We start from the raw sequence: 117,500 nt of genomic DNA, 5'->3' as shown, positions 1-117,500 counted from the left end.
GGCCTTCCTCCCCATCGTCACCACCACATGCACCAACAGCCTTCAAACCACATTCCCCATAGAAAGCTATGAGTTTGGCGCTGACATTAGCGTGCTAGCTCGATCTGAGGGCCACAAGGTCAGATGTTGTAGCCAGCCAGTCTATCGAGACCAGAATAACATATATTGAGATAAAAAGTTTTCGAGCACTAAATGTGTATTTGGAAAACATGAAATGGAAAAATATTGAGCTCATGTATGTAAAGAAAAACATTTTTATGTTTTTGCCTCCCCTGGTCCATGAGGTGGATGGGGATTTAGCATAAACATGAGCTCAGCTCTCTATCTCCCTCTCTTGCTCTCTATCTCCCTCCCTTGCTCTCTATCTCCCTCTCTTGCTCTCTATCTCCCTCTCTTGCTCTCTATCTCCCTCTCTTGCTCTCTATCTCCCTCTCTTGCTCTCTATCTCCCTCTCTTGCTCTCTATCTCCCTCTCTTGCTCTCTCTCGCGCTCGATCGCATAATCTCTTTTTGTGGAAGCACACTCTATCTCTTTCCCTTTCTAACTCTTGGTCTCTACCTATCTCTCTCCCTTTATGTCTGTCTCTCTTTCCCTCTCTTCCGTTGCTTTCCCTCTCTTCCGTTGTTTCCCCACCCTTCTTTTCCAGGAATGGAGAGAATATGGTAATTGAAAGGAAGAGGTGATGAGTAAACTGGAGAAAGAGAGGAATGTGTGTTTGGGCAGTTTGTTTACTGTGAGATGGAGCGAGAGCAAACCCTTCAGCTATGTGTAAATAATATGCATGTAAAAACCAAGCTTGTGTGTGTGTGTGTGTGTGTGTGCGATCACGTATGTGTATGTGTTTTGCATTGGTGTGCGCTTGCTCGCTCGCCTGTACGTGTGTGTGACTGTCTCTGCATGTGTGTGTGTGTGTGTGTAGCTGCCCAGCTCGGGGGACCTGTGGAGCGTGTACATGGACTTCTCCACCAAGCGCCTGGAGCCGTGGGAGAGGGTCATCCCTGCGTTCCGGTACGACCGCGAGCTGCCGTTCTTCGAGATGCTGGTGCCCACCACCGACACGGTGCGCTACGGCTACCTGATGGAGAAGCTGCTCTCCGTCAGACACTCTGTGCTCTTCACCGGGATCACCGGCGTGGGCAAGGTGTGGACACGCACACACACATTCATACACGCACACACACACACATATAAACACATGCACATACAAGTGGCTAACCATAACTGATACTGAACTTCAGGTGAATTTTGACCTAGTCCTAGTTGATTCATGGAAGTGTCTTTCTGTGTATTTGTGTGTGCGCTTGTGTGTGCGTCTACATGCGAGTCCGGCTGTATGCACGGGTGTGCCTGTGTGTCTGTGTGTGCCTGTGTGTGTGTGTGTGTGTGTGTGCGCTCCAGTCGGTGGTGGCGCGTGGCCTGCTCAACAGCATTCAGGAGAGGGAGGGCTACATCCCCGTCTACATCAACTTCTCTGCCCAGACGTCCTCAGCACGCACACAGGAGATCATCGAGTCCAAACTGGAGAAGAAGAGGAAGAACATCCTGGGTAGGAGAGAGGGAGGGAGGGAGGAGGAGAGGGAGAGGGAGTGGAATGGAGACGGGGGGGGAGAGAGAGGGAGGAGGGAGAAGGAGCGAGAAAGAGAGGTGGGAGGATAGAGAGGGGAGGGGAGAGTGAGAGAGAGGAGAGGGAGAGAGAGAGAGAGAGAGAGAGAGAGAGAGAGAGAGAGAGAGAGAGAGAGAGAGAGAGAGAGAGAGAGAGAGGGTAATAGAGAGAGTGGGAAGGCAGGTAGCGGAGATTGAGTCACACACGCACCCGACTAGTCTTGAGAGAGTGACAGAGACAGGAGAGAGGAGGGACAGGCGGTGCATACATGTCCTGTCGCTGTCACTTAAACCTCATCTCATTGGCCCCTCATTCGGCCTTCTTCCACCAATCCCTCCCTCTCGTTCCCTCATTTCCAGGTGCCCCCGGTAACAAGAAGATAGTGATCTTTGTGGACGACCTGAACATGCCCAAGCTGGACACCTATGGCTCCCAGCCCCCTATAGAGCTGCTGAGGCAGTTCCAGGACTTCCAGGGTTTCTACGACCGGGAGAAGTTCTTCTGGAAGGAGATCCAGGTGCAGACACACACACACACACACGTCCAGCACACACGACAGCGTCCATACAGACACGTGAACACACGAGTGTGTGGGGGGGAGAAGCCCACACAAACCTCTGTGACCACACACACACACACACTTTGAAACGCAAATATTTGGCAATGTGTGTGTTTCCCTCTATTTACCATGTCCGCCACAAATCTCATATTCATTTGTCATCTAGGATCAAATCTCGCCAACACACACACACACTCTCTCATCACACACACGTGTGGTGAATGTAGACGGCGTACAGGGTGAATCATTTAGGATCCATGGGAGAGAAGCTGAGTTATTCTGTTTGAAGCGGGCGTAGGTCGGCTGGGAGGCTGTGAGGCTGGGAGGCTGTGAGGCTGGGAGGCTGTGAGGCTGGGAGGCTGTGAGGCTGGGAGGCTGGGAGGCTGTGAGGCTGTGAGGCTGGGAGGCTGTGAGGCTGGGAGGCTGTGAGGCTGTGAGGCTGGGAGGCTGTGAGGCTGGGAGGCTGGGAGGCTGTGAGGCTGGGAGGCTGTGAGGCTGGGAGGCTGGGCTCCGGAGCAGGTTTCTGAGTCGCTAGTTCTGGCGCCCTCCCAAGTAAACAGGAAATTATATTAAACATTACGTTCGACCCACCAAAGAGGGAAACCAGGCCGTTCACACACACACACACACATCACGCATGCACACAACGTGTGTAGAGCTGTTAAACACCCTCTTGAGGAAAAAGAAACGTACAAACAGCCACACACACACACGGTATAGAGGACATGAAAACACACAGACTTTAGAGATCATGAATGCAACGCTTGTTGCTGCATTATGAATCTGGAGGTTAATACTCAAATGAAGTATCGATTGAACCTCAAATCAATGCTCAAGATGAATGTGGAAATAGGGTTGAGGATGTTGAATGTTAAGACTCATCTCAGTCTTATCCTTCCTCTTTTCTTCTGCCTCTCTCTTTCCTCTGCCTCTCTCTTTCCTCTGCCTCTCTCTTTCCTTTGCCTCTCTCTTTCCTCTGCCTCTCTCTCTTTCCCTCTCCCTCTTTCATTTTCTTGGTCTGTCTTGGTCTCCCTCTTCACTTCTCTCTCTCTGTTTCTCTTACTCCTTCACTCTCTCTATTTTTGTCTCTCTCTCTTTCCTCGTTTTTCCTCCTCTCTCTCCCCCCTCCCCCTCTCTCCGCTCCAGGACATGACCATCGCGGCGGCGTGCGCCCCTCCCGGGGGCGGGCGTAACCCTGTGACCCCTCGCTTCATCCGTCACTTCAGCATGCTGTGTCTGCCCACGCCCTCGGAACACTCCCTCAAACAGATCTTCAAGGTCCCTTTTGAACTTTGACCCTGGATTAGAATCCACCTTAAGTCCATACTGTAACGGTGTGGGGTCAAATGGCTGAGCGGTTAGGGAGTCGGGCTAGTAATCAGAAGGTTGTTGGTTCGATTCCCGGCTGTGCCTAATGACGGGCAAGGCGCTTCACCCTACTTGCCTCGGGGGGAATGTCCCTGTACTTACTGTAAGTCGCTCTGGATAAGAGCGTCTGCTAAATGACTAAATGTAAATGTAAACGAGGGCTTGGAGCCAAAGGGGCATAAGTGTGTTGTATCAGATTTGACATGAGAGCCCAAACATATTTCGCCCAAAGCCCCACTTTTCCTGTTCCACCTTTCAGTTTCGTTTTTATTACAACCTTTGGGTCATCATTTCAGTTGTGTTCTTTTGGCACAACAGTGGATCTCTGAGAGCTATCATTTGATATTACTCACATTTGCCCAACGTGGCACTTACGCACCTTTTGGCTCTAAACCCTCAATATTAAACGATTCATTATTCAATCAAATAACTCATCAAATATACTTTTACAGGGTCAGGTCCAGACTATTCCATCAATGGGTTTATGACGTGTTTTAAATCCTATTTGATGATACCAAGTTGTCTTGCATTTTACATTTACATTTAGTCATTTAGCAGACGCTCTTATCCAGAGCGAATTACAGTAAATACAGTAGGGACATTCTCCCCGAGGCAAGTAGGGTGAAGTACCTTGCCCAAGGACACGTCATTTTGCAAAGCCAGGAATCGAACCGGCAACCTTCTGATTAATAGCCCGACTCCCTAACCGCTACACTCATTTGACCCCTGTTGGTGATTTGCTGAATCACTCATCTGTTCCCCAAATGAAAGTACTTCACTGGAACACCTGCTGGCCTTGACACTGTGTACACTCTTGCTTGGCTGAGTTGTCTGTACACACACACACACTGCACATTACTCATTACTCGTTCTTCTCTTTGTGTCATCTCTTTATCTCTGTCCCTCTTTCTCCCTGTCTCTTACTCTCGCTCTCTCTTTCTCCGTCTTTCTCTCTCTCCTTCTCTTTTTCTCCCTCTCTCTCCCCCTCTCTCTCCCGTCTCTCTCTCCCCTCTCTCACGGTCTCCCCCTGTCCGTCGGTCCTCCAGGCGATCCTGGGAGGTTTCCTCAGTGACTTCACCCAGGCTGTGAGGAGCTGTGCGGCCAGCATCGTGGACGCCGCCGTGGAGATCTACCAGCGCATGAGCGTGGACCTGCTGCCCACGCCCGCCAAGTCCCACTACGTCTTCAACCTCCGAGACCTGTCCAAGTGTGTCCAGGGTAGGACACACACACTCACTAGCACCAGCAGGCCTAGAGACAGGGAACCGTCAGAACCGTCTGGCCTGAGCTAAACTGACTGCTGAAAAATCCTCTACACACACACACACCCCTCCAACAACGGTACATTTATAGCCCTCTCAGAGCATAACTTTTTAACAGAAAGATACAAAATTCCAAACCAGCATCCTCTCTCTCCATCCCTCTGTTTATCATCCCATCTCTAAATTAAATTTGATCTAAATAATTGACTTGACAAGATGAGACAGGACAGGACTTCATTGCCTTTGCCTCTTATTGTGTTAGAGCTGCAGGGGATGGGTTTAGCTCAGTGGTCGAGCATCTGACTGCAGTTCCAGAGGTCACCGGTTCAAATCCTCCTCTGTACAAACCCCCCCCAGGTATGCTTCAGTGTGAGTCAGGGACGGTGCGTGACCAGAACCAGGTGTTCAGGCTCTTCTGTCACGAGTGCCAGCGGGTCTTCCATGACCGCCTCATCAACAACGAGGACAAAACCTACTTCAACACCATGGTGTCTGAGATGGCCAGTAAGAACACGCTCAGAGCTTGACCTCTGGTCAGAGTCTGTTCTCTGGTTTGGGTAGGATTTCTCTTGAACTTGTGTCATGGGCTTTTTCTTTCAGGCAAATACTTCGGCTTCAACTTGGAACCCTCGTACTTTGTGACCAAGCCGATCATTTTTGGAGATTTCATCAAGGTAACAGTTGAATTCAATCACATGAAGTGACAGCTTGCTCATCCCCGATGGTTCAGTCTCCCAGCACTCTGCTTTCATTGATCTGTCTATCCCTATCCACATTCAGCCAGCTCATCTTCTTTTTTGCCTATTATCCCTCCCTCCTCCTCTCGTCCTCTCCACCTTCCTTCCCCCCCATCTCTCCATCCTCCCCTTAATGCTCTCTCCTACCATGTCTCCAACCCCCCCTCCCACCTTTCTCCTCTCCTCCCACCCCCCCACTCCAATCTCCATCCTTCCTCCCCTTAATTATCTCTCTCCCTCCGTGACCCCCCCCCCCCCCCCCGTCTCCAGGTGGGGGCTGAGAAGGCTGACCGGCTGTATGAGGACCTAACAGACCCAGACAAGATCCGTGGCGTGCTGCAGGACTACCTGGACGACTACAACCTGACCTTCTCCAAGGACACCAAGCTAGTGTTCTTCCAGGACGCCGTGGAACACGTGTCCAGGTACCGGAGCTGGGAAAAAAGATACCCCTCAAACAAGCGACTGTCTCCCTTTCTTTGTTGAACCCTCGGAATGAACGACATGACAACCAGCACTTACTTCCTGTGGCCACTGTCCTCCCAACTTCCTCCCCCTGCCTCACTGCCCGCTGACCCCGTCTCCCCTCCCTCCCTCCCTCCCTCACCCCCTCACCCACCCCCTGGCAGGATAGCGCGCATGATCCGCCAGGAGCGCGGCAACGCCCTGCTGGTGGGCGTGGGAGGCACGGGGAAGCAGTCCCTGACGCGGCTGGCGTCGCACATGTGCGGCTACCGCTGCTTCCAGATCGAGCTGAGCCGCGGCTACAACTACGACAGCTTCCACGACGACCTCCGTAAGCTCTACAAGATGGCCGGCGTGGAGGGCAAGGACATGGTGTTCCTCTTCACCGACACGCAGGTGTGTGTGTGCGTGTGTGTGTGTAATGCCCATGAAATCCCGGGACGAGAAGAACACCGTGTCAAATATGCACGTACAGCTGGAACTTGTGTGTGTGTGTTTCAGATCGTGGTAGAGGGCTTTCTGGAGGATGTAAACAACATCCTGAACTCGGGCGAGGTTCCCAACCTGTTTGAGAAGGATGAGCTGGAGTATGTTCTGGCTGCTACACGGCCCAAAGCCAAGGAGGCTGGAATTAACGATGGCAACAGGGATGAGGTACACACACACACACACACACAAAAGATGAACACATTGACACTACTGACACAGATACACATAGACACACAAATACACAGCATGCAATACATGCGAACCCTCCTTACGCCCAGTTAAAGTCTCACCAACACGATTTACACCCGCGTCAAACGTTTGTGTGTGTGTGTGCGTGGTCCAGGTGTTCCAGTTCTTCATCTCCCGGGTGCGTGAGAAGCTGCACATCGTGCTCTGCATGAGCCCTGTGGGCGACGCCTTCAGGTCCCGCTGCCGTCTGTTCCCCTCCCTGGTCAACTGCTGCACCATCGACTGGTTTGTCCAGGTCTGTGTGTGTGTGTGTGTGTGTGTGTGTGTGTGTGCCTCTGTCCCTGTCTGTTTACATCAGTCTCTAATGGTGTGAAGGGGTAGAGTGTGGAATTATTCATCAATCACAGTTATCGGAGTTTGTGTGTGTGTGTTTGGGAGAGAGATATCTTTCAGTCTATTTGCAGAGTGCCCCCTCCCTTTCAATCTATTCTATTTCCAGATATGAACGACGTCACAAAACAAACTAACTCCATCTAACTCTCACCATCCTTCTCACACTTTTTTTTTAACAAATTGAACAATAAAGTTGTGTCTCTCCCTTGTTTACCTACCTACAACCCTCTCCCTCCATTCCTCCTCTCCTCCCTCCCCGTCTTCTCTCGTCCTCCCCTTCTCCTCTCCTCTATTTTCCTTTCCCCTCCTCCTCTCCTCCCCACCCCTCTCCTCCCCACCCCTCCCCTCTCTTGCTCCTCCTCCCCTGCTCCTCCTCCACCCCTCTCCTCCCCACCCCTCCCCTCCCCTCTCCTCTCCTCCCCACCCCTCTCCTCCCCTGCTCCTCCTCCCCACCCCTCCCCTCTCCTCCCCTCCCCTCCCCTCCCCTCCCCTCCCCTCTCCTCTCCTCCCCACCCCTCTCCTCCCCTCCCCTCTCCTCCCCACCCCTCCCCTCCCCTCCCCTCTCCTCTCCTTCCCACCCCTCTCCTCCCCTCTCCTCCCCACCCCTCTCCTCCCCTTTCCTCCCCACCCCTCCCCTCTCCTCTCCTTCCCACCCCTCCCCTCTCCTCCCCTCCCCTCTCCTCCCCTCCCCACCCCACCCCTCCCCTCTCCTCCCCTCTCCTCCCCTCTCCTCTCCTCCCCCCAGTGGCCCCGCGAGGCTCTCCTCTCCGTCTCCCAGACCTTCTTCAGGAACGTGGAGTTCGGCAGTGAGGCCATGAAGCAGAGCTTCTCAGAGATGTGCGTGGAGATCCACGTGAGCGTCGCCGACATGGCCGAGCGCTTCTACTCTGAGCTGCGGCGCCGCTACTACACCACGCCCACCTCCTACCTGGAGCTCATCAACCTGTACCTCGCCATGCTGGGGGAGAAGAGGCTGCAGCTCATGGCTGTAAGGGGTCAAGATACACTGATCAGGGATCAATATGACGGATCAAACTATGGCTGGTGGCTGGGAGAGATCAATAGACACTGATTGGTGTGTGTAACCTGGGTCTGTGTGTGTGTGTGTAGGCCCGTGACAGAGTCAAGAACGGCCTGACCAAGCTGCTGGAGACCAACGTGCTGGTGGACAAGATGAAGGTGGACCTGTCTGCCCTGGAGCCCGTCCTCAAGCAGAAGTCCATCGACGTCAACGCCCTCATGAAGAAGCTGGCCGTCGACCAGGAGAGCGCTGACACGGTGCGTGTGTGTGACTGTGTGTGTGCGTGTTCACGTATGGGTTGTCACCCGGTCATACGATTAGGGAATGGGATTCAACTTGTGTACTGTCTGTATCTCTGTGTGTGTGTGTGTGTGTGTGTGTGTTCACCCGCGTTCTCAGGTGCGTAAAGTGGTGAAGGAGGACGAGGCCCTGGCCAAGGTGAAGGCCGAGGACACGCAGGCCATCGCGGACGACGCCCAGCGGGACTTGGACGAGGCTCTGCCGGCGCTGGACGGAGCCAACAAGGCCCTGGACGCCCTGGACAAGGCCGACATCTCCGAGATCAGGGTCTTCACCAAGCCCCCCGACATGGTCATGACCGTCATGGAGGCCGTCTGCATCCTGCTAGGCAGCAAGTCAGTTTCCCGGTCTGCCCAGCAAATGTTTCAAGTCGTGCGATAGGTCGTTTACAAATGTCCAATCGTCAATCGAGCTCCAAGTTATTTTTAAGGCCTTTTTTTTTTTTGCAATGTGATGAAAACAGCTGTAATGGAAATGTCACTCTACTTATCACCGGTGTTCATATCCCACACAATCTAGGCTATATCGATTTCCTGTTCTGTCAGGATTATTATCTAGTATATCAATGCTTGTCAAAGGCACTAAAGTATAATTCCAGGATGTTGACAGTCCTGGACTGTGGTCTTTTAGCTGTGTCGGATTGTAATCCTGTGTGTCAGACAGCTGTATGTCTCATGTTATCCTTCATGAACAGTAATCCCATGTGTTGGCTGTCACAATGTATGTCACAGTACACACAAGGACAGAGATGACCCAAGGGTGTGTAAGTGTGTGTGTGCATGTGGGATTTACACATACTGTCAGCATACTGCCAATGTGCTTGGCTCGGTTGTAGCTGGGATCTGATGTCAGGTTGTCACATGTGATGTCCCCTGATCGGATTGGTGCTTAGATAGATGGCTCCCCAGGACGCAAAGATCTCATTGGCCCATCTCATCTGACCCTTGCTGAATGTGTGTTGAAATTGGGACACAGTCATCGTTTTTGTTTTTGTGCTGATGCTACCTTTGGAGGGTCATCTATGGCAATATACAGTCCATGTATACACACACACACACCTCACCTCTGTCATGCCCCCCCTTCCCAGGCCAGACTGGCCCAGTGCCAAGCAGGTTCTGGGCGATTCCTACTTCCTCAAGCGTCTGATGGACTATGACAAGGACAACATCAAGCCACAGATCCTGCAGAAGCTGCATAAATACATCAACAATCCAGACTTCATCCCAGAAAAGGTCAGTGCTTACGACACACGCTCATGCTGGAATCCTTAAAGGCTAGCCAAGCTCAAACTTTGGAATCTTTCAAATCTCTTTCTCGCTCTCGCTCTCTCTCTCTCTCTCGGCAATTGGTCCTGACACCAGGTGGAGAAGGTATCCAAGGCCTGCAAGTCTATGTGTATGTGGGTCCGGGCAATGAACCTTTACTCAAGGGTCCTGAAGGAGGTTGGACCCAAGAGAGAGAAGCTGGCCGGAGCACAGGTCAGCTATCCCCCGCCCCCACACACACACACACACACACACAAAAACACACACATACATGTCTCTGGTCTGTCCCACTGTAACTTCTGTGTGTGTGTGTGTGTGTGTGTGTGCTGAATAGGCGGAACTGGACGCCACCATGTCCACTCTCAGGGCGAAGCAGGCACAGCTGCAGGAGGTGCAGAACCAGATCAAGATCCTGCAGGACCAGTTTGATAGCAGTGTGGCAGAGAAGGAGGGCCTGGGTGAGGATGCAGGGCCTGGGGAACAGGGGCTACTAGTGGGTACTAGTGGGTAGTAGTGGGTACTAGTGGGTAGTAGTAGGTAGAAGTGAGGACTAGTGGGTACTAGTGGGTACTAGTGGGTAGAAGTGGGGACTAGTGGGTACTAGTGGGTAGTAGTAGGTAGAAGTGAGGACTAGTGGGTACTAGTGGGTAGTAGTAGGTAGAAGTGAGGACTAGTGGGTACTAGTGGGTAGTAGTAGGTAGAAGTGAGGACTAGTGGGTACTAGTGGGTAGTAGTAGGTAGAAGTGGGGACTAGTGGGTACTAGTGGGTACTAGTGGGTAGTAGTAGGTAGAAGTGAGGACTAGTGGGTACTAGTGGGTAGTAGTAGGTAGAAGTGAGGACTAGTGGGTACTAGTGGGTAGTAGTAGGTAGAAGTGAGGACTAGTGGGTACTAGTGGGTAGTAGTAGGTAGAAGTGGGGACTAGTGGGTACTAGTGGGTACTAGTGGGTAGTAGTAGGTAGAAGTGGGGACTAGTGGGTGGGAGGCAGGGTCTAGGGTGGGTCCAACTATCTCCCCCCCGTTTCTCTCCGTAGCTAAGACCATGGCGCTGACGGAGGCTCGCCTGGGGAGGGCGGGGAAGCTGACGGCCGCCCTGGGCGACGAGCAGGTGCGCTGGCAGGAGAGCATCACCCTGTTCGAGCAGGAGATCAACAACGTGGTGGGCAACGTGTTCATCGCGGCCGCCTGCGTGGCCTACTACGGGGCCTTCACCTCGCACTACCGCCAGCTGGTACGCTCCACGCCGTGTGTCATGTCCTCGTCATGTCCCGCGCCACGTCTGGCCTGCTAGGAGGTCATAACGTCGCTCTGTGGGGCATCGGGGTTGTATTGGAGGATTGTATGAATTGTTATAGTTAATATTTTATATCAGGTGGAGGTTTGTCTTCTGGATAAAAGCCAAGAAAGTACACAATCCACCCAGCAGGTGCTAAACCAAGTGCACCTCAAGTACCGGAGGGAAAATGTAGTAGATGCTGTCTTTGAGGTGTACGCTTGATTTCGCTACCCAGTGGTGCCTGCGTGTCCCCAAGCATCGCAGGTTACAGGCTGGCACTCCCACCCACCTGACCCTGAGTTACCCAGACAGAGCTAGACCTGGCCCTAGACAGCACACCTACACTGGCACGCCAAACACATATCTCCCCTCTGGAGGCCGTCTCAGATCCATAGAGATGATGTATGACTGTCAATGCTGCCACAGCTGCCCTAATGGCAGATGGATACACACTCAAATGGGTTTGGAAAGTCCATCCATCTCCAATGACCCGGTGGGCTCCGAAATTGGGGTTTGTGTGAATTCTGTCCACTGCTGTTAGAGTTGTGTGATTAGTGAATGCGAGTTTGTGTGTTGTGCGAATACTGTCGAAATTTTATTGTAGCATCATACTTAAGAAATTGACATTTTGCATTGTGATATGGTTTTTTTAGGGGTCATCGCACCTGTTAGCTGACATGTGGTTCCTTTGCAATGTGGCTAGTAAACACACACTGTTCCTTGTCACCAAAATACTGCATAACTTCTGTACTTTGGAAACTTTGGATAAAAGTGTCAGCTAAATGAAGAAAATTACAATGTGTGTGTGTGTGTGTGTACAACTTGCATACTATGTGTGTGTGTGTGTACAACTTGCATACTATGTGTGTGTGTGTGTACAACTTGCATACTATGTGTGTGTGTGTGTACAACTTGCATACTATGTGTGTGTGTGTGTACAACTTGCATACTATGTGTGTGTGTGTGTACAACTTGCATACTATGTGTGTGTGTGTGTACAACTTGCATACTATGTGTGTGTGTGTGTACAACTTGCATACTATGTGTGTGTGTGTGTACAACTTGCATACTATGTGTGTGTGTGTGCCCGTGCAGCTGATCGAGCAGTGGATGGCTCGCTGCCTGGAGCTGGGCATCCCCATCAGCGCCAGCTTCAGCCTCATCAACATCCTGGGCGACGCCTACGAGATCCGCCAGTGGAACACCGACGGGCTGCCCCGCGACACCGTCTCCACGGAGAACGGCATCCTGGTGACCCGCGGCCGGCGCTGGCCCCTCATGATCGACCCGCAGGATCAGGTGACCCGGAAGGAGACCAGCGTCCGCAGACATTTGGATTTCGCAATTTTGTGTTGATCCAATGCTGGCTTTCTATCTAGCTCATATGCTTCTTGCTATGGCTTCAATCGCATATCCACTTTATTTATTGTTTCCCTTACCTGTGTAACCTGTGTTTTGTGCTGCCTACTGTGTGTGTCTGTAAGTCTTCCTCTTCTAACTGTGACTATGGCTTTGACTCTGGCAGTCTGACTCAGCAGTGTATGAGTGTGTGTTCTCAGAGTGACTCGGACTCTCTGTGGTAGAACAGGACAGACTTTCTTCTTTTTGTTTTTTTTCTTCCTTCAGCTTGGTGTTATTATCACACACACAAGACACGCTCTCTCTCTCACACACACACACACACACAAACAAGCTGTCAGCCACCTACACTCAACACACACTGACACATCGCCCCGGCATCTTTCGCACACGCACACAGACACACACACAGATGCACGCACGCACGCACACAGACACACACACACATACGCACACACGCAGAGACACACACACACAGACATACACACGCACAGAGACACGCACACAGACACACACACACCAAGCCCCAGCCGAGGCCCCCGCTGTCAGGACCCTCTCTGTGGCGTGGCGTGGCGCTTTGCTCCCGTCTGCTGACAAGTCCCATTTTCCCTCCTGTCATCTCTGCCCTCCTCTCTTCCTCCCTCTCCTCCTCTCCATCCCTCCTGTCTTCCGAGAGCCGCTGCCCCAGAGAGAGGTCTGTACCTGGAGTGGTTTCAACAGCGAGCAGACCCCTTCTCTGACGGAGATAGGGAGAGGCAGGGCTGGCTGGCTGGCAGGCAGGGCTGGCTGGCAGGCAGGCAGGGCCAGGCAGCGCTAGGGAACGGGTCTAGCGCTAGGGTCTCTTTGCTGTCAACACACACACAAACGCATAATGCATTCACACTCACCAACACACACACACATAGACAGACTCCAATACTTCTGTGACGGCTGAAGAGTTTCACATTATAACAATGTCTTCTTCAGTTTGCACTAATGACCTCGATGTGACCATTAATCACACTTAAAATAGGTGCAGTAGTTAAACTGTCATTGACTGGCTGAATAGCAAAGGTGACTTCTTGGGTATCCAATAAAAATATGTCTCCTCCCTCCAGGCCAATCGCTGGATCCGCTCCAAAGAGACCAAGAATGGACTGAAGGTGATCAAGCTGACGGACTCGGGCTTCCTGCGGACACTGGAGAACGCCATACGTATGGGCATGCCCGTGCTGCTGGAGGAGGTCAGCGTCTGACGCCATTTTGTGTCAAGAGTCACTGCACTGCACATGGATCAGCCATTTTGGGGTCTTGAGTTCTTGCCCCCTCTGCCCTCCCTTTTGTGTCCTGAGCCAGTAGGGTGGACCATGCTGCCTCTGACCTCCATGTTGTGTGTTATTGGGGTGTGGTCAGCTGAAGGAGACAGTGGACCATGCTGCCTCTGACCTCCATGTTGTGTGTTATTGGGGTGTGGTCAGCTGAAGGAGACAGTGGACCCAGCCCTGGAGCCCATCCTGCTGAAGCAGACGTTCGTGTCGGGCGGGCGCACCCTCATCCGCCTGGGAGACTCCGACATCGACTACGACAAGAAGTTCAGGTTCTACATGACCACCAAGATGTCCAACCCCCACTACCTTCCTGAGGTCAGTCACCTGACACGTGACAGGTCAACCACAACACACTTTCTTGAATTCCTATTATGAAGTGTTATTTACTTGTATTAGTCATGGCCATTTCAAAACGAATGGGCCTAGATACATGTTGCTGTTTTCTTTTGACTCAGCATCATTTCTGTAGAGCCGTTCACAACACAAACACCCTGCACTGTTTGTTTGGCATAATTATCCCCTGGCTCTTTTGTTTGTCCTCTCCAAAATGGCCAAATTGAAAGGCAGTCTTTAAATAGGAAAAGGATTAATCCGATAATTATAGTTTGTTGTGTGAAAAAGGCACCTGTTTGAGAACAGCAGAATATCACCCAGGAAACTCCCTTTCTGCTTTCCCTCCAAGCCCACCACACACACACACACACAAACAAACCCACACACACACCCTCCATGACATCTGTCATCAGCACTATATAAACTGAGTAGCGAAGAAAACTGGCATGGGCAACAGGATGATGGACGGGTGTGAAGCGATGCCCACATGCCACCGTGCCAGCAGCGCCAGGCCCCCGTGGATCTCCCCGCCTAGGGGGGGCATCTGTGCCATGAGAAACACCCAACCCAGCCAGCTCTCAGGGCCCCTGTGCCAGCTCCTTGTGCCAGCCCCAAGCCGCAGTCAAACAGAATGAATACGTGGAGACGTCTCTGTCATGTCTCTTTACGCTCAGGTTTCCTCCACAGACATGGACAGGAAGTGTACATGCCTTCTGGAAACGTGTGCTCGTTTGGAAATGTTGAAGGACAGATGTCAAAGTAGAGGCCCCGGTTGGATAGGATGCATTAGAAAGGAGGAAGAGTGAGGTTGGAGGTTAGGTAAACCGATCCCGTTACCAGTCTGGGTTTTATTGTGGCTTTCAGGTGTGTATCAAGGTGACCATCATCAACTTTACTGTGACCAAATCTGGGCTGGAAGACCAGATTCTCAGGTATGCAGTTTCGACATACTTGAAACCACAGTTGAAACCGTGGTTGTGCAATGTGGCAAAGATGTAGTCTGATCTTGAGTGTGGTGGACGTCATCTCTTCATCTCTCTCTTATATATATATTCTTTTTTTAAATTATAAATCCCCTTAGTTAGACTTTGTAACTTTAGTATAGTTAGACCACGTATTTAAGTTTTAAGATTCCTAAATGTTTAATGTATGCACCATCCTGCCAAAGTAAATTCCTTTCATGGCGTTTAAAACCCTTTCTGATTCTGATTTCTGATTCAGATTCTCAAGCTCAGTTCTTCCTAATGAGTCCTTGATTTCAAAAAACGTTGTGCATCCCGATGAATGTATGGCTCTGACCGTTTCTTCCCGCTGGCTTGGCGTTGCCGGGCGCTCCCCTCCCCCTCCAGTGACGTGGTGCGTCTGGAACGGCCAGACCTGGAGGAACAGAGGAACCAGCTGATCGTGCGCATCAACGCCGACCGCAACCAGCTGAAGGCCATCGAGGACCGCATCCTCAAGCTGCTGTTCCACTCCAAGGGCAACATCCTGGACAACCAGGAACTGGTGCAGACCCTCCAGGAGTCCAAGGTCAGGGGTCAGGGGTCATGCCAGTGTTGTTCTCCTGTTCAGTTTCATTTAAGGATAGTAGGCTATCATTGTTTTGGTATGTCTCTCTTTACCTTCCTCTCCTCTCTGTCTCCCTGTTTTAACGGCATGTTTTTCTGGTGAGGATGTACCCAACAACAAAATAAAAAATGAGTGAAATGGAATGGAACTCCTCCCCCAGGTGACGTCAGAGGCCATCAAGCAGCGCCTGGAGGAGGCGGAGGCCACGGAGCTGATGATCAACGCCGCCAGGGAGCGCTACCGCCCCGTGGCCACGCGCGGCTCAGTCATGTACTTTGTCATCGCCAGCCTCTCTGAGATCGACCCCATGTACCAGTTCTCCCTCAAGTACTTCAAACAGGTGAGGACGGAAGGCTGGCCCAACCAGCGCTCAGTCCTGTTCCCTCTGAACGAGGGGAACACGCCAGTTGTCTCGAGAGCACATCCTCCTCCTCTCTTCCTCCTGCCCTTCCTTTCCTTTCTTCCTTGCTCTGTCTCTCTCTCTGTCTCTCTCTGTCTCTCTCTTTGTCTGTCTCTATCTCTCTGTCTCTCACCCACCGACCCCTTCCACCACCTTCCTTCCACCAACCCCAACTCCTCCAACTCTCTCTTACCTTCTCCCCTTCGCGCCCCAACTCCACTCCTTCTCCAGCGCTGTGACGGGTAAACCCCTTCTTCTCTGTGTGTGTGTGTGTGTGTGTCCCAGCTGTTCAACAGCACCATCGAGGGCTCTGCTCTGAGCAGCGTGCTGGAGGAGCGCCTGCAGACCCTGCTGGATCAGACCCTGCTCTCTTCCTACACCAACGTGTCCCGCGGCCTGTTCGAGCAGCACAAGACCATCTACAGCTTCATGCTCTGCGTGGACATCATGAGGCAGCGCGGGGACGTCTCCGACGCCGAGTGGCAGCACTTCCTGAGAGGGGCGCCGCCCATCGATAAGGTCGGTCGGGATTGGTTGGCGGGGCGAGAGCCGGCTGTGAGGCTGGGATGTCACGGAGGTGGGTGGTTACAAGGCATGGGCGGGTCAGTGTTTCGTCCCCGAACCAATCGCTGAGATGGAGGTAGTGCAGTTTCACCGCTGACGAGGCTTGAGGCTGTACACATGTCACAGCTGCACCGATTAGAAATACGGTCTCGGAGGCTTTCAGTATTCAGATTTCATGACCATCTATATTCTTGAACTGTCACACTCGGAAATTGCTTCCTCATTTCAGATTGGCTTCCGGCCACACAATACACCACATAACAATTCCCCCCTTGAGTGTCTCTCCGTGAAACCATATTCCCCCCCCCCTTTGAGGAATGGCAGCTTCGTCATTGAGTGTCTGCATATTGCTTGTCAACTTCTTTGACGCCTGGCTGCTTTTGAGAAACACCTCTAAGAGAATAAGAGAGAGAGAGAATAAGAGAAAGAAAGAATATGAGGGAATGAGAGAGAGGGGGAGAAATGGAAAACATCCATTAGAGAGAAACAGAATAAGAGAGAGAGAATAAGAGAGAGAGAGAGAGAATGAGAAAGACAGAAAAATAAGAGAGAGAGGGGGGGAGAAATAGAAGACATTTATTATACAAGCCCCTGGCGCTACGGCCGGCATGCTAATCACTTTTTTTTTGACTCCTTTACAATCACTTCCGATAAGAACATCCTGTTCTTCCCTGAATCAGATACGAGTCACATCCACAGACATGATGCAGCCGCTTTCTAATAACTACCTCCAGCCTTACGCTCCAGATCGGGGGGGGATCGTTCCTTCTAGGAACGTCTGGTGACACGATATCCTGGAATATTTACTAAGGCTATTTACCTTTCCCATGTAGTTCAGTTTTGTCTATAAAAAAAAATGTTGTCTGTTAAAAGTCGGGCTGTTTATTTTCCATTGTATCCATCACGGGATCACTTAGCCGGTGAACAGGATCCCAAAGCTCTTAATGCTCTTCCATAAAGCATTTGTTTGTGTGGAAGAGACACGGGGGAGATGAATGATGAGTGAAGCCTCCACGGAGCGTTCATCTGTGGTGGCTTTTATTCATACCACGTCCTCTCCTCCCACTCTCCCACCCCTCTTTTCTCATCCCTGATCCATTCTTCACCTCCATTTCTCTCTCGACTCCTCCATCACTCCATACCTCCCCCTACCCGCACTCCCCTACTTGTCCGTTCTCTCATCTGAGGAATCTGTGTCATGTTTTCCCGCCTTTTCTCTCTTTTTTTTCTTTACGTGCTCCATCACTGTTTGTCCTTGTTGTTGTTTCTCCACCCCTCTCCATCCCTCCATATATCGTGTCTCTCCATCCTTCTGTCCCCCTCCATGCCCCCCATTCCCCCATCTCTCCCTCTCCTCTTCCCTCCAACACTTTCTTCACCTCCATCCATCCCTCCTCCCTTACCTCCCCCCTCCCTCCTTCGCGGCCTCCCCCTTCCCTGCTCACGCCCCCCCATCACCTGTTCCTCTCCACCCCCTCCTGTCTCCAGCCAAGCCCAGCCAAGCCCAGCGTACCCTGGCTGTCTGACTTCACCTGGCAGGCCTGCTGTGAGCTGGAGGACACACTGCCAGTGTTCAGGGGAATCACCCAAGAGATCACTGCCACCCCCATCCACATCCAACTAGGTTGGGAAACACACACACACACCAACGTGTCGATATGTAGATCTAGCATCCAATGGCATTCTGCTTAAACAATGTAGATCAACGCCGTAATCATAATTTATATTGGGGGGGACCCCAATATGCAAATCTGGTCAAAATGTCCCCCCCAATATATTGATATACAAATATAAATGTGCTACGCTACGACAGGCAACCACACAAGCTGTCCGAAATTATCATTAAAAATGTAATTCGTCCCCCCCAATGTTGACTCCATGGCTACGGCCTTGATGTAGATACTGTATGCAGTGCATGGTTAACATCCAACTGACTCGAGGTGCATTTACAAAGACTAAGGTATGGTGACGCGCGGGCAAGACTACACAAAAGCTTGTTGGTTGCTTACCCCCCCCGCCCCCCTGTCCCCTTCCAGGGTGCCTGGACGCCCAGATCAACCCAGAGAGCTGGGAGGGCTACGTGGCAGACCTGCCCCCCCTGGGTCCTGAGCCCCCTGAGGGCCAGGAGCAGGCCGGGGAGGTCCGAGGCCACTGGAACGAGAGGCTGGGGGCCTTCCAGAAGCTGGTCCTCATTAAGAGCTTCATGGAGGAGAAGGTAGGAGATGGTGGCCCTGCTGATGTGTGGATGTGACTGTGTGTGTGTGTGTGTGTGTGTGTGTGTGTGTGTGTGTGTGTGTGTGTGTGTGTGTGTGTGGTATATGCCATGTGTTACGCTATGCTAATCTCCATTGAAACGCCACAGGTGGTGTTTGCGGTGACAGAGTTTGTGATCGTCAGCCTGGGGAAGCAGTTTGTGGAGAACCCCCCCGTGGACCTGGCCACCCTGTACAACGACATGTCCCCCTCCACCCCTCTGGTCTTCATCCTCAGCACGGGCTCCGACCCCATGGGCGCCTTCCAGCGCTTTGCCAAGGAGAGGGGCTGCCTGGACAGGTAGAAAGAGGAGAAAGAGAGGAGAGAGGGGAGGGAAGGAGGGAGGGCGGGAGATAGGGAGGAGGGAGATAATGGGAGGGAGCAGGATGTTGGAGGTAGGAGTGAGAGAGAGGGAGATGGGACAGGGGAGGGAGACAGGGAGGAGGAGGGTGTTGGAGGTAGGAGGAGGAGCCAGGGGGATAGGCAACTCCTTGGATGTCTTGTGCTCCAGTGCCAAGGCCTGACCCCCCCCCCCTCTCCCTCCTCGCTCCCCCAGGATTGAGTCCATATATCTGGGTCGGGGCCAGGGGCTGTCCCTTCTCTTTCCCTCCACTATTCCACAGGTTTGAGCCGATATCTCTAGACCAGTGCCAGGGTCTGACCCACCTCTCTCCCCCCAGGGTTGAGTCCATATCTCTGGGTCAGGGCCAAGGCCCCATAGCGGAGAAGATGATCCGGGAGGCTCTGAAAACTGGCAACTGGATATTCCTCCAGAACTGCCATCTGGCTGTCTCCTGGATGTTGGCCATGGAGGAACTCATCAAGACCTTCACCGAACCTGGTACACACACACACAGACACACACACACTCTTTATTTACAAAGCCATTCAGGATCACTATTGTCAGCCATGAGTCTTGTTTCAACCGTGAATAGACAATACTTTTTCCTTCATGGACTGTGTCAGGTGTGTGTGTTTCTGTGTATGTAGATATGGGTCAGGTGTGTGTGTTTCTCTGTGTGTAGAAATGTGTCAGGTGTGTGTCTGTGTGTGTAGACATGTGTCAGGTGTGTGTGTGTGTTTCTGTGTACGTAGATATGTGTCAGGTGTGTGTGTTTCTGTGTGAGGGCAGGTTAGGTAAGACCACAGTTAGATCAGTTAAGTAAGGTCACTGTGTGTTTGTGTGTTTGCGTGTGGTTGCACAGGTGTGGTCTCTGTTTGGCAGTTGAATCAGAGGTAACTTGGAGGATGTGTGCCAATTAGCATTTGGGCAGGGCTTAACAGTGTGTGTGTGTGTGTGTGTGTGTGTGTGTGTCCCTCACAGACACGTCCATCCACGATGACTTCCGCTTGTTCCTCAGCTCCATGCCCACCAAAGTGTTCCCTGTCACCGTGCTCCAGAACTCTGTCAAGGTAACACACACACACTCACACTGCATGACACATGCAGCATCTTTACAGTCCACCTCTCTCAGCTAGAGCTGTCGCTGGACTCTCAGGGCCTCATGTACGTACATTTGCAAACGTAGCGTTATTAGCGCCATGGCCAACACGCAGAAAGTGCACGCTGTGATGGTTCAGTTTGCGTTGTTAAACGTGCAATTGAATGGGCCTCCTTTTCTCTTTCTATCATGGATCAGCCACCAGTCAAAACAGTGATGACTGTTTGAAGTGATCCTGATGCCAATATTTGTAATGTAGCAGGAGTTTAACAACTGCTGGAATGGAATGTGAACGCTGAGTCGGAGATTCGATGTCATCTTTGATTTCTTCCAGTAACTGTAATATTGCACGGCTGCTTAATCTGTAACGCGTAATGATTTTGTGTTCACTTTCAACGCAAAATAGAGGTGCGCTTTCACAGGCGGTTTTTGTACATACCACGGAATACATAGGTAGGCGCACTTTACACATCCCCTCCCATCTCTTTATGGGAAAATCCCACTTTCCCCTTGACCCTCCCGTGAATGCATATGCATGACATGGCAAAGCGCAATTTGCCATTTTCAGTTCCCGCGACAGGCACTCTGCGCTTTTCAGTGTGGCATGTTTGTACATACCTCGCCATGCTTTTACACGCACGATGCGAAACAAATACGCCTGAAGTATGTGCAAAAGCGTTAGTACATGAGGCCCTCAGAGTCTTGTGGGACACAGTCTCATGTATCTTATAAGTCAAACAGGCCATGCAAAGTCATCCCTGCACACACACACACGTCCTGTCTGTTCAATATTTGATGTCTGTGGACAACATGTACCATGCACTGCTTGTGGCAGTCTGATGGCGAAGAGACGGGGGGACGTGTGTGTGTGTGTGTGTGTGTGTGTGCACGCACCATTAATATTTAAACATAATGCGTCTGTGCAGTTCCTAGGCAAGATAATACATCACTAAAGAAGAATGCTTTCTTTTCCTCTCCATCTGTTTAAAGATGAGCACTTTTTAATATTTGCCTAATGTCTGTGTGTAATGGTCGGCTGCCCATAGGCTTTTGGAATGCTTTAACATCGTTACTCATCAAAAAGTTGTTTATATGCGTCTTGTGAAATGTAATAGGTTTGGGTTCATGTTTTTCCCTGTAAAGTGTAAATAGTCCAGCTTCTGCCTCACTTCCAGTTCATTACAGTTCGCTTTGCTGGCATGAATGCCTAAATTGTGTGATGCTCTCTCTCCCTCTCTCTCTCTCCCTCTCTCTCTCTCCCTCTCTCTCCTCCCTCCCTCCCTCCTGCCAGGTGACCAACGAGCCTCCCAAAGGTCTCCGTGCCAACGTGCGGCGAGCCTTCACAGAGATTACCAGCAGCTTCTTTGAGGAGCACATCCTGGGGCGCAGGTGGAGGAAGATCATCTTCGGAGTCTGCTTCTTCCACGCCATCATCCAGGTCACACACACACAAGCACGCACACACACACACAAGCACACACATACGAACACACACAGCTACTGCACATCACCAGCTGGAGTGACACATCAAACACACGCATCCAGGGATGCGCACACAGACTTTCCTGCACACACAAGCACACTTGTCACTCTTCAGACATACACATGTACAAAACATCAAGTACATTTTCAAAAGCCAAAACACACATGGAATATAACACGTTCTGTGTGTGTGTGTGTGTGTGTGTGTGTGTGTGTGTGTGCGCGTGTGTGTGCGTGTGTGTGTGTGTGTGCGCTACAGGAGAGAAAGAAGTTTGGCCCACTGGGCTGGAACATCCGCTATGATTTCACAGACAGCGACAGAGAGTGTGGCCTGCTCAACCTCAACCTGTACTGCCAGACAGGCAGTATCCCATGGGACGCTCTCGTCTACATCACTGGTACGGGTGTGTGTGTGTGTGTTTTACTGCAGGATGGAAGAACGTACTATACACTATGCTCATGTGTGTGTATGTGTTATTGAGTACATGTAACACATTTTCAAATGCTTTGGAGTGTGTGTGCTTCTATGTGTATCCTCTCGTGTGTGTGTGTGTGTGTGTGTGTGTGTGTGTGTGTGTGTGTGCGTGTGTGTGTGTGTGTGTGTGTGTGTGTGTGTGTGTGTGAGAGTCGGGTAACCGTAGAGGTGATTAAAATTCCTGCAGCACACAAAATTCCTCACAAAAAATTCTTCAAACTTAATTCCACCACAATCAGCAATCCTACTTCTTTTGAAAGGATACGTCAGCTTCATCTGCGCTTTTCGCCCTTTTTCAATTACTCCTTCAAATGACTGCATTTCAATTTCATTCCTTTGAAACTCACACTTTTTCGCAAATTGATAGTCTGCTGTTGTTTATCATGCGCAAGGATGTTTGTTTAATTCCTAATTTTCCGTCTGTATTTATGTTGGAAGAGGCTTTTTGAAGAGCTCAATTTGGACTCAAACCGAGCGTGATATTGGTTCTCTTCATGTGGGAACCGTACCCCTCTCTCTCTCCCTCTATCTCTCTCTTTCCATCCCTCCCTTTCTCATGCTCCCTCTCTCTCTGAAGGATCGCCCAATGGGAAGGCCTGAATAGTGTTAAAAATCCCTTCCCTCTTTGCCTCCATCCCACCCTCCCCCCACCCTCCACCCCTCCCCTCCACCCACACCCTCACCTCCACCCAGGTGAGATCACGTACGGGGGCAGGGTGACGGACGCCTGGGACCAGCGCTGTCTCCGCACCATCCTCAAAGGCTTCTTCTCCCCCGACACTCTGGAGGAGGGCTACACGTACTCTACATCAGGTGTGTGTGCGTGTGTGTGTGAGGGGGCTGAACACTACGCATTTGATCTGATATGCTGACGTGTGTGTGTGAGTTGGGGGGGGGGGGGTTCCACAGGTATACTTTCTGACCAATAAATGTGTGTGTGTCCCAGGTATCTACTATGCTCCCGAGGCAGACAGCCTGAGTGACTACAGACAGTTCATCGAGAGCCTGCCCATCATTGACGACCCGGAGATATTCGGCATGCATGAGAACGCCAACCTGGCCTTCCAGGTCAGTCCTGTACTTTAGCTTTAGCTCAGTGGGCTAACTCTGTCTTTGTTGCTGGGGTAGTGTGGTAGACATATTTGCTGGTAATGAAAAAGATTGGGTGGCATGTTTGGCAACCAGACTACAAGACTGTATCATTTATTTTAAAAATCTGCCTTGAATTCTGTAGCCTGGAAATGGCCTCTCAAAAAATAGAAATGGTGTGTGTGTGTGTCCAGCGCCAAGAGACCATGACTCTGATCAACACCATCCTGGAGGTGCAGCCTCGCTCCTCCGCCAGGGGCGGAGCCAAAAGTAATGACGAGATTGTCCATGAGCTGGCAGACTCCATACTGGCCAAGATACCAGGTGAGAAAGACACACGCACACCATTTATAAACACATACGGACACCACACACCAAAACATCTCAAACTTGCACACTGTAATATTCTGTTTATTTGTGTGTGTGTGTGTGTGTGTCTGTGTGTGTGTGTGTGTGTCTGTGTAGAGCATCTGGACATGGAGGAGGCTACAGAGGTCCTATTTGTCCGGGACGCCAAAGGGCGTCTCAATTCCCTCACCACGGTCCTGGGCCAGGAAGTAGACCGCTTCAATAACCTGCTGAGGGTGCTCAGGGTGAGTCGTGAGTCGGCAGGTCAGAGCTGGTCTCCATATTGGGCCAGGAAATATGCCCAACCACCTTACCCAATGTGCTGTATGAAATCCTCCTCATACGCATATCTTTGACAAATCTGATACCTCCCCTTCTCGCCTCACCTCTCCCCCCCCCCCTCCCCACATCTTCACATCTTCCCTTCCCCCTCTCTCTCCCTCACTCTATGCCTCCTTCTCTCCATCCCTCCCTCTCTCTCTATCTCAGGTGTCTCTGTCCACGCTCCAGAAGGCCATAGCAGGTTTGGTGGTGATGTCAGAGGAGATGGAGAGAATCTACAACAGCTTCCTCAACAACCAGGTGCCTAACCACTGGGCCAGCTCCGCCTACCCCTCACTCAAACCCCTGGGCTCCTGGGTGAGAGACCTGGCTCTCAGGACCTCCTTCATACAGGTGAGATACACACACACATACACACTGCTGCGAGCACACATGAACTCATGCACATTTCGACATCCATCCGGCAGAAAGCACACCTCCATAATATTTCAACACAAAGGCTATCTGTGTAGGCCAGACCAAAAACGCACAAACACTTTTGGTTTGATGTGAGGGGCGAAATCATTAGCTCAGATGTGAAGAAGCTTTTAACGCATGGTGAGTTCATGATGTAGCCTCGGGGCGCCCTCGCCCACCCCTCATACACACACACACACATAATCATGATGGAGGGTAGTGATTGGATGGTGTAATCAGATTTATGTTTAAGGATCAACAACAGAGAAACAAATGCAGACAGCTGCTACCTCTCTAGATCTCCCCCAGATCTCTTTCTCCTCCTCTCACGCTCTCTTTCTCCTTCTCCTAATCTCCATTTCAAGAACTACTCTATCTCTTCTTTCTCTGTCTTCCCATTGTCTCTCTCTCCCTCTCTCTCTCTCTCTCTCTCTCTGTCTCTCTCTCTGTGCACTCGCTCTGTTGCCCCAGCCTGAAAGTGCTGTTCCATGCCACTGGTCTGAGCATGTTAGGCAATCCCCACATTTTCCTCACACCCACGTATAAATGGTTTGTAATGTACTAATGTGATGATCAGAATGCATATGTTAAATGTAGTCAAATATAAATCTCACTGTTTACTGTCCTTATATTTCAATCTCTTCATTTATAGCCACTGTGAGATGAAAGAGTATGACAAATGACCATGTAGACATATCATACCTTTCTTGATCACCATCACCACGTCTTTCTACAGAGTTGGATCACACTAGGTCCGCCCAGATCCTTTTGGATCTCTGGACTCTTCTTTCCTCAAGGATTCCTGACTGGTACACTCTCTATATGATAGAACTGTATACCCTTGTCTGAATCAAATCAAGGATTCTATATGGCATGCTCTGTTGGCAATCTTGCCTTATGTATTGTTTCTGTATACTCCAAAAAATTCAGATTCACAAGTTGTGAAAACTTTACACGTGATTACTTGGTATGGACATTGAGTATGTTGGACCACTAGATAAATATGCCCATGCTTTTCCACCTCCCGGCCTGCAGGGGCACTGCAGAACCATGCCAGGAGCTACAACCTCCCCATCGACGAGCTCAACTTCCGCTTCAACCCGGTGCCCATCTACCGTGACCAGAACGCCGTCAGCGAGGCCATGAGGACCCTCGCACCCGGGGCCGAGTTAGACATGGACGCCGAGGTAACTTACACTTCCGTCAACCCATCACAATTGTCAAGTTCCCAATTCCTTCGTCGTCCTGACAACCGCTACCCCGCCACTCTCCATCACCATAGTTGCCCGTGCCGAAGGATGGCGTGCTGGTGCACGGCATGTTCATGGACGCCAGCCGCTGGGACGACGTCAACATGTTGATTGAGGACGCCCTGCCGCGGGTCATGAATGCCACGCTGCCCGTCTTTCACTTTGAACCGCAGCAGAACTACGTCCCTGAGCCTGACCTCTACCACGCTCCACTGTACAAGACCTCAGCCAGGGCCGGCACTCTGTCCACTACAGGTAGAGTACGCACTACTAAGTATGCACTAGGTAGTACCCTAGCACAGTGGTCTTCAACCCTGGTCCTCAGGGCCTACTGTCCTGCGCCAACACACATGATTCCAATGAATGGTTGTCATTGGGCTTCTCCTGAACAAGATAATGACCCATTCGTTGGAATCAGGTGTGTTGGAAGAGGGAAACGTAAAACATGCAGGACAGGGCGTCCCTGAGGACCAGGGTTGAAGACCACTGCTGTAGTGCACACTCTAGTACTCAGCCAGCGCTCCTCACCCGTCCTATCATGTGCTGTCTTCCTGCCAGGTCACTCCACCAACTTCGTGGTGACCGTGATGCTGCCGTCCAATCGGCCGAGCGACTACTGGATCTCTAAGGCCTCAGCCCTGCTGTGCCAGCTCAATGAGTGACCCGTCTCCACGTCGAATACACACACACACACAGACAGACAAAGCACCCATTGTAAACAGACTGTCTGTCTCTCTCCACAATCCCCCAGCCCCACAGCAGTGATATATTATGCACTCTCTTGCTACTAACGTCCCCCTTAAACGTTATTTATATGGAGCTCACTAATGGGATTTTGTGTTTTTCCAACTTAATAAATGCAGTAGTATATGATCCCTGCTCTTGTGTGTGTGTTGCAGGTACAGTACTGTATACATAATAAATGATGTGTTCTAGGGGAACGTACTATGTCACAATCTAGTACAGAATGAGTTTGCAAAAACCTAGCCGCCAGAGCATAAACAGTCAACCTCCTTCGCAACAAACAAGCGGGTTATCCTTCAGCATTTCCCAGTGCCGCTTAAAAAGTCACGTCTTTTTAAAGTGAACAGTACAGACTTTGTATTCCATTCTTCCACAGTGTAAACATCATATCTTCAGAAGAGGGCCTTTCTGACGGCCAGTAACTAAACCAACATCTGCCATGTTACAAGGTCTCGCCATGCTTTGTAACCTGAGAAAGAAGCGAAAACAGAGAAAGAGGGAGAAAGGGATGGAAGACGGTGTGGGGAATATAAATAGCCCTTAACGTAACGGCGGGATGTCTCGAGGAGGGATGTGGAGAGACGGAAGGAGGAGATCATCCGACTATGAAACGTTTTCCGTTGGAGCCCACACATCATTGGTCACTGTGTCACTTAGACCAAGCAGAGGGAGCACATCAAACATGCCTACAGGCGCGCCACTCCCACGGAGAGAACACACCAGAGAAACACACACACACACACCGTTCCAGTGGTGTCGGGTGCAGCCAGATGATGAGCGGAGGGAACCCCCCCCAGCTGAATGGAGAGTGACTGACTCACAGATAGAGGACAGGCATTCAGACAGTCTATTCTGGCATGAGGAACTTGAGCCTATTACAGAGTGGGGTTTACACACATCAATCTATTGGAAAGCTGTTAATTGATTGGATTGTCCAACCCTGGAAGTCCATTTGAGAGGGCTTTAAAGACAGGAGCCTCAGTTGGACGCCTACCCACTACGCTACACATTCACTCAATGGTTTGTCAGTCCTGAGGGCCAAAACACAAACCAAGCCTCAGAAATGATTTGGTTCTTAGATGTAGACCAACTCAGCAGAGGTAAAGTGGAGGTGCAGGGATGGTGCTTAGCAAACATAAATGCTATGAACACCTTAATTGAATCCAGCACAGTGCAAGTTGTGAAGTGCAGTACAAGTGGATTCATACCAGCAACCACTGTGTGTGAGAGAGACCTAAAGCAACCGCCAGTAAATACATGTAGAACTTCCAGCTGCTGTTACAAGATTCAGACCTCATAATCTTCTTCCCCTTATCAAATGCAGTTACCTGTTATTCCAAGGTTTTGCTGACATGCTAAGCTGGGTTAAAAAATGCTCTCTATCTTGAAGTTCTCTATCTGTGTCCTCATCGTAATGGAAAGTGAAAGTGGCTGTTAGATTTGAATTTACTAGACGCTCTTATCCAGAGCGACTTACAGTAAGTACAGGGACATTTCCCAGAGGCAAGTAGGGTGAAGTGCCTTGCCCAAGGACACGTCATTTTTTCCGTACGGGAATCGAACCGGCAACCTTCTGATTGGTAGCCCGATTCCCTAACCGCTCAGCCATCTGACCCCCATAGATCAGAGCAGAGTGACTATTGAGTGTCACTGCCATGGGTGGTGGAGCTTTCACTTTCCAGCTCCTATTCATACAATTGAAATTGCAGCAATGATTGCATGAATTCTTATAATCGAAGCCTGTTGCATCATGGTAGTTGTAGTGATTAAAAGGATGGCTTAAGGCTGCCCCTTGGTGGTGTCAAGTGACACAAAACATTTAATATAAAGTAGTTTTGAGTTAAATTGTGAACACATTCTGCCAGTTCTAACTCAAAATAAGTCTTACTTTAGCAAGATACTTTAGATCTCTGACAAAAAAAAATCACTTTATTTAAAATAGCAATATAGTATAGTGGTAATTTATTGTTTTCTAAAAGGATAAAGATAACATTGAGTAGAGAAGCAGGAATCACGGTATAAAGTAAAATACGATATGCTTAACCCTTGTGTTATCTTCGGGTCATTCTGACCCATCAGTCATTGTGACCCACCGTCGTATTGCGACAACTTTACCGCATACCAAAACAAAGTGAATCATTTTCTTTTAACCGTTGGGCTGTCTCAGACCCCCCACATTGCGACGGTTAAAAGAAAATTATTTTTATTTGTTTTTGTATTGGGTAAAATTGGGTAAACACAACGATGGTTCGTTATGAACCTTTGGGTCATGTGACCCGAAGGCAGCACAAGGGTTAACAAATTTAACAACACAATAACATTTCAGGTGCAAGTGTGGCCCTAGCAGCACCAAACAATGGGTGTCATTGTGACTTGGATAATAATATAAAAAACACCAAACAAAATACGGTAAGAGTTAAAGGTTATTTACACATCTTCAATCTTGAATTTAGTTTCAAATAATATTTTAACAAATGGAAGAATAGTTGAAGTACATTGTCTGCATACACCAAAAAGTATATTGAATGTAATCATTTTAATTTCCACTTAGATACTGAATATGGTGTATTGATTAAGACAGAGAAACCTGGAGTATTAATACCATTCATTGAGCAGTATCTTTTAACCCTTGTGTTATCTTCGGGTCATTCTGACCCATCAGTCATTGTGACCCACCGTTGTATTGCGACAACTTTACCGCATACAAAAACAAAGTGAATCATTTTCTTTTAACCGTTGGGCTGTCTCAGACCCCCCACATTGCGATAGTTAAAATAAATTATTTGTATTTGTTTTTGTATTGGGTAAAATTGGGTAAACACAACGATGGTTCGTTATGAACCGTTGGGTCATGTGACCCGAAGGCAGCACAAGGGTTAAAGCACTGAACTATGGACCAGAAGCTTGTTTCACCGCACAAACAGAGCTTGTGTATCATCACCTTTGGTTAGTGCAGTGGCAGCTATCTTTTGTTGAAACACCACAACAACACTCACCACAAAGCTATCACAGTGGAAAGGAGAACAAGAACAAGGAACATAAGAATGGTATACAATATCTACATGGTTAATTACATTGTTCACTCCATAACATAGGTAAATGTCCACTCACTGAAGCAATAGCATGTTAATATGATTCTCTAGGAAGGTGTACTTAAGGTTAGAAAGGCAGCTTCTTAACAGAAATATGGTCTTACAGTTTCACGTTCTTACACAGGTACATTTGGTGGGCTTATCAATAACCAAGTAATATACTAATTACATATATGAATATACTGCAGAACCAAAACAGTTGTCCTTTCTTCTCATTTCCAAAGCCATGACATTTCAAGATGGCTGACAGTCTTTTTCACCCTTCCCATTTCATGCTCTTTAACATCGTCTGTGTTCCCTCTTCAGGACCAAAGGTTATGATGAATGTACTAAACTCCACTCACGGTTGGTCGGAGAACACAACAAGATCATCGTGTGTTACAGAACTTTGATGCAATCTGCTCATACTAAAGAGGATCAGTCAGTAAGTTTGATGTCACGGTGCAAGCGACAAGGTTGGAGACACAGTGTTATATAAGGCATCTCTCTGTAATCGTCTCATGTCCTTTGCTTAGCAGGAGATTAGTTAAGGAATGTTTGCCTTCACAGAATATTATAGAAAACAACACAAAGCTGTTTGTACTACACTTCATTTGTGTCCCTCGTTAAACCGCTACGTAGACGTCTCTGTTTCAGACACGTCTTCCTCCTGTCTTCCCAAGAACAGGGTTTCACTTGTTTTATTAATTCGATTTTCTCGAATTTTTTCAGGTGTGTTATTCATGGAATAATAACTGTAAGAAAGATGTTTTACTGAGAAAAAAATCCACTGTCATATTCTGGGTCCATTAAGTCTTCTGTTATTGTTGCCAACTTGATTAATGTACTGAGAATGCCAATTATTGAAATAGACAACAAAGAGAGACAAAAAAAGAGAAAGGATAAAGACAGCACACAGAATAAAAGACAATGAACCTACACTCCATAGTACAGTGGTAATGTGTGGTCTGAGCGCTTTACTAGAAAATAATGAAAATATTAAAATAAACACTCAAAACCATCTCCAAAAATGAAAAGCTCTGAAATCTGTGAAATATCTATTTAGTGTTGACAGTTAAACCGGTACTTAATGTGCATATTTCATAAGTTGTGGAAATAAGCATATGAAGGAAAGTGAGGAGGAAAAGGAGAGGGAAATAAATCAAACAAAATGACTTAGGACTGAACTTGGACCGATTCTGGAAGTGCTGAAGATGGGTGTTCATGAAACAACAAATTTGTGCATGGAAAGTGCATTAGTGAGTTTCAATTAGCTTCAAGAGCTACATAAGCCTGCACTGAGCCCTTACTGGGCAGCCATCTTTAGAGGACCCAAATCCATGTCAATAACCTGTGACACTTCATACTTATTATCAAAATATAGAGATTTGGTATTGAAAGCACTTGTCATTGACTGGACCTTAACAACAACTTCAAAACAACAGGATGGGAGTTGACTTTACAGAGTAGGCCTTAACGAGCGAACATTGTAGCGTTGCAGCTTGTCAGCTATTAGCCTCTCCCTCGGGCACGTAGAGTTTCTCTGCTCAAGCAAAGTCTTTTGAGACGGCTTCAATGAAGTTGGGTGCTGACATGAGGATGGTGAAGGTGCAGATGATGGAGAAGAGGGAGAACGCCACCAGGCAGAGGCGGTCCACCACCGCCGCCGCAAACTTCCACTCGCCGCAGATGGCCGCGCCCTCGTCCTGCTCACGGAAGCGCCGCGCAATGTACTGCACCTCCTCCAGGATCCGCCCGATCTCCGGGGCCTGCTCCAGCAACGTCCGGCCCGGATCCACGCTCATCTGGAGGGGAGATCCGGCCGTCTGGCTCCCGCTCCCGCAGACCACCACGGCAGAATCACTGCTCGAGGGACAGCACGGGTTATCCACCCCCGCGTTGTGGTAGCCGAAGTACAGATTCATGTTGCCATTGGTCGTGGAAGTGGTGGTGGGTTGGCTGGAGGGCTGCCCAGGCATGGCACCCATCGGGATGCTGTTGGCGCTGGTGTGGTGATGGGGAGCGTGGCCGTGTTTGTAGGCGCTGGCGGCCATCTTGCGCTCGTCGCCGGGTTTCTTCATGCGCAGGAACCAGGCGCACCAGTTGAGGAGGATGACGCGTACCTGCAGAGAGGGAGGGGAGGAAGATGAGAGCAAGAGAGAGAAAAGAGAGGGAGGGTGAAAATGGGCGAATAGGACAAAGAGTGTGAGACAGAAGAGGGGAAGACAGAGGAATTCCCCAGTATATCAGCCCCACACACACAAACACACTCACACACACACACCAATCAGTGGATATCAACAGACACAATGTGACACAAGGGGTCTCTATGGGGTCTGTTGGTAGTTACTGTTGACTGTGTGTGTGTAGAGGTCCTAACCTAACACCCCTTCAGACAGTGACTGGCAGGAGAGCACAGACAGTCTCACTGGTGCCTGAGGATGACATTAAGGTGACCCAAGATGACGCAGGCTTATTTGATGCTTCACATCTGGCACTTGCTTTAATTTCTTTTCTTCAAAGGCATGAATGACTCTTGATCCTCTAAAACACAGTAAGTATCGATTTCTACCAAAGACAATTGAAAATAGGAAACCGTTTTAACATGAATAAATCTGTCTGAACTGCTGAATGACGGAAGACGTCATTTGTTTTATGTGTTAATACTGGCCCAATGTTAGTTTAACAGCACATCGACCAAAACCCTTCCAGACCGGGGGTGTTGATGTGTGGTGATGCACCATGTATCTGTGCTAACCTACCCATTTGGGCATCTTGCCCCCATGGGGGTCGTGATGGTGGAATTGAAGAACCAGCACTGTCACTACCACGGACAGACCCACGATCATCATGGTACTGGCAAAATACTGGGCTGGGTGGGGCAGAGACAGAGAGAGGATGGGTACTGGCCTTTGGGAAAGAGCAGTTAATACTACTACTACTGCCTTACAGTGGATAAGTATCTCAATTATACAAATACTGTTTACATTACATATACAATTTTCTAAACTACAGTACATGACAAGCATATCACCGAACAATGTTAATACTTCAATCTGAATTCTGATTGTTTGACATTTTCTTTGTCTCAATAATTCGGTCAACGAGTGGTCCAGTAACAGCGTACACAGTAAGACAAACAAAGAACTCAGAGTAAAATCATCTTTTAACATTTGGTCAGATGCAAATGTGAACACTGGGGAAGTCTAATGTATAATGCATTAGTCTGAGCATCAGAGTGCGGCCACACTGGCTACATACAGACTTTCTAAAAAGGCTGTGGTTTGCGGTGAAGTTAGTCTCATCTGAATGAATTGGTTACAAGCATTTGGCCTTAGGCAGACCATTTAGAACTGGTGGGAACCAGCGTTCACAATGATCTACTGTCTGTTTTACCAACAAACACTTTCCATTGTGCTGTATGTATATGTGTCCACAGAAACAAACACAAACACACACACTGACAGTTTGTCATTCTTACCTATGAGGGGAACAGAGTCGGAGGTGGCTGGCATAATCTCTGCCACCAGCAACATGAAGACTGTTAGAGATAGCAGAACTGTGATACCTGAGAGAGGGAGACAGGGATAAAGAGATAAAGGGATAAAGAAATTTGACTCAGAGAAAGCACAGTATGAAGAGAGATAGGATAGAGAAGGATGTGTATGGGAGAGGGAGAGCGAGAGGGAGAGAGAGAGAGAGAGAGAGAGGTGGATTGAGATAAACCAATGTTGTTTCTTAATGCATGCCTCCACGGGCACTTGGTTGGTTTCCAGGTGAAGGTGTTTGATCTCAGTTCACCTTTATTTCCTGCAGTGACTTAAGGTCTGACTGCCACTCAGTCAGCCAGTCACTCACAGCAATGTATTTGAACACCCTTCATTAGTAAAACATGTTCCTGGTAGCTACAGTAGGAATTGATTTTGTTTAAAGGTTGTAGATGCAGGAAGTAGTCAATAATGCCAATATCAGTGATCATCTCAAAAGGTGAGGGAGGCAGAGCAAAGAATCGTGGGAAATATACTCCCATATAGTATATATGTTTGAGATAAACATGAATGAAACAATAAAAAATACACATCCTGCTCGACAAACACGATATGTTCCAGGTGAAAATATAGTAGTTATCGAAGGGGATTCATAAAGGCACAATCCTCTATCTTCACACTCCTCTGTGTGGAACACTTTTTTAATGGACCCCACTGGTCTCGCCCCTACGAACGTGAAGAAAGAATTGCAGGATGTGATAACCATTAGAATCCTAATCTGTATAAGCTTCTGTTATATGCTATTGTAGTTGGTGCTATTTACCTAGCCTGTAAAGCACAGGGGGGAATCAATGGCCTTTCAGGCTAGCCTTGCTACTCTAACATATCTGCACTGGCCACCTGGGCTTCTATTCATTTTTAATGAACATGGTTTTGGCATGGATGCTAATTCTCCCCATAATGTCAGCATTAGCATAGCGGCCTGAGGATTATCAAGCCATGTCTAGCTTTGGGATAGGGACACACCTTTAGAATGGGGTGAACCACAGGGAGACAGATGGGATCTTCCTTGTGGAGGTTTGACTGGAAAGTTTACAAGAACAATAACGGCATGTGACGTATACAACTATAGTTGGCACAAATATGAGTGTTCAACCAACATGAACTAGAAACATTTTGTGTGTTGTGTGTTTGCACGCAACTTTGAGTGTGTGTGTCTTTGTACTGGAAATGTGTGTGTGTTTGTACTGGAAACAGTGTTAGCAAGTACCTCTGTACTCTCAACATAACATACTGCATGTGAATGCACCTTCCAAAGAATAGGTGTGTGCCTGTCTCTCTGTCTCCCTGTCTGAACATGCCCTTATGTATTTACCGTATGTACTGTATGTGCTTGAGTATGTATATGTGTGTGTGTCTCCCTTCCTCTCACCCAGAGAGATCTTCTCCCCAGAGTCTGCGGGCAGCAGGAAGACCAGCAGGGCCAGGCCAGAGATGAGCACGCAGGGGATGAGCAGGTTCAGGCCGTAGTACAGCGTCCTCCTCCTCATGGTCACCGTGAAGGTGACGTCAGGATAGGGCTCCTTACAGCAGTCATAGTACAGCTCGTTACGCTTGGCTGGGACGCCTTGGGACACACAAACATGTGACTGCATTTAAGTATGTATTTCAACTATATATAGTTTATAGACATATATCATTTATTAATAGAGAGAGTCAGGCATACTCTGAAACATTACACATGAAAGAGTATATATTATTGAAATGCATACATGCTTGTATGATTTTTTGAGCTTATGACTTTCAGATCTTTGTAGAAAAGTGACCTTGTAGACAAGTGATCTTGTATAAACAATAAACTCCATTCCATCAAACAGATTTCTCTGTGTCGGTCTGTTTGGTTGTGTTGACATACATGTCTGTGTTTGTTTGTCTCTGTAAAATACAATCTACCTAATGTTTTGCAATTCAAGGATTAAAGTCAATATCACCTTGTATCTGTCAAGATTCAAAACAAACTTAAAACTCAAAAAGTATGTGCGTGTGTGTGGGCCACCACATCAATGAGTCTGTCTGATCTGACAGTGACATTATCTGACTGTGGTTTTGACAACAACTTTGACGAGACATCAGTCGAAAACAAAGCAGACACAACGTCAAAGTAAAGGCGAACTGTTCTATTGAAAAGAAGTAGTCAATTATTTTGAAAGAGACAATCAAATCAGCATTGGTTTAAAAGAAGTAGATTTTTTTTGCCATGTAACTTCTCTGAATGATCATCTGAGGCTTGAAACTTAAACAAGGGTTTATTCCTCATCATCATCTCGTATTACCACCACAGCGGGTGAGCCATTCTGTGATTGCTTAGAAGGATTTAAAGCTTTTGCACACACACAGTTCTGTAATTTGATGAAAGAAGAGGATCTGGAAAATGCATTGGCTCGGGTGTGTTCTTGCGTATGCTTTTTAATGATCATCAACTGCCATTTCACCTGAACCATTCCGAGGTCTCCTAAATGTTCACGTCCGCATCATTTCCCAAAGCTCCCCTGACCGCTCAGTCATCCTGAACACAACTCACCGAATTGTGTTCTGTGTAATGGAATGTATGTGAATATATGTGTGTGTGATTGTGACTGTGTGTGCGCGTGTGGGAGGGGGTGCGGGTGTGTGTATGAGCGTGTGTGTGTGCGTGCAGGGGGAGGGGTGCGTTTGTGCGAGTGGGTGTGTTTGTGTGGGTGTGTGTGTGTTAGTGAGCACATACTATTTAAGTAGATATACATGGCTGGAGAAAAAAAAAGCTTAACATCTCTAAGTAACTGTTGGGCAGTTGGTCAGGGTTCGTCCTGGGTCTGCCCCCAGGCCGGCTGGCAGTGTGCTGAACCATCCCTGGGCCAGCTGTCTCCACACACCCCAGGTTCTTTCTCACTCTCCAACCAGCTGGGCTACTCACTGTGTATGTGTGTGTGTGTGTATATGTGGTCTTGTTTAACTATCCTTGAGGGGACAAGGGTAGTGGAGAAGTTCTCACAGCAGACATTTTCTTTGGCCCCAAAAATTCTAATTATATTTCTAGCGGGGTTTAGGGGTGTTAGGGCTAGGGTTCGAATTAGGGTCAGAATTACATTAAGGGTTGAGGTTAGGTATGAAACGATTTTGAATAGGAGTGAATTGATGGTCCTCACTAGGATAGTGACACTAAGAAACCTGTGGCGTGTGTGTTTGTGTCTGTCTGACAGACACCCAAACCCAAACAGTACAGTGAGGATGGAAAAGGTGGAATGTGAGAGCAAACTACTCAACTGAAAAGCAAAATTCCACTTGTCTACATATGGCCATCAAGCCAACACACAGCAACAAGCAGTACACACCAACACCTCAGGCCTCTCAATCTCCACCCACAGCAACCACTTTACCAGGATCAATAGACTGGAAAAGATTAATGGCTACAGTGTGTTTCACAGGAATGGGAGTGGTGGGTGGATGAGATGAGGGGGGCGCAAAAAGATCTCTTGCACCTGATCAAGTCAGAGACAGGCATTGGCTGTCTGACTCAGGGGAAGTGACACTTGGGGTGCAGAAAGGCGTGGGAAAAGCACTCTGTCTCTCTCCCCCTTGCCCCAGACAGGCAGAAGAGCGATAGTGTGGGTGGGTGTGAGTGTGTAATGTTCTTTTGCGTGTACGTGCACACGTGTGTGTGTGTGTGCAGTGTCTTACCCACAAGATCCCATTCGCCATTGGGTATGTAGGTAGATATGTCCACATTCAGCATCTGCAGGTCCAGCAGCCAGCCGTTGTGGGTCCACGAGCCGAACTTCAGGTCGCACTTCTGCACGTCGAAAGGGAACCAGCGCACGTCTATGTAGCATGTGCTCTTCAGGATGCCTGGAGGACAGGGTTAGTGGTGGTGATGATGATGGTTAAGGTATGCAGCAATGACGATAAATAAGGTAAAATGAGATTGTGTGTGTGTGTCTCACCCGGTGGAATGTACTGGCAAGAGCCTGAAGCATTGACAAGGACATTAGTGTGAAAGGTAGCATCAAACCTCTCATCCGCACTGGAGAGAAAGACAAAGAGAGAGTGAAAGAGAGAAAAAGACAGATAGACATACACGCTCAAATACACTGGTAGTGATTTCTGACACTGGTCCTGAGTGAGATGGATGAGGAGAGAGAGGAAGAGAGGATGATGGTGTGGAAGAAAACGGTGAGCAGAGGCACTGCTGAGATTAGCGCTGAGCTCGACAGGCACAGCGTTTTCATTATTGATCAGCTCTCGTTCATAAAGGTCTTAATCAATCGTGGCGTTTGGCCGCTGGGACTGCCGTCCGAACAAATGCCATCAAAACCAGGATAAATCTAAGCAAACATTAGAAATAAGAAATGATACCCTCAGCAAACACAGCACCAGTCATCTATCGGATGTTTTATAACTTTCCCTCAACCAAGTTGCAAAAAAATATAAATGTTTTTAAATGGAAATTCTCTGTATTGCTAGACAAGTCAACTTGACCTTAACAAAATCATTTGGAATAATATTTAGATAAATTGTCTCTAAGCTCTTTTCCACAAGCATATGATGTACCATTTTCCAGTGAACCCTAATGAGCAGAGATCTCAAAGCAAAGCCATGCTATAAAAATGGCTTTCTCATTGTTTGAGGACCCACCGACTGGGTAAAATGCAACACTATTCTAATCTAAACAGAACGCTATGCTGTTATCTGTAGGATTTGGCCATGGACGCTTTTTATGAAGGACAATGAGCAATAAAGGAAAGTGCTCATCCAAAATGCTAAAATGATTAATAAAAAGGCCTGCATGCTTCCAACCATTAGGGAGGTTTTATCAAGGCGAAATGTGAGCACTTACACAACACAACAGGAGGTTGATTAAAGGTGTTGCTCTACCCTCATTGTCTTCCTGCCAGCTTGTCAAACACTACCAACACTACCAGAGGGGCGGGAATTATTGTAACACAATGGTGAACTGTCGCTTTTTGGGGCCAACATTTTAACAGCAGGAATTTGAATGTGTACATAATGTAGATTCATTGCCATGTCTGGTAATTGGAATTTAATTATTCTATTCACTTAGGGGTTGAAAGCTGGGGTCGTTAGAATCCATCAACACAACCATAATAGCTGCTGTATGCTCGTCTGTATGATCGTCCTGAACAAATGACCAAATTAACCATCAGTATCTGAAAGTGGCATTCGGAATGCTAATGTGTGATGCTTGTTAGTGGCATCAAAAAACGTAAAAAGTAGCATTGAATAACTTTAGAAGCAAATATTTGTATTTTACCTTCAGCCCCATGTCATGCAGGCAAGCTAAAGTGATTCTAGTTTTAGTACATTTTTTTATTAAATGATTAACTGATTTTAAACTGCCTCGCTGAACCTTACAAAGATAGGGGAGATTATGTCAAGCTTTAATGACCATTAACAATCATGCCAAACAATCTTCAAAACACATCCAAGTGTGGCCTAAAAGTGTGGCACACATTGACAGGAAGCATGCACATCTCAAAGAGGACAATAATGTGTGAATAATACATAATACGAGTTGATCCCTCTGAAAAAATGTGTGGCAACAAAAGAAAATCCCCTTTGCCCTGGAGCAAAGCACTGAGCCTCAAGGGATTCAGCTAAATCCATCCGTAACACATTCATAGTCAACAAAGATTTTATACTCCAGTGCTTTATCATCCACTAAAATATAAATGGCAACTCTCCTCCAAATCTTTACCTTGACTCTCTGACATATTGAACATCAACCAAGATCAGAACACGTTTGAAAGCTTTAGTTGAAGGATCCAAAAGAATGGATTCTTTCAGATTTTAAAAAGGTATGCTGTGAGAGATTCTACAAGGTTCTCATCATGATAAACCAGGCCTATTCACAGTGATGTTAGTTTTTATGGGAAACAGATGAGCAGTCTGAAACATCACACCTCGACCCCCACCTTACCTTGTGTTATTTTCTGTGTCTATCTTTCTTTCTTTTTTCTATTTCTGTTTTTGTCTAGAACCCAATTTAACTCCAGTTCTGCAGTTTTTACAAAGGTTATTATATTCTGATAAACAGTTTGTCTGCCTGTGGGATTTGTCCTGTAGTTATATCAGCATACCTCTGACCCATCCTTCCTGATTCTCTTCTCTCTATATGGTTCTTCAGAACTATAATGTTGTTACCATTTGTGATCGCTGATCCTGACAGTGAGCTGCTTAATGTTCTGTGTCATCCTCATTAGAGAAACTAAGCCTCCTTCTACACCGTATGAAAACCTCAATTACACACAGGCACACACTCACACACTCACACACACACAACACACACTCACACACTCACATACACGCACGCACACACACACACACACACACACACAGGCACACACTCCCACAAAGACGTTGAAGCCAAGCTTGAAATCCATTCCCATCCGATCTCACCAAATAAAATAACCTTCAATCACCTTCAAGGTAACACTGGGTAAGCACGGCCATCAATCAGCCCCAACAAAAACCCTTATCTTACTGTAAGCTCTTACAAAGAGAGCATAGATGTGTGTATTTGTATGTGTGTGTGTATGAAAGAATCTAGGTGGTTTGGTTGCACTATACCCTCATTCAACTGACTTTCCAAATTATCATCGATCACACCCTCTGCCTCCCAAATCCCAAATGGTTTGAAAAATCAGTTGTGACGATTTTGTAAAAGTTACTGACACCAGCTGAATGGAGCCTATTGTGTCAGTGTAGCTTCTAGAAACAGGTGTGATCTCTTTAAAACGATTACCATGTAATGGTTTTGGGAGGAAATAAGAAAATAAATGAATGAATATCTTCATTCATTTACACCTCAAGTACCAATGATTTGCCAATTGTTCATAATGTGCTGAATATCTACAGCATTCAATTGTTTTTATTGGACAGCTAAAGAGAACTTCTTTAGGTGGATGCACTGTATCTAAAGTACAGTATGTCTCTTTCCTAAAGTTGAGCTGACAAGCTGCCCTGAGCAGACTTGATGAGTTTGGTTGTTCAAGGGATAAAAACACTCCCGGACACTTTTCACAACTTGTCTCTCTTCATCTGCATCATGTCCACTCCTCCTCAGCTTTCCTTCTCTCCACCAGCACATCCCTCGCTCCTTGGCCACCCTTCTTCTCCTCCACAGCATCCCTTTTTCTAACAGACAAAGTGAACAGGGGAGGAGAGACACGGGGGAGTGCCTCTCCTACCAGATCAAATACACACACACACAAACAGGCACACCCTATCCACACGATGCATTTCTCATTCACCTGGGCACTTTTTTTGAAAAGCGTCACAGCTGCTAAGCACAGAGTGAAATGTTTATGCATGTCATCCTAATTTTCACGCAGGAAGTGGAAAGACAATGCAATTCCAAACCAAAATGGCTGCCAGTGATCCATCTTTATTGAAGAGGTGTTATGATATGTTGAGACACAAAATGTCCGTTGCGTGTGTCAGAAAATCCCAGTTACACATTGGCATATTTAAACAGTTTTATTGTCTTGGTGATAATGATAAACTCCATTTGATTTGAATTTGTCAACCAAGCGCCAAGCCAAGTATAAAAGTACCAAGGTAACACAGAGGCAACCAGCTAAACCAAAAGACCATTTGTCTTTCTATTACATCCGTGACCAAGTCAGGCAGGGATACTGGGGGAAAAATGAAAACATGGGTCTCATTTCCATCTACTCTCAGAGGATTTAAAATGGTGAAGTTAATGGAATCAGGGAAGGGTTCTGCTACAATCCTCTCCTAATCAGCAGCCATTGGGATGTTCACCAACCCATCAAATCAAATGTTGTATAGCCCATGTCACAAAGGGCTTCACATACACCAACTGTACCTCAACCAACCGATTATTCGATCTTTTCTAGATGGAAATATTGCAATTTTAGGTTTTCTAATCATCTGGTTTAGGACAGCAGCAACAGATGCAAAGCCTTGTAGGAATTGTGTGTTATTTACTCCTCGAGGCAATCAAATCTAAACCATTTGATTGGCTAGGGCGCCGAGCTTAATGTTGAATTCACACCAGGGTTCCTGTGTGCGAGCAAACTTCATCTATTCACATCACCAGTGTCCACCCCTTTCTCTCTCTTCTCCATCCCCCCCCTTCCCACTCTGCTCCATCCCCCCCCTCCTCTACTTTCTCTCTCTCTTGATCTTATAGAACCATGGAAACATAATAAACCAATCATGTAGCATTAGGGTATATTTACGTCACACTTTGTTCCTTTGAAAACCAAAACCCTTTGCTGCAGCTATGTTGTGACGGTAGCCCTACCTGTTGTAAAGCAGGATGTCTGGGACCCAGATCTGACTGGAGGGGAAGCGCAGGTTCTGGACCCCCGGGTAGCTCTCTGCATTCCAGGTGAGATAGATATCTGTCCAGTACTGGGAGAGAGGGGGAGAGAGGAGGGGAGAGGGGGGGAGGGAGAGCGAGGATGGCGAAGAGGGGGAAAAAGGAAATGGAAAGAGAGGGGGCAGGCAGGTCAAAGTGGGGCACAAGAAGAGAGGAGGGACACATTCAGAAAGAGAGTGAGCGGGAAAGAGGAGAGGCGACAGAGGAATGAGACATGGTTTTAAGCTGCGAGCAATGGCAGACTGCTGCTTGGAGCAGTGTTCAGCAGCAGTACTGAACAGAGCACCCTGACTCCAGGTGCCAGTCTGTAACGCCGCCAACTAGCTGGCATGGTGGCCATTTTGGAAAACCACACACTCACGTACTCAGCAGTCTAAGGGGGTAATGATGATAACAAACAACTCTTTGTTATAGCAATAAATCAAACATGAATCCACTTTTAAACTAGATATACATAGACCAGTCACTTGGGTAAGTGTCTGATGTAATACACGGTACCAAATATGGAAAGGGTAGTGCTTGAGTTTCAACGGCCAACTGTTTTTTTTTACTCTGACCCTAATCTTCTCATCTAGTTCTGATATTTTTCTGACTTCAGTGTGTTGATCCTGTTTAGTTATGTTCTCTGTCTTTGGTGTGTCTGTGTGTGTGACCACAGACGCAGCAGGCAGGTGAACTCAACTGGGCTGGGGATGAGAGAATCTAAAAGGGATTTTTATCCTTATTCTTGAAACTGATGTGGCCACTGATGCTTCATGCCAAACATTGGGCACATACTTAAAATGTGTGTGTGTGTGTGTGTGTGAGCCTTCATGCCATGCCAACATAATGTCAAAGCCAGAGATTCATTTAACCATCAAAGCAATGCCGTCTATTAATAGTACTCCCTGGACACAGTGTTCTACACAGGTACTGTAGCTAACTGAAGCTAAACATATAATTGCTACATATGTTAATGTGAGGCCCATGTGACTCATGATAAAAACCTGTTTATTGTCCTGGCTTGTAACACAGCTTTGAGGTATATCACTTACGTAATTAAAACCCCATTGAGAGACTATTTGGGTAGAGAAAGTTCAATTGGGTTTGCTGTGTTCCAGATCTGAAAAGAGTTAAGATGTGTTTGATGTGTCTTATTAGGGTCGGTGGAACCACTGGGACCATCTAAAAGCACCACATTGGGCAGGCCAGGTGAGATAAATGGTGCATAAATAAGTTTCTGAACCTGAAACAAATAGACTCCAAAATAAAGTCCCCTTTAGCAAAGTAAAGAGGTACGTTTCTCGTAAATCCCCCTTATCTCCTCTGAAATCCCTTTAAAAATCACAATTTAGTTAGAAATTAAACAATTTTTACAATGTTTTACATATCAAAATATTATTTATTGCTACCCTGAGCAATAGCCAAGGCAAAAAAAGCAATTTGAACATATATATCTCCCAGACCCAAAACAATAAACTAAACATCATATCAGGCCTCATCCTATTGCCTTCAGGAATCTAAAGTTCCTAAGACGATTAGGGTTTGTTTGTGTTATACATTTTTTATGAAACAATCCCTCCTTCAATTCAAAATCCAGTTCCTTCCTTTCTCTCTCTATCTCTTTGGGTACACATCAGTTAGGAATATTTTTCCACAGAGAAAATATAGAATAAGAGATTATACAACACCCTGGGGTACAAACACCTCAGCCTAACTCAACCCCAAAAAAAAGGGTCAAAAAAAGACAAGTAATATTTTACTTGCAAATCACAGAATCCTACAGACGATGCTGGAGAGCTGACTTACCAACTGAAGCCACGCGTTTGTCATCAGGACCTGGTTCTTTTCATCCTGGAGGGGTAGAATGACAAAGAAAATGGGGAAAAAGGAAGGTGAGGTAACAACGTCAGTTCTGAGTGGAGGTGTTGTAAACATATTTTCCCTGGGGGAGAGAGAGAGTGAGGTAAATATGTCTGGGGAAGCAGAGATAAGACTGAGGAACAGATTGCCTATTAAATATGATATGGACACCACGGTCGCCACCTGAATGACAAAACGCATATTAATAGGTGATGTTTTTCAATGTTTAAAGGATATCCTTAAATGGCTTGAGTTTGGAGGGCCAAGAAGCCGTCTATATAATGAGGAACTGTGATTCTCAGACTTACCATTGAATACCACAGTAACGTAAATTGTTTTATTACAATTATTATGCTTTATGGCGGCATATCTGCATGGAAAAACACAAGGAAATGGGACACATAGAGAACAAAGGAAACCAGAGGAGAGAAGGAAATAAAAGAAAGAGAGAGTGTTGAGAAAAGAAAGAAGCACATGTCTTGGTAAACCCTACGTGACACAGGGAGGTGTTGGGCTGTGTGTTGCATGTATCTTGACAGTCTAAATATGTTGCATTCCCTCTCTGGACTCCCAACCGATTCCAGAACGTATACCTGTCAGCCATGATTGCAGTTGATAAATGAATCACCCTCAGTCGCTGCATGGCTTCAGTCCCATATCATTTCTGGCACTCGATTCAGAATGCAAGGCTAGTCATCGCTTCTGTAATCTATGTTATGCTGGTGTGCATGTTGGAATTAAGACTTTACCTATGACTTGTTATTGTTGGAGTGGAGATGTCAGGACTAAATGGTCCCAATCCTCTCTCATAAACTCTCCTGTAACTAAAGTATACTGATACACTTTAATACAGCAGTGAAATAGAACTATAAAGATGATGGAATACATCCTTTACTTTGAGATGACAGCAGAGACTGCTTGACTCTGGAAGAGAAATGGAATGCCTTTTAAAAAGAACATCTGCTTTTTGGGATTATTATTGTTATTATTATTTTACCATTTCATGACTTCAGATCTAGAATTGGGGTTCAGGCTGCTGAAGGGGACAGAATGCTTGGCTTGTAATCCAGAGACGACTGCTTGAAGTTACAAACAGGTGTTTAAAATGGACGTTGGCCATCTTGGCTGACGGCAACAGTGACATAACTTCTGTAGCTCAGGGGGGTTTCAGAGAACAACCATGTGAGCAGAAACCATTTTTGACATTTTGAATTTGTGATATCAGCTGTCTTACAGCACATAACGACAAAAAAACAAAAGAAAGAGAGAACTGCAGTGTTCTTTTCTTTTTGGTTTTAACGGATTTGGGTCAATGAATGTACAGAGCAGAAAGGCAAGACCACAGTACATAAACAGTACAATAACACTCAACTTGACAGTTTCGTAGCTGCGTAGCTGAAATAATAAGACAATAGTTCTGTGTGAAAATCAACAAAATAAATATTAAAGCACTCTATTGCTTACCCAAAACAACTATTGCTGACCTCTGAAATAGAAATTGCTTTGTTAGGATCACAACAAATGAGTCTTAACTCATTTGTGTATTTAAGGGCACTGTGATATTACTTAGGGGTACAGTGGTTTGAGACTTAACAATAAGAGGTAATCTTTTCTTGGTTTTGAGGCCTGCACGTCCTGTCCAGGCCACTGTAATATTTTATCTCCATGCCGTGTCTTCATCTCATTCGTTTATTAGGTTTGTGTTTTATTGATGTCACTCCTCCACCATCACGTTGAGTCAACATTGCCCTTTCTCTTCCCTTATTCCCTCCGTCTTTCCTCCCCTCCCTCTTCCTTGTTCTCCTCCCTTGCACCTTTCGCTCTTTCCATGTATCCCTCAATACTTTCCCCTCTCTTTCTCTCCTCCTGTCCATGCCCTCCCTTTGCCTCTCCACACTCAAAGTTAATCCGTCTTTCTCTTCTTGTCCCTCCCCTGTCTGCCTCTCTCTCAGGTGCGGTTTTACACGGGGGCCTACAGGGGCCAGTGCCCCTGTAAAAATGTCCCTGGCCCCCCCTGTGCCCCCCCCTGAGCTGACTTAAACATTTTTTTTTAACACGTTTTTCTTCTTCTTGTAGTCATCATGAAACGAGGAAGGGAGATTGCAGCCTTTTTTGCCCCAGTAAATAAAAAAATGAGAGAAACATATCAAGGTATTGAGAGAGCTGAGGAGCTGGAAGAGGGAGAGCCAGAGCATGTATGATTTGAATGTAAAGCAAAATTTAAGTTGTTTAAATATAATTTGTTTCCGTTTTTTAATGTACCCCTCTGCCACTGCTCTCTCTCTTTCTGTCTCCTTATATGTCTTCCTCATCCCTCCACTGTCTCTCATTCTTTTCCCATCTCACCATCCCTCTCTCTCTGAATTACAGCTTCATGCCATATAAGCCTGTGGTCTACAGACACCTCTCTTCCTTTTCTCTCCTCCCTGCCTCTATGTCTCCCTTGCTCCCAACCTCCCTAGACCCCCTGTCCAATCTTATCTCCTCCTGTCCAATCTTATCCAGCCAACTTTCAAAGGACCTCCTCTCTCAAACTGACAGATTGAAATGGAACTGTACTTCTTCAAAAGGAAATCTGCCAATGGTTCAAAGCCCTGTGTGTTAGCTTGTCTTTTAGGATCTTTTCTTGAACTTGAGCTATGTTTTGTTGTAGGTGGTTTTTTTGTAGGTGGTTTTTTGGTTGTAGGTGTCTTGTTTTGCATTAACTGGGAAAATCTGCTTTGGATCCTAAAAAGGGAGTGTCAATCAACCCCAGCACCCAATGGTAGCGCTCTATTTGCTACATGAAGCGACTTTTATTTGCTTGGACAGTAGACGTAATTAACATGTCATGAATACAGTCTGTCCCGCACTTGTTTATCTTTCAAACTTGGTCCTCTCATTCAGCCATCCATCAGTTCACACACAAACACGCGCACACACAGACGCTGGGTTAGTGCCATGGCCTAGTTCTCCGAGCCAGGTTAGTTGGTTGAGTTAGCAGATGGTGGTCAGGGTGAAGGTCAGGTATAACCATCCATTATTCAGCAAGCAAATTCTAAACTCAGGAAGACTTTCTCATGCACCACCATCCATTATGTATCATATGGTCATCCAGGGCTGGACTGGGACCGAATATTGGCCCTGGAATTTTTGCTTTTTCTCTCTAAGCTTTTCTGCGCCTCCCTTGCGCTTTTGTTTCTCCATTTTTATCAATGCTAAACTTTAACGATGACAAACCACGTTAGGCATTAGCCAACAGCTCGTGTCTTCTTGGATTTGATTGGGTCAGGCGAGTGCCAATTAAGGACATTAACCAATGGGCCGCAGTTCTCTATGGGCCGGCCCGACCAAAAACAAAACAATGGGCCGCTGTCAGTTCTCTATGGGCCGGCCCGACCAAAAAAACTAAAAATACAATGGGCCGCTGTCAGTTCTTTATGGGCCGGCCCGACCAAAAAAAACAAACATACATTATATTGGCGAGTCGGCCCAAAAGTGCGTCGGCCCACCGGGCAAATGCCCGGTATGCCAGATGGCCAGTCCAGCCCTGGTCATCTATGGTGTATTAAACAATGTTTTGGTCAACTAGACAACAGAAAAAGTTGTCTAGTGGTCACACACACACACACAGCAGCAGCTGGCTGAGAGGCGTGGCCTGTAAACAGATTAGGTTGAAGTCATGCGTGGTCAGTTTCTGTAGCCTATGGGGCCTCCCCGCCATCTGGGGTGCCAGTGGAGCCACGCCCCAACTGAGCCACGCCCAACTGAACCCTCGCCGTGGAGGACGCCACATTCCCATACCTGATAGGTCGACAAGGGAGCCGTCGGACGGGGGACAAATATTTAATAGAATCCAGGGAAAAAGTGCTGAGTTTGTCAGAAACACAGCCTGTGCCTGTTTCAAATGTCCACATGAAGATGTATTAATTAGTAGGCAATCCTGATTCAGCTGTAACCCAAGGAAGGTTGGCCCTTATAGAAGAGCTGAAAATACCACATGTCATGTTCTGTCCAGGATGCATCATGCTGGGTACCATGTATACCATGAAACAGTAATGCTCTCAACACCATGCAGCTGAAATGAGCCATACTCATGGCTCGCTGCGGTAGGAATGGCACCCTGTGCATGTAATGCGTGTCAGTGTTTGTTGGAAATATTTGTTTTGTTTATATTTTTTAACTGTATTCTTTAGATGGGACACTTGGTTTTAGTGATGGTCAAAGCAACGAGTGAGGTAGCAGTTGGAGATGGACTGTATACTCCAGCAGAACCACCACTGTGTGAAGTGTGTGTGTGTGTGTGTGTGTGTATGTGTGTGTGTGGGCACGCTTGAAAAAATGGCATGGGAAAAGGAGAGACAGAATAAGGGTCAGAGAGAAGAAAAAACAAGGTGAAAGAAAATGTCTGAAGAGCATGTGGGACAAGAGGGATTGAAGACAAAGGAAAGTGTGTGATGGGAGAAGAGGGAGACATTTCACAAGAAAGAGAGGTGAAGGTCAAGAAAGAACGAAAGAGAGGGAAAAAATCTAAAAGAGCACATTACACTCCAAGATTGAATTTTCTCCCAAAAAAGAGAGTCAAGGCCTCTGGAGCTCAAATTGAAAACATTTGCAGGAGGGAGATAGACAGAGGGTAAGAGAGAAGGATGGAAAGAGAGTAAGAGAGAGAGAGAGAGAGAGAGAGAGAGAGAGAGAGAGAGAGAGAGAGAGAGAGAGAGAGAGAGAGAGAGAGAGAGAGAGAGAGAATGAGGGAGATAGAGTACAAGAGAAGGACGGAGACTTTGATCGTTGAACAACTGTGCAATAACAGGAATACAAAGTCTCACTATGACTGTGAAAAATGTAATCCAATGCCAGGGAGTTTGCATGAAAATACACACACACACACACTCACCACGTCTATGATCTGCAACAGTGTGAAGCCCAGCTCCACCAGGATTGGAGCAGAGTCGTTCTGTACCGGTCTCTCCAGGCGGTTATAGTTCACCATCAGGTCTCTGTACAGCTTCCTCTGGTGCGGGCCACCATGGAAACCTGGCCAAGCCGGGGAATTAAGAAAAATAACAAAAAAGAAAGAAAGTCTAAATCAAATTATAGATACAATACCCCAACATGCCCTGTTTTGGACTGATAAACTGAATTCAAGTCAACCCATGATTCTTTAGAATATTTGAATTAAACTCAATCATGCTTAAACACTGTTGACACAGCAATATAAATTAACATTATAATATGTTGTTGAAAGCTATTATAGTTATAGCTATTATAGTTATAATATCAGCATCATGACCTGTAATTATGGAGACTATGTTTTCTTTGTCTCTTGTTGTATTCATTAGCTCATTTGTTATTAGCTGGTTTACACAAAACAATGAGCCACTTGAAAAATGGCTACTTAGCATGTCATTAGGTTGTAATGAATATGCAGGACTACCGGGACAAGAACTCCTCCAGCATTATAATATATTTTCAACTCGTAATTTTTTCCCCTCGCTTCTCTGCTTTCATCTATTTATTCCAACCTCACAGAGACCTCTGCCCCATAGTCCCTCCAGCAAACTCTCTGTCTTTTTACTCTTTCATTCACTTTTTTTCCCTCTCTCCCTCTTTTTCATCCAAAGCCATGAGAGACACAGAGGAAACAGGCATGTGTGAAGATACCTGTGTTCTCAATTAGAAAGGTTTCGGGACATACTATATATAAAACAGAATCCCCCACCACCGCCCAACATAATCATCCATCACTTTCCAATTCCCTCCTCAGCCCAGCCAGGACAACAAAGGTGGCTCCCCTCATCCGTCAGAGAGTGAGAGAGAGAACCTCTCCTAAATTAGATGTACACTCTCGAGCAATTATCAGTCGCAGGGGAGCGCTCAACACCTTAATGGTTCTCTAATTTGCTAACAAGCCTAAAATAAACAATGGCGGCGTTCCTTTAAAACAGGAAGGTTACTTGAACCGGTGAGGCTTGAAATTGGCATATGCTTGATCGACAGCTTGTCACGGTGACCCTGGATCTGTTTTAAGTGTTCAGGGACAGCTAGGCTCTCTAAGGATGTTAGGATCGATCACTGACCCTAGTGCAGCTGTAAGAGTACAGGGCTAGGGGTGTTCAGTTGAGTGCAGCCCATTGACTCATTTACATGCTATGAGAGTGAATGTCTGCTAATATGTGAAGAGAGTGAGAGACTGTGGGAAATATTAATCTATCAAGCATTGCACAGTCAGTCGGTGAACAAGTTTAAGAAAGCTTTATTGCTTCAGGCCGGCCCACAAGGAGACAAAAACATCACACGCCATTGTGCTACAAGTTTGTCTGCTAGCATGTTGCGCTAACTACCTATTTAAGCAGCCCTGCTCTTTACAGTCATTGGTTAAGACAAAGGCATGCAAATGTCCCAAGGCTCTTCTTCATTGGCTCCCTTGCATAGACCTGGCGCGCACATGTGTGCGTGCGTGTTTATGTGTGTGCGTGTTTACAACATCAACCCTGATTGAAACACAACAACAGGATCTCCGGTCCTGGGGTCGTAAACTCCTTCACATAGGTGTCAACAAATGGTCACCAGACCTTGCGTCTCCACCTATAGTCCTTGTCACAAAGTATCTCCTTAAAACAACCAAACCAACCCCCTTCTTCCTAGTCCTCAGCCCCTAGATAAAGGTCTTGTATGTTTACCCAGAGATCAGATTTGGGGTTAGGTCTCTCTTTGCACCCAAGGAATACTGAACACAGAATCATTCTTATACAGGATAAATGTGTTACATCTTCAATTTTTCCAACAGAGACAGAGAGCAAGAATGATAGACAGAGGGAGACTGGAGAGAGGGAGAGAGTGTAGGAGGGAAGGAGGGAAAGGGTGTGGAAGAGTCAGGTGGCTGAGCGGTTAGGGAGTCGGGCTAGTAATATGAAAGTTACCGGTTCGATTCCCAGCTCTGCCAAATGATGTTGTGTCCTTGGGCAAGGCACTTCACCCTACTTGCCTCGGGGGGAATGTCCCTGTACTTACTGTAAGTCGCTCTGGATAAGAGCGTGACTAAATGTAAAATGTAATGTGAGATAGGAAGTGTGTTGTGAAGTCTAGAGAGTGAGAGAGGATAGGGTGGACACCAGATACTTGTAAAAGGTACAAGGCTGAGGGGGGCTGCCTGGTACTATTGTCTACTCTTCATTAGCTTTCCTGACTTATTCAAACAAATCAGAACCCATGGCTGCATGCTCACATTAAACTGGGAGTGGATGCATGAATGTTGTGTGTGTGTGTGTGTGTATGTGTATGTATCTAAGCAATAGATCTCATCAAGTCTCTTCCTTTCGAAAAAATGCTTTCCGTTTTTATTTGTAAACTGAAATCATTATTGCGTGTCTTACACATATGCAGGATTTACACAGGACATGAACCAGACAGGTAGCAGCTATTCTCTGGGTTCTCGTCATATTAAATCACCTAATGTGATTTTTTTAGAACTCTTTCACAGTGTGTACTTCAGTAATGAAAATCCCAGTCTGAAAGCAGGTCAGACTGGATTTAGAAGCTTCTGGATTACATTCCATTCTGCTTGACTTGGTGACAGCTCAGAACCAGAGATGTGATTAATGGGATGGAATCTTGATCCTCTCTTTTCTTTCTTTCCTCTTCTCATCATCATCCCATCTTCCTTTTCTGATATGAGATTCCTCCTTGTACTCTTCCTCCCCCTCTCAATCCTCCTCCATCAACTTTCTTGTGGATGAGCTCCTTCCTGTTTTGACTGGGCTGGCAAAAGAGCCATTCCACCTCTGACACCCCTCTGACATTCACCCCAGAGACCAATACAGGCAAAGCAGCAACATAGCCAAATTAACTAATAAGTGGCTACAATAAATCTCTTTCATTGCCTTAGCTTCCCCCTCATAAATCCACTGTAGGCTCTACATGTGTACCTGCGAGGGAAAATGTCTTTGATCGATACTATCCAGTTAGATCAGTCTAAAACAAAGCAGTTTCTTTTATGGCGAAAGTCCATTGTTGTACTGTAGCATCAAGAAGAAGCAGTTAACTTTAGACATACACTCACAGGCTGTATACTGTTACTGTCAATGCATATTCAACAGCAGAATCACTGAGTAAATGTGTTTCTTTTTTTATTTTGACGTTCCCAGTCTGTCAGTCATAAACAATGATAGTCAATGGTAAATACATTCTGCAAATAGACAACATTCACTCTGGAACACCACTAGTTACAAAGTCTTCATGAACTAAAAAAAGAACCACACAGGCAAAAAGTCAGAACTCTGCTTTGAATCAGTACATTGTAAACACCATTCTGAAATAATCCCTCTCATTCTTTCCATGACACTTAGCCCTGCAAAATGTTAAACTCCTCAGCATGTTCACCACAAATAAAACCTGTGTTGTTCGTTTTTGCTGCCACAGAAAGTGAGAAATATAATATTGCAGTTATTTGCAAGTTAAAGAGGAAAATGTAAAAGTAAGAAAAAGCTACATATCCCCACTTAGATGTAAACAATTTATTTACTGCCTTGCCCATTTACAATATGGTACAATTCAGCTAAAACAGCTATCTAACATTCCGGAATAATTTATATTTAATCACTGAAAATCATATGCCTCGCATCATCTCATCAACCTAAGTTAAACAGGTCCAGACAGGAAGCAGCTGTTGGCCTCACCTCTGTGCCAGACACTCACTAATCTGGAGGTTTTCCTACCTAAATTAACTCCATTGTGGCGTTTAAAAGGTCAAATATCAACCTCAGACAGTTTGTCGCCCTCAGCAACAACAATTTGGTGTGTGAAGGGCAGAGAGGGCCTTTGTTGCGCATCCTAGAAAAAACTGTCTGGGTCTGCATTCATAAAAAAAGTTCTGGACCTTAATCTCATGTCACCTTGAAAGGTAATCTCATTTACCATGAAGTAAACACCAATGTTCATGTAGATTGTCAACGGTACTCATATCATAAATTTCATATAATTATTGTGCATTTACACTCAACTTTTATCAGTGATACAAACGTCTATGTGTCTCTTCCACCAATTAGGCCTAACGGTCTCAATTAATCTGTTTTCATTTAATCCTGGAAGATCAATTAAAACATTTAAATATGCCCCAGAAACAGCCAAAGGGAATTCACAGAAGAAGTAGATTACATATTGATCTGCCTTTGGCTCTCCGCCACATCTTTGAGCGGAGCAAACCAGATTAAAAAAATAGACTAAGCAATAACTGACAAAGATGGCAAACATTTTAAAGATCAATATTTACTGTATACATTACTTCATAAAAGTGAAGCAGAGATGGGGGAAGCAAATGCCGAAGACAGACTCCACATCCCACTGAGGTACGGAAAGCAACAAAGACCAACAAAAACCCCTGGAGGTTTTTAGCTTCCCAGAATTCCTTGGAGGGTCCTCCTGCAAGTGAACATGAGAGAGGTGGAGAACCAATGCAGTCCCCCAACCTCACAAGTCTTGATACAAGGTTTGAGTGTGTGGTCTTTACTTCTTTTCAAGGCTCAGTTACCATGGGAGTTACCTATGAGCTTGACCCAACAACCCCGGAACAACAATCAAAACTGTCTGGAAGGAAACCAAATTTGACAGGCTCAGCTCTTTCGAGAAGTTTGGGGCCCATCAGCGACTTTGTCCGGGGAAGGACATAAATTCTTAAAACGCCCGTGCCCCCATCACCCACCCAAAGGGGATTGGCTGCCATACACCATAATGGTGACTGACGAGTTTGCATGATGTATTGAGTCCAGTTCAAAAGGCTGATGTTGGGATCGGCATGCTAAATCCGATTCTATCCGTCAAACTAGCGGTAGATCGACCACAGAACGCTGCCAGCATCTTAAGTTTGTAAGGATGGATGACGAAAGGTTTGGCTTGATATGACAGAGTTTGTGTCACAGCTGTTGTTTAGAAAGTCTTCTCAGCTGTTGAAAACTAAATACAATAACGTCTACATAAAACTAGCTGTTAATTTGATCCCAAACCATATGTTACGAGTGCTCATCTTGATGTAAGTCTTGTAAACAGATTTTGTAAACAGATTGTCACTCACTAAGATGTCCTACATCCAATATGTTACATGTGATATGTGAAATGTAGGCTGTCTTGGTTGTAAGTTGCTGTGTGTAAAATGGTAGTTCACTAGCTTAGTCCATATGGGGTCTTAAAAGGGGATTGCTACTGCAGGCTTCTCCATCTGTCAGTATCTAACCCTGTATAGAGGATGAGAAAAGCAAGGGGTGTGAAGGTCATTTTATAGCCTCGGAATGACCTTTTTTCCACTGTTTGAATAGCTATCTAAGCTATATGACGCCTGAATCCATCAAGTCACAGAATGAAATAAATGCACATATCAACTTCTGGGTCAAATATGTCTGAAGGTTTAACTCTCGTGGCTTTATCAACATCTGGATAACACTGAGGCAAATTCCTCAATCCCACATTCCAAGATTACCGTGGGTGAGGAGAGAGGAGGAGGAGGGTGGGTCCACACAGTGTATAGGTTCTAGTGCGTGTCTGTGGTACTTTTGTAAATGCGCCAGCTGTTCATGGGGTATTAAAGAGGTCACACACACACACTTCCTTTTTCATAAACACAATTACTCAAACATGACACACACTGCTTTTCTGTCTTTCTCACACTCCTCAACCAACAAACACACACACGCACACAGTGTACTGCAGCATATTGCATGGGGAAGATAATATTATGCAGTAGGCTTCTTCTGGCCCATCTCACTTAGTGATCTTAGCCAGAGAAGTGGCAATTTGCTCTTTTTTATTTTACTTTACACCAATGTTGCATGTCAATTTTCATAATTCATAATTTCATAATTGCAGAACAACGCCTAGACACATATCCACCCATATATCATTACAGTTTGCTTCTGGGTTGTCAGACAGATGTTGAATGAATGACAGTGCCAAAATAAGTGCGTTAACCCACCTTTGAAACAGAGCCCCCACCACATGTAAATCCAGACGAGTACACATCCAAAATGCCTCCGATGATGCATTGTAATCACGGCTAAGAATCCCAAATCCTTTGAGTTTGTGGAGATCAAACTTCGGTTTGAGGAGGATGCGCGGACGAGTATCCTCTTTTGACTATCCCTGCTCTCTCTCTCTCTCTCTCTTTCTCTCTCTCTCTCTCTCTCTCTCTCTCTCTCTCTCTCTCTCACACACACACACGCTTCTCTTGTTCTCTTGTGTTGTTAAAGATGAGCCAATATCCCTGTCACCTAGAGTTCAGAAGCAGCACAATGTTGGCACGCAGCTTGTTATCGGGCACTCGCTTTTCTTTCCCTCAAGCTCACGAGCTCTGTCATGTACCGTCTCCAAAAGGTTCTCCTCGCATATTTGGACAAATCCAAACCGGTGCCGAGGTTATGGTGACAACCACCTGTATGAACGACTAACGTCGTACGTCAAGCAAACTGGCTGCACTGCGATGATTGTCTTGATTACTTCTGAGATTGTCAGAACTAGAATTAGAATAGCATATCTGTTTATTAGACTGTAGGCTATTTGTTATAAGTTGACAGCAAAGGTTTTGTTAAGGCTACATATTTCAGGTAATTAAACGAAAGAGTGTTTAAGATGCATTTTATGAGCTCATTAGGGAGTGAACATAACTTAGTTAACACGATTCTTTACGCACATGCTAGGCTACTTCTGTAGCTAGCCTATATGTTACTGTGCACATCAATTAATTTAATTCGTGCATGTTTAGGCACGCTTATGGTGTAGCAAGGTAGACAATAGTTTTAACATAATCGAAGCACGCTAGTTGAATTCAAATGTACTCAATTAGTACATAGGTAATAGGTAGGCTAAGTTGCTTCCATGACTCGCACAGTGCTCTGGCAGGCTGAGGTTGCAGAATGGAATGGTAGTGCATGTGGGATTGGGCGGGTGGTTAGTGTAGTTTAGACAGCATTGGAAGTGAAACTGCAACATCCATATTGGTCTTTGACCCTTTACCCTTGACCCCCCCCCCCCCACACACACACACACACACACACACACACACACACACACGCACACACACACACTTCTTTCTCTCTCTTGCTCTCTCTCTCTCTCTCTCACACACACACACACACTCTCTCTCTCTCTCTCTCTCTCTCTAAAACTCCGCTCCACCTTGTGAATCGGATTTACAAGTCGGGTACTCTGTGTCTCGGAGCATCAGAGGCAGAACATCCCACGCCTTTTAAAAACCAGTCCGGCGCGCGGACGTCCGTCAACTCGCATAAGCATCCTTTGGCCTGGGGAGAGAGGCACAGAGACAGAGAGACAGAGATAGAGACAGAGATAGAGACAGAGAGAGAAAGAGAGAAAGGGAAGACAGAGAAAAAAGAGATAGAGAAGATCTTGAGAGAGAGAGAGAGAGAGAGAGAGAGAGAGAGAGAGAACGTGCGCGAGAGCGAGAGAAACTCGCATACGTGAGAGGTCAGAACAACTCACGTTAGTGACATGACTTGATGAGTTGGCGTCTTTAAAACTTTGTTCTTGGTGCACCTTTTCATCAGTGAGCAAGTTGGTACATGTATTGCGCAGTAGCCTTAAGCAACCGCAATAAATAAAAATGCTAATATAACATTTTACATCTCCAGCTTTTAAAGTGACCTCAATCGATTTTCTAACAAGACTTGTTCTTAAGGTATGCAGAGTCTACTTCATGGCAGCATGGCAGTCTGGGTAATTTATGCTTAACGTTGTTTGTTTAAGGCGTTGTTTGTATTTGTATTTCAGTTGTACTCTAATCTGCTGGCTCACACTAGCAAGTGCTTGGTGTGTGAAGTTAGCATGCAGCACGCACAGACAAGCTGTCACATACACGCGCACATACTCACACCAGTCGTACAGACTCAGTAGATCTAAATTATAGAGAAGAGGGGTGAGATCAGACTTTTTAAACACAGATTCAGAAGGTAAAAAAAGTATCTTGCCTTGGGAGAAATGCAATTTTGACAAGAGACGTCAGGAGAGGCATGGTTCCCCTAAACTGGGTCAGAGTAGTGGAGATGTTCTCATCGTGGTGGAATATTAGGTTGTCCTGAGTTTAGAATGGCAGACCCTACTTAAGTACACCCACAAAGCAGTCATTTTGAAACTTGGGTGAATTATTTTGGTGTGCTGTGAAATTTAAAACAACTGCCACCCAGGGTCGGCCCAAGCCTTTATGGGGCCTTAAGCATAATTGATTTCGGGGCCCCTCTGAATTTGTATAATTATCATTAACATAAAATATAAAAATTTTAAATTAAGCTGTTATTTCATGTGCTATTGGGGGCCCTCTGGTGGCCAGGGGGCCCTAAGCAGCTGCTTAGTTTGCTTATTCCTCGGGCCGGCTCTGCTGCCACCAATAGGTGTTGTCACCCCTACATTCGTCCAACAGTTTCGGCAGACAAACTGAATATACACTGTAGCAGGCTAGTGTTACTGTGAATGCTTTGGGAAAATGCTTCAATCCTGTGGTAAATTTGTGGCACTTCAACAAAAGTCACAAGTAGTTTTTCAACATCACTGTCTAATCGTGACCATAAATTGTATTTTGTACAAATTAAATGAAAAAAAGGCATTCCTATTTTAATCAGATTTTAATATCAATCATATGATCAATATCATGAACAAGATAGAGACGTGAAGTGAGACAGCATACAACTTGAGTGGGTCATTGCAATGACATTGTGCATAAATACATTGACGTTGATGCAATATATCTAAATTGCTATGGTGAACCAACATAAGTAAAGATGTAAACATTGAAATCATATACAGATATGATATGGCTGACAATGCATGGCTTTGTTATTGCTTATATATCTCCATGTGCATTGATCTTACACGGCTAGGTATTGGGGGTTACAAACCAAGCCTTTTGGCCCAAATTCAGTGGATTACACAGTTAAACAGTAAATGTATGTACAGGTATAAGTTGTATAAGACAAGTATATGTTCGAAAGAGATTATTCTGAAACATCATTACTTGAGTAAGAAATCTGCTGACATCTGGGAGACTAAAAAGAGATGGTGGTCCGTGGTGGGGGGGGTACAGTTTTAGGACTGAATTAGCTAGTGTGGTGCCCATGCGGGGGAGGTTAAGGGTATGTGTGCGTGTGTGTCTAGGGCGGAGTGGTTAGGTACATATTCAGTGCTGGAGTGAAGATGAGAACAGTTCCCAGGATAGACACGGTTAGGAAGGCCCACAGAAAGATCCGGTCCAACACCTGGGCTACGAACTTCCAATCCTGGACCACCTGGAGAGAGGGAGCGAGGGAGGAGGGGGAACATAAGACAGGGAGTGGGGGAAGGAAGGAGAGAGAGGGAGAAGGAGGACAAGAGAAAAGACGAGTAAAAAAACATTAATAGATTACAGAGCAAACAGAAGAGATGGGGGGTTGAAAGGCAGACAAACAGGCAAAGGAATGGAAATCTAGGATCCTCTACTCCTCTCGTACACACACACACCTCTCTGATGAAGTGCTCCTTCTTAATGTGCCGGCTGATGTAGCGGACAGAGTTGGTGGCTTTCTCCAGCATGGCCAGCCAGGCGTGATTCTCATCCTCCTTCCCAGGGCCAGGTCCTCTCTGTGGGCCTTGGCCCTGGCCCGACGCCCCCCTCTTCCCGGCAGCTCCACGGGGCTTCAACTCTGGGCTACGCAGCTCTATGTCTGGATAGTGGTACCTGGCAACAACCAGTACCTCAGTTGAGATGAACAAAGCCATTCATGATTCAATTCATGATCTGTGATGCATTACTCGATTTCCCGAAGAAAATCTTTCTATACACATACATTTGTTGTTTTATTGCCCGTTACCTGTCCGTGTGCCCTCTCATGCAAAGCAGTCTGGGTAGCCTCTGGAGGAACAGAGTCTTTACCCAGGGGGCCATGGGGTGGTAGGTGGCAGACGAGCGGTGGTGCACGTTGATAACGAAGACGGTGACGATGATGGAGAAGGTGACGAAGATCATGATGAAGAGCAGGTACTCGCCGATGAGCGGGATGACCTTGGAGGACGACGGGATGATCTCCTCGATCACGAGCAGGAAGACGGTGAGCGACACCAGGACGGAGGTGGACAGCGAGAGCTTCTCGCCCTCGTCCGAGGGCAGGTAGAACACGAGCACGGTGAGGAAGGACAGGCCCAGGCACGGGATGATGAGGAAGAGCGTGTAGAAGAGCGGGAGCCTCTTCAGGATGAAGGAGTACGTCAAGAACGGGTACCAGTACACGCCGTCGTGCCGGCTGCCCGTCGCCCCCGTGGCGTTGAGGATCTGCCACTCGCCGTTGTCGAAGAAGTCCTTGCGATCCACGTAGTGGTCGATGAGGACCAGGTCCACCATGTTGCCGTCGTAGGTCCACGAGCCGAACTTCATGGGGCAGTTCTGCCGGTCGAAGGGGAAGAAGGTGACGTCCATGGTGCAGGAGGACTTGTAGCTGGCCGGCGGGCGCCACACGATGGTGCCGTCCGAGCGCACGATGGCCTTGGTCATTAGCGAGCCCTCGAATCGTCCGTCGGCACTAGTCGGTTGAGAGGGGGTGGGGTGCAGAGACAGGGCAGAGAGCGAGGGAAGAGGGTAGCGGGGGTGATCAGACAAGGAGAGGGAAGGGTTGGTTTGGAAACAGAACATGTAGTTGGTGAAGGAGGAGGTGGCATTCGAAGCAAGTTATACCAAACCATGGGCCTCACACACTCAAATAAATACTACTCCTATAATAATAATAACTAGAGAGGGTACAATTTCTGGGGAAATTGTAGGGTGTGCTTGCTTGCGTCGGTTGGACAGGGGTCCGTTTTTTAATGACATTTTTACAACTGATATTTCTGTATTTTATATAAAAATGCATACTTATTATTTATAAAGATGACATAGATTTAAAAGCATTTTTTTTGCTGCTCATTTACAACTGAAAATACGAGTGAAGTGTAGAATGAAATGGATGTCTTCTCATTTCCCCAAGAGGCAAGAGGCAGCCTCATCGTTGAATCAAAACGAATACATTTGGCAGACTGGTGTACAAATTGACCTAATCTCTATGACTTAAACGTCCTTTTAAGTTTTTCCCTTCCCGTGATATTTTCAGGCATTTAGCCTACTCATTGCATTCATTCATTAATAAAGAACCCCCTTTGAAGATTATTCTACGACGTTACCCGGCAGTAGAAGATGGAATCGCAATTCAAACAGTACCGGTACTGTACTATTAGTAAATAATAAAAGTCTGTGGTTTCTAGGTATGGAACATACTTTTCATACAGGACGATGTCCGGCAGCCATATTGTCTCGGAGGGAACTCTGATGGAAGTGATTCCTCCGTAGTCATTTGGGTCCCATTTCAGCTTTACATCCACCCACTCCTGCAATGACACCACACCCCAACAACACACCCACACACACACCACCCCAAACCACACACCACAAATGAGACACACAGATAAAACAATGCAATACAACAGGAAACAAGTTCATAAGATGAATCTATTCATAATAGTTTATTCCAACAAAATCATGGACAGGACAAACAAATTGAACAGTGAAATGTTCCTTACCTGCCATAGCCAGACATTGGTGGTCATAAGCTGGTTCTTCTCATCCTGCGAGAGACAGGGGACATGTCAGAGAAAGGTGGTTAGGACAGCCACACTAACAACTGCAATGTGGACACATGTCCAAGAGAGGGCAGTATGAGACCACATTTCTATGTGGGTGTGGGTGTGTCATTGCATATTAAGTTAGTCACTGTGACACATTGGGTGTGTGTGTGTGCATGTGCATGTGTGTGTGTCTAGAAGCCAGTGTAAATAATGCATGCTATCTGGCTCTTCTCGGCCCAATGGTCCCATTAGTTTCTTTCCTGTAGAAAGATGCCCACTTTAGATTCTCTCTCTCTCTCGCTCTCTCTCCCTCTTTCAAAGTAACCACCTTTCTTCCATCTCACTCTCGCCTATTTTTCTTGTCCTCACCTCTCATCCATGACATCCCTATCATTACTAAACCACATATCTTTCTCTCCCCTTCCCTCCCTCTATCCTCCCCTTAACCTCCCGAAACAACCACTCTCCCTAATCTCTGCCACTCCTCCTTGGTTTTCTGTCCACCTCTCCATCCTTCTAAATAACAATGTCTCTATCCGCTGTCCTCCCCTTCTCCTCCCTGAGAATAGGCTCTTTATCTCCCTTCTCTCCTCCCCCTGCACTCTAAACAAGCATGTCTTTCTGATCCTTCTCCTTTTTCTTAGTCCTTCTTCCCTAAACTCTGTGCCTGCTGAGACAGACATGAGATTAGGACTAAGAGTTGACCATATGGGGTGCACCATGGACAGCTCCCTGAGGAGAAGGTGACACCTGTTTGCATTGGACTTTAGCACCATGGTCAGCTTTGCAAAAATACAGAAATGCCTGTTGTTTAGGCACCACGGACAGCTCTCCTGTCGCGCATGCATCACTATGCACTGGATATTCAGCACCACGGACAGCTCCACCATAAGTGTGGGTCCTCACCACATCGACCAGCTGTGAGATCTTGAGTCCAAAGCGTACTGTGATGGTGTCGTTGGCGTGCAGGACGGGCCGCACCCACTTCTGGTACCCACGGAAGAGGTTCTTCAGCAATGCGTCCTCCATTTCCGCCAGGGATACAAAGTCCTCTGGAGCTGGGGGGAGGGGGGGGGCAAGAAAGGCATAGGTGAGCGTGTGACTCATACTCATACACACACACACACACACACACACACACACACAACCTGCTCACTTCCCTGAGTCTCCGCAGGTGGGTGGAATATTTAATTTGGTTCATTTTGGATTCAGAACACACACACACACACGCACAAACCAAACTGACAGTCTGCTTTGGCTCAGAAAACACCTCACGGCTCCCCAGGCTGAAGAAACGATCAAAGTGACATGATCACCTCTGACAAGGCACTCGCCAGGGGAGACTAGTCGAGCACAGAGTGGCATGTGCAGCCAACCACTGGAGAGACATGGTAAACATGGAGAAAGTAATAAAACTCTTACAGCACATGCAGACAGACCGCTTCTCTACAGGAGGCAACTATAGAACCATGTGTTCAGTTAACCAATTAGTTATCAAGAGCAGGTGTGTACTTGAATGCTATTTGTGCAGTGTACCAAAGATGTATACATATTTCATATTATAAACTATGACATTTGATTCTTGGTCCTTCCAGCAGTATTCGTGTCAGAAGTGTTACAGTGTGTATTGAGAGTGACTGTCTGGATGTGTGTCTGTGTGGAGCCTTGAGACTGGACGAGAGGCTTAAAGCGCTCACTGGCATTAGAGAGTGATATTTGGCAGTGGCTTTGCCTTTGGAGGGATGGACAGAGAAAGAGGGAAAGAGAGAGAGAGAGGAGGAGGGGGCAAAGCTGATGGAGTTGAGACTGAGATCCATGCTGTCTGTCCAATACTCTCTCATCTGAAAGAACAGGGAGAGTGAGAGAAGAGAAAGAAAGTGAGAATTTGAAAGGGAGGTTGGAGAGGGGGAGAAGGGGGAAGGAGAGAGAAATACACTGGAATAAAAGAGGTCCAGATAGGGAACAGAAAGAGAGAGTCTAGGAGGGATGAGAGCAGGAGGCGTGAAAGAGAAAAATTGGAATCTAGTGGCCCAAACTAAGAGCATTGTGAGAGATGGAGCGGAGGAAGAAAGACAGAGAGAGAGTGGGAATTGTGTGAAAAGGAATTGAGGCCAGAGAGGGAGAATACCTTTGTTTGTAATTCTGTGTGTGTGTGTCTCTCTCTCCCTCCTCCATCAACCCTCCCTGCCTTTCCTGTTCCTTTATAGACCCCCACCCGTACATACAACACGCACACACCTCGGAACTGCCACAATAAATACAGTAAATGAACAGATAGATCAGAGAAACGGATGGGGTGATGAAAAAAGGGCTGAAGGTGTGTGAGAGGTTTTAGTCATTAGGAACTGACTGTCAGATTTATTGCTTGGGACCAGAATATCAAACACACAAACACACACACACTATAGCACATAAACCACTCTGGATGGCCCGTATAGCTTGGCCCAGTGTCTGTGTGAGATACACTACCACATTACCCCGCATTGCATCAGTTCATTGCCATAAAGGTGAGATTTAAAACACTGATTAACCCTTGTGTTATCTTCGGGTCATTCTGACCCATCAGTCATTGTGACCCACCGTCGTATTGCGACAACTTTACCTCATACAAAAACAAAGTGAATCATTTTCTTTTAACCGTTGGGCTGTCTCAGACCCCCCACATTGCGAGGGTTAAAATAAAATTATTTTTATTTGTTTTTGTATTGGGTAAAATTGGGTCATGTGACCCGAAGGCAGCACAAGGGTTAAGCTACAATACAACCTTATCTAACGTTATCTAGACACCTCTACCTGACAAAACCTAGAATTTACTGGAACTTTGGACAACTATATGATACATAAATGTATGTATTTTTCTTCTAAGGAGAAGTGTGTGTGTGTGTGTAAGCTTCCAGTGTGTGTGATTGAGTAGAGGTAACAGACAGTATTGATTTTGAGCTGGTTAGGGGGATGGGGATCACCTAAGTGATTGAATTAGGATGCAGGGGACATTGTGTGTGCATGTGTGTCGGTGCAACAGAGTGAAACTGTGGCTTTGTTTATTGATCAGCATGGGCACACAGCTTGCGCATGAGTTCTCTACTAAAGGTCATAGTGTACTTTTAACTTTTAAATGAGTGTGTGCGCTTACAGAAGTGTGTAGAGTTGTCCACAGAACTTTGTCAGTGATGGATCGAGACAGGGGGAGACCCAGCGCTCAGAATACACCCCCACCTGAGCTAATCTAAATCTCCCTATGGGACAGACGATGGTATATTGACAATGTTACTGTGGCACCATCTGTTCACTGTGGAGTCACGACAGGAGAAACTTCTAGAAGGGGAATTCACAACACTCCTGTGAGCTAGCCTAAGGTCCCCACCATTGCAAAGCCATTATCCAGTTGCATCGGGGTGGATGACTTTCTAAATATATCCAGTGCAACTGTGGACACAGGAGTGAGTCAATCTGCGACACAAAATGGTGGCCGTGCATCATAGCTCATAACCTCTAGACACAAATACCAGATGTGTGTTTGTGACCTTCCTCCTACTCTGCAACTAAACTGTAGTTTTCTGAGAATTAAACAGGACAAGTACCCCACCGGGAGTTGGCACTTTTCAAAAAGATTAACCCTACCCCTAATCTCCCCTTGAGGCAAGGTGTGCGTATGTGTGTGCACAGTCAAAATTATTAACCTAAACATCCTCTCACAGTCATGTGTAGATCCAATAGACAGAGGGGTAGGGTTCTTTCGTGTTCCATGGGTGTGTGTGTTCTCTATGGACACTTCATCTCTGTTTACAGTCAGACCTGTGGGGCTTGTTGCTGCTACACTGACAGTCCTGTGCTACACCTTAGCCATTACTGCTCATATAGGACAGGACTGGGGGCTGAATGGTGTCCGAGGTCTATAAATCACTTCTATTGAACTGTCATCCCCATCAACATTAAACTATAGACAGACACACAGCAAAAACACATACAGACAGTTTCATACATAACATAACACATACATTCTAATAAATACACATACAAAACCTTGACAGGCAGGATGCATGCTATCTCCAGATTGCTTCCCGATTGTAGTGGTACCGAGGCTCAGCTTTGAGGAGGCATTACTTAGCCACACACAGAGATAATGTATTGCATTTATCGTTAGTTAACGAGCTTGTTTAATAATTGTTTGGGATGGAAATATTTGTGTTTGCTTGAACAAGGACATGAGGAGTGCTTTGCCTCACCCCGGGAGGGCGCTGCGTGCACTGCCGTTAAATAGATAAATCAACATTGTATTATTCGTAGGTTCTCTTTGAGTTGGTTACATTAATTCAACCGGCCCCCTTTTATATTCCAATCAGCTACCTGAGCTGCCCACGCCACTCTCCTTTCGGCATTTGAACGGTCGGTTTGTTTTGAGTGGTTTTCGGGTCCTGTCAGTACTGATCTAAAAACCTACAATGGATGCATCAGATTCACGTGCATTTAAATTATTCCACACGATTCAACCCACAGAAACGGTTTTAGGTTTAGTTTGATCAGATAACCTTTATATGATTCATAACGTCGGCGGCAGGTTAACCATCATGCCAACCCTTCTTACCTTCGATCGTCGCATCACCGATGGCGAAGGACATACATATTAGAATGACTGTAAACTTCATTCTCGCTATCACACCTCGAATATTCAGTCTTCACGGCGGATTATATCATTTTCTGAGCACGCAGTCCCGTCGCATGTATAGCACTTCGCAAGGCGACAACGATCACTCGGTTTTATCACCAAGGGGCGCGCATGGCAGCCCACTCCAGAACGATGTAACGTTTAAATAATGAACGACGGAACGGTATAGCGATGGTGTACTCCGTTTTGTCCGACGCCGACTGCTTTCCCCTCCTCCATCGTATGTTTCTCACGACGTTTCCGTTCTGTCCCGTAGTGGATGATCCTGCTGTCCAGTGGTGGATGCTCAGGATCCGGTGAACTGTTAGAACGGAGGGGGTTGACCCTGGCGTGGATAAGTACGCGGAAAGACGGCGGACTATAGCTTCCTACGCAGCGCCGTAATATTGCAGAATTGCAGGACAAGTAAAAGTTTCAAAACAGCCGCGTTATAGTTATCAGCGGATCAGCTTATTGGAAACAAAATCACATGGTGTGTAGTGAACGCAGTGTAGGGGTTTGCCTTATGTAATTGCCAATAAGCTCAATTCTATAGGCACACAGAGAGCTTAGCTTATCCGGAAGCATTGAAACCCCCTTTAAATTACATGGCTCACTTTTATTAGGAGATGAACGATATTGCCAATTGTCTGTTCTCTTGTATGACATCCCACCCATAGCCTAGTTAAAAGCAGTGACCTATGGAACATTTTCCAGGTTCCCCTCACTGACTTTTACAAGAATGAGTGTTCGCATGAGTGTATGTGTGAGTGTATCACTATCACTGTATGTGTGTGTGCGTGTGTGTGTGTTTAACATTACTGGTCCTTTTGGTGTACAGAGTTCTGTGCTAACTGCAAAACACAGTTTAACCACAAGAAAAAAAGAAAGGAAGATGAAACCTCAATGAATGTCTCAAAATAAACTGTATCTGTCCTGAGATTTAGCCACAAATCTATGTGTATTCCCCCATGTATACCCCATGTAAATATACAGTAGTACAGTGAATTATAAGGTATATCATGTATGTTAGATGACAGACACAGTGGTCAACAAGAAGTGTTTTCTTATATTGAATATAAATACAGTAGATCACGTTAAAGGATTAAACCTACCAGGGAAATGTTTTACTGTAGTTAGATTAAGTAAAATTGAAATAAAGAATTGTGCTGTAACGAGTAATGTTATGGTAACATCTGCAGCTGTAACCTACCTAACCAAGCTGCATTGAGGGTTAATGAAGAGTGAATGATGTGTGACAGCGAGAGAGAAAGAGAATGACAGAGAGACTGACGATACACACACAGAGAGAGAGAGAGAGAGAGAGAGAGAGGGCACAGGCAGTTTAACTTCGGTTCATTTGCACTCTGTCTCATTTATTCAGGCAATTAAAATAGAGGTCTAGTAAACAACGGCCGCTGGCCTGACGTTGAAGCTTGCACCTCTCTCTATTTCCATCCATCACTCTCTCTCCATCTCTCTCTCTCTCCATCTCTCTCAATCTCTCTCTTTCCATCTCTCTCTCTCTCTCTCTCTCTCTCTCTCTCTCTCTCTCTCTCTCTCTCTCTCTCTCTCTCTCTCTCTCTCTCTCTCTCTCTCTCTCTCTCTCTCTCTCTCTCTCCATCTCTCTCTCTCCATTTCTCCCCATCTCTCTTTTTCCATCTCTCTCCCTCTCTCTATCTCTCCCTCTCTCTCTCTCTCTCTCTCTCTCTCTCTCAATCTCTCCATCCCTCTCTCTCACTCTCTCTGTGTCTACTATCCCCCCTTTCTCTCTACTAATTAAGTTTGTGCCAACAGCAGCTGGGAGTCGAACAGCGAGGGGTATCACTTCACACACACATGCACACACACACACACATCCTTGATAACACTTTAGTGTTTGGAGCCTGTCTGCATGGGCTTGTCTAATACATTTGAGCGCTCAGTGATCAAACATCGTGGTGCTCAGGCAGAGGATCCAGGTCCTCTGGCCACCACGCTCTGTCCAAAGGGAGCACATGCACACACATGCGCTCATGTATGTTAACTGTATAGACACACACACGGTCAGGCATGTGAACTTTATAGACATACGCACGCAGTCACATATGGAAACCTTATAGATACACAGTGACATGCATTCATGTCTATAAACTGTACAGACACACAAGTAGTCCCGCATGAAGACACACAAATTCAAGTATGTAAACTGTATTGACAAGTTCATCCATGTGCACTGTCTAAACACACACGCAATAGGACGCATGCATTACTGTCATTATGTCTCTCTTTTGCTCTGTTCTAAACGGTGTGTTCTGAATTACTATCAGCTCCACGAAACTGTTTACAGTATTATCCACATGCAAATGTTTGATAATGGACAGGTGATCTGTTGAATTTTAACCTCCTTTCCCCCCTCATGCTTTCACACGGAGACTTGCCTGAGAGCTGTTATCCAAAACATCCTTTTTTCCACCAGATGTGAACGTGGCTAAGTCACGTAACCTTCTGAACCATGCCGACGGATAAACAAAGCAGCTCAATCCAAATGGGCGCTTGGAAGCACCGCTAAACAGTGTGTTTGTGTGTGTTTACCCTATTGATGAAAGCATTTGCAGAATCACCGTGGATTTTCTGCTGATGGCACACACACACAACAATGTGAGGCGATTTGTTGTGGTGCATTAGCTAGTTAGCTGAGAGACGATGCATGTGTTTCTGCCCTGTTGTCTGGACGTTGTGGTTTACAGAGCTACAATATGGCAACTGACAGACTGTTGTAGTCAGATGGAGAGAGAGGGACATAGATCCCGTTTTCCATGTGTACACAATCACACTTAGACAGAGAAAAGGAGAGAGAAAAAGAGAGAGAGAAACAGTGAGAAAGAGTAAGATAGAACAGGAGCAGGTGTTTGGTCATTGGTGACTGGAGAGGCAGTGAGCCAAAGACTGTGACCGGCATCTTTAATGGTGTGTGTGTGTGTGTTCAGCTGGACGACGGGGTCCCAAGGGTGGGTACAGGTGAGAAAAGAGTGAGTGTAATGCTGCTCCTCGACATAGCTGATCTCAGGTCAGATTTAGATTTCTCCCTCAAAACGCCTCAGGTAAGGTTTGGGAGACACAAAGCTGATCCAAGATCGGTCCCTCTGGCAACCCCCAAGGCTCACCTCCAAGTTTTCCCTCAGAGATGAAAGTATGGATGATATGAAGAACTTGAAGTGGTGGATGAAAGAAAAACAAATTTTTCCTCCCCAGATACAAAAGAGACCAACTGTGTTAACCTTTACTCAAGTTTCTGTCCAGATGGGGTTTTAATGTGCACCTCTGGGCATGAGTCAGAATACCTCTTTTCCAAAGAAGGTGACCTCTGGGTTAGGGGGACGTACCTGAGTTCTGTTTGACCATCTGGGCATGCCGTAGTGGAGCTGGAGTTTAGACAACAAAGGGAGTTCAAGGAAGGAAGACATCTTGTCTTGCATGTCAATTGCCATTGAGACCGCAGAGAGATAGAGGGAAAAGAGGAACTGAATCAGAATAAGAGAGTGAGAGAGAAGGAAAGCAAGATGGTGGTAAAGTTCAAATAAAGAAAGATGTGAGAGTTCCAACAATGGGATCCATCCATGTTCATGACCATGTGATGAGCCATATTTTCTGCCCCAGTTGCCAATGTAGCCAGGAGCAGCTGGGGTGGTGGGTTCAGTTTCCCTTCGCGGTGCCGAGTTGGCGTTCCGCTAGCTGGTCGATTCCTAATGTTGTGGAACAAAAGGATATCTGGAAGATAGGAAGACCAGCACATGCCCACGGCCAGGGGGGATGGGGGAATGAGAAGGAAGGGGTAGAGGGGTCAAGGTGATAGAAGGAGGAGAAGGATGCATTGGGTTCTATACCAGGCCATGGTCCTATACCATAAAAAGAACATATCAGAAGAGATAGAGAGATGAGAATGATAAAGGAATAAAGGAATAAAGAAAGAGAAGGATGGAGGAAAAGTCATTCACGGTAGGCCTGAAAACAACACATAAGGTGACAGAGGGATAGAAGAAACGAGGAATGGAGGGATGTAAGAATGTTAGTCTGCAGCAGGCCTGTAGATCAGTACATGCTGTGACCAGGGGGTATGGAGGGATGGAGGGGTGAAGGTACGGAAGGAAGAAAAGACAGAACGATAGAAGGATTGACTAAGATTGTCTTATCTATTGCAAAGAGTTTCCAGGTTGGTTCCTGCTGCTCCTCCTCCTGCTGACTGACCCCCCCCCCACACACACACACACACACACATACACACACACACATACACACACACACATACACACACACAACAGGTCAAAAGGTGGTAAAAAAACACAGCACTCACTTCGATCCTCCTCCAGTTATTCTATTGAAGTGGTCGCAAATACTGGATGAAGGTATGGTCTGACTCAATAACACTATCTTTCCCTTTATCTCTCTCTCTCTCTATTACACACATGAAAACATGCATACACACTCATCCTTTGGTTTCTTGGAGAGTGCGTGCACAAGCGGCTGTAGAGCGGAGGTATCGGGCAGGTCTTTGAAGCCCCTGCGATTTCCTGAGGCTAGCAGCATGGCTCAGGAGAACACTATGCCTATACATAATAGCTCTCCCTGTGGACAGGTGCAGCTGGATATTTCTCTATTAACTCCTTTACAGAACACTCTATGTTCTACTGAAACATATGGGCGGACGTAGTTTGAAGCAAAGATGTGGTGTGTGCTTGTGTGTGTGAGTGTGTGTGTGTGTGTGTCCACCAAGCCCTTCACATCAGAAGTCAACAATCATGCTAATCATATGTGTCTTATATTGAACCTGCAGCCTCTTTCCAATAAGCAATAATCTTACAGACAGAAAGGTTTGGTAGACACCAAGCCAGATCTGTCTCTACAGTGTGGCAACCACCACGCCTCTCCTCAAAGGTCTCCCTCAGAGAAGTATGGAACGATGATAGAGAAATCCACCGCTACACCAGCAATCACCACCCACTCCTCTGCTCTCAGCACCCTTAACGAGGGCCCCCCAATGACGGCTCTAACGAGATGCTCGTTAACGAGCTATTATGATGTCAAAGGGTTCCGAGGTGTTCCGGTGAGTCATCCGTAAAGTGGCGACGCCGATGAATATTCCAGCGTGGCGGATGACGGTGGGCGGCACAGCACAGGCATTCTGGGTTTGGCAACCTGACCTTTTGATCCCCTGCCTCGATATCGGATCGCTTTCACAGCGGTGACTTTTTCAGACAATCTCGCCACGTTGACCTTTTGATTGCACGCTCGGTGCTCGCTCAGAGGGGTGGGAAGCAAGGCCTTGCTCTCGCATGGCTTTCTGCGTGAACTTCTCACCAGGTTGGAGCCATCGTTGCCATCGTGAGAGCACATGCTGTGACGATGTTGTGATGGTTTGTCTGCTGTTTGATGCCAATTGTAAAGCAGGACCAAGCTGAAGTACCATCACTGTCAAAAGTTGTGTTTAAAAAATGGAATGAATAATTGAGTGAGAGTGTTGTCCAGCTTAGTTCTGGTTAGCTTGGCAGTGATGCCGGCTACAGGCTCTTCACACACATGCATGTATATGTACACACACACACACCCACACACACGCATTCACACACGCAAGCACACACACACCACTGGGTGTTTATGGAGAAGTATATATACTTCAAAACCTCTGAACTGATCAGATGGGGCTTGTTGTAGGTTCTAAAGGGAAAGGATGGATCTTTGGTCTAGTCCTTCATGAAGAAATCCAAGGAGAAGGTTACAAGGCTATCGTGTCTTTGGAGAGGGACTTGAGAAAGTACCGACAACAATATATAGGAATTTACTGCACAGATTCCAAGAAAAGACACATGAAACCCAACTGCTGGGATGTTGTATGAGAGTGTAGAGTGTGTGTGTGTGTGTGCTATGAGCATGTAGCACAGTCTGAGTGTGTAGTATGTGTAGGCCAATGTGGGAACATTGAATTATACATGCCTCCCCCCACCCCCTTTTTTGGACTGGCCTCACCAAGAAAACCAGCTTTTCAAGGTCAATGTGTGGGATGCATTTCGTAAAGAACATTTACTCTTCTGCCCATTGAAAACTGGCAAAATGTTTTTAAAAATTAATATAAAGATGATACCAAAGCTACTCACAGTCAGTGAATGTTGACATTTTCAGTGTGCGTGACCCAAGTGGAAATCCAACCCTTTTACCACAGCAGGGTTAGTTCTGTGCTTTAACAACTGAGCATGGAAACTCATATGTCAACTTTAACATTTCCATCGAGTTCTGGTTTCCAGTTCCGAGAGGGAGTTTGCCAGGGCTTGTAGATTAGATCAGGTTGTTTTCTGCCTGCCTGCCTGCCTTCAAAGAGACGCCTCTCTGCTGAACCCCATGCCCTCTCCTCTCCTCCTCTTCCTCCAATATCCCACAATTCTCCTCTTCAGCCACATATATACATCCCTAAGGCTTACAAGCTAACTGTCGAAATATAATTTACAACCCCCTTATACATCAGGCAGAATGTATTGACTGAGTTTAAATATTCAAATTTGACGGCTAACTTAATTAACATAAATCACATATTTGTCATTATGTATTTATTTGCATTTACTTTAACATTTTACACTTTTATTTAATTTACATTAAATCTTATTTTACCGATTCATATACTGTATACAATCCCTCAATACATGTTGGTAAACCTTTTATTTTACTCCACACACACGTACACAGTCACAAACACACATTCACAAACACCCCCCCTGCTAAGGTAAGAAATAAGACTCCTTGGGTTTGACATGCCCGTGAGAGATGAGAAATTAATCTGAGTGCCTAAACACATTTTCAACGCCTTCCTTCTTTTCGTTCTTAATCCATAACATTGTGTGGGCTTTCTCCACAGGGTGCTTGCGTGCATATGTGTGTGAGCACAAAGATAAATATGTGTTTACAATTCACACAGCAGTCAACTACTAAACCAGACAAGGGTCTCCTCCTCTCCTCCACATCTTTATTTATTTAATTCAATCCCACATTAAAGCGTACACGGCATCACTGCTATAACTCTCCCTGTGTTATATTGACTTCAGCAGCTTGCCAGCACTCTGCAGCAAAAGGCAATCACATTGCCCGAATAGAACACTAACTAAATTGAACTCGTCCTCCCACGATCGTAGCTCATATTGTTCGTACTTTTCCATTTTGGTCACTGCGTTTTTATTAAGCCGTAAAAAACGAGATTACATCCGCACAAGCACTCGCTGCATATATTGTTAGAAAGGGATTGCGATATAATATTCATAACAACACAGATATATTTTTTGTCAGTATTGGAGTTTGGTCTTTTTATGCAACATTAAAGACCCAGAAGGCATAACACTTTGACTTTCCGTTTCTGTAGCAACAGAATTCCAATTCCATTTGACCTTCATGAGTTGTGGACGAGGCTTCTGTTTGCCTTGGCTGTGTACAATAGATTCTGGTGTTTAACTTTAAACACCAGGCTAAAAGCCTCTAGACAAAGAGTTGTGTAGCCAAAACATTTAGGCCCATTAAAATCTTCTGACCCTCAGGTGTGTAGAAACTCATGCCAGGCATGGCTGTCATCTCAGTGCCCTTCTCACCCCAGAAATGCCCTCCCTTGCCGAAAAATCAATTATTGAGACTCTGTAAGACAAGATCCCTCCTGTGTGTGTGGGACTGTGTGTGTGTGGGACTGTGTGTGTGGGACTGTGTGTGGGACTGTGTGTGTGTGGCCTCACCCTGTCATGCCTATTTTCCTTACCTTCATTTATACTATAAGAAAAAACTGAAAACTAAATAGTCCTATAAGTGTTCTGCTCTGTGTGTGGCTTACCAACATCTTAATATCAGACTACATCATAGGCACTGTACACTAATTAGACTAATAACCCTGCCTTCATCCAACCATGTATCTTTCTCTCTCTCTCTCTCTCTCTCTCTCTCTCTCTCTCTCTCTCTCTCTCTCTCTCTCTTTCTCTCTATTTGTCTTATGTCTTTACAGAATTCCCTTGGCTTTTCAATACCATCTCCCCCCTTTTCACATCCCCTCCTCCTTTCACATCCCCTCCTCCTTTCACATCCCCACCTCCTTTCACATCCCCTCCTCCTTTCACATCCCCTCCTCCTTTCACATCCCCTCCTCCTTTCACATCCCCTCCTCCTTTCACATCCCCTCCTCCTTTCACATCCCCTCCTCCTTTCACATCCCCTCCTCCTATCACATCCCCACCTCCTTTCACATCCCCTCCTCCTTTCACATCCCCTCCTCCTTTCACATCCCCTCCTCCTTTCACATCCCCTCCTCCTTTCACATCCCCTCCTCCTTTCACATCCCCTCCTCCTTTCACATCCCCTCCTCCTTTCACATCCCCTCCTCCTTTCACATCTCCACCTCCTTTCTTTCTCATCCCACCTCCCATGTGTCTCTTCTCTCTACCTCCATGTGTTGTATTGACTCTTTGTTATCATAGTCCCTCAACACACACTTCTATCTCTCACTCTCTCTTTCTCCCTCCTTTCACATTCTGAACCATTGTTGCTTCCATAGGCCATTGTATTCTGGGTGTGCAGAAGGCCACAGGGGTATCTCAGTGCCTGCACAACGTGTGTGTTTTTAATTGCCAACTCTGTGTGTTTTTACAACGTGTGTGTTTTTAATTGCCAACTCTCCTGGATCTGTCTTTTATCTATGACACACAAAATATGATATTTGCATAAATAAGGATTAACCATTTGTTTGAGCACTGACCAGATGGAAGAATGGAAAACGTGAATGCATCTATTGTGCCATATATTACAATGTTATATGTTTGCAATCGAGCTCTAGCATGGATTGTTTATAGACAGTGCACCAATACTGTGGGTACAATTGGCTAAAGGCAGACTTTGTATTCAATTTATTCTAAACAAAATGTGTTTGCAGACATCACAGTGTCCACACAAACCTTCCTCCCTTCTTTCCTTTGATTCCCCATATTTCACTTGTCCCTCCACACCACAAATAGCACCACTCCGCATACTTACTGTTGAGATCTTTTAAGCACTCAAACCACAATTTCAGCCATAACAACTTCTTACCCTGCTGTCTATTGTAAGAAACTATATTAACTTTAACTCAGCTCTAATGATTATGCTAACGCTAACGCTTCCATTATTGGTCTTATGTTAACGTGGCCCAGTGCTAAAGCTAACACTAGAACAGGCTATGTGAAAGCATTCCTCGGATGGCACAGTAGTCTCTCAAAGGAAGATTACATTACAAGTGAGTCAAACTGTTTTCGATCTCCATACTGTGTGTATGTGTGTGAATTTGTGAGTGTGTATGAAAGTATGTCTCAGAGTTAGAGCATGTGTGTCCAGATTTAGAGACCCAGTGAGTGTGTGTCATCGTCCGAGTGTGTGTGTTTCCACATTAAAATGTCTATTCAGGGAGATGGGGAAGATGGGGTGTACTAACATTCTTTGACAGACTGACGGAGAGATGGAGAGGTGGAGAAGAAAAGAAGGAGAGGGGGAGGAAATAGCTAGCAAAGATCCCTCTGCCTAATGCCACAGACCTGATTACATCCCTTAAATCACTGTCCACATCATTCAAGTCCTGATTCTCATCCTCTGATTCTCTAGTAGTTGGTTGGCAACCAAACGGATCATCTCTAATGACAGCTCCAGTATCGATGATCTTGGCGCTATGAAGCCTTGTAGGTAAACACACAGATTCCCTTTTTAATCTGGCTTGACGTGTACAGCTCATCTCAACACTTCCTTGAAGGTGTAAGTCACCACAGCTTTATTATGACATCTAGCTCTATCTGTTCAAATAATGCAGAGGCACTAAGAGGATGGTTTCACTGAAGATGATGAAAGCCTCTGTGACTGCTATGATCTGGTGTAGGCGCTTAGCTGACCTTGGAAGGTCATTACCAGATCAAACATAGCTTGGAAAGACCATGCGTGTCAGAAACACTGTCCAGCCACGCTTCACAAGATGACTGCTCTAACGAACATATCCATAGCAGATATTCACGTTTTGAAGAAATATCAACATTTATTTCAAATTCAAAGCCATCAAAACAGACAGAAAACGAGAGTGGGGAAGAGGGAGAGAGCGAGAGAGAGAGAGAGAGAGAGAGAGAGAGAGAGAGAGAGAGAGAGCAGAAGAAAACATAGATACAAAAGTGAGTGTCTCAGTAGTGCAAGGTGTGTATTGTTAATGACAGTCAGAATGTAATTGCAAAGGGATTATGGCAATCAAAAGCACAAAGCAGTTTTCTGGAATGGCTGATATAGTAGACTCATTTAAAAGAGGCTAATCAATGTTTCTCATGCGCTATCTGTGTGTGGTAATACAGGGCTACATACAATGGTGAACTTAATTTAAAAATGATTCGGAAAATAAACACATAAATTAATGACCATAAAAATGGATGATAGAATCCCCTGATACATTAATTCCAGAATTGAGTTGAAGGTTCTATTTCAGGAGGCTGTCATTCATGTATAAATGAATCATATATTTACCCAGATAAGAAATTAAACCTTCCAGAACACTCATAAAGGCATCTGTTTGTACTTTGTATCATGTCCATTTTCATAAGGATACAGAGCCGGAAGCTCTGATCGGTTATTCCTGTAAGATGCCCCACACCCTTCTATGAGAATACAGTCATGATGTTGTCATAGCAATACCTATGGCGGAAGTTGACTGTTTCAACAGGCTGTTAACATTACAAGGACGTTCTGAGATGTCTTCTCAGTTTCATTAGTAATTGGTTGCAACACAGAAAGCATGTGGTTAGGATTGGCTGAGACCTCGCCGATCTGATTATTAATTAGCTGTGACAGATAAAAATATATCAATAGTGAATGCTCATTTTGCTATTGGTTTCTATGGTTGGGGTTTTTATCTGGGGAATACTTATTTGAAAAAGTTTCGATTACGGTACTTAATTCAAGAGTGACTAAGTGAAAGATTTCTCCTGGTGCAGCACTAACAGCGTTTATTCAATTGGTCCAGATGAAAAAAACTGCTAATTGGCCTGATTGCTGATTGCTATGAACCTTAATTGTTTTTTGGTTATGACAGAAAGCCAATGACAGGCCGCAGGAAGAGGCCCAGGGTTCCAAGGATGCAGACCGTTATAAAGACCCAAAGGAATATCCTGTCGATCACCATGGCAACATACTTCCAGTCATCCTCCACCTGAGAATGAAAAAACGATACGATAAAGCAGAGAAAAAATAGGACGTAAAGAGAAGTGGGAGGGATAGAACAATGGTCAAATGTGGTAAAGGATAGACAGGTGACAAAAGAGAGGCGGACATATAATACTTTATAATGTAGGAGTAATGGATGTCATGGATGAAGAGCAAGGAAGTTGAATAAAGGATGAAAGAAGGATAAACTCATGTTGGGTAAGTTTTGATGCAATGACGACGTGATTTGCAAAGGGGGAAATAACTCTGTTAATGATATGCATCCAAAGTGTCAAACACAGTGACAGACATTTTGACAGTGCAGATTGAGAGGGCTGTTTTGCATATCAAAGACTGCATCACCTCTGGGAGGTCTGGCACAGTGTATTTATAACAAAAAGGGGGTTTTAACTTGAAACTTTGTTTTGGAGTCATTTTTACAGTAAAATGAATTGTGAACTGGATTGCCTAATTATTTCTTCCTGGCTCACTTTGGAAGTACATAAGATAATGTGTTTACCTTCATGCATAATACAGTGTATTACACACACATCTCACACTTTGACTGAAACATTAAAAAATATGTTTTACAGAGATACAGCATATTACTGTATCAGCTGGGAGCATAGTCTGCACTGTTTCAGATGAACCCTAACCCTAAGCTAGCATTGGAAGCTACGTCAATGAACAGGACCGTACCTCTTTGGCCTTGTTCCGACTCCTCATGTTCTCTGCGATGTATTTGACACTCTCGATGGCCTGTTTGATCTCAGGTGACACCATGGAGAACGCCACCACCGTGTTGACGCTCTGGTGACTCAGTTGGCGACTCAGCTTCCCAGGGTCTGCTGTCTCTGGGGTTTCCTTGCCGTGCTGGCAAGGGCAGGGACACTTCTTGCCAGCGCAGCCTCCTTCCACGGAGAGCTTGTTTTCTCCAAAGTCCAGGCAGTTGACCGAGCCTCCTCCGCTTTGCTGTGGATTCAGAAGGATGGAGGTTAAATCTGGTTTTTCCTGGTCGGTTTAAGATTATATTAAATAGATTTAAGATCAACATATGTCTGGGGTGCTTCATGTGTTTGGATGTCTGTGTATGCGTTTTGAAACGTTTCGAAAATATTTTTTCCTCAACATGTCAGTCTGTCCATCTGTCCATCCATCCATCCATCCATCTGCCTCCCTCCACCCACCTGTGAGAGACTGTTCTTCCTCTTCTTCGCTCCCTTTCCCCCGCTCCCTCCGGCCCTGCCTCCGGATCCTCCCCCCTCACCGAAGCTCTGCACCCCCACGGCCTTGCCGTCCTGGTCCAGCGGCCTCCTCATGAGCATCACCCTGGGCAGGATGCTGAGGAACACGGAGCGCACCCACCCGGGCATGGTGTGGGTCATGGGGGTGCGGTAGTGCACGTTGAGCACGAAGACGGTGATGACGATGCTGAGCGTGACGAAGATCATGGTGAAGAGCAGGTACTCGCCGATGAGGGGGATGACCAGTGAGGTGGAGGGGATGGTCTCGGTGATGACCAGCAGGAACACGGTGAGGGAGAGGAGGACGGAGATGCAGAGGGTGACCTTCTCCCCGCAGTCGGAGGGCAGGTAGAAGACCAGCACGGTGAGGAAGGAGATGAGCAGGCAGGGGATGATGAGGTTGATGGTGTAGAAAAGTGGAAGTCTCCGGATGTAGAAGGAGTAGGTGATGTCGGGGTAGATCTCCTCACAGCAGTTGTACTTGATGTCGTGTTTGTAGCCCGGCGCGTCAATGATCTCCCACTCCCCGCTCTCCCAGAAGTCTTTGAGATTGACCTACAGCGAGGAATATAGGATTTATTCATTTATGTGCTAAATTGCATTGCTGTTGTCTCATGGCTTGCCAAAAATTCAAAGAGCTCGACCCTTTAAAGATATTTTCATATGTTTAGACCTGAACATAAATTATACATAAACATTTTTTAACAAATTGAACCGAGAGCATATACTGAGTGAGTAATAGGTTCACTGGCAAGATTAGATATGCAGATTCGAACAGGGTATCTTCTGACCTTGGAGCCGATGAGGACTAGGTCGATCTTGGCCTTGTCGTAGGTCCATGAGCCGAACTTCATGGAGCAGTTCTGGTAGTCGAAGGGGAAGTAGGTGATGTCCATGGGGCAGGAGGACTTGAAGATGGCAGGGGGGACCCAAGTGATGGTGCCGTCAAACTTCAGCAGAGCCTTGGTCTTGTCCTCCACCAGGAAGTCCCCCACAGCACTGGAGAGGAGGGGGAGGGGCCAGATGGGAGGAGGGAGGGAGATGGAGAGGGTGGAGGGGAGAAGGAAGTGGACATTGGAGAGAGGGGAGAAGAGGTATTTGAAGGGACAGAGTGGTATGGTGGAAGAGAGCAAGACACAGAGAGAAAGAGAGAGAGAGAGACAGAGAGAGACAGAGAGAGAGAGAGAGAGAGAGAGAGAGAGAGAGAGAGAGAGAGAGAGAGAGAGAGAGAGAGAGAGAGAGAGAGAGAGAGAGAGAGAGAGAGAGAGAGAGAGATATGGATGATTGGAGTGGACAAAGAAGGAGAGAATATTGATTGGTAAAGTGAATGAGAAAGAAGAAGGGTAGAAAGCGAATTAGCCCTCCATTGTGAGAAGGACCTTCAAATAACTTCAGTTGATTTGTACTGTGACACTCTTGGAATCAGGAGAAGGGAGAAAGAAATTAGAGCAATGGGAAATAAGTTAAATAGAATGGAGTGAAAAGGCCTCTTTCACCGCTTAATATAAAGATTTGAAAAAGATTTGAAGAATTGTTAAGATCCAAATAAGTGCAATAAACACGGTTTTGCAAAACAAGAAACTAGAGGATTCAGTGATGCTGAGGATGATGATAGTAATGAATGTAAAGTCCTGAGAACGAACTTGTTGTAAAGCACGATGTCTGGTCTCCAGATCTTGTTGGATGGAACTCTGATGAACTCTATCCCATCAAACTCCACCGGGGCCCACTTCAACTTGTAGTCATTCCAGATCTGAAAGAAAGAGCGCTCACACGTCAGTATGTGTGTCTGTGCTAATGCTCCTTGAAAAGCAAGATACGAGGAGAAGTTCTCTTCCCTTCTAAAGGTGACAGACTGATAAGAGACACACACACAATGGTTTGAATGGTCGAGGTCAGAAAACGTCACCTAAGATTATTCTTTTTTACCAAAGGACAACTTGGACATTCACTATTAGAGCCTTTAGTTTGCTATTCAGTCTGAAGCAGAGGAACTCAAATCAGAGGGACAGAGAGGAAGAAAAAGAAGAAAGAGAGATTTTCAAATGAAGATGGTTTGTTAACCACAGTTTCCTTGCGTTCGCTTTAGCTGATTCATCAATTTGTCAAATGCTTATGATTGCAATGACTGCGGGACAAATTAACTTCAAACACGCAACATGCTATGGATTTCCAGTTTGTTTTGATGAAGGCTTGATGTATGCTAGGAGTATGGTTGTGTGCTAATGTTTTGTCTTGGCCACCAAATGCTAATTAAGTTTCAGATTAAATATTTGCAGTAAACAACTACTGCAGAAAGAAAGATCAAACATGAGAATGGCTTGTTTATAAATGTATGTCACAGTAGTGTGCCATAATCAATAAGAACATGCCATAATCAATACAGAGACACACTGTGTGACCTTAAGTCCACTGCTTTGAGCCACTGCTTTGTGTAAAAAGGCATGACCTCCGTCTCCAATGTATTGCATTCATTGTTTATATGCTTGATTTACAATTGCCTTTATATTCCTTTAAATATGCCTTTAAATTCAGATTGCCACAGGACAATTTTAAAATGAGTCACTGGCGTCCTCACTGTTTTTCGGGGGAAAGCGAGGGACACCTCTGCTTTAACAGTATATAATCCCTGAGCTGTGTGATGCAGCTGGAAGGAGGTAAAGGGAGGGAGGGAACATAATTGCCAAACTTGAAGGACAGCAAAGAGGGGAGGAAAGAGGGAAAGACAGAGAAAGAGACAAAAAGAAAGAGACAAAAAGACAGTTTTATGTAAAGTAAAGTGAGAGAGTTGCTTTCAATGCCTTTTGTTCCAAGCTAAAAACTCTATGAATGATAATTACCTACTGCGTTTCTATGCTGTTGAAAAAGCATCCAGTGGGGTTAAAAGTTCAGTCCTGCCATCTATTGATCTATGTCATGCTGCTGTGTAGCCTAGCGTGGCTGTGCTGCTCAGAAACATTGATTACTTTGAGTACATATACCTTGACCTGCTTTGAACCTCCCTAATACACACACACACTACTGCACACACATGCCCAGGCATTAAACATCATGATAGAAGCTCCTTGACCATGTGTCACACATTGACCTTAAGAGGGCCTGGTCTCTCATTCTACCTCTCTCTCGCTTTTGCTGTCCCTTTGCCCATTCTTCGCTCTCCATCATTCTCTGCCTCTCTCGTTCTTTCTCTCTCTCTCACACTCACAAACACACACACACAGTATGGGACCATCCATATTGACAACGATGTGTTATCCACAGAATGTAAACAAGTTTCGACATGCCCCCTCATCCAATCACCCCATATAATCTAACCCCCCAATAGGTCTCTTTGTATATGTGTGTGTTTGTGTGTGTGTGTTTGTGCGCGCATGTGCACTTACATGTCTCAGCCACAGATTGGTCTCCATGATCTGATTCACCTCATCCTGCAGAGAGGAAAATGTCATGTTAGAGAGAGAAGGAGAAGTAGTGTGAGTACATGTGTACATGTGTGCATGTGTACATGTGCACATGCCTGTAAAATGGCAGGTGTATGTGTGAATATGTGTTTAGTAGGTGTATGTGTACATTAGGATGGCAACAGTCTATTATGGCTTGAGGCAACATAAAAAAAGGCAGGAAATACAGCGAAGCCAGCATTGACTTGAAAAGGAAATGGAAATAGAGCTTAACCTCAACAACCTCTGACCCCAACTTCCTCAACAGAGGCAGTTAAACCATGATTGACAGTTGATATTATGCAACACAGCAGGGGACCTCACCCCTGGGACCTCACCCCCCCCACACCTCTCTCTCTCCAGCTCACAGTTGAATTACCTTAAACTAGGGGGACCATATTGCAGTAAAACATTCCTTAAGTTACCTGCGAATCACACACACACAAACACACACACCCCGGAAGACTTTCTCTTACCTGCTGAGTGAGCTAAATGTCCATCAAATCAAATAAGCTTCCACTTGCAAAATGTACCTTAATCCATTCTTTTATGGACAATAATCTGAAGAGAGATTACCTTCTCTACTGGAGGACGATGCTTTTGTTATATTCTTGGGCTCTACCATCTTTGCTGTAGCAAAGATGAAAAGTAACACCATCTCTCTCTTTCTCTGTCTCTGTCTCTCTCTCACACATTTTCCTGATAATTGTCCACCTATCCACTCTCCAATCCTTCTCAGACAGGAAATTTTATATAAGTAATTCACACAGACATAACACTCTCTCCCTATATTAGACACCCGCACACACATACACGTCCACACCCACTCTACTGCATAAGAGCAGAGTGGGTGCTTTTAGTGAGATTGCTTCCTGACCACACACAGCTTGCTAGGAAGGTGATGGAAAGTTTCATCTCGAGGGCTCTGCTCAAAGTCTATGTTAAATATTAAAAACTCTCCGTCATTCTGTCTGTCTTTCTGTCCATTTGTATGGACATCTGTACGTGTGTGTGCATTACTGTCTGTGTGCATTTCTACATATTGTATATTTATGTGTGTGTATCTGTGCATTTTTGCATGTGAGAGTGTGCGTGTAGGTATTAATGTGTGCATGCATGTCTGTGTTCCCTACCACTTTGACCAGCTGGGACATGGAGACCTCGAACTCCACAGTGACGGGATCGGACACGTTCTCCACGGGCCGGATGAACTGGTTATACTTCCTGAAGAGCTTCCTGAAGAGCCTGTCCTCAGCCTTGGAGGAGAAACAGTCTGGAGACGAGGTGGCAGAGAACGTGTAGAAGGGATGAAAAGAGAGGGGATGTGGGAGAAAAAGAGAATGAAATGAGGAACGAGACAGGGAAAGAATTACAGTGAATGTTGGAAACCAGCACCAAACACCACACGAAACAAGCGAAAGAGTGATCCGAGACACCAGTGAACATCAAGCCTCAGGATTCAGTAAAAACGTGGCATCAGAGCACTTAGATGTACTAATGTCAAGGGTAGAACGCACAATCCAGAACTCGCGAGTCCTTGTTGCTCGCCCCACAGTTAGTGAAAGACAATGGAGCGTGGGGGATAGAGCAGAACCACTCAATCAGGCCTTTCCTCCCCCCCGCTGACAAGGAGAGACAGAGAAAGAAGGGAGGGAAAGAGAGCGTGTGTGTGAGAGAGAGATAGTCACTGAGAGTACCACTAATGTCATAATACAGAGACATTGTTTATCGTGATTGGATCCCTCATTATGTCATGTGCATATACTGTATGTACAAAAAATTATAATCTTACATTTGTTTTATTTCTCAGGTTACCATTTTTGAGACTGCTTAACGATCCGAGTGCTAATCAGGTGCGGAGTACTGTGGTGAAGCATAAACAGAGAGTCTTTCAAGAGACGCAGCCAGAGGAGGAAAAAAGGAGGAACAGAAAAAACGAAAGGGAGGTAAAAAAGAATAGTGTGTGAGTGTATGTGTGAGGGTCTAAAATCCTTTTAGCTGGTGCCTCTGTGTCTCAGAGCCACGAGAGTGACGGGGGTCACAGTGGACATTCTGAGTGCCGCAAACACAGACACAGCTGGTTCGTAGGTCACCACTAACAACCTCGTCCTCCTCCCATCGTTGTTATGGAGGCCATGTCCAGCAAGGCAGGAGGAGGATCCGTGCCTGGGAACCTGCCGATACACTTTGCACACACACACATCTACACGCATACATACACACAAGCTCTCATATGAACACACAGACACGTCACAGAGACTATCACACCAAGAATAGACACACATGCACATACATAGACAATGTCTCACAGGAAAACACAGATCCTTCACAGAGACTGTCTCACACACACACACATCAGGAGCGTCAACAGGGACCTCTTGTGTATGGGGGTTGAGAGCAGAAAAGAAGAACACTGATGGTTGAAACATCTAGCTCTGTTTTTCTTCTCGCCCTGAAGGACACCAGCTACCAGACCGAGACACAATATTCCTGCACAGACACACACACCACACACATATAAATACTCACAAAACCAGAAACCAAGACCTGGGCTGAAATACCCATTCATATGTTTTATTAATCTTGCTTGACATGGCATGATACATCGGCCAGCTACAAAATAATTTTAAACTTAAAGATCTATATAAACACAATGAAAAATGTACATTTACAGTATTTCACTGACCACAAAAATTGTCTTTGCATTTTCATTATTTACACACATTTACATCTTAAAGTTATAAAGATGCACAACACAAAATGGACGCCTTTTTTCATTTCGAATGATGTGATCCATGTGCCTGCTGTTGCCTTATACCCAGAGTCGCCTGGAGCATTGCTGTGCCACCACACAGTGTTTACTTCCCTATTTTCAAAAAGGCGTGGCTCCATCACAGAGCATGGACTGGAGGGTCATACTTTGGTCTAGTACCAGAAGAGAAAGGGAGGGAGAGAGAGGGAGGGAGGGAAATAAAGAGGTAATGAGATTGGGAAATGGATGGAAAGGCTGGAGGGGGGGGGGGGTTGTTAGGAAAAATAAATAAAAGAGAAGAGACAAGAAGACATGAGAAGAGAAATGAAGACAAGACAAGAAAAAGGAAAAAGAAGGCAAACACATCTCCAGGGTCTGTAAAAGTTCACTGTATTGTTTTATCCTTATAAAGTGTTTTTTTATTCTATCCTCATCTGACTTGGACTTTAAGACTATGGAGACGAGAGAAGTTTTAATCTGTTAATGAAACTGACCTTTTAAGACAGAGTCTTAACGAGTGTGGACTGTGAAGGAAGAATTGCGAACCGATTATGTGAGGATATTTCCCCCACAGCCAGACGATGCCCTCTGTGAAAATGACAATGACACAAGCTACTCAACTGACGATGAGCTCTTTAAGGCAAAGTGATGGAAGAAAAGAGAAGAGAGAAGAGGAGACAAGACATTTTACATTTAAATGTAACTGACAAGTAGGAGAATGGAAAAAAACTAAAACGAAAAGGAAAGGAAGGGATAGAAAAGGATGGAGAATTATAGCAAGGGAAGGGTCAGAAAATTAGAAATACATGTATGAGTATATATCCACTTTGGTATATGTGTTGATCAGTGTCTTGGTCCCAGATCATAGTGTTATTCTGCTTTGGGTAATTACTACGGGAGCTGGGCCCTCATCTCCAACTCAATGACTAAACCCCTGCTTTGATCAAAATAGCACTGGCATCCTCTTTATAGCTTCTGCTTACTCTCACACACACACGGGCACACACAAATACACACACATTTGATGTGGTCCGAAGGATTTCACGTCAGGCTTCATAAAAGAACCAATTATGTCAGGAAATTAACCACAGGTTCCATCCTACGTCGAGCTGGCTTTCATTGATCTATCTTACTCACTCTCTTACTCTCTCTTTCCAGCTCTCATTTGACTATGAAACATGGTAGCAATTCTATGAGAATACCAGGTGGATGTCAGTTCAACTTAGAACATTGTCAAAGAGTTCGATGGAACGGTGATGATGGACCTGTTGACGAGTCATCATGAGTGTTCTGTGAGTATAAACGCTCTGGGGGGGGGGGGGGGGGAGTGAGAGAAGGAGGCTGCAGAGAAATTTAGTAGGTGGAGGGTTGGTAGGTGGGGGGTGGAGGGGGGCGGGGGGTTAACAGACACCTATAACAAGTTAGGGTGAAACCGATGTGTATCATCTGCAAAAAAATTATATAAGGGAGTCCCTAGGCCCCAAAGTATTCCGGGTTTATTTTCGACCTCCTAACCCAATACTGTGGAATACACACACCAATTGCCTTCCGTTATTGTGCCCCTCTGCCTTCCCAGTCTCCTGCAGACTATCGTGCGTGCATGCGTGCGTGTGTGTGCAAGCAATAGTGGAGGAAGAGTCAGATAAGACATAAAAGCTACTGTGACTGAACTTGTTGCTTCTTCGTTGCTTAATCAATTGAATAGTGTTTCCATTAAATTATGGCCAAGATATGTGTTCCTTTCTTACTGTTACACAAAAAGTATTAAATCACGGATAGTAAATCGCCATGTTGGAATTTATAGGCCTATTGCAGTATTCTACTGGAATCAAATCTCTGTCACAATCGGTTATTTAGTTTACAGTCAAACCTTCCCTCCAAAGACAGGGACACAACATCATAATCCATTCCTGTTTGATCATTCCGCCTCAAAACTCAATTTACATACATCAAAATACATTCTGCATTTAATTTACGGCGGTCTACTTCACATCGTTGCTCACAAAGTCTGAAGTCTCTCTGGGATTTGCTCAGAGATGTAAACATTTCCTGACACACAATAGCTACACGATGTAGGTCTACATTCTCAGTCAACAATTATTTAACGCTTGGCTTCTCATATGTAGGCTATCCTGCTACGACATTTCTAAATGGTGTTCAATTGTAGACAGTAGGCCGACTGATAACAACCACGTAAACTATGATTGGTAAAATAGGTCTGAAGGCCGCATAATTACGCATTTATCCAGGTTCATTTATGAAATATAATCAACTTTAAATGTGACTCAAATTGTTTTGCTTGTGTTTAAAATGTATTTAGCAAGTTGAGAGATTCTTAGGAACAATCTATCATCATTCGATTCCTTTATGTCCGCAGAATTTGCAGAATGTTTCACGCAATCTAACTGAAGTACACTCGAATATACAGTAACTTACGATGTAGTTTACGATGTACCGTATCGATAATTCCCGAGTCTCATCCAGCGACTTAGACTGAGAACGGAAACCTATAACCAACTGTAGCCAGTGGCTTTTAAACAGTTTAAAAAGCATACATGTTGCAATCCATATAGGGAATGAGTTTAGTAATAGTTTATCTTTATTTAGGACACTTTGTCTCCAAAGCTATATTATTCACCAACTGAACATGAGTGTCTTACCTTGCGTAATTAACAAGAAGAGAAGAAGTAACAAAGTCCCTCTTAAGGCAGGATGCATCTTGTGCCCGGGACGAGAAACAGTTCCCCTGTGGAAACGATGCTTATTTAATCTGTAAGAGAGAAGAGTTGCAAACGTATGCTCTCTCCCCTGATAAACCGTCGGTCTCGCGCTGTGCGACTCTCCGCTCGTTCTCTGCTCACGAGAGAACTTCACTTGTCCCACCCCTTTGAACAAAAAACTCGATGCGCTCGCGCCTCCAAACGGACCCAAGATAGACAGAGATGCAAACAGACACTAGGCAATTTGTGAGCGATAGTGGTAGTGTTAGAACATGGATTATTTTTCCCAAAAACGAAATAAGAAGGAGACAGGTGTAGACTTTTTCCAATCTGTACCTCGGACAGCGCACCTGCGAAACTCGTATTAGTGCGGCAGGGGGCAGGAGTTTATGTTACAGTAAATTGTTCATGGTGTATGACGTTAGGTGTGAGGGTTAAGCACAGATTGACTGAACGACATGGCCAATTGATTAAGTAGGAATAAAGAATCAGACTAATGTGCGGAAATGTGTAGCCTATCTAGCAACTGCATGCGTAAAAGTCAGGCAATGTTATGCAAAGTGAGCTTTGTTCAATTTGTTTACAGGCATTTAGGGGGAAAGTTGAATTGCTTTGCAAAAAAAGTTTTAACATGGGTTGAGTCGTGTGTTCTTCACAACGAATACCAAATGTGTCTCCCGCGAGCTGGTGATTAATTTTAGCTTCCAATTTTATGCGCTTGGCTTGACGTCATCACAAGGAGTCATTAGGAAATAGCGGCGTCACGCGCTAAGCCGTGTCCCCGCGAAAGTTTCATTAATGGCAAACATGATCGGCAACGGAGGTGATTCGGGTTGATCAGCAAAGGTCCTTTGTATGTTGCGTAAGGGATTAACAAGCGTAGCTGTTTTGCTGTCTTTTTCATTGTTTTCTCTCAACACCTGTAGATGTGATACAAATACAAAATTAGCCGGTATATGACTTGCAGCTGCAAAAGTGGTCATGCCTTAAAGGATTCAAATGTAAGTAATGATCACATTAACTTGGATAATGTCATTTGTAGAATACAGACAGTACACCTTCATTTGTGACTCCTTTGGCTACAGATTATTCCTTTCTCCTCTTGTTACCCTTCATAAATGTCAAATTGAGTATTTTCTGCCGTCTACAGTGTGTATGTGTGTGTGTGTGTGTGTGTGCGTGCAGAGAGAGAGGGCAAAAAGATAGCATGCTTGGATTGACAAGGGAATTGGCCCAGCAGAGACACTGACGGACACTTGCCCTGTGTCCCTGATACACACCCACCCACGCAACCACACACACACAAACACATACACACACAGAGACTGCTTTTTGTCCTATTAATATTCTGGAAGGAAATCCAGCTAAGTTCCATGACTTTTTGCAAGTGTGTGTGTGCTAATGTCACATCAATGACCCCCAGCACACACACACACACAAAAAGCGCACACACACCAAGACCTTCCCTCAGGTTATTGTATCTAGGACAAACACAATCAAACTCCAGAGGCCACTACTTCATCCTGGCAGGTGGTGTCACATCAATAATTGTCCCCCTGTCTCCTATACAAAGGAACCAATCACAGCGGTGTATTATGCTCCTGTCTTTGTTCCCCCCTTTCCATGTTAGAGGGAATTTGCGTTCACGGGCCATGATTCCTCTTGAAAGGTGTGATGTAAAAATGTCAACAAAAGGCAGGGGGGGAAACGGAAGGCCTTTAAAAATGGAGGTTAATGTGTTTTTTCTGTCTAGGTATGGTGCCTACTGCTTTTCCCTACAGACCTGGCTTGTGAGGTCACACGCTAAGTCATGACACACCTGGCCTCCCCTACTTCGTTAGGAAAAATGGATAACGCTGGAATGGGAACTAGGTGGGAATGAATGTTCTGCTACTTCTTCTCTTATTCATGCTTTTCCTAAAGGCTGAGGCCCAATGAGTCGTGACCCCATTTGTGTCCTTTTTTCCCTTCCTCTCATCCATCCTTTCATCCTTCATCTCCCTTTTCTCTGCTCCCCCACTTCCTCTCATCATCCCCTCTCATCCTTTTCTCACATCCTCCTTTCTCCTCCTCTGTTCTCCCCTCATCTCACTTTCACCTGCCCCTGTTTCCTCCCCTCCTTACCCTCTTGCCTACTTATCTTCCAAATGTGTTTTTTTTCTCCACTCTTTTCCAAACCTTCTCTGCTTCTCTTTCTCTAAAGCTTTTCCTTGCTGTACAGACAGGGATGTCATTTAAAAAAAATCTTTATAAAAAAAAACAGCACACTGGAAGACACCTCCCTCGCTAGAACTTTTAGAAGATGATGAATTATTAACCTGGGCCATCTCCACCAGAACCTACATGACCCTCACGAGAAAAGTGCTTTTTATTTCCAGTCATGGGTAGAAAAAGGGGACTTGATTTTTCCTCAGACGTATCAAACCATTTCCAAGCAGTACTTAATGGAGCGTTAGTGATCAGGAGCTTCTGGGCCAGCACAGGAGATGAGGGAAAAACAATTTTTCCTTCTGCCCAAAGAGTAAGAATGACATATTAATGAGAATAGATATACAGACCCACACACATGTAGAATGGAATAGAATGTCTACTTGACTGTGGAAATCTGACATTCTATGACTTCTGGACAGGTAAGCATGGGTTGTCTTTGTGAAAACACATTGCGTCCCCCAAGTGAAGGATAATCACCTTACAACCACCACATGCATACACAAAAAAACACACATACACTTACGGATTTGTGTGTATCGGTTTACACTAATTAAAATGAGTCATGGCAGAGTGTTTCAGGGTTACGTCTTAACCGCTTACCCACACTGGCGTACACACATGAACAAACTCAAGCTGACTTAAAATCAACCTCTTGTCTGAAGGTTTGTGACTCAGTCATTTGAGTCAGTAGGAAAGTCATTTAAAGTGAACCTGAGGAGGAAAAACTCACAGTGGAGGCTTGTTGTTTGATTGTGATCTGCTGTGAAGTAAAGCGGAAGAAACCAGAGAGCCTAAGGCCAAAGGAATATTTAAAATCCACTTTCAGATTTATAGTTGTAAATAAAAAATTGGAAACGTGCCTGATGCTATCCTTGATAGTTGTAATTCAATAAATCCAGAGTGAGTTAGATAATATAAAGTAGTCGCTCCTTAATTTTGCCTAAGTGCCTGCCGAAGATTGTGATGATATGCATGGTTGTTTTCACACACGCACACACACACTTCACTTGTCACATTAGTCTAAATGAAGAGCCGACTAAGATCTCTCTGGAAGCGTGGCATGAGAAGGCAAACTAAGGACATAAATTCTGACTGCATTTTCTAATCTACATATTTGATTACTAGGCAAAACCTAGACCAGACCTGGGTGAAAATACAGTGAATGAACTGAGGCTAGATAGCAAGGGTCTGTGATCAATTGATTTTGCCTGGTGTGATGAAACCAAAGGACAAGTGCAAAAGATGCTCACCTCACCCATCAGGCTAAATCTGGGAGCAGGAACATCAGGAAAACTCAGAGGTACAAGCAAGAAAACACCATTTAATATTCAAGAGATAAGAGCAAATTCTGTCCTTGTGAAATGGCCTATAGAGTGTGCATGTGTGTGTGTGTGTACTTAAAAGCACTGATGCATTCAATCATTGCTCTGAGTCAGCTGAGGACAACTCTGACACCAGAGAGAAAGAGATAAGGGATAAGAGTAGAGGAGATTTGTAAAGAAAACTCGGAACAAACGTTGTAAGGAGAGCTACAGTTACTCAGCACTCTCCTTACGGTCCGTCTCCGGTTTCACAATAAGAACGTGCACTCACGTTTGATAACCGCAACTTTCAATCAGCACCAGTGGCGATTCTACACGGGGGCGACAGGGGCCAGTGCCCATGTAAAAATGTCCCTGCCCCCCCCTGTGGCCCCTTTGAGCTGACTGGATAATAAAAAAAATAACAAATTCAGGGGTTCATGCCCACCTTTTACAGCATTGTCCTACTGTTTTAATTTCTAATTTTTGATGGCCCTACCTCATTGTTTCAATTGAAACTCTTTATGTACAAAATAAAAGTTTCTATGATTTTTATGTAAAGCAAAATTATAGTATTTAATATTTAACCCTTGTGTTCTCTTCGGGTCATTCTGACCCATCAGTCATTGCGACCCACCGTCGTATTGCGACAAATTTACCGCATACAAAGACAAAGTGAAGCATTTTCTTTTAACAGCTAGGCTGTCTCAGACCCCCCACATTGCAAAGGTTAAAAGAAAATTATTTTAATTTGTTTTTGTATTGGGTAAAATTGGGTAAACACAACGATGGTTCGTTATGAACCTTTGGGTCATGTGACCCGAAGGCAGCACGAGGGTTAAATATCATTTGTTTCGTTCGTTTTTTAATGTTCCCCTCTGATTTAACACTGGCCCCACCTTGGCTCCCCCAGTAAAATGTGTATAGAACCGCCACTGATCAGCACAGAGCACGACATTACAGTATTTACAGCCCGATACGTGCCTACCCGAGTCTCGTCACGGCCCCGTAAGCTATAGGCCTACCTGAAACGCATCGGTCATCCCCAGGGGCGAGCAGTAAACACATTAATTGGTAACATCGGTAAATATCGCTTCTGTCGATATCTGTCCAATTCGTACACTTGCTCATACTTCTTTTCTGCTGAGTCGTCACAATGTTGCACTTTTGCTGAGATAAATGAATTCGCACCAGCTAAATCTTGTGGGTGTCGCGTAGCTACAAGGTATGTGGACAGTTGTAGATCAAGTGGATCGGTATCATAACGTGAGGGGCTGAATAGCAGTCAACTGTAATTTGAAACGAGACACACAAGGTAAAGACACACAAACACACATACGGCCGAAACAGGATGGAACTTCGAAGATACACTCACTAGCTTAGTGGCGCAGAAATGCATACGAGCGCGAACATACACAGCTAAAAGTGTCCATTACTTTGAAATGAGAGCGGCTATTAAACACTCGTAGCTCATTCACTCTGATAGGAACACAGAGGCCTAATGTGCTGAAGTTCTTGAGTCCGTGTTCCGGTGTGTGTTTAGATTGCCAGCCGGACTACCGGTTTTACTCAAGCGTGGAGGGATCTCAAAACACTCACTACGCTTGGGCTATAGGCACTGATGTTAAAGTGCACACACAAACACACAGAACAAGGTCACAAATAAATTGTATTGCTTCTTTATTTGAAATATATTAAAGAGGATGTCTCGTTCAGACAGCACAGTCGGCATGTCCTGGTGATAAATGACAGTGTGTCCTCCCGTCATTAATAGGAATTGTTAACAGTAATCGTTTAAGGCAGATACAAAGTGTTCGAATGTCCCAAACAGAAAGGTGAAACCTAGAGGAATCGGTTCTATTGTGGAATAACGGGGATCTACAACTTACAGGTTGAATTCAGTTTCCACTCACACGCTACGAAGTAAACTATGAGCAAGTACAGACTTACATACACTGTACTGGTGGTATGTTTTGCAGGGGAAGCTTGGTGATCTTTCAAAGTCTTTAAAAAATCTGCCATTCTGAGAACCCCCCCCCCCACACACACACACACACACACACCCCTCATTCCACCCTCACCCCAAAGGTAATATTGTAATACAAATATAAGTCATTTTTCACACATGGCGCTTTACTTTGACCTCTGAGTCTTAGGCAATCCCTGCCTATCAGCCTTTGAAGTGATATGGCATTGGGGGATGAGGGGGGAGGGGTGGCAAGGGAGAGACAGAGACTAGGGTTAAGTAAGAGAAAGCACATTCTTCAAAAATAATACAATGCATTAGTGACTACACAGCTTGAGTGGGAAACACAGTTCGGAGTGTGACGAGAGTGAAAACGCACTTGGGCTGAGAGTTCTAGAGAGATATGACAAGAGAGAGAGAGGGGGAGGTTAAGAGAGAGAGGGAGGCTGAGAGTGGGGGGTGGTTGAGATGGGAGAGAGAGATACACTGGAGATATAACCTGTTAATACTTCATGAGGACAGGACAGAAGGAGAAAAAAAAAAAGTAAATGGACTTCCTAGGTGGGGCTCAGCGAGTTAAGAGAGAGAGACAGAAACAGCAACAGAGGGAGCGTGAGAGAGAAAGACATAAAAAGGTTCTGACACGATACCCACAGTGGTGTGGTGCAGTAATGTCTTTACATCATCATCGTTATGCTTAGCTAATGTTTTTATGAAGTCTGTTGAGGAGGCAGATAACAGGAGGGGGCACCTGGAACCTCCTATAGCCTTGTCACGCAGGGGGTCTCCACAGTTCCTCTGACAGCTGTAAGTTAGCTTGCTACAGGGTCTCCCCGGCTAGGTCCCAGGGGCTGTCAGAAATCTCCTAATCTGACAAAGGAAGAAGAATAACAAATTCAGAACTAAAGAAAGAATGATTGTAAAAGAAAGTATGCAATAGACAAATAAGTCGATAAGTCAATAAGACGAGTTCTGTGTCTACAGGCGACCAAGCTATGATGGTGTTTCATTTGCGACATTTATAAAACAGGAACCTTCGTTCCTGGGGTACGGTTAACACGTTACTCACTCGTTGTCGTCGGCCGTGGGTATGTTGTAGCTCTGGAAGAGCGGCTGCATGAAGAGACCTAGCGTGCCTGTCACACACACCACGATGAAGATCCAGAGGAAGAGGCGGTCGATCACCATGGCAACATACTTCCAGTCCTTGATGATCTGAGTAGGGAGGAGTAAGATGGAGAAAGAGAGGGAAAGGGGGTGGGGGGCAATTCTTTTTACACAACCACATTAACTTTGAGTCATCTTAAAAATAACGAGAGGGCCAAGAGATGGAAAGAGAGATGAAAGAAAGGGTGAATTGATAGGGATATGGAATGACAGAGAGAGGTGAAATCAAGGGGAAGAGCACTAAGAAAATAATAGATCATGCCAGAAATGCCCCCCTCCTCCTCCCCCCCCCCACTCCTCCTCACCCCTTCGTCGTCGTCCTCCGTCCTCATGTGCTCGGCGATGTACCTCACGCCATCCACTGCCTCCTCCATGTCGGCGTCCCATTGGACGGCCACGCGGCGGCGGAACTCCGGCGGCCCTCCGTCGGACACGTCCCCGACCTTCCAGCCAAACTTCTTGGCCGAGTCCTCGTTCACGTAGAAGGAGTCCGCGTTGGTCTTGATCCCACCCAGCTTGATGTCGGAGTGCGTCTTCTTCTCCCCGCCTCTGGGGGCGCTGTTGTTCCCCGCTGAGCCCGTGGCGGCCCCGCTACCGGCGCCGGTGGTGCTGCCGTACTTCCTGCGGAGTCTCTCGCGGACGTTGGAGCTCCCTGGGCGGCGCATGAAGAGGAAGGCAGGGAGGCGGACGAGGAAGAGGCGTTTGACCCAGTCGGGCATGCGGTGGGTGGAGGGCGAGCGGTGGTGCACGTTTAGGACACACACGCTGGTCACGATGGAGAAGGTGACCAAGACCATGGTGAACATCAGATACTTGCCTGTCAGAAGACAGTCTGGTCAATACATACACTGTCCCCCCCCCCCATCTGAAACATACGCTCGCATCAAACACACTCCAGCATATGCCCAAAATACAAACATACAGTTTGACAGGGCAGGTTACCACACGCAATGTACGATCACTTCATAGAACAACTAGAAAGTTCTAACCATGCCCTTATCACGCCCCCACAACCCACCTATGAGGGGCACTGCCAGGGAGGTGGGCGGGACTATCTTGGAGATCAGCAACAGGAACACAGTGAGGGCCAGCAGCACGGAGATGCACAGGGTCATCTTCTCTCCACAGTCGGAGGGCAGGTAGAACACCAGGATGGCCAGGGAGGTGATGAGGACACAGGGGATGATCAGGTTGATGGTGTAGAACAGTGGTTTCCTCTTGATGACGAAGTCGTAGGTGATGTCCAGGTAGGTGATGTCATCGGGGTCTTCGTTCTTGCGGGCGGGCAGCGACACGATGTCCCACTCGCCGCTGGGCGTGAAGTCGTCGCGGCTGGCAAAGTCGCTGGTCAGGATGAGGTCGAGCTCCGTGTGGTCGTAGGTCCACGAGCGGAACTTGAGCGTGCAGTTCTGCTGGTCGAAGGGGAAGTTCTTGACCTCAATGGCGCACGCGGACTTGTAGATGGCGGGTGGGAGCCAGAAGATGTCGCCCGTGTTGGAGACCACGGCGTTGCAGTAGAAGGACACCTCGTAGACGCCGTCCGCGCTGGAGTGAGGGAGGGACGTTAGGTCAACACGTCACCAACACACATCTACATACTGTATGCATACGCACAGTTTTACTCGTGTTTCCAGTAACTGCACCTCACTTCAGTTAAATTAAGTTTGTTAATTTGTCCTTTGCGCCAGAGACTGATGTATGCTTTTTACATTTGAACCGTGAAATAATTTAGGATTTTTTATGGATTACGTAAATCATAAATAAAAAAATGATATACATCTATATAACGGCAACCCATTATCATCACTAAATCAGCGTTCGTTGCTTGTTTTGAGTGGGGGGACACTCATGCTACACCACCCCAACCACCCCTAGACCCTCAATCATAATCAGTCCACACGCTCTGTGATGTCAGCCAACTTTGAGGGGAGGGGGTGGAGGGGTGAGGGGGGTCCATAGTAAGGAAATAATAATTATATGTCAAACTCTTAATTCAAATTTACAGTGTGATACTGAAGGCTGATTTTCTACTGTAATTAACCCTCCATTAATCCCCCCACCCCACCCCCTCCTCATTAAGTGCCAGGTCTCTCTGTACTCTGATGAAAAGAAATATATTTTTATATATATTTTATTTATGCAGACATTTTTCAATTAAAAATCACTGTAGAAACATAAAAGCTTATTTTAGCTGCAGATTTTCCCCTTCAACGTTCCGGATGGGGAACGTCGGAACGCTTGTAATCCCGTTACATCTACCGATTTATCACACACACACTCACACAAACACTAAATATGTATAGTACATGGGAGAGGGATATCCAGTAGCTGTAAAATGTCATTCATTTACTGACCTCATTGTGTAAAATAATATGCTTCATTGCTTTATTGAGTATTGAGCTGGATTACATTTGATTCCCAAACACATTTAATACCATGTAAAATAGGTTACCTTTGTGAGAAAATCTGTGTTTTTTCATTCTCATGACTTGCTGTTTTTTCATTACATGCATACACATACATAGCGGCAGCTGGCTTACTTGTTATAGAGGACAATGTCAGGAAGCCAGATGTGCTTGGATGGGATTCGTAATTTTTTTATGCCTTCGTACTTCTCCGGATCCCATCTCAGTCTGTAGTCATTCCACTCCTGGGAGGGCAAGGAAGTTTAAACTACACTTCCCAGAATATTAGTCGAGGACTACACACTCAAAAGTGAATGTTCTAAGACTTTTGAAACCCTAGCAGGCCTTGATTTTGATCCCCTTTTGAAGATGTAGCGGTTATTTCTCCTTTTGGGATTAAGGGGGAAATAGCAATGTTCTAACAGGTGTTTTATAGAACACTCACCTGGAAGAGCCAGAGGTTGGTCGTCATTATCTGCTCTCTCTCATTCTGAAAACCAAGCACATGCACACTACATGTCATGGACCTGTTTTTAATACTCTGCACTGCATGTCAGCGTTGGAACAGTATCTAGGTGTGTGTGTGTGTGTGTGTACTTGCTCGTATATATGTGTGTGTGTGTGTGTGTGTGTACCCACCACACTGATGAGCTGGGACAGAGACACCTGGATGGAGATGGTGACCTGCTGGCTCTTATTGACCGCCGGTCTGATCAGCTTGTTGTAGCGCTCTGGTCCCAGGAGGTAGTTCACCAGACGCTCCTCCGCGTTCTCCGCCCCTGTACCTGGTAGTCACACACACACACACACACACACACCGGTAAAGTGGATCCTCTTCTCAGCGTTCTCTAATCCTGTACCTGACATGACACACACACACACACATTCCACATGCCCCAGTATTTTCATAGTTCCTTTATCTTTAATGAACACACTCTGAAACAATGGGTACTGGCTGCCAGTGAATGCTGGCATACGGACAGATAAACAAATGCCTTATTAGACGACAGAGTCTGCTGGCGTGTTGGCAAGGAGTGAGCTCCTGAGGACTCAGACACTGTAACAGCTCTACATCCTCCAGACACAACGCTGCAACACTAGAGAGGGAAATGTCAACACACGCAGTAAAACAGAGAGGGAGACCGGGTGTGTACATGCATTAGAGTGTGTATGTGTAAAGAGAGGAAAAAGACAGTCAAAGGGAGGGAGAGAGAAAGAGACAGAGAGAGACAGAGAGACAGAGAGAGAAAAGGGAGGGAGAGAGATAGATTCCAGTTTGAGTTTTTCTCTCCTTGTGTGTTTCTGCTCCAATGTCAACATGAATGGCAACGATTCTGTAGGCTACCCTAGCAGATTTCCAGCTCCCAGTTCCATAACAAAGCCAACACATACACAAACATACAGTACACTTTTAATTTCACAATCAGAAGTCCATCGGTAAAGTGTATTGAAAGCACCCATACCTCCATTTCAGTACAGTAACATTTAAAGAAGTATATTTAAATGGCTACAAAGAGCCCTAATGAACAACAAAGAGGGTTGGACGATATTTGTAGCAGGGCATCCTGTTTGTCCTCTGTTTTCCTGTATGTATCCAAGGTAAACCACAACCTTCTCTCCAGACAGATTCCAGTTTTAAGGAATTAATCCACAAGGATTATCTCCCATTTGGGCTACACACACAGGATAGAGATTGTGTTCGGGGTAGAAAAAAAACAAACCTTGTCATACCTTGTCAGCCTTTATCCATGCTCTAACAGCAGACAAAACACATTCCAACAGTTAATTAGAACTTCATCAGCACTTTAAAACTACAGATGTCAAATTAAACTGTATTAGATGGACCATAATGTTGGAGTGAAGCAGTGTGCTGAGTGACCTATAGACTTGTACAGTTACAATTCAGCATAACTCCGTCCTTGTCCGTGGAGGTGGCAGAAAGGGGAAGGTTGAAGTGAAGGTTGATGAGTAGTTAAGTACCTCACAGTGTTCTGCTGTTTCATGAAAGCTTGCCTCAGGGCAGCGTAAAACTAACTCCTTGTGTGATAACTGCAGCTATAATCATCTCCAAGTGTGTACCTGTGTGTGTGTGTGTACGTGCAAAAGGTGCTCTTTGCATGTCTCCTGGTGGAGAGAGGGGGGGAGAGAGAGACATTGTGTGCTGCTGTGTGTTTCAGTATTTTAGCGAGTCTGTATGTGGAGGGTCAGTCACCAGAAATGAAAAGAAAGTACAGGAGGAACACAGTAAAATGTTATGGAAGTGAATTCTAGAGTGCTAGCACACACATGGAAAACATCCTTTGGGGGAAACACACACACAAAAACAAATACACACAAAGCGGAGCAATGACGTTCCCATGAAGCATTTTACCTTTTAAATAATTCAGGTGTACATTCCCTAGGAATGCTATGTCTTCCTAGCAAAAACCAAGAGGCAGCTACAAGGCTGTCTGTCAGACAATCTCACTTCATAGAGAACTAAACGTTTCAAAATGAATCCAACGAGGGCGACATTCCATGACTATAATCGATCACAGCCTCCTTGTTCCCCTTGAAATCCAAGTGGAAAACAAATGTCATCAAAGATAAACAAAAGTTATCAACACCACGCAAGAGTCTGATAGTACATGCAAGTGTGTGTGTGTGTGGGGGGGGGGGGGTGGCAGAGTTCAAACTTTAGAAATATCCCTTCCTCAGCAGTTGTGGTATTTGAGGGGGGTTGGGGTGAAAACACCCTGATGTAAATTATTAAAAAGGAAGCCATCTGCAGTGGCTTCTTTTAAGAGTCATGAGCCCCAACACACACACACACACACACACACTGTCTCATGAGGTCTCAGCTGTGGGAAGAAGTTGCAGCATGGCTGCTTTCCTTTCTGAAAGAGTGAACAAAGTCGCCACACACAGCCACACTGTCTGAGGTAGTTCTTCTACTTGTGTGCCTTCATGTGCTGTCTGTGTTGGTGCATGGGTGTGTGTGTCAGTGCGTCCACTGTCGGTGCATGTGAGTGTATCTGCTTGTGAGCATGGGTTGGTGTCAACACTGTCTGTGCACACATGCTTTTCTGTGTGTGTGTGCTCCCTGAGGCACAGTCAATGACAGCACCAGATTGTCCCGGCTGTCTCTCAGCACACTCCTGCCCTCTTCCCACCGGGCATTAGACCCCTCAGATCAGAACAGATCACATACAAACACTGTATTAATTTAGCAGGCACTTTTATCCAAGGCAACAGAACAGACTGACAGAGAGGTCCACTCTGTTCCTCATACAGCCTCTTAGGGAAGCCATCTGTTGGGCCTCTATGGAGTTTGGTTGTGTAACCATTTTGTCCGGTTCATTAACCTAGTCTGTCGAGGCAGTTTGTGTTGCCTGTGTGTGCCTTCTGAAGACCACGTTGTGTGTGCGCGCAGTGCAAGCATGACGTGGATGTTGTAGGCATCTAGACGTCTTTTCAAGTGGATAGGGACTTTGTTTGGGTGTTTGCAAAGTGGGATGGGTAACGGGAACTTTCAGGACCATGGACGGCGCCGCTGAGGCCACCAGTCAACAGCTTCAAGTTTGAAGATGCGTCTAAAATAAGAGCGGAGCCATTGGGGGCGAGACAACACACTTACATAAGCTGTTACACAAAGTATCCTCCTGTATTTTACCATGTATTTAACGCTAAAAAATATTCCACGCCTCACATCTTACCTCACCTGAGAATTGCTCGCATTCGTAAAACTTCCGACTCTCGCGTATTGCGTAAATCAAACCATATAGCAGGCTTCGCCCAGGCTGTTGTTTGAAATATGATTACACAGAGATACTCATACACACATGCACTGACATTTAGTGTAGCCTACTCACTTGCGAGAGAGAGTACCAGGAGAAATAGGGACACGGTCACCCTCGCAGCCATATCTCCTCGCGTAGTCAACAGAGTTCTGTCCTCGGACCGACGCTCAGAACTTCGGTAGAGGTTCAGATTATCTCCGGGACAGGTTACAGAAAGTTGGCACTGATCTGGACCAAGTGCAGTCGAGGCGTCCATCCACCATCGAGGTTCGACAGTGTTAGCGACTCCGTGGCGGTTGTTATGAATCCCCCGACCCGTTTGGCATCGGCGTCCCGCAGTTTTCTCACAAACACGTGCGCAAAGTCCTCATCTGTCCGGTACCGGTATTAAAAAGGTCTACAGATTGAACGTTTGCAACTCTTTGTTTGGTTCACACTTCGTTAAAAGGTCTGTGATGAGTGTTCTGTGTGCTACGGTGTTCTCTCCGGCGCAGTGTCTGTAGACTTGCAGTTTCAGCCGAGAGCCACAAATTAGCCGCGTTGACATTTGAGCAAAACTCGATCCCAATCCAATAGCCTACTCATGTCCATGAAGTCGATCATGTAGTTCTTGCTGTTGTCAACACTTAAACTCTCATCAGCACGAATCTAAAAACGGAAAGGGTCTGTGTTAGAGATTGGCCTTTGTTTTATGTGACGCACCTGTAACTTATTAAGGATAAAACAATTGGCGACAAAGCAATCCATTAGGCTACAGAACCTTGTTTTCGATAAGTTTTCGTAGCATTGCATCGCATCCCAGGCAAGGTTGCAAAAGAGACACACACAGCTGTAGGTACGCAACCATGGTATTTTCAACAAAGGTAGGTCAGTTTTCGACTAATTTCCATTCCAAACTCGCTCCGGTTACTGTCCTCGAGATCGGAGATGCTATGAGCTTCATACGGAGGTGGAACAGACCACGTGATGGTAGGGCTGCTGAGCTCTGCGCTCACAGTTGAACGCTACTGCTTCCGCGCTGTCATAGCCTATACTTTTACCACCAAACTGAACAGACAACCTAACGTAACATTGACTTATTTGGAATCTTCACATTGATAAAACTACAAATCTCTCAAAACTTTAACTAGCCTTCGCAGCCTTCTCACACTTGCTAACGCCTATCCCGAGTCAAACGCCCAATGGGTCTACCCTACTATATGTAGTTATCATAGGCAATGGTTTAAACCAAATTATTTCATATAGGCTAGTTATGCTGATGATGACTTGATAAGACCGGTAGGCAACAGCAGCTTAAATAAACAATAAATGAGTGTGTCTTGAGCTGGGCTGGAAGAGGGAGTGGGAAGTAAGCACTCCTAACTTTTCCTCTGGTGACTGCATTGGCGTCACGCAAGATATCCACTGATGGTGATCTAATTGCTTGAGTTGGTTCTTTTTCTCTGCCTCTCTTTCTTTCTTTTTGTGTGTCGCACTCTCTCACGCACACGCGCGTACCCATGCCCGCCAAACGCAATTGTTGACATCACTGTGTGATTATGCAAAACAACCAGGAACCCCTTAGATTGTGTGTGCGCGTGCGCACGGGTTGAGGGTATTTCGGTCTGTTGGGAGGTGGTTTTGATAAAGATATGAGCTGTCTGTTGGTAAGAGCAGAATTGTGTAGGAGGCCACTCAGACACAAAAAATGCACGCGTCAGAGAGAAAGATGGAATTTGAGAAAAGGAAATAGAGAAGGTTGCGAGCGGCTCCTTCTCAACATTCTGCTTGTCGTTCATGAATAAGACATGCGTAAATTTGGCTGCAAACCACGTGTAAAATGTTGGATTTTTTTAGCTGACGTGTGATTTTTCCAAGACAGTTTATGGGAGAAGAAGAATGTTTACAAGTTCTATCCTCCGCTATGATTTTAGTAAACAAGTAGAAATGCAAGCACATGCCACAAGACAATAAATACATAATAAACATCAGATATGGCTTATTTATATGATAACATTGAAATATGTTATTACAAAAGACATAAACCCATATATTTGCCCTAAAAGTAGATACCCCCAAAAAAGAAATGATCAAGCCATAAACCGCAGAGAACTCTCAGGCTTTACAGTTGTCATTAGTGATGGGCTAAGCGGGTGAATAAATCGCTCACACGACGGTCGTATAACCGGCACTCTCAACTCTTACACGGCCCAGTAGATATTTCAATCTACTAAAATGGAAGTATGGGTGTAGTCCCCTCCCTCCGGTGTGTGCCAGTCACGGAATGAGAGTGACAAACACTCATACGCCCGCGCTGCACGGCCCAGTAAATAAGAGTGACAGGAAACTATGAATGTCCTCTGCACACAGTATTTATGTGTGCAGCCAGGACATCTGGTGACAGGTGGGTCACATAATATGTATCCTCCTTGTGCAGCCTGTGTGAGGGAAGTTCTACCTATCTATCTGTCTCCTTTCTGAGCAGAAATCCTCAGTCTTAAAGCGACAAGTGTGGGCCTCACGACCACGATGGGCGCTCACACACAAAGAGACACTTTGTGGATAGCAACGCAATACAAAGAAACAAAGAGAAAATAGACAAACACAAAATAATGGGAGATTGAGAGAAATATAAAAAGAAATAGGGCATTTGTGTCTTATAAGAATGGGGTCTCTCTCATTCTACATGCATAGCCTACTCTGTCTTCAAATAGTGTACCTTCAAGCTTTTAACTTGCTTTTTTAAGTACCTGAATATTCCATTAGACAACTGTACACCAGTTCTAAGTATACTGCTCCACTTGAAAAGCATTAGAGTGGATCTGGGTAGCACAGCACCACTATTAAAAACGTATTGCCTATTGATGTTACCAATACAGGGGCCCACTAAGAAGTGCTGTCATCAACAAAAAACAAGATCAGCAAATGGGGTCATTGATCAATCAACGACCATTCTGGATCAATGACCTCTTTGCTCATTGACTGTGAGTGGATACTTTAATGCGTTTGTTTTGAGTGCCTTCTAAGTTTGTAATGCTAGTCTGCATTCTATAGTTCTTCAGAAGGACATAGCATTGTAATGGTTTGTAGGCTATCCATAGAGAATAAAGCAAAAGACTACAACCATGGCGGCGATAATGGGGGTGGTTGATGAGGGACATGAGGGATAAAGATGGGGGGGGGGGAGAGTCATGGTTTGCATTGTTATTTCACTCTGGTTGGTTCCAGCTGGACGCAGGTGTGTGTTGTTTTGTGGGACACGCATAGACATATAGACAGGCCCGGGAAACCAGACAGGGACACACACACACAGAACCAGACAGGGACACACACACACAGAACCAGACAGGGACACACACACACAGAGGGCTCAGGTGGAACATGTGACAGGCGCCCAAACCTGGAGGCTGTTCTGCACCTGCTCTCCTGTGTGTGTGTCCTCCACCCTTTAGTCAGTGTGTTAACGCTCATGTGTGTGCTCTGGCGTGTGTCTCTTGTATCGTGTGCGCTCATCTCGCAAGCAGTGTCACTCATCCATCTTTCTCTCTCGAATGTCCATGTGTGTTCCCAGTCGGAGCAAATCCTGTCTGACATTCCTAGACCTGTCAGTATTAACGGTTGAAAGTACAAGGTCGATGTGAGGTCATTTCCTGTCTCACTGTGCCCAGACACCATCAGACAGGCTGGCCCACAATACTCTGTCTCCGTTATCCCTCTTTTCTCATCTCTCTATTTTCCTCTCCTTACCCCATCTCAACCCTTCCCAGCCCTGCTTTATCTTCGTCAGAGTGATCCCCTCAAATTAAAGGTTACATGAGGAGATGGCACTGTGTGTCTCTGTGTGTGTGTGTGTGTGGGGGGGGGGGGGAGTGGTAAGAATAGAGACTTGAGAATAGAGCTGGAGATGGGCCATTTGAAACAACTGCCAAAGGCAGAAAAAGAGAAAGAATTAGAGAGAGAGAGTGAGAGATACATCATCAAATTGAAGATTCTGGATGCGAAAGGAAGGCTACCCTCTCCATCTGTGACCTTTTGGTGCATGTATGGAACACTGGAGCACTCTTCGGAACACCATGCGAGGTGTGAGAGAGAGAGAGAGAGAGAGAGAGAGAGAGAGAGAGAGAGAGAGAGAGAGACCCATAGAGAGAGAGAGAGAACCCCAGAGAGAGAGAGGGAGAGAGACCCATAGAGAGAGAGACCCATAGAGAGAGAGACCCAGAGAGAGAGAGAGACAGAGAGAGAGAGAGACAGAGAGAGCGAGAGAGAGACCCAGAGAGTGAGAGAGAGACAGAGAGAGACCCAGAGAGAGAGAGAGACCCAGATAATGCGAGGTGACGGAACACTGCGGAACATTCCTGTCGGAGCCAGGTGCAAGGCCAATCACGTAACTCCTCCAGCCGACCGGAAGACTGGAGTACAAGGGGTGATCAGGGTTTCCTCAGGAGGGAGAGAGAGAGAGAGAGAGAGAGAGAGAGAGAGAGAGAGAGAGAGAGAGAGAGAGAGAGAGAGAGAGAGAGAGAGAGAGAGAGAGAGAGAGAGAGAGAGAGAGAGAGAGAGAGAGAGAGAGAGAGAGAGAGAGAGAGAGAGAGAGAGAGAGAGAGAGAGAGAGAGAGAGAGAGAGAGAGAGAGAGAGAGAGAGAGAGAGAGAGAGTGTACGTGTATGTGTCTGCGGGCGTTACGTGTATGTGTCTGCGGGCGTACAACGATTTCATCATCCACTGAAGCGCTTTATAGAAAAAAATTATTTCTTCACGATTAAAATTGGCCACCATCTGTGTGCAATTGTGTGTGCTACTACCAGTCCCAGCCACGCCTCTCCTGCCCAGTGCTGTACCTATGGAGCTCAGCGTCAGTGTGTCTGAGACAAGAGAATCCACTCATTAGCAACCAGCAGCTTGTGAGGCTAACAAGATGGCGTAACGGCCTCTGTTCTGCTGACAGCCCATCTGCTGGCACAAACACTGGAGCTGGTTTGAATCAAACCCACAGGACTCCTTCTCAGGTCGAGACGGAGAGTGGGTGTGGTGGAGGGAGTGAGGCAACGGAGAGAAAGAGGAAGAAAGAGAGAGGGCGGTGCCACACTTACTGTCATATGCTACTTGAGTGCGTATGTATATGTGTGTAAAACCTGTATCCGCATTGAAATGCTGTGATATATACACACACACACACACACTTCAGACGTCTACACAATATGACATGACATGCTCTTCAGCTTCCATTCAGCTGCTTGTACAGTCAGATGGTAGAGGTCCACTTATGAGTGGTTGCAGGCTAGCTGACTAATATGCTGACTAATATGACTACTTTAATTCAGGCTACTGTACCAAAGAAGACATTGATTTCTACCAGATGTGACACGTGGCCTTCTGTACATTTATCTTACGTAGCATAGCTGGCCAGAGATCAGTGGATAGCACTGTCTGGAGCTATCGAGCTAATGAGCTGGTCTGATTTGGGGGTGTGCGCCTTGTGTGGGGTGCTCTGATCTTAATTGGACAAGCTGAGATAAAGAAGGTTGATAATGATACTAGACATTGACAGTGTTGCAGAACATGGCATGCTATCTGTTTCCACATCTTTCAGCAGACTATTCAGCTAGTAAAAAAGGAAACTTTTCTTATTTTACAAAAAAGCTCCCGGTTTTTACACACCTCATTGTAATCTGTCAGGCAGGCGTTCAGCTGTGTCTCTGACGATAAAAAAGATGCAATATTTCATCCAATCTTTTATCCATTTGCAGCTGCTCCCCAGCAAAACTAAGTAGATAATATGACCTTGACCTAATGGTATCACCACACAACAGTGATGATCAGAACCAATAATTTCGCGATATCCAACATTATCAGGTGGTCATGGGTTGCATTCATATTGGAGCAGCTGTCTCTTAAGCCTCCAGGCAACCTCAATCAATTTCAGATTCCATCAATCCTTGTGTTTATATTGTTTATCCATCTAATTTAACAATCTCTAACCACAGTGACTGAGCCTCTTTGTTAAGGTCAACAACAGTTTAATCAGTTTAGTTTCAGATTTGTAGTGAAGGACAAAGATAAAAGAAAACAAAAGAAATGACGAGCAAAAGTAAAAGTGTGAGTAAATAGAAAAGAGTTGGAATATATTAGATTATCTTGAGGCTAACATTTTTGTTTTATTAGCTGTGATGTCACCAGGGGTACTAAGACATTGCCCAATCAGAACCAGAGCTCACATATCCTGTTTCAGAGGATGAGCCTGAGTTTGTCTAGATTCAATCATGCTTTCTCTGTTGCTTGTCTACATTTTGTAGTGTGTGACCTGGCCGAGTCACACACTACCATGAATCTAGGTCAGAGAAAGATAGAGGGGGGAGAAAGGAGAGAGAGATGGCCCTTGGTGTGTGAATCATGTTAAATGTTTAATTTAGTCCAGAGAGAGTTTACAATGCTACAGTGAGTTTCAACCACACTGCAGCTCAATGTTTGCAGTCGCAACAAGATGGACGCCCCTAAACTCTTGTATTGTTTTGCAACAGAAGACAGTGCTCACCACATTCACCCTAACAATTGTATCGGTTGACCTAACTGGCTCTCTTCCCATCCTCCCTTTCCTCTCTCTCTCTCTCTTTCTCCAGTAGAGGAAACAAGTGTGTGCATCCTGGAGTTATGATTTTCTCTTGTTTTCTCGTGTTAATTAATTCTCTCAAATAAGATATGACATGAGGTTAACACGTCAGCTGGGTGTTTACAAACCCGCCTAGGGACTTGGGTCAGTGTTGTAACAATACTGAGGGGATTCTCGAGGGTTGTGTGGCGTAACTTTGTGTAACGGATTGAGGGGATACACCTGCCATGCCTCTTTGTCAGGGTAGTTATTCGCTATCTTCTTTCCCTCTAGCAAATTATAATGCTAAGCTAACCCCACACGAAGGCATCAAGGTCAATGGGGGTGACTGGTCAAGGTGTGCGTGGCTTCAGGCTAAACTGAACTAAGCTTCAGCGACACATGCATGTGTTATGAAGAATCAGAGGTTGTGTGATGTTGCTCCATTGAACTAAGGCAGGGTGTGTGTGTTTGTGAGAAAGAGCTTGTGTAAATTCACGTGTGAGTAAACATACGACTTAGATACTTCATGTATGGGCTATTCTTGCCCACATTTGCAAGAGCCAAATGTCATAATACATGCAGTGTGTCACCTCAACACTAGTCCTAGCCGCAACATGTGCAGTTTGTTTAAAATAAAATAAAAATTTAAGTAACTTAAGAGGAAAAAAAACAATTGTGTTTGATATTGATTAATGTGATTGTCTTGAGTTATCTTGGAGTTGTGGTCATAGCTTCTGATCATTATTCCTGTGTCCTGTAAGAATTTAAATACTGACTTTGACACAGAATCAAAGTCTCAATTTACTAGTGAGTTTATGATTTAATTATGACATTATTTGGTCATTTCTTTTTTCATACAAAAGAAATGTGAAACCGTTTCAATTTGGGACCCACACCGCTCCCAATTGGTTCGATTTGAGCATTGCATGTACAGGAGAAATAATGCCATCGCGCCATTAGATCAGCGTTTTAAGACTGACATCTAGTGGCTTATTGTAAGAACTGCACCTGGAACTCTCATGAAACCACTAGAAGCAAAACCCAATGGTGGAATTATAGAGACCCGTTTAAAAACGGTTTCCATAGCGCTTTCACACAGCTAAAGCCTTTGAAAGAAGGGGTGCTTAAATGGTGTACTTGAATAAAAACCGAAGTGCTAAACAAAAAGATGAACAATTTAAAAATGAATGAGTGGGGGGAAAAAAAGACAGGGAGTGGAAGAGGACGTTATACATTTATTATTGGACCACCCTTTGAAATCCAAAAAGACAAAAAGTAAAGGGATTAAAAATAAAAATTCATTGCACTACTTAGTAAAGCATTACTAGTGATAACTCTCATAAAAAATTTACAAATGTTTTGTTAAAAATTTCATATCAAGCCTTCAAATGATTTTGGTTACAGATATCATACATAAAAAAACGACATCATGTTAAATGATATATAGTTGCGTGTACTTAAAAAAAAAAAAAAGATTCTTAACATCCCGACAACAAAAAAACAAAACATGGCGGAAATATCAACGATCAACAAAATGAAATTCAGTTGCTCGCATGACGGTTGAGTATTCTTGGTATATATAAATAGTGAAACGAGGTAACTGCTAGTGTACTGAGCAGGAGAAACACTAATGACAACAATCCTATGACACAAAATGGACGCTGTACATGGCAGTTACAACCACTGTCATTCGCCACTTGGGTAAAAAAAGAAAAAGAAAACGCTGCCACGGATATGACCTCTTGACACTGGCCTATAGAACACTGGTGATTGGTTTGGGGCAGGGAGAGGGAGATGCCCCCCCCCCCCCCCCCTCCCCTTTTCAATAAATTTAGGTGAAGTAAGTCTGACCTGGAGTCAGCCGACAGAGGCAACGCCAGCTCTGAGAACGGTTATCTGTTAAAGGCATCTCTTAATAAGACACTGCGGGTGCCTGTCTCACTCTGGTGTTTAAATACACTGTCCTTTACATAGCATTTGTATGACATTCTTCAAAGTTTTGTTTCGATTTTTAGAACAGATCACAGAAAAGGGGGTGTAAAATGCCGGTAATGAATGTGACGGATGGATGAAGAGGGAGTGTGTGTGAGGGATTTAGATGCAATCAAAGGAGGGAAGGAAGGGGGGGGGGGGGGACGCCATAGAGGAAGAAAGAGAGACAGAGTGAGGTCAAAGGTGTGAGAGTGAAGTGTTGAGGCAGTTTGACAGATGCTGTTCAGATGTGTGTGTGTCACTGGGTCCAGAGACAAAGACTTCTCAACCAACAGGCACAGACATACATCCAACCTACAAATAATGCTACCATGCTACATAACCCAAGGTCACATTGTGCTCGTTTGTGACTGAAATCAAAACTCGAAGCATTCCTCACCAAACTTGTACACACCAGATGAGAAAGGGAGGGGTGAAAAAAATAAAAATAAATGTAGGCTTATTCCACCAAGCGCTGGTTCATGGAATACTAGTGAATAGCAAAGTTAAACCACTCCCCTTTTCACCACATGAAAATAAACCTGTGAAGTGAAACCCACACCAAACCACACCAACAACTAAGACCTCTAGGTCTTGAGTGACTACAGCAAACTCATCCCACTACTCATCCCAACACATTAAGACCTCGGTGACAGGAGCCTGCTCTCTCTCTCACTGTGACTTGGGGGCAGCCATCTTGGTAGGGTCAGAACTCTGCAGCAAGGAGAGTGTTTGGTCGAGTGAAAGGTTGCATCGCAAGCGTAAGCTTCTCCTAAGCGTTGTTTGGCTGAGGAAAGGAGAAGGAGGAGACAAACTAAAAGGAGGGAGTGATAAGGAAGAGACAAGCCGAGGCAAAGTGAACACATGCATTCTATCCTTCTGGAACTACACTTTCAACAATCCTCCTCTTTCAGCCTCTTCCCCGTCTACAAAAACTCTTCCTGTGTCAGCGTGCAGCCTCAGCCAATCACATTGAAGACAGACGTGAGAGCAGGAAGCCAGTGTATTGTACCACACATACTGTATAAATAACACGGAAGAGTCTCAATCTCTCGCATGCACACTCACAAACAAACCCTTTTCCATTCTGAATCTTCATTTCTTTTAGTTTTACATATGTTTTCGGCATACAATAATGCACAACTGTCGACCACTCAACTGCTTAAACCAGGAATGTTAGTACACACACACACCAAAAGTAAATAAACAATGCAGTTTGAAAAACAACAACCAAAAACAACAGGATCCCGAAACAGGTGATCAGAATAACAAAAACAAGAATTTAACTCATAATCTTTGGACTTCCAATTTTCCATTAGGTTTGTGGTAAAACTACACAGTTTTTCAGTTCATTGTGTTTCTGTCCGTCCTACACCAGGTGGCTTGAAAGAAGTCCATCGTGGCAATGATCATGGCGATTGTGGGAGGGGCTTGGGACATTTTTTGAGGGATTCGGCGAATGAGAGAGAGGTGGAGAGGATTCCGTCTACGCTTAGGTCATTGTCCCACCAGTCTAACATCTGCCCTTACAGGATGGGTTTCCTCTTGTGTTGGTGTTGGGGGGGGGGGGGGGGGGGCTGATCCCTGGGCAACTGTCCAGCAGGAAGCAGGAAGCTGGAGGGCAGGGAGGTCAAAGGTCACTCGGAATCCCTCTGAACTTCTGAGGCATCAGCCCGGCAGATAGGACAGGTCCTGTTGGCCTGGAGGGGGAAGGAGGGAAAAGGATGGAAGGAGGGAGAGAGGGGGGAGGGAGGGAGAGACAAAAAGAGAGGGAGGGACAAGTCAAGCCCTGAAATGTTGCCACATGTCCACTCTGCCACCTATTTCCTCTGGAGATCAACCTTCTACTCTCTGAGATAAGTTGAGTAGTCTCTCACAGTAACAACACATTTGAACACCAAGAATTATATGAACAATAATTTCATAACTAGGAGCTTTATGCTTTCCGGGTGGTCCCAACTCACCTTAAGCCACTTGTCCACACACTTGGCGTGGAACTCGTGGTTGCAGGGCAGCACTCGCAGCAGCTGACGGGACTCGAAGTCGCACATACACACCACACACCTGGAACGCAGGGGCACGGTTCACACACACGCAAGAAAAATGACACCATGCACGGACACACACACAGACAGACAGAGACACACACGCAGGCGTGGTACTTACAGGGTCTGTTCTGACTGGTGGTTGTTGGGGTTGAAGCGGTAGGAAGGCAGCTGCTCGATGTCAGCCTTGGTCAGACCGCGAGGCTTGGCCTCTCCCAGGCGCTCCGCCAAGTTCAGCAAAGCCTTAATTACAGAGGTCATGGGTCAGACTGGAGCTATGTAGAGTAATGGGGCCATTAAGTATTCTGTTCTTGATTAGCTTCTAGGCGGTTCCAAACATTGTTAAGTGTGAGGGGTATGCATTGTCATACCCCTCGCATGTGTTACCAAAGCTGTTTGTTTACTACGGTGTTAGCAGTAGCATTGCTGCTATCTTACTCCAGGGTTGGCAATAGCTTTGTTGTTAGCTTACTACAGTGTTAGCCGTAGCATTGCTGCTAGCTTACCTCATAGTTCTCCACTTCCCCATCATCCACGTCCAGCTCTAGACTTATGGTAGTTGGACCCACTGTAGGAGCCACAGGAAGCATTGACCTGAGAGAGACAAAGATAAAGACATATCACGTCACATATTCAGATGGATTTTCTCTGTAATATTGACAATACATTGCATGAGAACAGCCACTCGACAGGAAGAAGGAAGTACTTACAGGAAGTAAGGCAAGAAGCTGGGGTGGTAGGGTGGCGGGGGAACCGTCTGTTGGGAGCGGTAGCGCCGCCCCGTGATTCGCCGAGGCATGAAGTGGGGGTAGGGCTAGGGAGCGGGAGGAAGGAAGGGAAGGGCTTTAACACCATCCAGACGATAGGAACAGATACAGGTGTGTGTGTGTGTGTGTGTGACGGAGTCCTCACCACTCCGAAGAGCTCCTGGGGCAGGGGGTCGTGCGAGAGGAACTGGAGGGGGGTGGAGGGGGGCAGGGAGGACGGGTGGGGAGCCCCGTGGGGGTAGTTGAACCCCCCCACCGACAGGTGCTCCCCCAGGAGCTCCACCTCGTTCTCAATTCTCTGTAAAGGCTAACACACACACACACACACACACAGAGTTGACAAAGGGTTATTATGTGCTTTCGAAGGAGATCGTGGTGAAACTCTATGCTGGTGTAGAAAAGATATGTTGTCGTTTACAGGTGTTTTGGACACGTCATGCTAATCCTGCATCTCTACTCCAGAACACAGAAGTGCAATCTTTGTACTGAAAGTGTGTGTGTGTGTGTGTGTGTGTGTGAGTGAGTGAGTGAGTGAGTGAGAGAGAGAGAGTTGTCTCACCGATCGGGGCTGTTGTGTCTGGAAGGGCAGGAAGTGCCCCGGCGGGGGCAGATGGTGGGACGGGTGGTGCGAGAGGTGGGGGGGGTGGAGCAGGAAGGGGGGGTCGCTGGAGAGGAGGGAGGGAAAGGCATAGGGGACCGGCAGGTGCTGCACTGAACAGGCCTGCAACATCTGAGAGAGAGACAGAGAGAGAGACAGAGACAGACAGAGAGAGAGACAGAGAGAGAGACAGACAGAGAGGGATTTATTTTCCAAAGGTATAAATTACATTAATGATGTGCTTACTACATTTGGCCACAAGAGGGCAGGCTTAACCAACAACTTACAAAAAAACTACACAGAGCCACAGAACAATCAACACAGAACCTTTTGTAAGCGCCTGACGACCACACACACTTACCGGGTGGTAGTGCTGTCCGGTGCTGAACACCACGCTGCAGGGGGGGACCTGTGGCTGGGAGGAGCAGGCCTGGGGGAGGTGCTGCCCCGTGCACAGGGGCGGGGCTAAGCCGTGGGGTGGGACCGGGGTCACCGTGTACGAGACAGGGACGGTACCCTGCTGCAACTGGAGGAAGGGAGGGGGAGGGAGAGGGAGAGAGAGAGACAGGGAGAGAGAGACAGGGAGAGAGAGACAGGGAGAGAGAGACAGGGAGAGAGAGACAGGGAGAGGAAGAGAGACGGAGAGAGAGACAGGGAGAGGAAGAGAGAGACAGGGAGAGGAAGAGAGACAGAGAGACAGGGAGAGGAAGAGAGACAGGGAGAGGAAGAGAGACAGGGAGAGGAAGAGAGACAGGGAGAGGAAGAGAGACAGGGAGAGGAAGAGAGACAGGGAGAGAGAGAGAGACAGGGAGAGGAAGAAAGACAGGGAGAGAGAGACAGGGAGAGAGAGACAGGGAGAGGAAGAAAGACAGGGAGAGAGAGACAGGGAGAGGAAGAAAGACAGGGAGAGAGAGACAGGGAGAGGAAGAAAGACAGGGAGAGAGAGACAGGGAGAGAGAGACAGGGAGAGAGAGACAGGGAGAGGGGGGGGGGAGAGTTTAATCCACAGCATGAATCCACCCAAACACACCCCAGTGACAGGGAGCGAATTACATGTTTGATAGAATAAAACAGTTATATCCTTCAACGACATCAAGTAAACACGTCCCTTTTATAACAACCAGGAAGAATACCAATACACATACAATGCACTTTGTGACACACACACCTGTTCATGCAGGTCCATCACCATGGCACCCTGCTGCTGCGTGTGGTGAGCGTGGGCGGCCGGGTGCAGTAGCCGCGGCGACAGCGCAGAGGGGTGGAAGGCTCGAGGCTCCTCGGCGCCCCCGCCTCCGGAAGGCTGCCCGCCGTAGGCTGACGGGGGCTGGTAGCCTGGGTGGGGCAGGGCGGAGGAGGGGTGGTGGGAGAGGTGAGGGTGGAGGGGTGGTGGCGGCGGTGGGGGGGGAGACGGGTGGTGGTGCAGGCGGTAGTTCTCGTCCTGACGGAGGTCGGGTGGCAGACCCCCCCCTCCTCCTCCTCCTCCACGAGCCCCCGGAGGGGAGGGGTGGTGGGGGTGGGGGGGCACGTGGCGTGGGGGGCGGGAGAGGCGGCCACGCTGGCGTCGGGCCGGTGGGCTAGGGAGGGAGGGAGAGGGAGGGAGGGGGATGGAGTGGAAAAAAGGCGAGAGGGTCATTCCTGTGTTCAACAGACCTCGAAGTGCAGTCAGTCACACACACACACACAGCAGGTTCAGGGGCGTGGCCTACCTCCGTCGGTGGCGGGCGGGAGTGAGGCAGCGCTCCGGGGGGTAGTGAGGGGGGTGGTGGGGGAAGGGGTGCGGCCTCCGGCTGGGCGGCAACTCCCAGGGCCGCATGGGGGGCGAGGGGGTGGAGGGCGGGGCCACGGAGGACAGGTCCAACACCGATTGGCCGGAGAGCCGTTGGCGCTTGGGACTGGGGCTGTCCTCACTCTGTAGGGAGAGAGAGGGGGGGGGGAAGTGTGATTATTTCCATCATCTCACACATCCATTCTGACACATCCATCCCCATCACCGTGGTTACGCAGCACCCCCTTACTCGAAGATGGGGTTGGGCAATAAGACACTACCCTGATCACCTCACTCATGGCATTGGGTGTGTGTGTGTGTGTGTGTGTGTGTGTGTGTGTGTGTGTGTGTGTGGGGGTGGGTGTGTACATGTGACTATGACATCTCTGCAATCCATTACCCAAGAGATCACCATCACTTTCAGGAAGTGAACTTTCTAGCACGTAAGCACAAACACACCAATGTTTTGCCCTGCTAGTCACACACACCCTTGGAGATTGGGAAAGTCAGTTAAACCAGTGAAATGACACACACAAAGCTACTTTTACTTAACTGTAAAGAATCATCTCCCCTAAACTTAATCCACTCTGAAGTGAGTCACTTCACTTACAGGAAAGTGCTCTCACAAGCAAACACAATCTTACCATGAGCGAATCATACTACACATACCATAGTCATCTGCGAGTCAGTGCATGATGAGACATCTTACTCACACACACGGTATGAATAACATGAAGCCAACACACCCTTCACAGAGTAGGATAAAGACAAACACACACAAGCATGTGGCTCATATGGAAATAAAGGAAGCCGTTCAACGCGAGTCAGACATTCTCAGACACACTCATAATCAGACACACACACAGTTTCAATTTGAGGGTGGCAGGACACGTTGTAACGCAGTGTGATAAACTGACTCAGCGGCTGTGACTTTAACGAGGTGCGCACGCGAGCGCGCACACACACACGCGAGCGCGCACACACACCATGAAAGCAGCATGATAGCTAACAGGAAACAGCTGGGGAGCAGGCTTCACACACACCATGCAGACCACTGCCTTTGGTGCACCAGTTCTAGTGCGAGGTATCTCAGCCAGTCAATTTCACCACACACACTTTCTCAAAGACGCATTTGAGAGAAGAAAAAAAGCCTACTGAACAGAAACCAAAGACAGATCACACATCGGGAAATGTGTTTTGAAGCTTGGATTCAAATAGTAGCCTACTCTCTGGAGCTCCCCCAGATTGATGCCAGCCTCCTCCAATCCCAGCTGACACCCTGTACCCTCCCTCTCCTGGCATTGGGCAGACCCCAGTCTGGCTCCGGTCAAACCCCAGTCATAACAATGACCTCAGAGACAGTGGAAGACAGAGATGGAGGAGAGAGATGGGGAAAGAGAGAGATGAGGAACAGAGAGAGAGATGGGGAAAGAGAGAGGGGGGGGGGGGGAGACAGAGGGGGCGGAGGGGGGAGAGATGGAGGGATGTGGAAGTGGGGGGCGGAGGGGGCTGCCTGGGGGCCCACTAGACCCCTAATGACTAAACAGATTTGAGTCAGAACAGCGTTATACACCATGACGCATGTGTGTGTGTGTGTGTGTGTGTTTGTCTAGGCAGAGTGTAAGGCACCATGCCTAAACATATGCCCCTGGGGGGACCAGTGTGCCCATTCTCTCCTCACCCCTCATATGACCAGGCTAGTACACCCATGCCCCAATATCGCTTCCAAGCACCCCCTCTTCCCCCCGGAGGATAACCAGTCTGCCCATTTTCAGGCCAACATCCCCCCCCCTCTAACTTGAGAGTCAGGTGGCTGAGCGGTGAGGGAATCGGGCTAGTAATCCGAAGGTTGCCAGTTCGATTCCCAATCATGCCAACTGACGTTGTGTCCTTGGGCAAGGCACTTCACCCTACTTGCCTCGGGCGAATGTCCCTGTACTTACTGTAAGTCGCTCTGGATAAGAGTGTCTGCTAAATGACTAAATGTAATGTCTAAATGTAACTGCTCAAGACCCCAGTTAGAAATCTGAAGGGACGTGGCAAAAGTTCAACGAGCAGAAACCCACCCAGGCCTGTCTAAACCCAGGCAGGCACCAGGCCCCTCCCCTCACCATCACCATGAAACTTTGATGGGCCTGTCTGCCAGGGTTGGAGTGGGGTTAGGGGGGTGGGCCCAACCAGACAAAAGGGTGGGTGTGTTTGTGTGTGTGTGTGTATATTCAAGCAGTGTGCCTAGCTAGTCCTATTCAAATACAGTTTATAGCACGCGCACACACACGCCAACACAACACGTCTGGGTGCTTGTTGGTGTCTCTCCAGCAGCTAAAGAGGAATAGACAGGAAAAAATACACAGCCTCAGTTTCATCACACACACACACAACTTTCTGCACTGTTACTTGTGGGCTGGAAACACAAACAGCACACCCTCTTCTGTTCTATTGCACGCCGTCTACAGTGTGTGTCTGTGTGTGTGAGTGTGTGTGTCACACACACACAGGAAGTGGGAAGAGCAGCTGTTCTGGTTTCCCCGTCAACACTGAGAACCAAAATATAGAAAGGCATGGTCACACAGCGAGCATGACACACACACATCCTCTCGTACACACAAACACACACGTTAATTAGACCCACATGCATGTGCATGCACACTATTCATTCTTACACACTCGAATTGTTATTTATTCATCTTGTAGACAATTATCCAGAGCGACTTACAGTAAGTACATGGTCTCTCTCTCCCTCTTCCTCCCTCTCTCCCTCTCTCCCTCTCTCCCTCTCTCCCTCTCTCCCTCTCCCTCTCCCTCTCCCACCTCTTTTTCCACCCTCTGCATTTCAAAGCCTATTTCTTTTCCTTAGCCACCGTTTCCTTCTTCCCTCCCTTCCTCCTTTCACTCCCTCCCCCCAACAGGGTCCCCCAGCTGGAGCTGAAATCATTAGCCCCTCCCTCCTTCCTTCCTTCCTCCCCCACACCTCCTCCCTCCAACACCGGCTTCTTGTCATCTTCCACCCCTTATCCACCTAGCCTCAATCTCTCCATCGCCCCTTCCCTCCTCTCCTCTGCCCTCTGCTGTATATCTACCTCTCTCTCTCTCTCACACCAATTCCTTTCCCTCCATCCATCCGTCCTCAACATCGACCATCCTGACCACCGAGGGACTAATTAGTCCCTCCCTCCACCCACAAACACCCTCCCCCCGCCGCCTTTCAAAATGGCAGCAAACAGTTTGTTGGGCTCTTTGTTTTGGCTCTGGAAATGCCTTTTAACGTAACCCTGACAATCAACCAGCTCATCCATTCATACTGCACCTTTTAAAAGGAGCCAATCAATCAGCGAGTACACTGTGTGTGTGTGTGTGTGTCCTACAGAGAACTGCTCTTGGTGGTCAAACAGAGCGATGACTTCACAGCAAGCATGCGACACAGTTCCGCTCACACTGACCGGTGTGTGTGTGTGTGTGTGTGTGCCGTGCACGTCTAGGGTCCCCTGGCCTCACCTTGTCACTCTCCTCTCCGCAGCCATGGTAGGGTCCTCCGATGGCTCCTGCAGACACAAGCACAAGAACATGGCTGTCAGCGACCCAACGGGACAACACACACCAGGTACAGCTCATTCACTGATCTCAGAGCCGTTTTTACAGTTTAGATTCAATTGGATACAAAGACCAGACAAAACCAAATCATAGCCACCATATTGTTCCAAACTACTAACTACAAGGCCGAATCATCTTTTAAAAACAACCTTAAAGCCTGTGGATTTCACAAGTGTGTGTGTGTTGATGGTCTGGTTTTAAACAGTATTGTTGTTATTGTTCTCATACATCTGGGCTCTTTGATACTGATACACTCCACGTCACACACCCTCTCACAAACATGTTGTCGTACTGTTGGGGTATCAGCACATACAGAGTGACACACACACACACACACACGGGTAAACACAGTAATCCTGGATTAGAGAAGGCAGCTTTCTGATGACAAACACTGGCGCTTCCACATTAAGACTCAAACTCCCTTTGTCGCCCCCCCACCCTACACACACATCTTTTGATCCATTTTACATATATACTGTTTTTTTTTTGTTTTTTTGTTTTTTACAGCTTCCATTCTGTTTATTTCCCCCCTTTGCCACAGAGGTCTATGGGGGGGACCGGGAGGGGGGACCAGGGAGGGGGGACCAGGGAGGGGGGACCAGGGAGGGGGGGACCAGGGAGGGGGGACCAGGGAGGGGGGACCAGGGAGGGGGGACCAGGGAGGGGGGACCAGGGAGGGGGGACCAGGGAGGGGGTCTGTCCTTGGTTAGTCCACACTCTTTGGTTCGTACTACCTCAAGGCCCCCTTCACTAGCTGAGCCTGCCTGTGGCAAAACAGAACGAAGCGGAAGAGACGAGCGAAAGGTTTTACGAATGTTCATTTAGACCTACAGATACAAAGAGAGAGAGGAGGGAGAGACAAACATAGAGCCTATGTTGAGAGGAAAAGATACGGAGAGATGGGGGTGAGAGAGAGAGAGAGAGAGAGAGAGAGAGAGAGAGAGAGAGAGAGAGAGAGAGAGAGAGAGAGAGAGAGAGAGAGAGAGAGAGAGAGAAGAGAGGAGAGAGAGAGAGAGAGAGAGAGAGAGAGAGAGAGAGATGAGAGAGAGAGAGGATTAGACTGATAAGTGAACCCAAGCAGATCTGAGTGTGTACTAGTACTCAGTAGTGCACTGAGAGCAGGGTACAGCGTTGGCCTAGAACAAGGCTTGGACGAGGCTAGCTACATCACTATATCGCTATCAGGAGCACACACACACACACACAGGGTGGGGAGATTGAGTGCATGTGTCGGGGTTGCCATGGGGGATGGGGGGGTGGTGGTGGGGAGAGAGAAGAGGAAGCAGGGAGGGGGGGTGGTGAGACGGTGGAGAGAGAGTGGAAAGGGGTGGCGGGGGGAGGAGGAGGGAGGGAGGGAGGGAGAGGGAAGAGAAAAATGGTAGCAAGAGAGGAGAGGAAGAGGCTAGCGGTAGCAGAGGGAAATAGTAAGAGAAAAAGTGGGATGAGAGAGGAGGTGAAAAGATAGAGAGAGAGAGAGAGAGAGCAAGCGAGTGAGAAAGAATGAGAAAGTGAGAGGTGTGAGGGGAAAGAGAGAGGGGGAGAGAGAGAGGCAGAGGTGGGGTTGTGGTTGTGGCTGCCCCTCTTGACTGCTATCGATTTTCTGTAAGCCTGAGAGCGCATCAGCTATTTCTATCCATTTCCTCCTCCCTCCCCTCTCCCTCTCTCTCTCTCCGCACCCAGAAAC

The 117,500-nt window shown here is 46.3% G+C and overlaps 6 protein-coding genes across 9 annotated transcripts in view; 1 reads left to right on the top strand and 5 right to left on the bottom strand.

The window, feature by feature from the left end:
* Window positions 1-26,389, top strand: part of dnah6 (dynein, axonemal, heavy chain 6) — a 42,771-nt gene extending 16,382 nt beyond the window's left edge. The window contains exons 41-81 of the mRNA XM_062478194.1: window positions 920-1,141; window positions 1,399-1,546; window positions 1,963-2,120; window positions 3,309-3,440; window positions 4,577-4,748; window positions 5,150-5,296; window positions 5,393-5,466; window positions 5,800-5,954; window positions 6,159-6,390; window positions 6,496-6,648; window positions 6,827-6,967; window positions 7,811-8,053; window positions 8,176-8,343; window positions 8,486-8,721; window positions 9,474-9,618; window positions 9,748-9,864; window positions 9,986-10,109; window positions 10,685-10,881; window positions 12,022-12,225; window positions 13,383-13,508; window positions 13,743-13,907; window positions 14,790-14,857; window positions 15,275-15,455; window positions 15,655-15,834; window positions 16,180-16,413; window positions 17,947-18,082; window positions 18,495-18,673; window positions 18,821-19,011; window positions 19,392-19,552; window positions 20,036-20,124; window positions 21,445-21,591; window positions 21,895-22,033; window positions 22,804-22,923; window positions 23,057-23,178; window positions 23,394-23,523; window positions 23,665-23,792; window positions 24,037-24,222; window positions 25,022-25,094; window positions 25,321-25,472; window positions 25,568-25,790; window positions 26,094-26,389. Of these exons, the coding sequence (XP_062334178.1) occupies window positions 920-1,141; window positions 1,399-1,546; window positions 1,963-2,120; window positions 3,309-3,440; window positions 4,577-4,748; window positions 5,150-5,296; window positions 5,393-5,466; window positions 5,800-5,954; window positions 6,159-6,390; window positions 6,496-6,648; window positions 6,827-6,967; window positions 7,811-8,053; window positions 8,176-8,343; window positions 8,486-8,721; window positions 9,474-9,618; window positions 9,748-9,864; window positions 9,986-10,109; window positions 10,685-10,881; window positions 12,022-12,225; window positions 13,383-13,508; window positions 13,743-13,907; window positions 14,790-14,857; window positions 15,275-15,455; window positions 15,655-15,834; window positions 16,180-16,413; window positions 17,947-18,082; window positions 18,495-18,673; window positions 18,821-19,011; window positions 19,392-19,552; window positions 20,036-20,124; window positions 21,445-21,591; window positions 21,895-22,033; window positions 22,804-22,923; window positions 23,057-23,178; window positions 23,394-23,523; window positions 23,665-23,792; window positions 24,037-24,222; window positions 25,022-25,094; window positions 25,321-25,472; window positions 25,568-25,790; window positions 26,094-26,197 (6,402 nt within the window). The 3' untranslated portion in view covers window positions 26,198-26,389. The remainder of the gene's footprint in view (window positions 1-919; window positions 1,142-1,398; window positions 1,547-1,962; window positions 2,121-3,308; window positions 3,441-4,576; window positions 4,749-5,149; window positions 5,297-5,392; window positions 5,467-5,799; window positions 5,955-6,158; window positions 6,391-6,495; window positions 6,649-6,826; window positions 6,968-7,810; window positions 8,054-8,175; window positions 8,344-8,485; window positions 8,722-9,473; window positions 9,619-9,747; window positions 9,865-9,985; window positions 10,110-10,684; window positions 10,882-12,021; window positions 12,226-13,382; window positions 13,509-13,742; window positions 13,908-14,789; window positions 14,858-15,274; window positions 15,456-15,654; window positions 15,835-16,179; window positions 16,414-17,946; window positions 18,083-18,494; window positions 18,674-18,820; window positions 19,012-19,391; window positions 19,553-20,035; window positions 20,125-21,444; window positions 21,592-21,894; window positions 22,034-22,803; window positions 22,924-23,056; window positions 23,179-23,393; window positions 23,524-23,664; window positions 23,793-24,036; window positions 24,223-25,021; window positions 25,095-25,320; window positions 25,473-25,567; window positions 25,791-26,093) is intronic.
* A 3,693-nt stretch (window positions 26,390-30,082) lies between these two features.
* LOC134033826 (neuronal acetylcholine receptor subunit alpha-7-like) lies at window positions 30,083-54,471 on the bottom strand. The gene is made up of 10 exons (XM_062478108.1): window positions 54,027-54,471; window positions 47,961-48,100; window positions 43,031-43,075; window positions 41,165-41,274; window positions 36,819-36,898; window positions 36,556-36,723; window positions 34,271-34,465; window positions 32,832-32,918; window positions 32,113-32,222; window positions 30,083-31,473 (listed from the first exon to the last, which is right to left on the bottom strand). The coding sequence occupies exons 1-10, from the start codon at window positions 54,094-54,096 to the stop codon at window positions 30,898-30,900; spliced, it is 1,581 nt and encodes a 526-aa protein (XP_062334092.1). The 5' UTR covers window positions 54,097-54,471; the 3' UTR covers window positions 30,083-30,897.
* Window positions 54,472-56,676: 2,205 nt separating this feature from the next.
* On the bottom strand, window positions 56,677-64,678 carry LOC134033827 (neuronal acetylcholine receptor subunit non-alpha-3-like). The gene is made up of 7 exons (XM_062478109.1): window positions 64,272-64,678; window positions 60,593-60,744; window positions 59,642-59,686; window positions 59,340-59,449; window positions 57,907-58,611; window positions 57,557-57,773; window positions 56,677-57,345 (listed from the first exon to the last, which is right to left on the bottom strand). The coding sequence occupies exons 1-7, from the start codon at window positions 64,330-64,332 to the stop codon at window positions 57,211-57,213; spliced, it is 1,425 nt and encodes a 474-aa protein (XP_062334093.1). The 5' UTR covers window positions 64,333-64,678; the 3' UTR covers window positions 56,677-57,210.
* An 8,881-nt stretch (window positions 64,679-73,559) lies between these two features.
* chrna6 (cholinergic receptor, nicotinic, alpha 6) lies at window positions 73,560-86,017 on the bottom strand. The gene is made up of 8 exons (XM_062478521.1): window positions 85,624-86,017; window positions 81,345-81,484; window positions 80,155-80,199; window positions 78,415-78,524; window positions 77,563-77,770; window positions 76,715-77,326; window positions 76,227-76,499; window positions 73,560-75,534 (listed from the first exon to the last, which is right to left on the bottom strand). The coding sequence occupies exons 1-8, from the start codon at window positions 85,679-85,681 to the stop codon at window positions 75,409-75,411; spliced, it is 1,572 nt and encodes a 523-aa protein (XP_062334505.1). The 5' UTR covers window positions 85,682-86,017; the 3' UTR covers window positions 73,560-75,408.
* A 4,841-nt stretch (window positions 86,018-90,858) lies between these two features.
* On the bottom strand, window positions 90,859-99,824 carry LOC134034022 (neuronal acetylcholine receptor subunit beta-2-like). Of its 2 annotated transcripts, none has more exons than XM_062478332.1 (8): window positions 98,585-99,824; window positions 95,373-95,518; window positions 95,179-95,223; window positions 94,869-94,978; window positions 93,347-93,873; window positions 92,634-93,145; window positions 92,231-92,376; window positions 90,859-92,026 (listed from the first exon to the last, which is right to left on the bottom strand). In XM_062478332.1, the coding sequence occupies exons 1-8, from the start codon at window positions 98,766-98,768 to the stop codon at window positions 91,999-92,001; spliced, it is 1,698 nt and encodes a 565-aa protein (XP_062334316.1). In that variant the 5' UTR covers window positions 98,769-99,824; the 3' UTR covers window positions 90,859-91,998. The 2 variants fall into 2 exon arrangements, with proteins under 2 accessions (XP_062334316.1, XP_062334317.1); XM_062478333.1 differs by having other exon boundaries at window positions 90,859-92,031; window positions 98,585-99,820.
* A 6,467-nt stretch (window positions 99,825-106,291) lies between these two features.
* rnf38 (ring finger protein 38) overlaps window positions 106,292-117,500 on the bottom strand; it is a 15,693-nt gene continuing 4,484 nt past the window's right edge. For all 3 annotated transcript variants that reach the window (XM_062478143.1, XM_062478144.1, XM_062478145.1), the window contains 11 exons: window positions 115,721-115,767; window positions 112,167-112,369; window positions 111,626-112,034; window positions 110,819-110,983; window positions 110,419-110,589; window positions 110,005-110,166; window positions 109,803-109,906; window positions 109,599-109,686; window positions 109,214-109,335; window positions 109,012-109,111; window positions 106,292-108,747 (listed from right to left, as the gene is read on the bottom strand). In XM_062478143.1, the coding sequence (XP_062334127.1) occupies window positions 108,685-108,747; window positions 109,012-109,111; window positions 109,214-109,335; window positions 109,599-109,686; window positions 109,803-109,906; window positions 110,005-110,166; window positions 110,419-110,589; window positions 110,819-110,983; window positions 111,626-112,034; window positions 112,167-112,369; window positions 115,721-115,767 (1,634 nt within the window). In that variant the 3' untranslated portion in view covers window positions 106,292-108,684. The remainder of the gene's footprint in view (window positions 108,748-109,011; window positions 109,112-109,213; window positions 109,336-109,598; window positions 109,687-109,802; window positions 109,907-110,004; window positions 110,167-110,418; window positions 110,590-110,818; window positions 110,984-111,625; window positions 112,035-112,166; window positions 112,370-115,720; window positions 115,768-117,500) is intronic.

The sequence above is a fragment of the Osmerus eperlanus genome, chromosome 14 (assembly GCF_963692335.1).
Source record: "Osmerus eperlanus chromosome 14, fOsmEpe2.1, whole genome shotgun sequence".
Classification (NCBI taxonomy): Eukaryota; Metazoa; Chordata; class Actinopteri; order Osmeriformes; family Osmeridae; genus Osmerus; species Osmerus eperlanus.
Note: the sequence above shows the minus strand (reverse complement) of the source record. Positions and strands in the feature narration are given on the sequence as shown.

What these genes read in the sequence shown, in the direction of transcription:
- LOC134034022 (XM_062478332.1), bottom strand. Translation starts at nt 98,768, where the DNA reads ATGGACGCCTCGACTGCACTTGGTCCAGATCAGTGCCAACTTTCTGTA. An exon ending in TGTCCCAGCTCATCAGTGTG is followed by an intron (nt 95,224 to 95,372) that starts GTGGGTACACAC and finishes CTTGGTTTTCAG; the next exon opens with AATGAGAGAGAGCAGATAAT. An exon ending in CCAACCTCTGGCTCTTCCAG is followed by an intron (nt 94,979 to 95,178) that starts GTGAGTGTTCTA and finishes TTGCCCTCCCAG; the next exon opens with GAGTGGAATGACTACAGACT.
- LOC134033826 (XM_062478108.1), bottom strand. Translation starts at nt 54,096, where the DNA reads ATGCATCATCGGAGGCATTTTGGATGTGTACTCGTCTGGATTTACATG. An exon ending in CAAACGCGTGGCTTCAGTTG is followed by an intron (nt 41,275 to 43,030) that starts GTAAGTCAGCTC and finishes CCTCTCTCCCAG; the next exon opens with TACTGGACAGATATCTATCT. An exon ending in GACATCCTGCTTTACAACAG is followed by an intron (nt 36,899 to 41,164) that starts GTAGGGCTACCG and finishes CTTTCTCTCCAG; the next exon opens with TGCGGATGAGAGGTTTGATG.
- LOC134033827 (XM_062478109.1), bottom strand. Translation starts at nt 64,332, where the DNA reads ATGAAGTTTACAGTCATTCTAATATGTATGTCCTTCGCCATCGGTGAT. An exon ending in TCTCACAGCTGGTCGATGTG is followed by an intron (nt 59,687 to 60,592) that starts GTGAGGACCCAC and finishes TGTCTCTCGCAG; the next exon opens with GATGAGAAGAACCAGCTTAT. An exon ending in AGGAGCACTTCATCAGAGAG is followed by an intron (nt 57,346 to 57,556) that starts GTGTGTGTGTGT and finishes CCCTCTCTCCAG; the next exon opens with GTGGTCCAGGATTGGAAGTT.
- chrna6 (XM_062478521.1), bottom strand. Translation starts at nt 85,681, where the DNA reads ATGCATCCTGCCTTAAGAGGGACTTTGTTACTTCTTCTCTTCTTGTTA. An exon ending in CCAATCTGTGGCTGAGACAT is followed by an intron (nt 78,525 to 80,154) that starts GTAAGTGCACAT and finishes TCTTTCTTTCAG; the next exon opens with ATCTGGAATGACTACAAGTT. An exon ending in GGAAGAACAGTCTCTCACAG is followed by an intron (nt 76,500 to 76,714) that starts GTGGGTGGAGGG and finishes CTGAATCCACAG; the next exon opens with CAAAGCGGAGGAGGCTCGGT.